Raw genomic sequence first — 121,896 nt, 5'->3', positions numbered from 1 at the left:
ACAACACAATAAATGGTGCAGAAAGTGAATGGGTCTGAATACTTTCTGAAGCCACCATATGCCCTAGAGACATATGCCACTGTCCCTCATGAAACATTAGGGCAGGAGGTCTGAAATGTGCTCCAACAACCTCCCTTCTTTCATAGTCACTGAGCTTGCTTATTCTAGCCATGGTTGGCAAAAAATGGGCAACTGTGAGCATACTAGAATTAACTCAGGAACCACACCTGTGTGGAAGCATCTGCTTTCTATATTCTTTGCACCCCACATTTAAGTGTTTACTATATTTTCACAAAGCCACAAATGTGGTGAAAAAGTATTGTCTGAGCAATTTTGAGACTGGTATGAGCTGAGCTTAACCCTTCTCTTGACTTCATATTATGCATGCATCCTGTGTACACAGGACCAAAAATACCCATGTGATAAAGCCAATTGCTTGGATTTTAAACCTTAAGTCAATATTTTTCATATAGACAAGTCACTCATCAATAGATTGGTGAATTTTTTTCTGTCTATACCACTCATTCGTACTACACAATATACATCATAATTGATTGTTTTTTTCTGTAATAGAATCAACTTAACTTTGATTATGACTTCTCATTTCATAATTGCAGGGTTAAAAAGACTCATAAGACAAACTTTTTACCCTGATGGCGTAGATTTTTTATAAAAAATATTTTTAAAACTTGTGGTAGGGTCACCAAGTCAAATTCCATGCTGAAAATAAATTTGATTGATTTTCAACTGCTGTTAAACTCAGGTTAAAGTAGGACAATAATTATTTTTACTAGCTTTCTTTACACAGATTCAGGAAGACTGTTCCATGAATGCATTTCAATTTAACCAGAGAAAGAGAAAGTGGCAAGATAAAATTAATCATATTTACTCGAGTGCTATATGGAGTGTATCCAGAAGGGGACACTAGAACTCATGAAACAGGCTTCAGTTATGAAAGAGTCTGAAGGCTTTTTGGTGATTTTGGTTTTTGCAATGAAATAATAAATAATATTATTTAATTACTTTCTTAATTACTTATTTCTAATAAATTATTTTGCCTATCACAAACATCAGTTTGTTATGGAAAGGGTGTTACACCTTCACTTTAAAAAAATGGTAATGATTTTAATGTTTCATGTATTAATTATACTTCAGTATTTGCATTGGAAACAAACAAATGTGAAATATACTTATACACTTTTATTGACAGCCACAAAATATATGAATATATTTAAATGATATATTTAGCATATATTCAGTAAATCAGAGAGTCTAAATTGTTCCTAGGTGTACAGTAAGTGAGTGAATGGTCTGTGTGCCCTGCGATGGATTGGAGGCCTGTCCAGGATATATTCCTGCCTCTTGCCCAATGCACGCTGGGATAGGCTTCAGCACCCCCGCTGACCAGGAATAACTGGGTTAGATAATTGATTGATATATTTAATATATAGACAACTTGCTTTCTATTGCATTGTGGCTGATTAGTGTGTCCTATTGAACAGATCACTCCAGCATAGGAGGTCTTTAGATGTTGTAAAAATAGTTGTACTTATTAATTTTCAATGCTCGATGAAAGCTTGTCTAGCGATTTGTTTTTTATGATTACCATACTGCCAGTCAGGAGACATGCAAACACTGAATAGCCAACTGCTGTTTATGTATTTGTGTTAAAAATATCCTATATTTATTCATGAGTTCATTTTTACCTGTACAAGTACGTTAAAATATATGCAGTCTGTCTGTTGAGCTGATGTTAAAAGCATATGTCTCGAGTGTGAAAGACCAAACGGAGTAATTGTAAGACACATCATGTTCTACCTTCTTGCTGTGTGACATTTTTAGAGGGACCCACAGTGATGCTAATTGATCTGAATTATGTGGAGAAGACAAGGTGAACTCATGCTATTCTTGAGGACCATTCTACCTCAAGACAGGAAAACATGCATGGTCTGATTAGAAATGTGCAGATACAAATACAATATACAGTATATACAATCACTGAGCAATTTATAGAACTGTACAACAGCTTGTTAATGTAAATATTTAAACAACCAATCATGTGGCAGCAATTAAATGCATAAAAGCATGCAGACGTGGTCAAGAGGTTCAGCTGTTTTTCAGACCAAATGTCAGAATGGGGAAGAGAAGTGACTTCAACTGTGGAATGATTGTTACTGCTGATCTGCTGTGATTTTCACACACACCAGACTCTAGAGTTTGCAGAGAATGCTGTGAAAAACAAAAAAAACATCCAATGAGCAGCAGTTCTGTGGACATAAAAATGCATTGTTAATGAGAGAGATCAGGGGAGAAGGGCCAGACTGGTCGAAACTGATGGGAAGGAGACAGTAACACAAATAACCATGCATTACAACTGTGGTATGGAGAAGTGGATTGGCTACAGCAGGAGAAGACCAAAAAGTGAAAATACTACGACTAATAAGTATAACCTAATATTCCTAATAAAATTCTCACTGAGTGTAAATAACATATTCTAAAGCCAAGACTAGTACTTTAAGAAAAAATCTATTGCTAAATTAGGTACAAATGTATTAATAGCATTGTCTGCTCCATCTCTTATCCATTGTAAAAGGCATGTCTGAATGCCCAAATATAAACGGAGAAAGAGGATAATGGTTTGTCATGAGAACAAGACCTGGTAAGGCAATCTGAGCCCCAAGATATTGTGTGGGACTGCCAAAGAGGCTAAAAGCTAAAAGCTAAAAGCTGCTCACTAGGACTGAAGATTTTATACACAGTTCAGATACCAATGAAAGGTTCATACATTCTGGAAGGCCCCTGGTTCAGTGGATGAGGGAAGAGGGCATGGATTTTATCTCTTGAGATTCTATTATGAAGCATCTAATCAAATTTCCAGCCCATTATGAGAGATGTCGATAGTCACAATGTCCTCACACAGTAAATGTCATCTTCCTGTTTACTTTAAGAAATCTCCCACCTTTACTGTTTGCACACATATAATCTGTTCTCATATCAGCTAGCATTTGGATATGGGTAAAGAATATTGAAGATTGTAAAGACTTACAGCTTAATAAAAGCTCAATATGCATAGTTCATAATCCAGATCTAGGATTTTGGTGGCCCTAAATAATAATGAATGAACTGATCATAGACCAGGGAACCATTCGCCACAGATACATGAATAGCAATACTGTACAATGAAATGTCTTGAAAAAAACTTCAAACTTGAATTCTGTGGCCCAGGGATAGTTATGGCCTTAAATAATGTTTACATCTGCAGCCAGCTCTGCATACTTCTCACTATTTCTTGCAGTGAAATTCAAATTGAATTATCACTGAATTCAAAAATAAAAAAAAGATTAATGGAGAAATGCAACTGAAGTATACAGTCAGGTCCATAAATATTGGGACATCGACACAATTCTCATCTTTTTGGCTCTATACACCACCACAATGGATTTGAAATTAAACAAACAAGATGTGCTTTAACATCCAAATCAGGTGAACGGTGTAGGAATTACAACAGTTTGTATATGTGCCTCCCACTTTTTAAGGGACCAAAAGTAATGGGACAAACTAACAATCATAAATCAAACTTTCACTTTTTAATACTTGGTTGCAAATCCTTTGCAGTCAATTACAGCCTGAAGTCTGGAACACATAGACATCACCAGACGCTGGGTTTCATCCCTGGTGATGCTCTGCCAGGCCTCTACTGCAACTGTCTTCAGTTCCTGCTTGTTCTTGGGGCATTTTCCCTTCAGTTTTGTCTTCAGCAAGTGAAATGCATGTTCAATCGGATTCAGGTCAGGTGATTGACTTGGCCATTGCATAACATTCCACTTCTTTGCCTTAAAAAACTCTTTGGTTGCTTTCGCAGTATGCTTCAGGTCATTGTCCATCTGCACTGTGAAGCACTGTCCAATGAGTTCTGAAGCATTTGGCTGAATATGAGAAGATAATATTGCCCGAAACACTTCAGAATTCATCCTGCTGCTTCAGCAGTCACATCATCAATAAATACAAGGGAACCAGTTCCATTGGCAGCCATACATGCCCACGCCATGACACTACCACCACCATGCTTCACTGATGAGGTGGTATGTTTTGGATCATGAGCAGTTCCTTTCCTTCTCCATACTCTTCTTTTCCCATCATTCTGGTACAAGTTGATCTTTGTCTCATCTGTCCATAGGATGTTGTTCCAGAACTGTAAAGGCTTTTTTAGATGTTGTTTGGCAAACTCTAATCTGGTCTTCCTGTTTTTGAGGCTCACCAATGGTTTACATCTTGTGGTGAACCCTCTGTATTCACTCTGGTGAAGTCTTCTCTTGATTGTTGACTTTGACACACATACACCGTTCTTGATCTGGCCAACTGTTGTGAAGGGGTTTTTCTTCACCAGGGAAATAATTCTTCTGTCATCCACCACAGTTGTTTTCCGTGGTCTTCTGGGTCTTTTGGTGTTGCTGAGCTCACCGGTGCGTTCTTTCTTTTTAAGAATGTTCCAAACAGTTGATTTGGCCACACCTAATGTTTTTGCTATCTCTCTGATGGGTTTGTTTCGATTTTTCAGCCTAATGATGGCTTGCTTCACTGATATTGACAGCTCTTTGGATCTCATATTGAGCAACAGATTCCAAATGCAAATAGCACACATGAAATGAACTCTAGACCTTTTATCTGCTCCTTGTAAATGAGATAATGAGGGAATAACACACACCTGGCCATGGAACAGCTGAGCAGCCAATTGTCCCATTACTTTTGGTCCCTTAAAAAGTGGGAGGCACATATAGAAACTGTTGTACTTCCTACACCGTTCACCTGATTTGGATGTAAATACCCTCAAATTAAAGATGAAAGTCTGCAGTTAAAGCATATCTTGTTCGTTTCATTTCAAATCCATTGTGGTGGTGAATTGTGTCGATGTCCCAATATTTATGGACCTGACTGTATGTTACACCTCCTGTTCTTTCCATATTTATGAATTCAGTGTCTTAGAAAACAATCTAAATTCCATGTTAAAATTACACATTTGCGCATTTCGGTCGAACAAAGAGAACGGTATTGTAAGAAACGAGAAAATTTTGGTGATGTTTTAACTGGGATAAACACAAAACCAGCTAAGATGTGGTTCTCATATCTTTGTATAAACTGGAGAGTTAAACAAAGATGTATTTAATCATATGCTAGCTAAGCCTATGTGCTTATTTGGCACTAGTCTTTAGCATTCTGGAATGAAACATTCCCCAACCCAAAACATTACATTTTACAGGCCACAAATCAGGTCAGATCTTTAGTCTATGTAGTCCTATTTAAGGACTGAAGTGTATTTTGGATTGCAAAATAGGCAGTGAAGAGGGGGGCGCAGGCATCATTGTTTCTCCATTGTCTCTATTTTAGATCAAAATCTCTCATTCCATGATATAACAAACGGACTCTTTCTTTCGTATTCATTCTGGTCAGGAACAAATACTTTGTCTATCAAAAACGTGGAATGGAATGCACTGATCATTTAAAGTTTTTAAGCAAAAGCGTACATAAACATTGGGTGCAACAATGAATGAAAAAGATGGCTTTGCTGAGCGGATCCCTTTTCATCTCTCTCCTTCATGTAAGTTGTCAGCATGAGTTGTACCACCAGCCCTACTAGGAAAAAGCAAGCAAACAAACAAATACCATACACATGCCTCGCTCTGAAACATACATATGTATGAGGCTCAGCAAATATTTGAACCCTTTGAATGCGCACTTGTTGATGCTGAAAGCCCGCTTCGATGTAAATCAACATTTTCACGAGGCATCAAGGTGTTCCAAAACAAATTTTCAATTCTCATTTCAAAGACGCAGTCTCATTAGAGGAAAATCACTGCTCAGACATTTATGCCCGTTCCCAGCCGAAACGAATTTTCTTTCTACAGATGGAAGTGGGATATTTCAGCAGAGTGACACAGAAAAGATGTTTGTTCACAGAGACATGCCCGTGTCAAAGATGTTTGTGTAGTTTTACAGGAAACGGAATTGTAAGGACAGAAATCACAGTCTAAGGGAAAGAACACTTTAAAAAGAAAACAAATATACAGTGGGGCACATGTAATGCTACTTTCACGCAAGCACACACATGCACACACACCCGTGGCAAATAGATAAGCGAAATGGGCTTACCATTGCATCTTTTGGAAGATTCATCTTTCTGACAATATTGTTTCCTTCAGTTACCTAGCACTACTGCCCCTTCTAACTCATTCCACTCTTCACCAGCCCCCTCCTTCATATACCTTACTACTGCCCTGGTTGTTTAACACCAGTACCCCTGCTACTCTAAATGACCAAATCCTAAATGATCAAATCCTGGCCTTCTCTTCCTTCACACACTCCAGATCTCACATACAGTAATTGCTGTCAGGTAGAACCTTGCCCTGATACCCTTGTATCAGGGCAAGGTTATAATTATTATATTGATTTTTGTTAGATGGAACTGACAATGCTATTAATCCATTTGCACCTAATTTAGCAATAGATTTTTTCTAGGAGTAGTAGTTTTGGCTTTAGAATATGTTATTTACACTCAGTGATCATTTTATTAGGAATATTAGGCTATACTCATTAGACATTTTGACTTATTGGTCTTCTCCTGCTGTAGCCGATCCACTTCTACATACCACAGTTGTAATGCATTGTTATTTGTCTTACTGTCTCCTTCCTGTCAGTTTCGACCAGTCTGGCCCATCTCCTCTGACCTCTCTCATTAACCATGTGTTTTTATGCCCACAGAACTGCTGCTCACTGGATGTTCTTTTGTTTTTTGCAGCATTCGGGTGTGTGTGAAAATCACAGCAGATCAGCACTAACAATCATTCCACGGTTGGGGGTGTGTGTGATAATGCATATCTTTCAAGACTAAAAATTACATGAGGTAAAAAGGGTTAAAAAGAGTAAAAAGAGTTTCCGGAGGAGGGCTTCATAAATAAACAGATAGACATGGTGATCTCTCCTTGCAGAGAGAGAGGGCCACCCAGAATTTCTGTACAGGACACAATGATGAATGCCATATCTGTCTCCAGTAATGAATTTAAGTACAGAAAGGTACACAGCATCCAGAGGTTGCGGAGGAGTAGACACTGCATGTCTAAAAATAACATCTCCATAATCAATGACTGAAAAAAAGAAAATTAAATAAAAATAGATTCAGGTACACATAAGGAAGCGTGGGAAACATAGGGAAGTCTATTTCTATACACAGTAAGAAGCCATACTTCACATGCAGTTATTTTGGTGAATTTTTCATCAATCCAGATGCCAAAATATTTGTAATGAGGGACTCATAGCGGCATCATCAAGAGTGCATCTGGAAATTGACATAATCAATTTTGTTTGATCTGGTAAACACTTTCTATAGTTTTTTCACTGTTAGGATTTATACATATAAGTACTGTTTGCGAACCTAACAAGTCACAGAGTGTCCTGGTTTTTGTTTTCACCGTAAAAAATAAGCAAATGATTCCATTCCAACAAACAAGGAGATGAGAGGTAACTGTAATTAACTGCTTTCATTGATCAACTATGTGCTGACCAACAGCGAAAGCCAGCACACCCTGCGGCTCTTCAGAACCAGGCTTGTTGAACCCTGGACAAGTGACTGTGTAATAACATGGAGTGGTCAACTGTATCAAAGGCCTTAGAGAGGTCAAAAAAGTGCAATGCAATGAAGCTTCCATTCTAAAGCAGACACAACAACACATTAAGAGTGATACAAGACCGGGTGAACCCTGCAGAGCTGCAGTGTAGAGTTAGCCATGGTGCAGTCTGAAGAGATCTGTTTTCAAACCTTGGTGGAAAATTAGCAGTGTGTGAGCGGTTCATAGAGAAACAGGGAGGTTGTTCCACCACTGGGGTGCATGGGTGTTGTAGATTTCATTTTAAATGGATAAAATTGCCATTTTAACACTTAATAACCCATAATGACAAAGTGAAAACATGTTTTTAGAAATTTGTTGCAAATTTGAATTCAAAACTGAATTCTCTCATTTACAAGTATTCAGACTCTAAATTGTCGTCAGGTACATCCTGTTTGCTTTAAATGTCCTTGTGATGTGTCAAGAACTTGTTTGGAGTCCACCTGTGGCAAATTTAATTGACTGGACATAGTTTAGAAGGGCACACACCTGTGTATATAAAGTCCCACAATTCACACTGCTTGTCAGGCCAAAGACCAAGCCATGAAGTCCAAGGAACTCTCTGTAAGTCTTGTGATAAAATTGTGCCATGGCATAGATCAGGGCAAGTGTATAAAACCATTTCTAAAACTTTGAGTGTTCCCAGGAGCACAGTGGCCTCAATAATTGTGAAATGGAAGAAGTTTGGAACCATCAGGACTCTTCCTAGAGTTGGAGTAACTGGGCAAGAAGGTTCTTGGTTAGGGAGGTGACCCAACAGTCACTCTAACAGCGCTTTGGAAGTCATCTGCAAAGATAGGAGAACCTGCCTGAACGATGACCATCACAGTAGCACTCCATCAATCAGGCCTTTATAGTAGAGTGGCTAGACAGAAGCCACTTGGAGTTTGCCAAACGGCATTTAAAGGACATCAGGCAAAAGATTCTCTGGTCTGATGAGACAGAAATGGAACTATTTGGGCAGAACTCCAAGCACTATGTCTGGCGAACACCAGGCACTGCTAATCACCTGGCCAATACCATCCCTGAAGGTGAAGCGTGGTGGTGGCAGTGACAAGAATTGAGGGAAGGATGAATGCAGCCAAATACAGTGAGGTCCTTGAAGAAAACCTGCTCCAGAGTACAGGCAACTGCAGACAGGAGCGACAGTTCACTTTTTAGCATGACAATTACCCAAAGTATATAGCAATGGCAGTGCTGGAATGGCTTCGGGACAAATCTCTGACTGTCCTTGAGTGACCCAGCCAAGCCCGAGACTTAAACCTCAGAACATCTGTGGAGAGACCTGAAGATAGCGATTCACAGACGGAGCTTAAAGGATCTGCCAGGAAGAATGGGATAAATATAAATAAATATAAAATATATACTTATATAAATGAGAGATTTCGATGAAATTAAAAAAAAAAAAAAAAAAATCACTTTGTCACTATGGGTTGTTGCCTGTATGAATTATACAACACAATAAAGTGTTCAAAAAGTTAAGGGGTCTGAATACTTTCTGAAGCCACAGTATGTCCTGGAGGTAGGGATTGGCTGTTAAACTTTGAACATGACCCTGGTGGCAACTGCAGCCAGTGAAGTAACCTCAGCAGGGGAGTGACATATGAGAACGAGTCGAGTAGCAGTGGTGGCTGTATGGCACTGGCTGGTGGGCTTGCTAAGAGTGATTTGCAAGGTGTAAGTTGTAGTAGTTATGATGGGAGATTACCAAGTAGCTAGGATGAGTAGCTGGGTGGAGCAACAATGGGCCCTATACTTCATACTACTGGAATTAGTCATTTTAAACTATGCCCCTACATGTTGAGGTTTATATTTATATTTTAACCGATTAGCAATGTGACCATTTAGTGGACTGGCAATAAGAACTGTGAAGTAATGTACACTCAATAGATTAAATATCTGTATCTTTATGTTGTGGCTCAATATGGCTCAATCGCCAAAATCAACTGGCATAAGGTCTTCAAGGGTTTGACTTGGCAGACTGTTTGCCAGAGGCTGAAATATTTTAATGTGTGTTGACCCACAGCCAGTGGAACCAATATCAGTGGGAATAACTGTGTGCTTTGCTGTTGGTCCCTCTGAAAGTTATTTCTGGACCAGAATCCAAAATTATTTTTCCAGTAAGACCCAAGGGGTTGCCCAAAGAGTGTTTTAATGTTTTGCATTGCTTCATATTCCCACTGAGAAAAAGAAAGATTATGTAATGAGTGAAAATGCACTGACTATTACAAGCTTGATTGGCTCATAAATGCTAACTTTGCACATGATTTTCTCTCCCTGCAGCACAAACAGTATCTGGACAGGCTGTAAAACTATGCTTACTGCCACATCTTGCCAGCTGTGTTTTGCTAGTGAGGCTGTGTGCTAAGTCAACATTTTTCATTTTGAGAGAAGATATTCTTTGTTTTTTCTGGGGGAATGTATGTCACATCATTAATCGAAACAGTATTTTAGTTCCAAGAAAATCCAGTAATTACAGCGAAGAAACAATTTAACAAGAAATAGAAAACTAGTATCCCAGCAGATAATTTCAAGTGCAATGGTGCTTCCTGTGTAAATGTAAGGTAGATTGTGGTTCTATATGAAATCTGTATATATGTATATGCATTTGTATGTATGTATATATTTGGACAGTTTGGAAAATGTGTGGACTTTTTGGAGTAGTACTTGTACTGACAACATATATTGCATTATTTCTCAATAATTCACAGTATCTTGTGAATCTAATATAAATAGACATCAATACTGAATTCCAATACTGAAATGGTTGGTTATATTATTTCAACACTGGCTGCTGTGCCAATTACTGCAACAATATCACTCTATGAAGAATTTTGATGATATTTTTACTACAGAAAATTTTATTAAATCTTTTTTATGTTGATATATGGCCAGTATGGCCACATTTTAAACATGGGACACGATGCTTCCATAGAAGCATTATTCATCCAGTAACCACTTACCTGCCTGATGCCTCGCAGCAGAGATACTCAAATCTGGCCCTCAAGGCCAGTCATACTGCTGATTTTCTCTTCTGCCTGATTGTCCATAGTCCAACTGATCAGCTCTCACCTACCTGGTGAGTCAAGGTTAAATCAGTCCCTGATTAGAGTGTGGTTGCATTACTAATAAGAGTAGGCCGGTCGTAAATACAACAATTAAAATTGAGTAGAGATGGCAGAATATGTTGACAGGTTTTTTAAATTCTGAATACAGACATGGCATTTCACCTGTTTCCTCAGCCTTTCCAACATGGAGATTAAAAGCTTAAGTTTAAGCTTTCTTTTGAATTACATCATTATTATTTACTTTGACAAAAAGGAACTATTGGTTTTCACTTCTTAATCTGCTACATAGAAAGAAGAGACAGTGTATATTTCATAAAACAACTTCTACAGGGCTAGTTTTATAGTAAAAAATCTGAACCCAGTCGATCTTTAATTGAGCACACAGTTTTGCTAGATTCACTGCTTTCACTGCCCTTTCAGCAGTATTTAATCTTTAAGCAATTCTTGACAAAAAGATTGCCCTAAATCTTACCGTCATCAACCGTCATCACATAAAAAATGAAAGTTAAAGGTACAATAAGTAAGATTTTTGTGTTAAAACATTATTACAAGGCCTTTGTAAATCCCTTCCCTCACTTACCTCTCTGCCTGTGTTTATAGGGTTTCAAAATATACAGTTGACGGCCTGACAGTCTGTACCAAAACATTGCATAGCTGTACAATAATTCAAGCTCATTGGTTGAAAATTGGTTCTAATTGCCACCGCCAATGGCATTTCAACATCAGCATGTTTACAGAGAATTGGGAGGGATAAACTGTGTTTTTACAATTACCTATTGTACCTTCAATGAAATAAATTATTCCTCGTGAAATAATAATATTAATAATACATTTTATTTATATAGGGCCTTTCTCAAACCCAAGGACACTGTACAGAGTAAAGGATAAAGCAAGCAAGATTCAACAGAAAGCATACAACAGGAATACCAGAAAAAAGTTAATAGATAGAAATGAATAAATAAATGACCGAAATGGACAAGCAAAACCAGGGAGAGGAGGAAACCAAGGAAAGAAAAAAAGAAACTAGGAAAAGTCCAGGGTTCAGAGAGTGTCTTGAGAAGTGGTAGGATTTTAAGGGTGATTTGAACTTAGAGATACTGATGCAGTCGCGTAGATGTTGGGATTGTGAATGCCAGAGTTTGGGGCCATGGCACTGAACGACATAGAAGAAAGTCTGGTTTTGGTATTGGAGACCACCAGATGTCCATTGCCAGAGGACCTGGGGGTGCAAACAGGGGTGTAGGGGAGAAGTAGCCGAACCATTAAGTGCTTTGTCGGTGGTGAGAAGGATTTTGTAATAAGGATTTGTAGTTTTGTAAGGCAAGGGCAACCTGTAATGCGCTGCATTCAGAAGGAAAAAAACACTTAGCAGTCAAAGAGCAGTCAAGGATACAAAGCTATTCTGCATGGATGAGCACGTCACAATTATTGGGTTCATCTCTGGAGTGGCAACCTTGAGGGCAAAGCAGTGCTGCCATCAGACCACAGTATTGAAAACAAGCCAGGATTTGATGTCTTTGACTGATAAAAGCAAAAGTCTCTTTTAAGCTGGAGAGAGATCTACAAGGTTTGCGCACATGTACGCAACCTGTGACCCATAGCCTTGAGAGCCAGCAGTTGGCAATGAAAAGATGATTATGTTCATATCAGCAATCATGTGCCGCAGATAAATCTTGCCCAGTACCATGGCAACTATTACTTTTAAAGCATAAATTAGCCTTTACATTTCCTTATGCTGAATTGAATTTAAGACAGTTTTGAGAATTTTGTATTTTGAGAACGAAGAGAAGCAGCTTTCATGATGACCATTCGAAAGGTATTGCTGGAAGTAATGTTTGTTTTTTACTTGAGTTATAGGTTGTGTAAACAAAGCCAGCTTACCAAATTTGTTCATATTATTCAATAATTGATATCATAATGTTTTTCTCCCAAAACAGATATACTGTATCACTCACACACTCCATTTGTTTGAAGCACAAGTATCTCTACTTGCAAGGCATTGCTGCCTGACGCACCTCCGCCGGTGCCATTGGGCCAGCTGCATGGTCGTCAGCTGGGAGCCACCCTTCACAGATGTTTCGCCCCTTTAATCCCAGAACAACTCCAGGTGGTGGGGCAGCGATAGGGACGTCTCCCTACCGCCCCCTGCAGCTGGCATTATGATCCTCCCCATTCCCACTTTGGGTCTTTCCTTCTGAGCCAAATTCAAAAACTCCCTTGCTCTGCCTCCTCAGCCAGCTCCTTGAGAGCCATTAATTTATACACACTGCAGTTAGGCGTTCTATTAAGATCATTATACAATAAGATGGTGAAATGGATTCTGCCAATAAAAATGTATTATGTATTTTACTAAATATGGTAAAAAAGTTGTTCATTTTTACCAAGGCTGAAACCTTGAATTTAAAGCAATTGGAAACAAATTGTTTTTAATGGAATGACAGGTTTGACACTGCATCTGAGAAGCATTTCATTATACTGCTAATAAAAGTGACTGAGTTCAGTTCAGTGATATACTGTATAACTGAGCTGGTAAAAGGAAGAGTCCTTTCAAAGCTAAGGATTAAAGTAAGTAGTTCCATTTTGGTGTGAGAGAGCATGCAATTTGTCTTTGATTTTACAAAAATAATGCCTATGTCCTATTGTGTCATACATATGTTCTTATTTTAATAGGCTACTTATCGGTCTTATCATCTAACTGTTTGTTTGATTTCAACATGTGTTATCTGCTTAAAAGGAATATAGGCTAGTATAGTAATTCGATGTACGTTACACATTAGGCTACTTCATATGCAGTATTATATCAAAATGAATATACATTTTACTTTTCAGACTAATTTGAAAATTAAAAGATAATGTATTCCAAAGTAGTTGTAACCATATCGGCTCGATCTGAAAATGCATAAACCTAAATCAAATAAATGGATTGCGCTTTCCTTCAGCAAATCTCCGGATAATATGTAAATCCCACCTTTTTAGTAATACTCACCAATGAAAGTCCAAAATTTGGCTTGATTGATGTATTTTTCTATCTCCTCCTACTAGCTCCACCTCCAAAAGTCTGCATAGTGAAAGCGGAGATGGGTATCATTTAGATTTAAAACTTTTTCGAAAGCAGAGAGCGCATAGTTTGGAATATTAACATTTGCGGGCTATCAGCACCTCGTTTATCTATTTTCTATGGAAGCATAGAAGTTCCGCAGCAATATACAGTAGAAAGAAAACAACAACACGCTTTACGTTCATCTGAACGGCAGCTGTTCGTTCACGAAAGTTTTCCTCTACTTTTGACAACTCTGAAGATCCTTTATGGTACGTTTATGTGTTTTAGTTTTAAATTAGTTAAAATGTTTCTTGCCATTAGAAATACACCAAATACCTGACGTAAAGTAAATGAGGCGACTGAATTCTGTTTCAGAGGAAAAGTGACGTTTATTAATGTCTGCGTGTTTACTACACATTGGGGTAGCCAATGGTAATCTCGGGTAAAGAAATATTATGCATGCTTTATTGTGTACTCGTATTGCATGAATCTGAATGGCATGAAATATTATTTATTACGAAAAACTAAAATAACAAGCTCGATGAAAGTAGACGAACTCATAAATAGTAATATTTGAAACACTGTGGCATTTTCTTAGCTTTTATAATGTTGTGCATCTCATAATGTCCTACGCATAATGTCCTTCCAGAATACACACAATTGTACTTTGTGGATAAACAATGCTAAAGTTTGGCAGAAGTCACACTGCTCTGAAAGCAGTTCCCAAACGTTCATGGAAATTGGTTGTTTTACCGCCTGTATCCTACTTCAGTGTAAAATATGTAAAATAAACAAATACGTACATCTAAATAACTTAACATACGTACCAACGCCAGCACAACAATGGTTAGAACTGATGGGACTGTCACATGCCATAATGTGCAGTCTGTACGATTTTCTTTCACATTGGTATCCTCGTGTCACAAAGGAGGCGCTTCTCGTGTGGCATGAATTACCACTCCAGCGCTTGAAGCCCAGCAAAGAGAAATGCTGTCAAAATACCGCATACCGATTCGTCAAAAGGCTGGATCTATTCCAAGCCATCATTCAACAATGACCAATGACCAAACAATAAATTCATTTAGAAAAGCTTGGACATGAACGTGTTAATACGATGCAGTTATGTATTATGTTGTTAGGTAGAGCTTGGTGAGACATTAATGACACTATAAAAAGAGACTTGTTTTTACTTGCATAAGACTTTAATTGTTGCCTACCCTCTTTACCTTCTAATACATAATTGCCTGGATGATGATTCAGAACACTCCCATACGCTGGTGGCTATTTGTATCACTTTCTCAAGGAATGGTTGTGGTTTTTTTTACATGCGTGTATGAGCAAATTTATAGAACTGTTCACTTATTCTGAAATAATCTCCAAGTATGAATGAATAATCCATACAAAGTCAATAAACACTGATAAAAGTGAATGATTTTGGTTATTGTAACTTTGATGACAAAAAGGGCAAATTCCCTCATTTGTTTTATTTTGAGGGAATTTCAGTAGCATTTAGCAGGGGTCTCATTTATCATGACTTTGAGTGGTGTTGCTTACAGCAGCAGACATGAGGTATTTGTTCATCTTTTACACATTATGTATGTCACAGGTGGATGTAGCCTACTTTAAAAAGTTCACATTGCCAATGTGGAGACAGCCAAGTGTTATATTAACTGCCTATGTTTCTACTGGGCTCTTATGAAAAGTTATATAATCCAACAATTACTAATATCAGCGCAGCACCTTTCAGTTCTTATCAGGATTTTCAAGTCAAATCTTTAAGTACATTTTCCATGAATCATAAGATTTGTTTTTGGGTCCAAACGCTGGGCTGAGATGTGGCCAGCACTGCACTGGGTCAAATCTCACTATGTCAGTTCTAAAGGAGACTCAATGAATATGTGTGAAAAAGTATAGTTTTGCAGAGGAAATATTAAGGAAGAGATTGTGTGTGTATATGTTTGCTTGCATGTACCCTCCCCCTCCCATACACACACATAGACTTAAACACATAGAGGAGAGGCAGCGCCTGTTGAGTGGGCTTAGGCAAATGTGAGCAAGTTGTGACTCACACTTTGCGGATCAGTGGATTAAAAAGTACAAGCCTTTTTTTATGCTTTCCGACTGAAGTTGCTGCTATCTAGATTAGTAAATTGCTCCTCTTGCGGTCCTCAGATTATCACATGCTCTCTGGGGGAGGGCAGAGGGGCACTTTGAGAAAGCGTGTGAATGCAGAGGTCTGGTAGAGGTGTCAGAGGCTGTTCCCAGACAGTGTAGAGCTTGTGTCCTGTGAACTGTGCGATCGTGTTCTGCTGCTCTGGTGCTCTGGTGCCTGCAGGCAGCGAGATAAGGGAGCTAACAAGAGAGAGGTGCAACTGAGGAGTTGCACTACTTCTGTGAAGTCTCATAGCTGACTGCGACTATCTTCATTGATTGTTGTTTAGATAGATAGATAGATAGATAGATAGATAGATAGATACTTTATTCATCCTGAGGGAAATCTTAGATTCTAGATCGTTCTGAGTTGACGCATCACTTTCAAGTGGCATGTAAGAAGGCACACTTTAAGACATGTGAAGGCAGTCCTTATGCGATAGTTTTGGGCAATCTATTTGGAAGTGTTTTACTGTACTTACTCTTTTGGTTTGGTTCATTTAATTGTATTAAATTGCCTTTATGTTGCAGTGTCTTGATGTGAGTGTTTGATGTATTGCTTTATTTTTGTCAATTATGGATTGTGAAACATTGTGGAAAAGATGAACTTGTTTCTGGCTGCAGTGATGGAAGCGTTTGTGTGTGTTTGTTTATATGTGTGTATATGTCAAGTCGAGCATAGTCGGACAGTCGTGATCATGTGATCAAGAGAAGCCGGGGGCTTGTCACTTGTGGTGAGCCATTCGCTTTGCCCCAAACTCCACTATAAGCCAGCGACTGTCGGGCGAGATTGAGGTAGCCCAGTAAGTCTGAGCATTAAGCAAATGAGCGGATCATCTTTTATAAACACATTACATCCCTGCATTGCTGCATGCTTACACCATGGCAAGATTTGGCTTTGTTTAGGCTTAGCCCCCCCCCGCCAATAGATGGCCGTGGGTCAATGGAGCCAGACACTTAGGCATTGAATCATGACAGCTTTCTGCTGGCCAGGTGCTATCATGGCTGCTTTTCACGTTGTGATAGCTTTTTCTCTTGATGTCCTGATCATTGTGGGTGGCGATATGCCCTGTTGTGGTATGGTGCTGTTGAAGGACAAGACCGGGCACGGTCAGGGTTGGTCCTTATCAGAGCCCGCCCGTTACATTGGGAAGATTAGTGAGACTGTCGACCACCACACCTGCTGGTGGAGTGCGTCAGGGAAGTCCTTGACTTGACAGTGCGTTTTTTTCACAGACCGACACAAACGGAAAGCCGTAAAAATCCAGCTGGAATGGTCTTGATGTTGGAATTTTAATAGATGGTCATGGGTTATATTTTTTACAGAGCAATTCTCCCATTTTTGTGTAACAGTATGTTACGCAATGGTCTACCTCAGCAATGCCCATATTTCTCTTTTATGCCAATTACAGCAATTAGCCTTTTTTTGTGAACAATTATTTATTGTAAAACAAAAAAGACAGTACAAACATACAAAGCAGCAAATCTCTTTTTGAAAGTATCACCTTGGTCTCAATGTACTGGCTACATTTTGAAACCATATAATAACATAGCTGCTCGTGTGCAGTCTGGGGGCTACTGTGTTTTTAATGGGTATTCCAGACCGACACAGAATGAAATGGGAGCTCTACAGGAAGACGGTCAGTAGGCTACACCAGAGAAGTCACACAAGGTGATCCGTCTGCTTAATCCCTTTTAAATTATTCTGTTTAACATTGTGGCTGATTCCAGACCTGGATCAAATATGTAATTGTTTTGGATTCAAATAGTTTTCTATGTTCAATTTATGTAGAGTAGTTGGTCTAGGGGTATGAGTCTTTGCTCCAGGGGGGATTGTCCCATGCTTAGTATAATCAACTGTAAGTCACTTTGGATAAAAGCATCAGCTAAATAGCAAATTATTATGGCCATTAGCTCATGAGGTAAGAGCAAATGTCTGGCAGCCAGAGAGGGTGGCCGGTTCAATCCCCTGCCCTGGGTGACAAGACGAGCTGATTGGTGCCTTGCATACCGTTGGTGTGTGTGTGTCAATGGGTGAATGAGAGAATGAGATGCATGAACTGTAAAGTGCTTTGGATAAAAGCGCTATATAAATGCAGTCCATTTGCCATTTACCGATGCAGTTGAGCCAACCAAGAGGACCAAAAGGCCAGGTTTGCACTTTTAGAGAGTACTTCATAGGTTCCAATACACCAGACGAGCTCAGTAAAGCAAAGAAAAGTATTTGAATCCAAAACAATGAAGTATTTGGCCCAGGTCTGGCTGAATCTGGCTAGGTAGCATGCGTCGTTGAGGCCGAGCAGTCACCTCGGGCAACAAAAAAACTTTCGCCGTCGTGCCTGAAGTTAGAGAACTGCTCTGACCTTTGTCCAATCCCTCTTTTCACCGTAAGCCCTCCTGAGCTGGACGAAGAACAGCATGACCCTTAACACTTTTTTAAGGAGCATTCGGAACAAAAGGAAGCAGCGAAACGAAAGGGGGTTGAAAGCCCTGCTTTCCATTTTAATGTTGGTCGCTCGTCCCCGTGCCTCTCGACAACAAAGGACTAGCAGCCACTCGAGACCTCTCCCAGCATGCTCGGTGCTCCAGTGTTCTCGTCTGGAGCCACTGAGGCTCTTTCTCCTCTCTGCAGGGGGGTCGCTGAATGGCGTTTGTTGCGGCCCTTCATTCGGTTGTCACAGCCAAGGAGAAAAATTAGGCACAGTTCACTCCCACTCGCTCTTTACATTCAAAGCGCTATATTTGTCAAGAAAGTATGAAATTACAGTCCATTCTCCCACAGCTGCAGGTGGCTGAAAAGTCCTTTGACCCTGCTGAAAAAAACAGCTCAAGCTAGGTTTTGACCAGTTCAGACCAGCTCCATACTGAACTTGGTTTGACCAGCTCAAGCTATGTTTTGAAAGACAACTTGTAGCTGGTCATTTCAAGCTGGTTATAGCTGTATTTTACACCGGGGCATGTATGCCAGCTTAGTAAAATGTTACATTACATTTTATTTTGCAGAAACTTTTATCCAAAGTGACGTACAAAACAATGCATATCAAGGTCATATAACAAACAGTGTTCTGGATGAGCTGTAGCGGCTGGAAGGCATACGTAGGTTGGCAGACTTGCAAGTAGTGAGCTGCAGAAATCTAGTCGGGAGATTACTATAGCCTGGATGAGCAGCTGTATGGAGTATGTAGTCAGGTATGGTCGAATCCTCCTGATGTTATACAGAAGGAACCTGCAGGACCATGATGTTGCTGCAATTTGCTCTTTGAAGTCCAGCTGGCAGGCAGATATTTTCTCATTGACCTCTGTGGCTGAGGGAGGCAATAACAGGAAAAGTTGAGTATCATTAACATAACAGTGATACAAAAAGCTATGTGATGCAATTACTGAGGCAAGAGATTTTGTGTAGAGGGAAAATAACAGAGGCCCCAGTACAGAGCCCTGTGGGACTTCTGTGAGAAGGGGATGAGGAGCAGAGACAGCCCCCCTCTAGGCAACCTGGTTGGACCTGCTAGATAGGATGGAAACCAAGAGAGGGCAGTCCCACAAATGCCAGGGTGGAAATCAGGAGTCGGTGGTTGACTGTGTCAAATGCTGCAGACAGGTCAAGGAGGATCAAGACAGAGGAGAGGGATGAGGCTCTTCCAGTGGCAAGCGCCTCCATCATAGCCAGGAGAGCAGTCTCTGCTGAGTGCCTGGATTGGATGCTGGACTGGTGAGGGTCTAGCAGGTTGTGCTGTTGGAGAAAAGAAGTGCAGCTTGGTCCAGAGCTTTGGACAGGAAGGGAAGTAGTGATACTGGTCGATAGTTCTTAACATCAGAGGTGTCTCAGGACGGTCTCTTAAGGAGTGGGGTAACACAAGTTTAAAGTCAGGAACATTACCACTGGCAAGGCAGCCATTAATAATAGAGGACAGATAAGGAAGGAGCTCTGAAGGAGGACTGAAGAACAGCTGATGGGATAGGGTCAAGTGGTTGCACAATGATTTGTGACTAGTTGGAGTATGTCTGTGGGTTCCAGCATAATGAGCAGTGCAGCAGTGCAGCAGTGGGTGTGCTTTGGGGAGTGGCATCACCGGATGAGTGAAAGAGTTCCCGATTCCAGCACCTTCCCTTCAAAGTGGGCCAGAAAGTCATCTGCAGAGTGAGAGGGGGGAGGGGGTGGGGGAGGGATGAGGAGGGAAGAGAAGGTGGTGAAGAGTTTATGGGGTTAGACACATATGCACTGATTTTAGACTGAAAAAAGGACGTTTTAGCTGATGTAGTAGCAAAGGTAAAGGTTGTCAGCAAGGTGTGATAAGTCATCAGGTCATGAGAGGATCTGGATTTCCTCCACTTCCTCTCAGCCGCCTGCAGCGAGGTTCTGCTTCAGCAGAGAGATTCTGTCAGCTATGGGCAGGGGGGTGATGGTCGTGCTGGTTTGGAGACAAGAGGGCAAAGTGAGTTAAGAGTTAAGAGGCAGTTTAGAGGAAGAAGCAGGGGGAGAGAGTAGAAGAGGTAAGAGAGGAATGGGAGAGAGTATGCAGATTCCTCCTGAAAGTTATAGTGGGAAAGTCATTAGGGGAGAGGAGAGGGTAGGTAGGGGAGAGAGAAGGAAACAAAGTAGTGATCCGAGACATGGAGCAGAGTCACTGTAAGTTGGGGAGTGGAACAGCTCCTGGGGATAGGGGAGAAGGAGTAGCCCGCAGACAGTGCAGTTGGAGTAGCAGTGCTATCTGGAGTAATCCAGGTCTATGTGAGGAGGGCAGTAGGTGATGAAATCGGATTTCTTGATAGCTGACTTGATAGCTGGGTTGCGTCTACGGTGATTAGGCCTTCTGAAAAGAAAGAGCACACAGGTATAAGTTTAAGGCACATAATAGGTGTGGGCAGGAAGGAGTGCAGAGCATGTAGGATTACAGAATTAGGGACTGAAGGAGAGGTGCAAATTGAGAGGGAGGCAGCCTCTGGTGAAGAATAAGAAGAGGTGGGTGATTAGCTCATACAAAACAGCTGATGAGTACAGCTAAACCCACGGGAGAAGCTAGCTACAGCAAATTAGCAAAATAAATCAAAGTTAAAACTGAACCTAAAGATACCCCATGACTTAATTAAAATCACTAACAGCCAAATCTAAATAAGAAAACGTTACCACACGTCTTATCAGCCAATGGGCCGTTTGACTCGACAGGTTCACAGACTGCTCAAGGGACAACATTGCTTGCATTGTGTCTGATATGTGAGCTTGTACATTTTGCTGGCAAGGTTGTGTGGTGATAACAAAATCCCACACTTGCATTTCTAAGGTGGAAGGAGAGGGGCCTGGTGTTTTTCTCTTCAGTCAGGTCGGAGCTGCTCCTTTTCCCAGGCCGGACCCTCTTGATGTTAGGACTGTTTATTGATATTTTCCTCAGCATATTTATGCTAAGGCCTCTAACGTCCCCCAGCTGTGCAGTTCTGCAGTGCCACCGTTGCTGGAATGCTCCATATCCTCAATTCTTTCATAGATTTATCAATTCTTTTGAGGTGGAGGATCCTTAATCTGTGTTCACAGAGAGAACAGAATTAAAGACTGCATGCACTTGTATATTATCAGTATAACAATTTGTGTGAAAAGTTGAATCTTTGAAAAAATGACATTAATTTCAGAATTTCTTAGTATTTGATATGTCCATCTTTTGCTTTAATGGCAACGTGCAAAATTTGCACTCCACAAATTTGTAGAAAACCTGATGAGTCATGTTATCCCAGTATTATTTGACAATGTTCCAAAGAGCATTTTGTGATGTTACTGAATGCTTGGCTTTTGTCAGTCTTCAAGTGCCCCATAAATGTCCAATGGGGTTGAGGTCAGTTGGTTGTGAATTGTGCCGCACTCCTGGTTCTTCTTTGGTTTTTGAGTAGTTCTTGCAAAACTTTGAATTTAATTGGTTTTAATTTAAAAAAATCCTAAAACATTCTGTTAATTTCCAGGATTACAAGAAAAAAACATCCCCGATTTTCAATGTGGTCTCAGACTTTTGGACCCCACTATGTATGAGGGCAAAAAGCTCGAGATATTTGTGTGCTTTTGTCAGGCTTTTACATGATAATTCTTGCAGCTCTATAAAACCTGTGAAAGGTCAGCCTGTCCAAACCTGCTGGCTATTTCACCCAGTAGCTGCAATCCTTCAAGCTGTCTGGTGCTTTAAAGTTGCTTTAAATCATTTCATCACAGGAATCTCTCAGTGTAACATTACAAATGGTACTGGTGATTTTTCCCTTCCTTTATCAAAACTTGCTGGTATTTTATTTACGGATGATTCAAAAATACAGATTTTAGTTTCTACCAAACAGTATAATTGCACTATGACTGCATTTTTGGACCTGCTTGTTACAACTATGATTTCACTAAAACCTTTCAGCCAGCCTATCCTGGAGGACAGATGAATGCGGAAGGATTTCTCATATTATGTTCCAAATAGCATTTAGTGTAAGTTGGTTGTTAATTATGGTAAATAGGCTAAAATGTAAAGAAGCAATAGGGCTGAGATCTTTATTAAGCTAGCAGACTGCTTCATGTGTGTGGGCTCAGACTGATCCAGTTACCAAAGTTCAGTTCTTGTCATGCTGATTACAATGGGGCCCAAGCTGCTTAATCAGACTGGACAGAGCACTGATGCATTCAGATGGGCTGAATTTAGGTGTGCGGAGTACCTGCAGAGTGTTGTGCATGCGTGTATAAGTGTGCGTGTGCGAGTGTGTGTCTGCATACATCACGGGCATGGATATATGTAAGTTGTGCCAATCAGTGTCATGTAGGCAAGGAACATCTTGCTGCTCTTGGCCTGGTGAGCACACTCACACACATACACTCACACACACGCATGCCAACATACTGTACCGCTTGCCACCTCACATGACAGTTAATTAGCTCCAGGGATTAACCCCTCGTCGCTAGACTATTGACTTCCCTGTCTGCTCTCATCAGCCCCCAAGGGCAAATGAGCTAGATTGTAATTCCCTGCTGCGTGACATAAGGAGCAGGCCCTGACTGCCCTGACCTCTCCATTCTTTCCTCTGCAGAGGGGGATTTGAGACCTTCTGCCACAAAAACGACCGCCCTCCGCTCAGGAGCCAGGAGCTTCTTTTGTTTCCACGACCAGGACCTTCGTCCTTCGTCCAAGTCTTCGGAATGGCAGGGAGAGAAGTTGCCTTCCTGCTCCTTGCCCTCTGCTGCTCCGTGTCTGCAGGTAAGCCTTGCGGGGGTGCAAAATCAGTTTATGGGAGGCAGTGGCTCCAACGACTATGGTTCACTGCCTGTAGCGGAGCGGAGTCGAATCAGGATGTATCGGCACTCATTTCTGTTTCCTCCCTTGGAGATGGCGACCATAGCAGGCTATATCAGCAACAATGGTGTAAAGAATTATTTTCGGAGTACGGCTCCAGGCGTCATTCTTGGGGGTGGCTGAAACTCAAGTGTGTGCACGTGTTTCTACCGGTGAGGCCTAGCCCTTGTGCCGGGAGCATTTTTGCCGGTTAGGCTAAGTGCCCCTTTCACCGAGAGCCTTGTCAGAACGAGCCCGGCGTGACCTGCGATCGCAAATCTTCTGCTCCTTTTCGGAATTTCCCTCATCCTCTCATGGTGTGCTTATAGAATGCTGAGGCAGGGGAGAAAGTGCTCACGGGTTCATTCTCCAAAGGTTCTTTAGCCCTTGCCTTGCCCCCGCATGTAAATACTTGATCGATTGGAATGTGATTTCTGCAAAGCTGTAAGAGCTATAATTTATTACCCTTGGTCAGACGATAGACAATGAAGATAGTGGAGTGGGGTTGTTCCATGTGAACTTGGCTTGTAGCTTGGTTAGCCTGGGAACATTTAGAATGCATGGACAGTGTGAAGATAGTAGTTCCCTTGTGGAAATGTATATGTGCTTAGTATATTGTTTTGAGCTTATCCCAAGTTGACATATTGCAGTGAATGCATGAAACAGTTATGAGAAAACACTACAGTGGTTAGTCTTATTTGAATGACTCATATAAGGTCCTGGGCAACCACAAGGTCTGGTTTTCATTACTACTTAGCGTTTAATCGATCAGTTAAGGATGTCGATTACACAGTTCTCAGGACACCTCACCTGATTCTTCTGAAACGGTTGTTGAGTCTCATATAACAAAAATGAGCAGACCCCGGGACCAGATGGAGAACCTCTGGGGGGTATATCATGGATATAGTGGGTGAGCTGGATAACTGCGGTACAGCTCTTTTTACTTTGGTCCATGTTCCAGATGTTGGAGGGTTCTGCGTTTCACTCAGTGCAGTTACCCAGCTAACTAATCATTCTTTGTAAAACAGGGCCCTGGTCAATCAGATACATCCTGTGTGGTGGCTTTTAAGAAGCTGTATAACATTAGGCATCAGGCAAAAAAAAAACAGCCGCAGAGGGCAGCATCTGTTGCAAATGAAGCTAATATTGTCTCCTCCTGATGGTGAGGTCATGCGATGCTTTTCCAGCAAGTTGTTCCAGAGAACCACTGTCAGCATTGTTGTTTATTCCCCTGCACTGAAGTCACTGAATAAATATAAATTGCTGAGAAGCAACTTGGGGTGACGTACCTCAGGCCTCATGGGGACCAAATCGGGGTGAATAGACAGAAAAAATTCCTCACCTGTTTTTTTGTTCTGGAATTCGATGCAGCCACAACTTTGCGAAATCCAAGAAAGATGGTGACGCAACTCCTTTGGAGCTAGAAAAAGTGTCGGACCCAAGATCTGTCTGTCAGAAGGCTCTTGGGAGATTTAAAGGGAGGGAAAATGATGACAGGTGGCTGTACGCGTCCTTGTGCTCTTCCAAGTCCCAAAAATGAGGAGAGTGAGACTGATAAAGCTGGTGTGCAGCTTCTCCAGTGAACCGCCGGGGCATGAGCTTCCTCCTTAAATGTCAGGCAGAAATGCCTCCCTTTTCAGTTTCCAGAGTCCAAATCTGTCCCTCTCCAGCAAAGAACACAATTGCACAATTTCCTTTTCCATCAAAAAAAGCAGCCCAATCTGCAGATCGTTAGCATAATACTAAGCTTTGATTTAACACAGCAACAACTCTCGCTAATGCAGACTTGCTGTGCATGAGCATGTTTTGATGTGGCTGTGGATATTTTTCAAAAGATTAAGCAATACCATCCTCGGGCTCTGTTTTTTATTGGTTGTCATAAAGCCTTCAGAATTGCAGCCATCGCGGAGCACAGACGCACGCTGCAATGTCTGCAGCCTTTCGAATAGCATTGTGTAATTATCCTCATCTTCATAATTGTCAGCATCGTTCTCATCAAAGTAGATGTGTTCAAATGGCATAAATAAACTTCCAAAGACACTCAGCTAATTCATCAAAGAGTCTTTACTTTCCTGACAGATCTCTCTCCATATTCTTAAAAGCATTCATATGGCAATGGTTCAAGGGATCAGGTATGGGAAGTTTCTCCAAATCTCACCACACTAACATTTTGCTGGTAGGCTGGGCTTGTGGATAGACTGCAGTGTATCATTCTGTGACTTAATTCTGTAGTTCTTTGAAGAAAACATTAATTGGAAAAATGTATGTACCGTATGTATGCATGTTTGTATATTTGATTAGAAAAATATACTTATGTTTTTCAAACCAGTTACATTTATATAGACATACGTATATTATCTAATATAATTGACTGTATGTAGCTTTTATTTCCAGTGATCGTAGATTAGATAAGACTCACTTTGGCAGCGGGTTATCACGGTATATATGATGCATTCCAAAGATAAAGCAGGGCAGAGAAATCTAATGAAAGCATTCCATAAACTGTGAAACGGGTGGGTGTGTTAAATACCTTTCACTTTTTTAGTCATGAGAAGCTGATTTATTAATTTGGCACACGTTTCTATAAAAACAATGATTTGCCCCAATTTATAGTCCACATTTCCTGATATTGCTGATATTCATTAGTGATAACCTCCAAAGCCCGACCCATTATTTCTAATGGAAATGTTTTTACCAGAAGGTGTCACAGTCCACTGGTTTGTAGTCAGTTATAGAGAGCTTGAAGACCTTGATTAAACATCAACTCCATATTAATTTGTAACCCACATGCCTTAATGCCTGACTAAAAGGCTGGTGAAACTGACTTAAAGGTACAATAGCTCATTTCTAATGGTCAAGAGAAGGAATTACAGCAACAAACACCCTCCCCCTTCTCTGTGAATGCGCTGATGTTGAAACCCCCGCACGCCATTGGCTGTGGAAATTAGAACCAATTTCTAGCTTGAATTATTGTACAGCTATACAATGTTTTGGTCCGTCAACTGCATATTTTGAAACCCGAATTTAAGGACTATAAACACAGGCAGACATGTCAGTTAGCCTTTTTCAATGATAGTAAGAGATTTACAGTGGTTTTGTAACAATGTTTTAACACAAAAATCTTACCTATTGTACCTTTAATTATCCAATATTAATGTTATATTAAGGTTCATTTAAACTTCTAGCTCACCATAACCCTTCGCAAGTGCATCTGTGCAATGATAGATTACATGAATAATAGATTCAATATTTCACCTGTGAATTATTGTGGTCATGCACATAAGCAGTTTCAAATGATCCTGTGCTGGTGGCTTTGCATCAGTTGAACCTGTTGTAACACCGTTGGCTTATAATACCACTTCTATCATGTGGCTTAAACTGGTTGTGTTGTCAAACCCAACTAGAAATAAATTGGGTAAAATAGCATTTAGCAAAATGCATTTGACAGAGCACGAGAGTGACGGTGGCACACATATCCATAGTCCTTATTACTGCAGATCCTGGACAGAACAGCAATGAAATCAAAAGACAGTCCGCACAGTAATTTCATGGCTGAGACTTTGAGCACACAGGTCCTTTCTCAGACTTGGAGAACGTCCAACATTTCATCTCTGTGTCAAAGAAACCAGGAGTACTGCCGACGAGAAGATGCAAGAGTGAGGAGGGGCATCGGCTGGCCTGGCAGATGAGAAGAAGTCTTTGTGAAAGTAAATAGGGACAGATAGAGGGAGCAGCTTTTGGCTCTACCACTGCATCTGTATAAACAGTTACATCTGACTTCTAAACCTGTCAGAACCGTGTTTATATAACGTTTAAATTTGTCTTGTGATTTATCGCTTCTCATCACAATGCTATTCGGGGTATAGGACGTAATCCTAGCTCTTTATTCCAAACTAGGTATCTGCGACTTCAGAAAAGTGTCAGCTACCCACCTCCCCATCCCGGGTCTGTCTGTGCCTCTCACACACCCTCCGCCCGGGCCGCAGTTGCCAGAATCCGTCTTCTCTGAAGGATATCCGTATTCGATGTGGAGCTTTTCATTTCACCGCCAGTAAAGTGCAACGGGCGTCAGGCCAAAAGTTAATTTGCGCGCTTGCCAAAAACAGCTTCTGCAGGACGCCGGTGACGCGCAAGGCACTGCTGAACCTACGCCGGGCTGTTTGAAAATGGCCGCCTGGGTCCGCGCGCGATAAGTGGCGGAAAACGGGGTCACGTTTGGGGATCTTTTTTCACTTTGTCACTTTTACGCCCCTTCCTTTGTTTTTATTAAAGCTTATTGAAGTGATTATGGTTGGGTATGTGAGGAGTAATTGAGTATTGGTTACAGGTGGTGGTGTGAAGTGGTGACAAATGCATTTCCAAACATTCAGATACTTTGTAATCGTAAATTACGTATTTTAAAGTGTATTTTGAATATATATTTCTTGCAGGTGTGATGTGGAGATCTGGTCCTAGATAATAGTGGATAATGGATAGGTCTTTATTTCATGTTGTTTACAAAAATGTATCTTTTATGTCACAATTAACTATAAAAAAACTAAAGACAAATACAGAAGCATTATTTGTGCATTTATCAGTGTAGGGTACTGGTTATGTGTGGTAGTTTAGAAGAGTGGCTATGTGTGGTGGTGTGGAAAGGTGGTAGAGTAGCAGTGCAGAGTACTTGATTATGTGGAGTAACAGTTGCAAGTAGACAATATACAGTATTGGTGTATGGCATTGATGAGAATATGCTGTGTGCGGCAGAGTTATGGGTGGTTGTCAGGAGTTGTGATAAAATGGTTTATCTCTGGTGCTTGGTTTTTTGGAACCAGATTGGCCAATTGCCATTTTCCACTTTTGCAGTGTATTTTTAGCATACATTCTGTCAGTTATCCAGGCATATTATACCGAAACGTTTTAAGGATCTAAATATATTGTTTTCATCTCTGTCCAATGTGGCCACCAACTGAATAAGTAATGTAATGTCTGACATATTTCTGCAACAGAACTAGAAAGTGCTTGAATCAGTGCTTGATTGCAATCAGCCTACCCCCTCTCCTGCTTGAGTTTAGAGAGGCTCATTCCAAATATTGACAATCTGTCATTTTAATCTTTTTTTCTTAAAAAGCTTTGATACCCTTTGTCTTTCCCCCTTCCAGGAACTGACTTCTAATTCCAGTTGTAGAAAAGCTTAGACTTTCAATCACAATCTTTTATCCACAATTGTTTTTCAAGTCCTGGGCGAGGGAGGCCAGAAGGGGTTGTGCAACCGTGGTAACCTGAGAGGGACAGAGTGTGAGACGGCTGTCTGAGGTGGGAGGGAGGTGGGAGGCGGGCTCGGGTTATCCGGCTGGGCCAATCGGAGCGTCCCTCTCAGCCCTTACCTCGGAGGCCCTCTCGGCCCCTGGAACCAGATGTTGTGCGCAAAACGCTCGTGTGGTGCTGCTGGCCGCCTGGACGGTCGAGAGGGCCGGGCAGTCTAGCGGTTGCGAGGCAACCGCAGAGGCCTTGTTTTCGGGACGTTTTCCTAGCAACCCGAAGCCCGCACCGTCCGCAAGGGCCTTTAACGACGGCCCCTCTGCCCCCTCCTCCTGCCGCGTGTCCCTATCCGCAAGGCGGGCCCAGGCACGCGTCCTCTCCTGTTTCCTCCCGCTAGGCTGGGCACCAATGGAAAAGACGACCCGCAGGTTTTGACCCGCAGCCATTCGGGAGCTGTGAGGGGACTCGGGTCACGCTCAGCTGGCAGGCTCTCCAGGGAAACGGGCTAACGGCCCCGTCGGTTCCGGATCCAGCTCTCGTGCCACTTGCCGCAGAGGCGTTTCATTTGGCATGCTGTGGGAACACAGGGCCCCCTCTAGCTACAAACTACACATTTAAAAACACATTATTTACGCTTGCTTTTACTGACTATCAGAGTGGAGCTTAATGTTTTACTTTAATGTTTTAATATCTGTCATTTGAAATAAGACAGATGAACGCTTTTTTTAAAAAATCAACCGGTTTTTATTAATTTTCTTATTTTTTCTTTTATTAAACATATTTTTGGTTTTTTTTTCAGCTTTATTGGACAGTACAGTATAGAGAGACGGGAAGAATGGGAGTGTGAGAGAGAAAGACATGCAACAAATGTCCCCTGACCTTGCGGCTCGCAATGAGCATGCGGATAGTGCTCTACAGGGTACGCCACCGAGACACCCCCATTTTTTTATTATTGAGTTAAGCAATTTGCAACTTTGTTTTGAACAGTGATATATGAATAAAGATTATTATTATTACATCTATTCAATTCCATTTTCACTTCAAGCTTTATTTGAATAAAAACCTTTTACAGTGACACCAGTTTTTGTAATGCTAGGAGCATGATAGTATTCTGTTGATACAAGCAGGCACTGGTTACACATTCGTTAGCCTACTTATCCTCAGTCTGAAGTTCCTTTTTTCAGTTGGGCTAGTTCTTCAATGGATTTGTAGTTTACTTTTTCTTGGAAAATAACTTCTGAGGAGCATTTGCAGAGCAACCTATTATAATAATTACAGAGCCGAAAAGCCTTTAACAGGCATTTCGCTTATTTTCATAAGTGAACCATAGTGTGGTTTCTGAGTGCAGCAGTTTTATATGAAAGCTTTTCATTACCTTTATCCTTGGCTTTCGAATAAAAGTTTGTGTTGAACACATGTGTACATACAGAACTCCCTCTGCAGTTCAGTGAAATTATATGAAGGGATTTGGCACATATACACAAACACACAAACAGGCAAATACACGCACGCACACACAAACATACACATGCACACAAATGTGCACACACACTCACACACATTACAGGAGAATACATGGCCAGCACTCAAGTAGAATTGTTTCCTTCTGACTGTTATTCAGTGATAACACACAGGTTCCATTCTCAACAGATAAACAAGCCCCACTGCTCTGCAACTCTTCAGCAGCTATGGTGCATGTGTGCGTGTGTGTATGTGTGTGTTAATTAATATCTTTGTCTTTTTGGCTTCTGCACATTGCTAGTAAGCAGACGTGTAAATCATTTTCCAGTCAACACTAATGTGAGACATCTGGGATGAACGTGCATTTTCCATTGTGTTCTGTGGAGTTCAGAAATCCAGCTCTCAAGCATTCCTCAATTGAAATAAACAGGAACTGTCTGCAGCTCTCCCCATTCTGACTAATGGGCTAATTCTATGAAAACATGCCTGTACACTTTTTTTCATCAAGAATTTACGGCCTTGTAATTTTTCCAGTATGCCACCTCTGTTGGTTAAGTTGATCATGCCAGAAACTGCACATTTTAGAACTTTACTCAGAGATTTGTCAGAGATGGACAAATGGACAATTTATTATTTCTTGCCTTAAGACTGCTTGCTTGTCTCAAGATTTCACACTGGTTGGGTAGGCATTGGAAGGATGAATCAAACAGACCTAGGTCAAATACATTATCTTTTTGGATTCAAGTACTGAGCTTGTCTGTTGTAAACCAATTAAATACTCCCAAAAAGTGCAAACCAGGCAATTAATTGAGCACAGAATAAAATAAAATAATAATAATTTGTTATTTAGCCAAAGCAACTTACAGTTGATAAGACTAAGCAGGAGCAATGCTGGGTTAAGGGCCTTGCTCAAGGGCCCAACAGCTGTGTGGCTACACCAGGGTTTGAACCACAAACCATGCACCTTAGCCACTAGGCTCCAGGCTGCACAGAAAAGTATTTGAATCCAAACACCCCCCCCCCCCCCCCCCTCCCCCAGGACACAGCCAGGAAATGAGCTAGCAGCCTCCAGGCAGTGGTTTTCACCACTGTGCACCCAGAGAATGGCCATGAGCTTTAACAGATATACTTTTCATCTGATCAGACATGGAAATATTCATTTGACTGTGGACCTAGTTCCTAAGGCTCAACTCATTCTGCAGAGGTGATTTCTGACAGTTACCACAGCAGTTGGTTCTGCGGTCAGTCAATCAACAGTCATTGCATGCTCTTGTTTATTCAATATTACCCGTGGCTGTTGAGGCAAGCACATTAGCTCTGGTCATCCCTCTTAGAGTGCAAAGTGCTGAGTGAGGTTGTGTGTGTAGCCTGCCTTCTCACAGCCTGCCATCGGCACAGCTGTACGTTCCACCAGCATTTTGGGAATCGGCACTACACTTTCAGAAAAAAAGGTACAAACAATGCCTAAAAGGTGCAAACACTTGTCATTGGAGTAGTACCTTATAGGTGCATTACATTGTAACCATAGGCAGCAATACATTATCCATTTGTATGTTTTTTGCTCATAAAAGGTACTTTCAGTGCAGTTCATAAGTATTTCGATAGTGACACATTTTTTGTTGTTTTTGCTCTTTCTTCAGCGAACAAACAGTTGAAATAAAACAATCAAGATGTTGTTTCAGGTTTACTTTGAAGGTTTTTACATCCATATTGGGTTAACCATATAGGAATCACAGCCTTTTTTAAACACAGCCCCCAAAAGTTTTAGGGGACCGAAAGTAATTGGACAAATTAACACAAACTGAAATAAAGTAATCATATTCATATGCAAATCCTTTGCAATCTGCCTGAAGTCTATGACCCATAGACATCGACAGATGTTGGGTATCATCCCTGGTGATGCTCTGCCAGGCCTGTACGGCAGCCATCTTCAGTTCCTGCTTGTTCCGGAGGCTATTTGCCTTCAGTCTGGTCTTCAGGAAGTGAAGAAGTGCTCAATTGAATTGCGGGCATGTGATTTGGCCAGTCAAGAACATTCCACTTTCTGGCCCCAAAAAAACTCCTTGATTGCTTTGGCTATATGTTTTGGATCATTGTCCTGCTGCATGATGAAGTTTCATCCAAACAGTTTTGATGCATTTGCTTGGATCTGAGCTGATACAGATGTTTCTGTATACATTCTGCTGCTGTTGTCAGCAGTGACATCAGTGCACACAAGTCTCAAGCCTTGGATCATGAGCTGTTCCTTTTTTTCTCCACACTTTCCTCTTTCCGTCACTTTGGTACAAGTTGATCTTCGTCTCATCTGTCCATAACACTCTTTTCCAGAACTCTACAAGTTTTTTTATGTACGTATTTGTGAACTGTAACCTGGCTATTCTATTCTTGAAGCTTGGTGGGGGTTTGCATCTTGAGGTGAGGTTATGCTGGTGTAGTCTTCTCTTGATGGTCATCTCGACACCTACATCCTGGAGATTGTCCTTGATCTATTGAACAGTTACAAAAGGATTTTTCTTCACCATTAAATGTATTCTTCTGTTATCCACAACACTGGTATTCCATGATCCACCAGGTCATTTGCCATTCACTCATTCACCAGTGGGTTCTTGATTCTTAGCAATGTACTAAACAGTTGATTTTGGCACACCATTTTTTGTCTCTGATTGATTTATTCTGGTATTACAGCCTAATGATGGCCTGCTTTACTGGCTTTGACACTTATTTGGTCCTCATGTTGAGAAACAACACAACAGACTCCAAATGCAGATGGCACTCCTAGATTCAACTCTAGACCTTCTGCTAGCTCTTTTATGCATGAACTAACAATGAAATGTAACACACCTGTCCAAGAAACATTCGAGCAGACAATTGTCCAATTACTTTTGGTCCCCTAAGATTCCTGGGTTTATGTAGAAAAATGCATTTTCTACACTGTTCACCCAATATGGATGTAAAAACCCTTACATTAAAGCTAAAAGTCTGCACTTTAACTTCATACTCATTTATTTCAAATTCGATGTGCCAGAAAAGTACTGAGTCTCATTGTCCAAATACAGAATGAAACTGTGTTAGTACACAAATACCACATTTTTGGACATTTAATCTTAAAAGAACAAAAATGTACCTCCACTATACCTTATTTCTCAGAGTGTAGGCCTACAGAGGTGAAGCAACAGAAGTGAAAATCAGCTGTTTGAAGAATGCGTCATAGCCTATGACTTGCCCTGCTTGTAGCTCAGCGCTGTGGTGAAGATTTGCGAATCGCTGGCGGCCCGACAGCTGGCACAGACAGCGGTCTTCTGGGTTCAGTGAGTCATACAGAAATGTTTTTACTACACTTGCTGGATGTAGCCTATTCCTTTGCACTCTCATGCTTGGGCAATGAGATCAGTGGCGATTGATGTAGCCGCAGTAAATGCTGTTGTTTTGCAGCACTTCTGAGCAACGTCACATTCAACCTGTAAGGGGTGATATCCTAAGAACGGTTTTGAGGAAAATGTATTTGCTCTAGTTGGCCATGCCATGGTATAATGCACAGTAAGTGTAATTTGTTATTTAGCTGACATTTTTATGCAAAGCGACTTACAGTTGATTTGTCTAAGCAAGGGACAATTCCCCCTGGCTCAAGGGCCCAACAGCTGTGCAGATCTTATCTTGGCTACACTGGGGCTTGAACCACCAACCTTCTGGGTCCCAGGCATGTACCTTAGCCACTAGACTACAGGCTGCCATACGTACCCTACAATGCTGAGACTTTGTTCCCATATCCGAGTGTCGTGGTGGATTTCAGACCATAGTAAAACAGTCGGATGTATTTGCTTTTCCTCTGCATCATCTCTTTGCTATGTGATTCTTGTCTTGTAGGAGTCTTGGCCTTCCCAGGGTCCTTTGTGAGCACTATTGTGTGTGGCCGGTTTGACATTTGACATGGCATTCTTGTCGTCCCACCCTCCTCGTTTCTCCACGGGGCTGATGGGACGCCTCCTGACCCTCATTTTGCAGAAGTGCCGCGTCTGCATTGCCCTTTCTCGTTTTTTTAATGCCCCCTCACGCAGAGATGCCCTACTGTTGCTTGTTTCACTGAGCTGGCAGGCAACCTCCAGTGTTATCAATTAAAATGTCAGGTACTCTTAGGGAGCGATTGATGCATTGTGTGTTTTTTTGTCTGCCTGTCTTGGCTCAAAGGGTCTGCTGTTAGTTGTTTTCCAATGAAATGGCCTCATTGGCAATGTGCAAATGCACAACACAACCTTTTCCCTTTCTTTTGCTGGGAAACAAATGGCATTTTAATACAGGCAGATTGTTGCACAAATATGAAGAGAATATTTATGATGTGAGGCATTTTGAAAAAGAGGGTACATTTGCCATCTATGAATCGATTGTGTTACGCTTGAAGCTTATTTCCATTTTGGTTCTCACTGTGAGGGGTATACAGGGAAATTTGCCATGCATCCATAGTTCAAACAGTTATTTATTTATTCATTGAATGTATTATATTTATTTTTGGACTACTGCTACTACTCACACATGCACACACACATGCAGAATGAAATTTAGTGTATGCAGACATTATCGCAGTATCTGTACAGAACTGCAGAGAGAACTGTGCTCCAATGTGCTGTCATGATACATCGGTAAAAAGGCAAGAACAACTGCTATCATTGTGTCACTAAGCCACATTCCAGGGCACTATGTTTAGAGCCTGAACATACCTGTTACTTTTGTTTCCAAAATCTATTTTGCAGGATTTAGGGTACAAAACGCCTCAGCATACCTGAGGCTCTTTCTATTAGCTTGAAGGGGCTACATTGTGAAACAGAAAAGGTGGGTGGGTCTAAACCATCATGGGCTTTAACTTGCCATCAAGAAAGACATCCCGTCATTGTGTTCTTTGTTCATGTACAGTATTCTTTGGGAAGAACTGTTAGCTAAGTACGTGACAGTCTGTCTTAAACAATTATCAATGTGGCTCTTCAAAAACCATACCTAAAGCTGTTTGCAAGAACGGCTTGCCAGAAGACATACATAGCATATACGTAGCATACCTGGCTTTCCTGAGCTTATCTGCTATAGTGGAACCACCAGGCAAGATCAATCGTTCACAGAAAAGTTTTTGAATCCAAAACAATTAGGTATTTGACCTGAGTCTGTTAGATAGTATTTCCATAGCATGTTAAACATGACTGTGACAGGTGGCACAGTGCCCACTGGGCATGACAAACAAACATGCGGGTGTGGGGTGGGGCATTATAGCTAGACATGGGATGGTTTGAGGAAAGGCCTTCCAGAGTGTCATTAGCTCAGGAGGTAGGAGCGGTCGGAAGTTTCGATCCCCCACCCTATGTGTGTTCCTGAGCAAGACCCCAATTTCTCCAGACAAGCTGGCTGGTGCCTTGCATTGTAGCCTGTCACGTTTGATGTATGAGTGTGAGTTTGTGTGTGAATGGGGTGAATGAGATGCATTAATTGTAAAGCGCTTGGGTAGAAGCAGTCTATTTACCATTTACCGTGCCTTGCATTTTCACCAGTGGATGTTTCGGCTTTTCAAGACACGGTGTGTCAGTGTAGGCTGTTTACTTTAGGCACACTAAATGACGTAGCTTTCAACTGCTAAGTCAACTATTATTATTGCTTTTACAAACCATTTTTTAACCCGATGGTATTTGCAAGAAAGTTAAGCTGAGCAAACTAAAACTCCTTGTGGTTTTCCTTTTGTCCCTATACGTGTGCTATTTCTGATGACAACTCTATGCTATGACCCCGTCACAAGAAGCCGCCCATCACCCTTGTATCCCGCAGGAACAAGCGGTCCTATGGCAGTAAGGAGTAAAGCTGGGTGTGTGTTTACCCATTGCCTTGCTTGCCCAACACATACAACTCACTGAGGGAGTGGCAGCTGCTTGACTGAGACATCTGTTATTTAGAGGTTCTTGCACTCCTGGGGGAACAGCCGATGTCATCCATCACATCAAAGGGCCGTGATTTACAATCTGTATTCAAGGCTTGAAAAAGACGTTCGGCTACTGAGGCAGACTGAAGTCATTTTCATGGTCTTAATGCAAATGGCAAACTTGGCTCGGAGTTGTGTGTCTCTGTCTACTGTCTTTTTATACAATGAAATCTTTGTAGATGGAACAGAGTATAGTTTGGTAAAGGGGAAGAAAGCCTCATATTGCATATGCACCACTGCATTCTGAGCGGAATACATTTATTATAGCGAAGATGGGAAAGCAGAAGTTACTTAATGACCTCAGGCTGGTTATCTAGCAGTCAGTAGTAATTCAGGCAAGCATGCAATAAATGCAAATGCAGTGATTTATTGCACTTTTATTGATTTTTCAAAAAGGATATGTAGACCTGGGTGAAATACATCATTGTTTTGGATTTATATAGTTGATCCAGGTCTGAGTGCAACCCAGAACCAAATTCTGCCCATGAGAGTGACAAATGTGGCAGCATTACACCTGAGCTTCTGCTGGAAGAGTATTGCCCACCTCATTGCAAAAGAATGTCTCCTCTGGTCGGTCATGTTTCCTACCTGTCCTGGCTGCAACGTACACTGCCCTCCGGTCCAGTGCCTGAGCAGCTCAGCTGGTGGACTGCAGAGGGAAAAGACAGCTGGCTACTGTAAATAGCTGTTTTAGAAGGAGGTCTACATGTTTCAGCATTGCCACCTCCTGCTTCAGTCTCAGTGAAGGCTCCCAGATATTAGACTAAAGTGGTAAACATGGCCCCCAAGCCCATACCTTGGTCAATTATGTAACTGTTTTGGATTCAAAAACTTTTCTACGTTTTACTGAGCTTGCCTGGTGTGTTGGAACCAAAGTGTAAATTCTGCCTTTTGTCCTCTTGTTTGGCTCGATTACACCAGGCAAGGTCAATTGATCACAGAAAATTATTTGAATCCAAAACCGTTACATAATTGTCCCAGGTCTATTCAAGCCCCATCCTCTCACCGCGACCCCAGTGCTCTTTAGCCAGAAGCAGTCACTTCAGTTTCTTCCTCAGGTTTTGTTTCCTGGAGAATCTGTCCACCAATTCGGCTTCAAAGGCACCGACGGCCTGCGTAAAGCCAGACAAATGCGTTTTCACTCTTCTGAGGCTCCCTTTTTTCTTCCGTCGCTCCATTGTTCTTCTGAGCTTACATCTCCAGTGAGAATTCTGACAGGGCTTTGTCCTGACCTTCTCCTGAGGTGCCTTTATTACGCTTAAAGACGCGTCTCCGTAAGCACAATGTCGGTTTTCATCCCAGTTCAGCGACTGTCCATACCTTCCGCACAGGCGACGTCCCAGCGACGTCCGCCCACCTGGGAACTAGCCCGGAGATGAAACGGGAGCCGGCTCGTGTATTTTCGGCACGTCTCGTATGTGGTCTAGTCTCTTTTTCATCTGATCAAGCAAAACATATGAAGGACCCAAAAGGGGTCCAGCGAAATCCTGGGATCCTTGCTGAACGTTTACAAGGTAAATATCAAATAGCCGTACGTGTTCAAATGAGTTCTGCTGGTGGGCAGGTATGGTGGGCGAAGGGATTGCTTTTGAGTTGGTATTCATACTTTGATGGGAAAGTTTACTTCTTTGTCTAGTCTGCCGGGTCAGCCCCCCCCTCTCGATTTATCCAGTGCTCTCCCCTAGGGACTCCGCATCAATAGTCAAATAGACTGCTGAATAACGAAAACATATTTCCAGCGTAAGCAAATGAGTTGAACTCAGACTGTCCTTGTGAAATAGGTCATTAATTTCCTGTGTTTGTAGCCCTGGTTTAGTTGTGAGCAAGTCAGCGTAGCGTAAGCATTACAGCTGAAATGGCTGTATGCATTTGGCACAAGGAGAGAACAACAAAGTGGGATATCATATTCATTAAAGACTTTTCATGCAACCCCTGGACCATGGGAATTTCAATGCATAGAAGAAAAGATATAAGGATTCAATGCCTGGCTTCACATGGGAACAAAAAAAAAATGTTTCCTTTGGTTTAAGTGGATAAAACAGAGAGGCCTATAGTTGTGGTTCTGTGAAGCATACTCCCCCTTTGACTTACTGACTCCAATACTGCCTTACAATAGGAACGGTGTAGTTTAATCAGAAGCACACATGAAGGATTCTTTTTAGAGAGATACTTGAATATGACTGCTGTGTGTTTGGGTTGAAGTTCATGCTGTTCTATCTACTGAGCACAGGATGTTTTTGATTATGGTTTTCATTACATCATCAATTGGAAACCTGTATGTGTAGAACCACGGGGAACAAGACATGCAAGAGGCTGGGAGTCTTTTTTTTACATCAGGGAGGCTTGTTGGCGGGAAAATTAGCTAGCTTTATTCAGAACTGTCAAATGACACAAACCTCCATCCCTAGTGGAAGGCCTCTTGCTTAGTAGTGTGAATGTAATTCAAGGCTCGATAAAGAGGGTTGCTGAGAAAGTATGTTCATAGCTTTGGGGTCTTTTTAAGTGGAATTGTTTTGAATCACTGTGCAAACATTTCCTGTATTATGCCACCCATGCCTCTTTATCTTCTCAGTGGCTTTAGTTTCATTCTGTATTTTCATCACCTTTCAAGGTGTTTATCAGCTCCTGGGAATGATCTTCATTGTATAAATATTCAAGAGAAGAGCTCAGTTCTGTCACCCGTCATGAAATTGTTGAATGTTACAGGTAAGTATATAATACAATTACAGGCATGTGCAAATATCAAATGGCTTGGAAACAGAATCAGGGAAAACACTGAATTGGTGGACCAGAAAGGCATAAATCCCCAGGCAGGTGCAGTTTACGGAGTCATACAGAGATCTCGCATCGTCTGTACTCGAGTACAACACATTATGCCCAGAAAGTGTTTCATTTCTCACTTTCTCTCGCATCGTGAGAGTGTCACTTTGGAAATAGATGTCATTTTCTCATGCTGTAGTTCCTGTCATGTGACCTGTCACACAAAACACCCTACCCTGGCTTCAAGGTAGCCGCCAATTCCATTTCAGTTCAGTTCAATTCAAATGCACTGAAAGTGAGGATTTTTTTCAAATGATAAAATAACCTTTTTCACAATGAATTTCCTAAATTGAAATTAAATTTAATTGAATCACTACTCTGCTCAGCATAGGGGGACATAGTTTAGTTCTACACTGTTTACTCTTCTGAGGCACTTTTTAATTAGATGTCACTATGGCTGGGTAGGTGGTTCTCTCTCCCACCTTCCTTTAAAGAAGGGGAATTATTTGAAACAGGTGCCTCTCTGTATGGCATTTCTGTATAAATGGGTATACTGTTACACACCTGTTTTCATACACCCATGATTGATGAAGCCACATCGACTGCCTCAAAACCTCTCTCAGTGTATCGCTCAGTTTAAAATTTCAAACAGTTACGTGCTTTGTCTTTAGTCGTGGCTGTTCCATTTAAGTGGCAAATTCTGTTTATTTAGAGAATGAGTTTGTCAGTTCTGGCTATCAATTACAAAGTGTGTACGAAAAGGCTTGCTGACTTCTGCGAGACATTTGATAATCATGTATACCTTAGTTGAGATGTATGCGTTAATTTAAGTTAAGTCATGGCTGTGCCTTCTTTAGTCATCCCTTTGGGTTTTAGAGAGTTTTCATTCATGTCACGGCTGTTGAAAAGACAGCTGCTTTCTGTTTTAACTCCTCATGTTCTGAACAGCCTACCTTATGCTTGTGACGGCTCATTTAATAAAGACTTGCGCTGTTTCGTTGAAAACGGTATAGGCTAATTAAAGATCCATAATTTATTTATTTGCCTCTGTACTCCACAATTTGGGACTTGTAGTACAAAAAAATTATCATGTGGTTAAAGTGCACTTTGGCAGATTTGATATAAAGGACATTTTAATACATTTTGGTTTCACCAAAACATTATAAACGCTGTATCTATAGAGATAGAAAAAGAATTCAAAACTTTTAGTCATTCCTTTATTCTTGTGTAGGACAGCAGAGATAGAGATGGGATCACTGTACAGAAAGTGCAATGGCAGAGTTTGGAACCCCTGGCTTCAAGGGGATTAAAATATCGGTTGAAAGTTGGCCGCCTAACGGACTCTGCTTAAAAAAATAGGGTTTGAAAATAAACCTAAATGACGAAGGATGATGAAAACTTCTGTTGCGTAAGTGGATTGAAATGATCCATTCACTTATCAGGGACATTTACAAGTCACAACATGAAGCAATGTGTTCCATTCTAGGTTTTCCTAGATGCTCATTAGTGCTGTTATTCAATGCACAGCTGGCCATATACCAGAGGCTTACATTATGTACATTTACATGACATTACATTCATTTAACAGATGCTCTTATCCAGTGCAAGTGTAGTAGCTAGTCAAGAAGTAGGCCTACTGAGTTCAAACCTACCTCCCCTGAGATTTGGTCTTTTGACTCTCCTGTCACAGAGTTCAGAGTCATAACTACTGCAGCACACTTTTCACCGATCGCCTTCATCAACAATTCACTCTATGACTCCAGGCTGTTAATGCAATTATGTAATCAAAACCCAAATTAGCATTGCAGTGCAAGCAAACTAAATTTCCTGCCCGGTGAGAGCTTGGCCTTAGAGTAACAAACCCTGCTTTTTTAATGTTCGAGAGGTGAAAGGTGATACCCGCTGTGCAGTTCCAGCCTTATCCAACAGTTGGTGAGCTCATTTCTCTTGGCATAGCCTGCCTCCAGTACTCTAGTCGAGTGACCGGGACTACGTGCCACATCGACTGCCTGAATGTAACAAAAGTGAGGCTGCCTTGTGTTTTGTAATGCTTTAGAAGTTACACAGCTATACAAAGCTCATGAAAGAATGTCCCACTGGGACTCCTGGTGTTTCTCCTTTTGATTTTTTTGTCTTTTTTACACGGACAGGCAGGGGGATTGGCAGCGGTGGGGATGGAGCATTGGGGAGTGTTGATGTTGAGTCTGCTCTACCCCACTGCCAGGCTCGTCGTGCCGAGGCAGGTGCGCTCTCCGCTGGCAGGAGGGCCTCTCTCTCCGCTCCCCCTGGCCTGTCTCTGACTCCTTTCGACCGGGTTCCAGACAGAAAATGGAAGTCCCGCGGGGACGGGAGGGGAGCACTTGTCCTGAAGGATTCGTCACATCTGAAGAGTCTGAAGCTCTCGGCCCCCAGTGATGTCAGAGTCTGACCGACATGCAGCTTACGCGCTTTCCTTTTTGTCATTTCCTGTGGTCCGCGTATCCCGGAGGTACCGGACCGGTGGACGGAGGGAGATTTCCTGGACCCCGTTGCGGAAATCTCAAAACCTGCATTGTTCCCTTTCTGCATCTGAGCATTCGCATTGTCCGATTATAGGTTTTCACGTCCAGGTTTCCTAGCCTACCAAATCCGCAAAGAATAGACGGCTAGCAAAGCGAGGAAGTTCAGTGGGCTTTCAAGTACAGCAAGTCATTCTTTTCGAAGATGAAACGGGCTTGCTTTTTCGCGGTGTGGTATGAAGCGGGGCTTGGAACCGCGAAGGTCCGGCATTTTTGAGACGTTTCAAGGTGTCTGCAGCGGAGCCCGTGGGCTGTCCGAAGGGCCCGCGCTGGGGTTGTTTTTCTGCCTCGGTGAACAACAGGCTCTCTCATTCCTCTTCAGTGGGCGTCCTGCCTAGCCGGTGTGAGCCCAGAGCAGCTCGGCTGGAGGACAGAGCGTCTCTGTGCTAGGCCTGTGGACGAGGGGAGGCAGAGAGGGAGGGCAGAAGAAAGAGAGGGAAGGTGAGCAGGGAGATTAAGTGATGGCAAGGGACACTGACTGGACACATAAAACATTTTTTTCCACTTTTTTTCCCCTTCCCTTTTGGGAGCTTCAACTACGCTTTAATGGAAACTCCAGATGCTTGCCAATCTGTATTACATTTGTTTTTCCACTCCAGAATATGGAGAAAATGTAGTAGTAGTAATAATAATAAGAATAACAATCATATTTTTAGTGGGAGTATTACTACCTCCACTGTATACTTATTACTACTACATACAGTATGATAATGATAGTGATGAATATCCTATTGTTTCTAATGAGTAATATTATTTCCGTTTTGTCGCAAAAAAGTTGACTTTTACAGTAAATCTAAATCTTTTCTTGATATGGCTGATAAGCCTTCATAGAGATATCTATAATGATAAACTATAATGATAAATCTTGGCTATGAAATTGAATGTGTGATCGTTGGTGATGAAAATAAGAGCTCAGCTGTTTGGTTTATCTTGTGGATTTGAATCTCTTTCAGAAACAACAATCCCAAGCTACATGGGAAAAGACTCTTGTTTATTGCTCACAACTTTGATTCCACTTTTGTTTGAGGCCTATAAAACAAATGTGGGGTTTCCTACCATTATTTTCCAAATCTTGTGTACTCCTTTTGCAGTGGACTTTTTTGTCCACAGCTTTTTACTCCAGTGGTTAAATAAAGAAACAACATTGCTGCCCAATAAGCGCGGTAATCCTTTGGCTGTCTACCAGAAAGGTCGATTTTTTTGCTGTCTGGCTATGGTGGTTTTTGCACAATTTATTCAGTGGGGGAAAAACTGAGTTTGAGAAATCCCAGCCCTGGGTGAAGGAGGTGAAGCCCCTAATGAAAAAAAACATCTCATGCTAGGTTTTGAAACAGCTGGTAGCTGGTTGACATGGTTTAGCTGGTTAACCAGTTCAGACAAGCTCCCAGCTTGTCATGGTTTGACCAGCTCAAGCTACTGTATGTTTTGAAACAGCTGGTAGCTGGTTGATTAGTTACCAGCTCAGGCAAGCAACCAGCACTAGCTGGTTGACCAGCTAATATCCAGCTAAACCAGCTTTATGACCAGCTTGGCCATGCTGGTTGACCAACTCATACCCAGCTAGACCAGCTTATGACCAGCTCTATTTTCAAGCTGGTCAAGCTGGCATAGCTGGATCTTACAGCAGGGGCTGTGAAGACTACAGCCAGAGAAAAGGCGTGAGCTGCTTTCCCGAGGGAGACAGAGGGAACTCTCTGGAAAGGTTTTGCGATGAAAGCCTGCCCCGCCCTGTCCGTTACTCAGCTTCGCGTTTCGTATGCCGGTGCCATCGTGGTGCTTCTTAAACAGCTGCCCCGTCCGCCTCTCAGATCAAAGGCATGCTCCCTTTAGTCTGCTGGTCAAATTTGCAGCCGGTCAGCGAGCGGTGGATGGTGGTAAAATTAAGCATTTAAGTCGGCGCTACTCAACTCCTCATCCTGCGGGCCGCAGTGTCTGTAGGTATGTGCTGCATCACCATCAGTTCACTTTTTAGCTTGATTGTGAGGAGTTAGTTATATGATAGAATGCATTGAAAGTAAGCTTACCAGTGAAAAAGTGATCTGAACAAATTCTATATATTCATTTTTTTCTCAATTTTATTTTATTTTTTAGATCTTGCCTACTTATATTGTGTAGCAGCCCTCAACATCTTTTCAATAAGCAAACTGGAGTGTTTTCTGACGGGTGCCTTTTATTCTTTTGTTGAGCATCATTGACGTCAAACTCCGTGAACACCATGAAAACTATAAAGCAAAATGACATACAATTAGCCTACAATAGGCGCCTGGCTACTTCATAGCTTCACAAATATACATAGATGCACATCAGTAGGAAATCAACACAAAACATTACCTACAACACCAAACATATGTCACTGCAACACTGCAAACAATACAAATGCCAACATACCTCGCTCCGCTTATCGAGGGTGCAAGGAAATGTAATGTAGAACGACCGACATCTTGGGACAGCTGGCGACTTACTTAACAAACTTTTCACACATTCCATCAATGACAGTCACATTCCACATGCCTTGTTGAACTAACGTGCATTTGACTTCCGCTAGATAGTCGGCAAAGAAAACGCTTTCAAAATAAAAGTCCCGCTATCAAACCAAAGCACCCATGGGTAAAACATCGCCTGCGGTCACTTACATATTGCAAATGCACATTGCTCTTCTTTCTGTTGACAACCTTCAATTTTCTTATCCCTGGTGGGTAATAATCTTTTGCAAACAACGACTTGTCTCTCTCTCTTGATCAGCTAGATTTCATTGACCTGAGATTTAAAAAAACGTATTTTTTGAGGAGAGACATTGAGTTTTATGGGCAGCTTGTCCTCCAACATGGAAGATGAGTCAAGGCCACCTGGTTTGTGACGTGCATTAAGAACGATCCATATAAAGGTAGATTGGATTCTGAATTAAATTAACTGAATGAACTAAACTAAACTCGCAAACAGCGAGTGAAATAACTGCATCCAAGTGTTCACTCATTGACGTTTTTGTTGCCCGCATTTAGAACTCAATGAGTGCAGTCCGGAAAGTTTTTCATGGCACAGCTTACCCCGTGACATAACAGTTATGCAGATTGTTAGATCAGACGCCGTGCATTGTGGGTCAACAGAAAAGTGAGGCGGCACACTCTTCATTCACGTGGAAATAGTTTTTACTAAAAAGTCATTCCCAGCTACTGCTTTCTGGCTTTCTGCAAGGTCTGGGAAAGTGATGTTAAATTTTTCCAGCATTTTGGTTACACTTAAATGACTTCCAAACAGTCCCCTGATCGCTATCATTTGCCTTTAGAGATTAAAATGAAATGTTTTGTAATTTGAGAGGGCTTCCACTGGCCTGGCTCTCAAGAGCGTATGTTCAGACTGACCCTTAGGAATGCCTGGTGGCCCTCACCCCCTCCTGGGAGAGGCGTGCTCGTGGGAATCGGCAGCGGAGAGAGCAGCGGATCCCGGCAGTGGAGGGGCTTTGGCTCTGAATTGGATGAAAACACTCTCCTGGATGCAGGTGTAAATGTGTCAAAGTCGACCATACGTAGAAGACTACACCAGCAGGACGACAAAGGGAACACTATAAGATGCAAACCACTGATGAGCCTGAAGAACTGAAAGGCAAAGTTATGTGCCTGGTCGCCCTCGTTCCCTCCTGGGAGAGGCGTGCTCGTGGGAATCGGCTGTGGAGAGAGCAGCGGGTCCTGGCAGTGGTGGGACTTGTTTCGTAGAACTCTGTGAGAGGTGACCTTCTGTGTGCACTCCTCTCAATCTGTGAGAGGTGACCTTCTGTGTGCACTTTTCTATGTCTGTGAGAGGTGACCTTCTGTGTGCACTTTTCTATGTCTGTGAGAGTTGTCCTTCTGTGTGCACTCCTCTCTATCTGTGAGAGTTGTCCTTCTGTGTGCACTCCTCTCTATCTGTGAGAGGTGACCATCTGTGTGCACTTTTCTATGTCTGTGAGAGGTGACCTTCTGTGTGCACTTTTCTATGTCTGTGAGAGTTGTCCTTCTGTGAGCACTCCTCTCTATCTGTGAGAGTTGTCCTTCTGTGTGCACTCCTCTCTATCTGTGAGAGTTGTCCTTCTGTGTGCACTCCCCTCTATCTGTGAGAGGTGACCTTCTGTGTGTCCTTTTTGTTCTAAAGAAGCTGAGTGAAAAACTTTGGGCCAGTTTGAGTCATTTTGGTCTCAGAGAATGCCTTCTGCATAAAATGGTGGTGTAGTTCTAAAGTTCAAGTTTTAAAGGTAGTTTTAAAGGTATGTGTTCTGTTTCTATGTGCATGTTGACAGTGTCTTCTTGGTCAGTTCAAATTGGGGGTAGACTTGCTTATGAAGGCCACTCAACATGCAAAGCTGGCTGGCTGACTGAATTCTTCACTTGTCGAACAACTATCCAGCCAGCTTTTAGACTGGACTGCCTCTTGTCTGGACACGAAGTGCTCTTTCATGGCATCTGTAGTTAAGTATGTTTAAAATGCAAAAGATCATAGTTTCACTGAAGCACAATTAATTGTATCAAATGCAGAATGAATGGTGCAACACTTTTAACCACAGCCGTAAGCAAAAAACACTCAGTTTTATTAGGTATTTATTAGACTTTTTTATTTTTTTATTTTAATTTTTGGTCTCCTCTTCTGCATACCACTGTTGCAACACATGATTGAGTTGCTGTCACCTTCCTGTCAGCTCTGACCAGTCTGGCCCTGCTCGTCTGACCTCTCTCATTAACAATGCGTTTCTGCCCTTAGAACTGCTGCAAACTGGATGTTTTTTGTTTTTCGCACCATTCTCTGTAAACTCCAGTGACTGTTGTGCATGAAACTCCCAGGAAGTCAGCAGTTCCTGAGATACTCAAACCACCCTGTCTGGCACCAACAGTTATTACACAGTCAGTCACTTAGATCACATTTCTTCCCCATTCTTCACCATGTCTGCATGCTTTTATGCATGGAGTGGCCGCTTCAAGATTGGCTGATTAGATATTTGCTTTGACGAGCTGGTGGACAGGTCTAATAAAGTGGTTGCTGAGTATATTTATGCTGAAAAATTGAAAGGAAAAAAGTACGACACTGCTCAGCTTGAGAATGATCTTTGCATATGAGGCTTAGGAGTAGACTAGAGAAAGTGCTCAGATTTTTATTGTGTAATTGTAGACTAATGGAGGTGCTTTGTTCCTGAACTCTTGTTATTTTAACCACTCACGTTTTCCTCCAGGGCCGTGCAGCTCAGATCCCTGCCCCCATTCAAAGGCGATCTGAGAGCAGAAGCTAGGCGCCTTGACAGGCCCCAGCGTTAGATCTTCACGGGCCTTACCGCCTCTCCTCTACAGGCCCTTTGATGACCGCGGTTAGCCGCTAATTGCGGGATTTCCAAAGCAGGGTTCACTAACCTGTGAAATCTCATCCGTCTTCCTTAGGTTATTAGACGGGGTCTAATGAGGCCATTTAAGGAAGCAAAAAGTGGTAGGCTGCGGCGGAGGCCACGTGGGGTCAGATATCTGACTCTCCGGGTTGTCTCTGTGATGGTCGAACGGATTCGCTCCCGTCAGAGTGAATTGAAAGAGTCAACGTCGTAGTGGCTGAGTGCTTCTGAAACGAACGGTAAAACTGAACCGTGTGCGAGTTCCTGAGCACACAGCCAGTTTTCATGCTTCACCCTCCATGCCTTTCAGGTACCGCCATGACCATATTTTCCTTGTCTGTGACCTCTCCCCCACCATGCTAGCCCACTCAAATAAAATATCAATAATTTGTTATTTAGCTGACACTTTTATCCAACGCTTACAGTTCATTAGACTAAACAGGGGACGACCCCTCTGGAGCAATGTGGGGTTAAGGGCCTTGCTCATTACATTACATTAGATTAATGGCATTTGGCAGACGCTCTTATCCAGAGCGACTTACAGTTGATTAGACTAAGCAGGGGACAATCCTCCCCTGGAGCAATGCAGGGTTAAGGGCCTTGCCCAAGGGCCCAACAGCTGTGCAGATCTTATCGTGACTGCACCGGGGCTTGAACCAACAACCCTCCCGGTCCCAGTCGTGTACAAGACAAGACAGTGCAAGACAGTGTCCAGCCAACCCTGGTAAATTTGGCTTCTGTTTTGGGAGAGACCAGGGAGGGGGGCTTCCCGCTGAGGTACACAGAGGCCTGGCTGACAGTGAAGCCCCTGTGGCAGAAGCGTATTGTGCGGTCCTGTTCAGACCTGCCTCTTTTTCCTCTGTCAGTGACACAATGTGGCGTCAATGACAACGGCCCTACGCATCAGGAATGCACAGGAGCTGCTGTCTGGCCAACTCGGGCGGACAATACAGTCTCAGGGGAGTCGACACTGGATCCTGGTAATGGCACTGTTTTTGCCAGCATTGTAGTGCCCTGCTTGCCATCCTGTCCCTGGTGACATTATATAAGACCCCGTGAATAATTTCCTAAAGAGGAATTTTGTGTAATGCTTTCTGTAGCTTTGAGCTGCAGTGTGAGAACCATGCTGATCTCAGTATTTGTGTATTTTGTGTTTACCATCTGTTTCCCAAGCTGTCAGTTTACAGAGACTATTGACTATGTTTTTTTTTATTGTGTGTGAACCGATGTGAGAAAAACTATCGTAGACTTTGGTTGCTGTGTAACAGAAATGTTTTCAAGGGTTGTGCCCAGGCCTGTGTTATTGTTTTGATGCCATACACTTAATGAACTGAGGGGCTCTTGTGCCCTGTGTTGATACGGACTGTTATGGTGTTGTAGTGTGTACATCTTGATGTATTTAAAATATGTAGAATCTTTAATTCAGTATTTGCAAATATTAGCATGCATTACTATTTTAAATAAGTGATATGAGCTTATATTGGGCCTATGTGTTGTTTCCTGTCCTAAAAATAGATTTGGATTTGTATTTTTTCCTCCATCCATATTTTAGACTGAAAAACTTCATTGATGTAAATGTTTTTAATTAGCCTAACATTGACAATACTCACAGCTGTAGCTAGATACAGTAGCTAACATTAGCTTGCAATGTAAATAACAGTTTATACAGTTTCTAAATAAAAAAATATATAGGTTGATAAAACAAAGGCATTGTAAAGAAGAAACGGTTCCTAAAATAAGTTCACATTCAAAGTTGCTTCTTAACAAAGGAAAATATTAATATTTTAATATTTAAATTTAAAATATTAATATTTAAAATAGTTTACACACATAATGTGAGTCTAGCTAGCAGTCACAACAGTGGCTTGTCAGTTTATTAAAAGTAGACAGTATACCCTGGTACTCCAGTCCGATTCAGCGCCCATTCAGAGAAACACATGTTGTTGTGCTGCAGGAGGACAGCGCAAATGGGAGTTTCAAAGTATAACTGGCAAGACTAAATGTTGGCCAGTGCCAGTTATATTCATAGCTTAATTACTCAACCAACCATAAGCGCTGGAACAGTGTTCCATGTTGTTCTGGCCCTATTCAACTCCTTGTATCTATGTTGCAATGTCACAGCTGTAGTGAGCTCTTGTAGTGAGAGCTGTAGTGTTATAGTGATATTATTGTTCTTTTTTTAGTGTGTGGACTGTGTTTTTATTGAGAATGCCCTGTACTGTTAGTGATGTTATAGTCAATGCCTTGTTTTTTTAGGTGTGTGAAGTGAGTGCCGTTCTGTGTCCAGAATGTATATTGATACTATATTGGGTGTCCTTCATTGTGTTCTCAGGTCCTTTATCACGAAGTCCGTGTGAGCTGCTGCCAGTGGGAGAGGGTCACCCGGTACAGGCCATGCTAAAGAGCTTCACTGCATTGTCTGGCTGTGCCAGCAGGGGCACCACAAGCCTCCCTCAGGAGGTGCACATCATCAACCTGAGGAGCAGGAGTCCTGAGGGGCCTGGAGACAAGCCCAATGAGGTACGTTACCTGAACCAAATGGCCTACATCAGGCCACACATGACCTGATCAACGCTTCTGACATACAGCACATTTTGTGGCATACAACCCAGACTTGTGACGTGCAGTGCACATGTGATGGACAATCCAGACTTGTGATGTACAATCCAGACTTGTGACATACAACACAGACTTGTGATATACAATCCAGACTTGTGATATACAATCCAGACTTGTGATATAAACACAGACTAGTGACATACAACCCAGACTTCTGATATACAACCCAGACTTGTGACATACAACCCAGACTTGGTGCTGTGCACATGTGATGTACAATCCAAACTTGTGACATGCAATCCAGACCTGTGACATACAACCCAGACTTGTGGCGTACAGCACACAAGTGGCTTACAGCATAGCTAAGATGTTCAGACCTGTGAAGCTCATTCCCGCTGAAGTCGGCATTCAGAAACATTTACATAAGTCCAAGGTAAATGACTTCAGAAATTAGTGCTTTTAGATTGGAGCTATTTGCACTTTAATGACTTAAATAGCACCTGGTGGGTGCAGATGGTCAGAAGCAACTGTGTATCCAATTATAAAGGGTGCGTCCAGAGTTGTTAAAGGCTGTTCAAACCTCTATTTATTGTGTTGGAAGCTTTGAACAATGCTGTCATGTAGCCATAAAATGTGTTTTGTATTGGCGTTGGCCGGAGCCATAAAAGGTATCTGCAGAAAACGCTTGTGCTTGTACATATTGTTCAGCGATTAGCATTGTAGCATTCCCCTCTACTGTGGGTAGGAGGAAAAGCATGGGGATCAGCTTGTAGCAGCCTTACCAAATTAATTGATGCAATAATTGCTGGGAGGCTTCTGGCTGCAAGGAGTGCTGACTCAAGCAGCTTTGGAATGGTGCATAATTTCTTGTTTATTTTACTATCGCTCCGCGTGCTTCGAATGGGAGCCCCCACTCTAAGAGAATGTTAAACCCTGGGAGTGCAGCTTCTCAGGTTTAATGTGCTGGAGATTAAAAGGCAATCTGAACCTTGTTAGCCAGAATGGGAGAGGGTGTGGGGGGCTGGGGCGGTGGGTGGGGGGGCAGAGAAAGAGAAAGAGAGAGAGAGAGATGAGTCCCATAATGTTTCATTTTGCACACATCCCAAAAATAACAACAGCAGGCTACTTTGGAGAGGGCCCAGCTGGTTTTCGGGATGATTTTAACCCCCTTTCGTGAGAGCAGCCAAGATATCTGGCCTCACTGGGGGCGAAGCTAAACCACTATCAGACCTTAGATCGAGAGGTGGGTGTGGAGGGGTGGTTTGGGGGTGGGGTGGCATTTTACTCGCCTGGCTGCAGATGCTGAGCTCAGGTCAAACTGAAATCCACCTTTCCTCTGGAGACAATAGCGGATTATGCTGCATTCTCCAGCCGTTGCGATTTACCTCACCAGCAACGTATCCATGTGGTAGGCTACAAAGAAATCTCTCTTCTATCACTGCGTACTGTCCAGACCTGGGTCAAATTAATGTATTTATTTTATAATTTGTATATAATATGTATATATTGCAATACATAATGGTTTTGGCTTAAAATACTTTTCTGTGCGTGACTGATCTTGATTGTGCAATTGAGCCAACCACAAGGACCAGAAGGTGGGGTTTGCACTTTTTGAGAGTATTTCATGGGTTCCAATATACCAGACAATCTCAGTAAAGCATAGAAACGTATTTCAATCCAAAAACAGTTTTTTTTGACCCAGGCCTGTCTCATGTCACCCCTCATATCCCACTTCTGCTCCTCAGATGCCCACTGTTTTCCGTGCTCCCCCCCCCCCCATTCCACATTGTAATCAGGGGCCATGCAAATGGCAGCGGTTCCTTCCCCTGTTGTGGACAGGAAGCTAAAGAAAGGCCTGCCGGCCAAAGCAAAAGGAGCAGAAGATTGTAAACATCCGTGGAAGATCTGATTGTCGTCTGAGCCTCCACTGTGTGAAACAAAAGCAGAAAAAATGTTATCTCCCTTATCTCCGTACAAAAACAACCCACTGTGCCCTTTTGCCCCCCACCCCCAAAGAAAGGAATGAGCCCCATTATCTGTGTATCATTTGGCAAACTGTTGCCTACTAAACATGTATACATACTTTCACACACAAAGTTAAGTATTCAAAACGTGTTTTATTTATAATTGTTGTAAAGAAAAAAACAATATGAATAAATACACATTTATTATTATTATTATTATTAGTAGTAGTAGTAGTAGGAGTAGCCATAGTGTAGCAGTAGTAGTAGTGTAATGTCTTAAAAAAGGAAATGGATGACTGTTCAGTTGGTTTTGGGGGTACCAGTCCATCCATGAAATAAATAATTGGCATTGCCTTACCTCGCACTGTTCATTAGCTGGATCCTCATCATTGGCCTGTCTGCCAAGGCTTGGTTCCTTGATCTGCTGCAGCTTGCACTCACAGCAACAAGGAGCAAATGAGATTATTGGGCTAAAAATGTCAATCTCTCAGAGCAGGCTCTAGATTCTCAAATGGCACAGCTCACACTGTTTATATTAGCTTTGCTATGATTCATTGGCTCAACACAGACTTCCTTGCCTGTGGATGTGCGTTGTCAGTATTTAAGTGTTCTTGTTTCTTTAGACAGGGATGTGCAAAACACTTTGCTGTCTGAGCTTGTCATGGAGATTTGAAGCCATTCCCTTGTACTGATGCCTGAGGGTCCAGACAAGTCAAAAGCAGTATTTTTTATCTGCCAAACATGTTATGTTTTATTCATTAGTAAAATAGCAAAACACTCTAGAACTAATTTGTCTTTTTGTGGGCAGATTTGTTACAAGTGTTTTTACTGGACCCAAGGCAAAACTCTCAAATACATGAAGTCACTTCCTGCTGGGTTCACAGTCCAGAGAAGAAAAAAATACATTTTCTTTTGACATTTGATTTTATGATTATGCTCTCGAGATTCAAGGTGGTCATGTATCCATAAATAGGAATAAACAGTTTAGCACCTGGAAGAAAAAAACACTTTAAAAACAAAATGTCATAGGTGCAACTACGCCTACAGTGGATTTTCTAACCCTGTTTATGTGTTAAGAGTTTCATTAGAGGCCATAAAATGTGAATAGAATTGAAGTGTGTGTCATGTATGTGCGCTGCTGTTTAGCAACTTGTGAAAGGGACTTTTGTCTAGGATTCATCATTATGACAGAAAAAATTGATATGAAAATCAATTTTCAAAGATTGGAGTCCCAACCAATGAGTTCCTGTACACATGGATTAACAACAGTCATTTATTTCTCTTAGACCTACGTGTTGCATGGTGGCATTATACATGATATGATTCTTGCTTTGCTGAGTCAGTCCTTAACCCTTTCCACGTTTCCCCCCTAGAGGGCAATTTCCACCTATTTTGTACTAGTCCTATTCAAATATAAATATCTCGAAAACTTTCCTGCACACACATTGTTGAAGACTTAAAGAAAAGGCTTGTACCATTCATGAATTTGAGACAGAACAAAGTTATGTCCGAGCATGTACAATACAGTATACAGAAAAGATACAAAATCAACCAACCCCAAACTATTAGTTATGCATAAACTTGATGTCAACTTGTGTACAACATCTTGTCTCCAAATCTCTCCAAATACAAAACATTTCCTTATATTTTTGTCTAGACACATGAATGATCAGAAAAGCCTATTTTTCTTTTTTTAAAATACAAAATGTAAAGAAAATGAGCCTTCACATGTGTTTTATTCACATATATGAGAGTATGTTTTTATAAAGTATTCCCAAAGTGTCCAAAAAGCACTCCAAAATGGAATACTGACCTGAATGTCTATCCAAGCTGCGTCACATTTAAAATTGAACTTTATTTCAAAATTTGGTTAATCAGAGCCCCGGTAGCCCCGGTAGCCAGTATAATAACATTACAGGGTTATCTCGGCTCCTTCCCTGAGGATGGCACCCCCTTGGAGACTTCAACATCCACCCAGAAGCCTCCCAGGCTGCTGCCTTCCTACCGCTAATCCACTCCTTCGGCCTCTCCCTGCAACACTCTCCTCCAACCCACAAGGCGGGCAATGTCCTAGACCTTGTCTTTGTGAGGAACTGCTCATGCTCCGATTTCACGGTTACCCCTCTGCATACATCTGATCACCACTTCATCTCATTCTCCCTCCCTCTTCCTCCCCATCCTCCTCCCCCTCCTCCCACCCACACTTCCTCAGCCCGCCGTAACCTCCACTCCCTCTCACCCTCTTCCTTTGCCAGTACCGTCATCGCCTCACTCCCCCCTCTTGAATCCTTCTTCAAACTCCCCACTAACTCTGCATCTGCCACCCTCCTTTCATCTCTCTCCTCCGCCTTTGACTCTCCGCCTGTCTCAAAGCCACCTCGCACATCCCTTCCCAGTCCTTGGATATCTGACACCCTCCGTACCTCCAGGGCCAGCCTCCGCGCAGCGGAGAGGAAGTGGGGGAAATCCAGAGACGCTTCAGACCTCACGACTTACCAGTCTCTCCTGGCGGCATTCTCTTCCGCTGTCACTGCCGCCAAAGCAAAATACTTTCAAACACAAATTCAGAACTCTGGTTCTAACCCCCCGAAACTTTTCTCTATTTTCTCCTCTCTTCTCAATGCACCGCCTCCTCCTCCTCAGTCCTCCTTTGCTGCTGATGACTTTGCTGATTTCTTCGATGAGAAGGTCACAGTCATCCGTAGATCCTTTACAACCACCGCCCCCCTCACTGTGCCCTTCCCCCCCTCTAGGCCCATCCCTTCCTTTTCCACTTTCTCCCCCCTTACAGACTCTGATGTTTCTCAACTCCTGCTCTGCCACCGTCCTACAACCTGTGCCCTTGACCCTATCCCCTCTTCTCTTCTCCAAACTATCACACCTGACATTCTCCCATTTGTCACCTCCCTTGTCAACTCCTCCCTGTCTTCCGGCTGTTTTCCGGCATCCTTCAAGAGGGCCCACATCACAGTAGACTGGATCCCTCCATCATCCAGAACTACCGCCCGGTATCTCTTCTTCCTTTCCTTTCTAAAACTATAGAACGAGCCGCTTCTACTCAACTTTGTTCTTTCTTGTCTAACAACAACCTGCTAGACCCCCATCAGTCTGGCTTCAGATCGGGCCACTCGACAGAGGCTGCGCTCCTCTCCGTCAGTGAGTCACTCCATGCCGCACGAGCAGCCTCCCTCTCCTCTGTCCTCATTCTTCTAGATCTCTCTGCTGCCTTCGACACTGTGGATCACTCCACCCTCCTGTCTGCCCTGTCAGCAACGGGCATCTGTGGCACAGCCCTGGACTGGATTGAGTCCTACCTCTCTGGTCGCTCCTTCCAGGTTGCCTGGGCTGGTTCGGTATCGACACCTCGGCCCCTCGCCACAGGAGTTCCCCAGGGCTCAGTCCTAGGCCCGCTTCTTTTTTCTCTTTACACTCGCTCCCTTGGCCCTGTGATCACTGCACATGGGCTATCCTACCACTGCTACGCGGACGATACCCAACTCTGCGTCTCGTTCCCGCCGTCTGATACGCAGGTTTCAGCCCGTATCTCTGCTTGCCTGAGGGACATCCAGAGCTGGATGGACAACCACCATCTAAAGCTCAACCCAGGCAAGACTGAAATGATATTCATCCCTGCTAAAACCTCTCCCCATCTGGATCTCTCCATTTCCCTCGGGGATACCACACTCACGCCGTCACCCAGTGCAAGGAACCTCGGCGTGGTGATGGACAGCAGACTGTCCCTCTCCGAGAACATTGCGGCGGTGACCCAGTCTTGCAGGTTCTTCCTATACAACATACGGAGAATCCGCCCCTTTCTCACCCCCTACTCGACCCAGCTCCTGGTCCAAGCGATGGTTCTGTCCTGCCTGGACTACTGCAATTCCCTCTTGGCTGGCCTCCCCGCATCCACCATCAGACCCCTCCAACTCATCCAGAATGCAGCAGCTCGTCTGGTCTTCAACCTTCCCAAATACTCACGCGTCAACCCCCTGCTTACTTCCCTCCACTGGCTGCCTGTCATGGCTCGCATTAAATTCAAAACATTGGTGCTAGCCTTCCAAGCAGTTAAAGGGTCTTCCCCAGCTTATCTACAAAAAATCATCAGACCCTACACCCCTGCCAGACCTCTTCGTTCAGCCTCCACAGGCCGCTTGGCACCTCCCCCTCTCCGAACCTCCACCTCACGCTCACGACTACTGTCTGTTCTGGCTCCACGGTGGTGGAACGAACTCCCCGTTGAGGTCAGAACTGTAGAATCTCTCCCCACCTTCAAGCGCAAGCTGAAGACACACCTCTTCAAGCAGCACCTCTCCCCATCCCTCCCTACCTCCCTGTGAACCTTAATTGTTGTCTCTGTGACTTGCTTTGTGTATCGGTATTTTCAGTTGGCTAGGTAAGCAGTGTTTGGATAGTTAACTTTGGTCACTTTTGCTCTGTTTGTTTGTTTCTTTGTTCTCAAAAAAAAAAAAAAAAGGCCCTCGTCCTTATCTTTGTTGTACAGGTAGCAGTTGAAATTGTACTTCCCTCTAGGGTCTTTCAGCGAACTTATCCCTGGTTATGGGTATGCACTTTGTTGTACGTCGCTCTGGATAAGAGCGTCTGCCAAATGCCAATAATGTAATGTAATGTAATCTATAGCAAGTTGCATATTTACGCACAGCTACTTATTCATTATGCTATGCAAATGCAGCGATATTCCTAAACTGTCCGTCGCCTGAATATGACACATTATACCTTGTTGGAAAGGGTAGGTAACCCCGTACAAGAAGCTTACCATGTTTTAGATTAGTTTGGTACTAAGCAAATGTCCACCAAGAAGAGGACATTTGCTTAGGTGTAGTCCCAACAAAAATGTAGTTTTCTCGGAAATGGCTTGATGGATTACTGAATATACTTCAATGTTGGCAATGTTGGTCTTCATAACCAGGTGGGATATTTGGCTCCATACATATTTCTGTATCACTTAAAATACCAAGGTGTGTAATTAAAGTGAGCCAAGAAAAAAAAAGTGTTTATTCATGCTACTTCTGAATTGTATATTTTTGTTCTTATATTAGAATATGATTTTTTGATGTAGAGAAATGGTATCAAGGATTGTTAGAATATACATTTTATTGTTTGAGTCTCTGGTGAGGTGAGGGTTGTAAACTGTGCGTGTGACCGGGGGAAGGCTGGTGTTTTATTTCCCTACATTGCAAATAAGAGGCTGATAAGCATCTGAACTGCTGTTCTCTCTAGTGGAGGGTCTTTTTACATCACTAATCTTACATCACTGTTTTGCGGCTTTATTATTTCATGTTTTTTTGTCTTTTTCCCTCAAATTCTGACTGATCTTAGCTGTTTTCATAGAAGCATGTGATCAATGACAAACTTTAAGTCCTCTCTAGCCAATACCTATTCCTTCATGCTAATTGCACTACCTTGTTACCCACCCAGGTTGCTGTATATGACTAGATGCAGTTGTGAAAAAAATAAAATAAAATAAGAAAGAAACCAACCGCTTCTCTCTGCCAAGTGCTCAAATGCCTGTGAAATGTGACTCTGTCTTCCCGCCCAGCTTGTCCGGTGTTTGGCAGTCTCGCCTGCCTGTACAGCCCTGTGTCGTGCAGGAGACTGCATCAGGGGTGAGATGAGGTTTGTGAGATGGCCCCCGATAGGTCAGTGGCTGGCAGAGAGACGGCACGGTGTGGGCGGAGATTAATGAGCTTCGCCACAGTTTGTCTGTAAACACAGGCGTTGTATTAAGGGATAAATGGTAACAGCTGGCTGCCCGGCGATGTGATCCTTGACATTTACAAGCCCCCACAGCACCTGAGACGTGAGCACAGATGCGTCCAGCTGTATGCTGCCCCCTCCTGAAATTGGGCTCAGCCCCTATTTTCCCCCTCTCCCAGTGCCAGGGGAACAAGGCCCATGGTCAAGTTTCATCCACTAAAGCCACCCTGACCTTCAGTGGCAGGTGGCGGATCATCTTCAACATAAACAATTCACCAGATACGTGATTTACTGCTACTACTATGGGTCAAAATGCAATGGTGAAAGCCAAAAGGGGGCATAGCATTGCTGCTCTCGGAAGGGCCAAGGTGCAAACAGTGCATCAGCATGCATGGCAAGATGGAGTCCTGCTTGTACATGAAGCAAACTGTAGGCTGAAATCCAAATTTGCCATATGGGCATCTCATCAAGTTGCAATATGTTCCATTAATGGTTATTGTTTTGTTCCAGTACTGCTTGGCTTTGGGAGTGTATGACTGGCAGTATTGACTGTTCAGGTATCGTATGTCTTACTCTGAGTTGATTTAGATGTGTGACTGATGCCAACTACCACAAATACTGAAGTAAACTGTGACTGATATGGGTTGGCGTGCATTTTATACGTTAGGACTCCCAGTGCCTGTTGGTGTCTGGTGTGTTGACACAACACAAGCTTGTTGGCTGTCCTGGCAGCCGGCGAGCGTGTTGAAATGTTTGCGGCATTCATGTCATATGGACTCCTGTGGAACAGCACGCTGGCCTGAGAAACAAACTGGCCCTTGAAGGAGCTCGACACTGATTCCTCTCGCCTTGTTTTTTGTGGCTTCTCTCCTGTTTTCTTTGGAGAGAAAGCTTAGAAGCTTGTTTGCTGAGTCAGCAAAAAAAGGTGGCTGGTCAGTGGTTCAGAGGAGATTGTTTTTAAACATTTAGTTCTTCACATCTCAAATACGACCCAGCAGGACTGTAGAGGCCATGCTGACCAGAGATGGGGGGCTGACACACAACCAGAGGTTTGTGGGTTTCAGCAAGAGTGCGGAAGCCAGGTTTATGTGGAACCTTCAAGTTTCTTTGGTGAATGCTGCTGCACAATTTGCTTTCAGGCATGCAATTGGAAATTGCCCTCATTAGTCTCAAGAAAACTCATCCTGAAAGGTCCGGAGAACATTGTGTTTAAACAATTCTGTGGATTTTAAATACCACAGACTTTTTGTCAGCAAATATCCCTTTATAGAGTTATAATTATTTGAACTAATTTACTTTTTTGTTACAACTGAAATAAACAATAGTTTATTTCACTATTTCTGAAATCCGGTTTATTATGTTTTCTGTACTGAAAAAACAGTCCATACAATACATACATGCCTCCATTTTGTTCCCATAAGGTATACTACAAAGGCCATTGGGCTATTGGGCTGGACACATTCACATTCTATTATTATTTTCCATACCTCAGTAATATAATTGGACTGAGTGTGTTTGCCTGTGGTTGTATTTTAATTTTTTAAATACAAGACTGAACAGCTATTAGCTAGAAAGAGATTTGTGTGCTGCTGTACAAAGAGATCATTGCAATACATTGTTTAGTCCTATTTTTTTGAGTGAGATAAGTTTCCTTTTTTTTGTTTCTGGTAAAACAGGATATTGAACGGGATATTGTAAAATGTTACCTCTTCTGTTATTCCTCTGCCCCTCAGAGAGATGTGCATCTTGTTTTAAAGGTGACATTATGTTTTTATGGGTAAGAGGCCAGCATGGAAAACAGGAAGGCCGCAGATGTGTCAGGGTGCAAGTTCCCCTGATTGGTTTGGAGTGGGGCTGCCTGCGGATTACTTGCGGAAAAAAGCAATTGCATGGTTAGCGAAAGCCCAAACGAAAAAGAGACTTGGACCTGTTCGTATCTCACTCCTGGCATCGGTGAAGTATTCAGGCCGCAATTTTAACTTCTGTGGGAGCAGCTTGGAACCCTGCTCCTCAACCCAGCTGTCCCCTGGCGGCATAGGAGTGGACTACCTAGAGCCAGGCTACTGAACTCCAGGTCCTGGGGGCTGCAGTTTCTGCAAGTATCTGCTGCAACCATGCACTACATCACCCAATTTCACCACTGAGCTTATTTCATGACCCATCCATCCATCCATCCATCCATTATCTTAACCCGCTTATCCTGAAGAGGGTCATGGGGGGCTGGAGCCTATCCCAGCATACATTGGGCAAAAGGCAGGAATACACCCTGGACAGGTCGCCAGTCCATCGCAGGGCACACACACCATTCACTCACACACTCATACCCATGGGCAATTTAGACTCTCAAATCAGCTTAACCTGCATGTATTTGGACTGTGGGAGGAAACCGGAGTACCCGGAGGAAACCCACGCAGACACGGGGAGAACATGCAAACTCCGCGCAGAGAGGCCCCGGCCGACCGGGATTCGAACCCAGGACCTCCTTGCTGTGAGGCAGCAGTACTACCCACTCCGTGCCGCCTATTTCATGACCCAAGCAGGTAAAATAATTAGTCTAATCAGGTGGTGTAGTGCATGGGTTAGAGCAAGTACCTGCAGACACTGTGGCCCTCAGGACCTGGAGTCGAGTAGCCCTGACCTAGAGCTTCCAGCCAAGCAGCCTTTCCCCCAGGAATCTTCCTCAGCGTAGTCCACTGAAAAGCCTGAACAGACGAAAAGGCTAACTGGACTACGCTCAACTGTAGTCACGGGGGGTAATTGGCTCACTCTGCAGCTTGACTGTAGGCTGCGTGCCACATGTCAGATCGTAAGGCCTGGAAGCAGCTCCTCACAACGCTGTCCAAAACAGCACACTTCTTAGTGACTTCATTTTCCGTCTTGCGAGTGGTTTCGTGTAGGAGGACTCATTGGATTGAATTAAACTGGCAGATTCCGGTTTGGTTTCCCAGCTGAACAAGCTTCAGTGTTCATGTTTATCATTTTCTTTCCTTGATGGCTACAAGTGCACACTTTCATCAGTAGAGATTCAGATATATTTTTTTTTAGCAACTCTTATCAATTTCAAATCAGAGCTTATGGCTTTCATTATATTATGCTTGAAGAAATTTAAAGTTTGCAGTTTACCATTAGGTTAACTATGAAATTAGAATATAAAATACCTTTCTTAAAACCAAGGAGATTTAGTGGTAGCAGAAATAAATGTTTAACTTGAAGGTATGTTGCCTTTCAAAATAGTTTCCTTCATTGTGGCAATGAGGCTTTTCTCTCTATCATAACTTCACATAAAACCATATAACCCAGACCAATCATGCCTGCTTTATGAGGCAACTATTTTGCCATTACTGGTGTTGAGCTTGGACTGAAATTGGAATTGCATGAGAAGAAAATAGGTCTGCTGTCGTGGGTCTGTCTGCACTGGCTAACGTTACTCTGCACGGTAAGGACTTTTGATTGATGGCTTAAACTAGCCAGTCATTCCCCTGGTGCAGCAGAGGGACCAACCTGAACACAAACTCCATTATGCATTGCTAAAGCTCCGCTGTCCTCTTACCCCTGGTTGGGCAGTGAACTTCTAACCGTGACATGGCACAGATGCACAGGAACTGACATCATGGCTTTGCTCAGACCTTTCTCATTGGGTACCAACTGCAGCCATAATGTTATGGTAGACTGCGTCGGCACCGAGCGGCCCCACCAGCCGAAAGAGTCGTGACATGCACAGACCGGCTGCTGGGAGCCAGGTTCTTCCCCTGGCCAGCTGGCTCCTGGCTTCAAGATGAACGTCCTCATGCGAAAACCTGAGCATGCGCTAAGATTCCCAGTGTTTCTCAGATAAAAAAAAGAGAGAAATGAATTGTTTCCTGCGTGCTCATGATGAACTCCGTCATACTGGGAATAACCTAGAGGACGTGGACCATGTTATCCCTTCGCTAACAGAAAGAAATGCACAGCTGCGCTAACTTCACAATGTGTTGCCTGTTTCCGATCGCGTTTCCGCAGTTAAATTGGGTTATTAAGTGAAAGAGAACACCTTCGTATTACCAGCGCACGCGGCTCTCGAGGGCAACGTCCTCACGCTCACAAAGACCGCTCCGTAGAATTGTTGCTGATGAACCAGGCCATTGTGGGCGCTCCCGTTCACTAAGGAAGCATGGAAGACTGCTCCTCATTGATATGACTATGTTCCACTTGTCCATTACAGTCATGGAAAATAGCAACGACATCAGGATTAAAAAATGACTTGAAATGACCAAAGCTTTTACAGTGTTCGTTGTTCGACATGAATGTAGGAGTTGAATGAGAAGCATCTCGCAAAAGGGAGCCGGGATCCTTGTAGCAGCTTGCATTGTTGTTGGAGAATAGCCACAGTACTTCACAGAGATTCTTTTACATTCTGTTAAAGGTTCTATTTTTTTGTTAGGCCTGAACTACACTTGAGGTAAATTAGTTATTCGCTCATACACTGTAATGCACACACAGAAAAAACACCGTCTTAACCCATTATGGACTAAGGCACCCTATACAGTAGAAAACCCATAGAAAGGCTGACGAATCACAATGCATTTTAACGGTCATCTGTGTTGAAAAACAGTCATATGATTAAATACAACGCTGCCATCGCAGCCGTCTGTAAAGGCAGATGTAACATGTAGGTTGCATCCGCCCATAAGGGGTTAAACCAGCAGCATCCTTCTCTTGCACATCCAAGCAGCAAAACCATACTTGAAAAAACCTTTTTGCAGTCTGTAGAAGCAGTCGTTGGAAGGTGATCTTTTGGTCCCAGGTTAGTAAGATCTTTGCTTCAATGGACCTAGCAGCAGTGACTTCATCAGCCGTTGGAACGAGGAGTCATCATCAAAGCACCAGAGCTCCATCAGCACCGCCCCCGTGTATGCCAGAGTGAATATGTAAGGTTCGGAGCAGCCAGGAAAATGAAAAGCAATCGCCAAGATTAGAGGAACAAAGAGGCCATTGTGTGCCGGCCGACTCCTGATAAACCATTTGAGCACCAGGCTGCGTAACATGCAGGCGTAAATATAGTACCACATTCAGATACATTGCAGAATAATTTCAAGGCACATTTTTATAAGATTAGACACCCTAGTGAGTAGAAAAGGGTAACTTACTACAATCAGGCTAGTTTCTCATCAGAGCTGGCTGTAGGATTTGGGGGGCCCTAAACAAGAATGAACCATGGTTGGGTTGTGGGCGACCGGTGCAAGAAGCGTTATTACTGGGGACCACAAATACCATTGAAAAAGCTATTTGCACCCTATGACTACTGCACAATTTAAAAAATATATACATAATGATAAATTAATACAAAAAAATTAAAAAATTGTGTGGCCCACTGGTGGATCTGGCTCTAAACTAATGCATACAGTCTTTATCCCGGCAGTCTCTGTTTCTCATATTTCACCTCTGAATTGCATATAGACGTTCAATCATCACATCAAAGACACGAGAACATACAGTAATTTAAGTCAACACTGAATCTGACCAAAGCAACCTCTGGGAACCCCTTGGAGGGACCTCCTCTGAATGCAACCCCTCCACTCACACTGCTTCTCAGACTTTGTCTCGTGTTTGGTTGAGAATTTACCATTTGCTTTTTTTTCATCTGATCACATTTGCCGTGAATCCCTCTATATCAGATTAATTGGCTTTAGCCGCAGCTCAGACAGCACACATTCACTGCCCCACTAAGAAAAACCACCCCAGTTACAAAAATAAGCACTTGTATGTCCGGCATACTGGTGAAAGACCAAAATAATTAAAATACTGGCTCAACAGCTTAACTTACCTTCACTTTTTTAAACATCTGTAGAGATTAGAATATTACAGTACATTAGGCAATGACTGCTTCTGCTGTCTCTGACTGTGGTATGATGACTTACCAAAATAAACAGTTGAGTTAGCCTAATTGACTTAGTAAATCAAAGCATCGAATGCGGGTTTTAGGTTGGGAATCAGAAGGCACTGCAGTGGATTGTTGCATCAGGTGATTCTCTTCGATAGCTTTGCTCCAGACGGCTCTGGAGGCACTAACAGTGAAATGCTGCTTTTCTACCAGAGCTGAACACTCATGAAGATTTTTTATTATTTTTTATAAACTCTCGTGTGTGGGAGCGGGAACGTCAGAGAAGTCAGACCAGCCCTAGTGAGTGAAATACATTGCCGTGTATCTAAGAAGCTTTGGCATTACAAATGTACAAATTTGTCACGCCGATAAAGCATATTGAATTTAATTGAAATGGCCTGGTTGAAGAGCCGCTGATTCTCAAAGCCTTCTGGCTTGGCGAAAACATTTTTGTCCCTCTCTCATCGATCCAGGTGTGTTGCATTTGTCGGGAAGTCATGGTTGTTTGGGTGCTGGAAACAACATTTCAATCTGACGTCGTGCTCCACATCTGCTGTTCATTAACCAGGCTGAAGACCAAGGGCTTCTTCTACCTGGAATCAGAAATGCTATGACAGACAAGAACTAATTGTTTTTACATATTCCTGTGCTTACCTATTTATTCCAGTAAAATGACTGGCTTAAATGTATTTTATTGCCATCTTACTGAAATGTTTTTTTCAATTTCCTTTGGTCCTCTGTGCAGGGTTCGACCAGCTTCCCCAGTAATTAAATGTAGAATAGACTGACAGATGAGTGAAGTCTTGGGTGTACATGCTGTGGGCTCCAGAATTATTGGCAACCTAAAATAAAAAAGAGAGAAAAGGCTGCATATAATAAACAACATGGATAAGGATCTATATTTTATGTTCAAACACACAGGAAGACTACATGCTTTTATTTCAATACATTTACCCATGCATGCTTCAATGTTTTTTATTCAGTAATCAAATTCTTTCAGAAAACCACAGGTGCCAAAATGATTGGCACCCCTTACTATTATTGTATATAAAATCAAACAAAGTGAAATTGGCAATAAAATGTTACTTTAATTTAGTTAATCTCAGTTTAAATGAACTATATGGTGTAATTTAATTACTTCCTGTTTCACTGGAGTATAAAAAATGAAGTAACTAGCATTCAAAATCCATTTGTCAACCATCAGCATGGGAAAAGCCAAAGAACTGTCAATTCAGAAGACACAGATGGTAATTGACCATCGCAAGTCGGGTAATGGGTACAAAAAAATACACAAATGGCTAAATATACCACGCAAATATACCACGCCAGTGTTCCAGGGGCACGAGTTAAGATCAATGGCACAATTAATTCAACGTACTAGGAAATCTGGAGTCTTGGTCATGGGTAGATTATCCAGCAGGACAAGGATCCCGGCTCCCTTTTGCGAGATGCTTCTCATTCAACTCCTACATTCATGTCGAACAACGAACACTGTAAAAGCTTTGGTCATTTCAAGTCATTTTTTAATCCTGATGTCGTTGCTATTTTCCATACATCAAAATCCACACAGAAATGGATGGAAGTAAATGGAAGTAAAAACAACTTTGGTCTGCAATGGCCATCTCAGTTTCCAGACTTAAATCCTATGAAAAACCTGTGGTCCGAAATAAAGAGGGGGGTATCCCCAGGATGTAAATGATTCTGAAAAGTTCTGCATGGCTGAATGGTTAAACATCCCTGTGATCTCCTTAACCATATCACAAATAATAGGAAAGGACCCATGGCTGACCCATGGGGTGTCTGCACAAGTATTAAACCAGGGTTGCCAAAATTATTTATTTATTTGAATCATTAATAAAGTGCACAACTTTACACATATTGAAAAATTGTGATTATGTCAATAACTATTCTTTTTTTAGTTTAAAGCACTTTTTGTGCATATTTATCAAGGGTGCCAATTATTCTGGAGCCCACTGTATATCCATGGCACAGTTTTAAAGATATAAGCACTGCAGCAAAAGTAACAAAATTATCTAGTAGCAAATGGAAACCTGATGTTGCAGTTTGGTTACATGTTTATGGTTGGTTCTATGGCACAAGTTCTTTCAAAACTGATGTGCTTAAGCAGAACAGCTGTTGCACCACTCCAGTTACACCCCCCCCCCCCTTTAAAAAAATCCCCAAAATGATGTGGTTCCTTTCCTGTTTTGTTTTCCCATGGACCTAAATGTAGACACAATTCTGATGTATTTTGTAAGATGAAGACACTCGTAAGTGGTTGGGTATAATCTTTGGCAAGTATCACTGGAGCCATGTACCTCTGTATCCCTATACAGTTTCCTTATCTGCTGCCTAGCCTTATCTGCCTGCTCTTTTATGTTATGTTATGTTCATTGACTGGAGGCAGACTGATTGCCATCGAAGTGCAGCAGAGTGGCTCCAGGTACTGTGGCCCAATCAGCAGCCCACGATAAAGAAAGCAGTCAGCAGGTTCTGCTCTTCTGATTGGTCCTTTTTTAGTGTTATTTTCCCCCTTTCATTGGTATGGCCTTTTTCTCTTTGTCTGTCGTGATCCAAAAAAGACCCAAGATCCATGCATTTACTGAACACACACATACACTCCAAACACACTCACACATGCCACACACAAATATGCATATATCTTTAGGGAAGGAAGCAATATTTAAACCCTTCTACCAGACCAAAATGTGAATTTAAGTGCTTTCAACTGTGTCTTTGCCCAACACACAGCCAAGACCATTACACCAGGAACTGCTGGTATATTTAAGATATTTAAGAGGCGCAGCTGATCCGCTGATATAAGACTGATATAAGCCCCTTCATGTGAAAGGTGTTTCCTTCTTAAAACACTATCTGCCTTTGCCTCTTTGCACGGCCTGGGTGAAAGGTTACAATTCCTGTGCTGAGGGCATGTCGAGACAAGCCCAGTGACAGTTGGGCAAAGCCTTCGGGATGTAACAGACCATTGGAGCAGGGAGTCACAGCCTCCGGGAGCAGAGCTATATATGCAGGAAGGGCAGGGAATGACACTGAATGACTTATGAACAGTACTAAGGTGTCTTGTCTTTCCTGCCACATATTTATACATTCACATTTCCAGATGGTCAAACAAATGGAAGCCATTTTGCTTTGTGCAAAATGCATTGTGCTTATTTGTTGTCTATCTCAGCTTCCAAAGCTTGGTTCAGGTTCTGATGGCTCCCCTGTGTTGGTTGGCTTTTGTACCAGCCGGTAGTTGCAGTTTACTTACATTAACGTATATTCTTATGTGATTTTTATGTGTTATGTTCCTCAGGATGTCGGTTTGGACTCATTGCCACCTGATTTTTTAAGGGGTTGTTTTCAACCGGAAGATGTTAGATTGAGTGCTTGTCAATCAAGCCATGGATCAACCAGTCCAGTCACACTACTTCAGCCTCCTTCTGAATGAACTACTCATTAGATAGCAGATGATGTTGGACACCATAATTTGTTCAAGAAAATTCCTTCACACATAAAATTATGTCATACCTAAGCACTTGCTCATTGAAGAATTTCAGCCATGTTCTGCTGATCATCACCTGTTGGCCATCACCTGTTGATGAAGTGACTGAAGGCTGGTATTGCATGGATCACACCTGGGTCAAATGCATAATTGTTTTGAATTCAAATACTTTTCTATGCATTACTAGGTATAGAAACCTATGAAATACTCCACCTCAGTTACACCACGCAAAATCATTTGAGCACAACATTTTTTTAATCGAAATCCAAAAATTACGTACTTGACCCAGTTTAAAATTTGTCAGCTATTTTTAAAAGAAACTGTGGTTCGCCTTTCCTTTTGAATTCCTGAATTGTGATTACTTACCACATCATGGATATTAAACAAGCCAGGCTGACGATGCTGTTGTTTTTTTAACCATGGCAGTTTTACTTTTTACTGATTCACTGATTTAGCTGCATTGGTTGTGTGAATACCTCAGTGTATGTCTGGTAGGAAAGCTTGCTTGTATGGGTTGTTTCCCATTATCTTGGCTTGCTTTAATGGAAAAACGGCTTGGGAAGATCCAAGTGCTGGTGTAACTTAAAGATGTGTATTTCCGAAGGCACATCCCTGTGTTGTACCCTTGCGGAATACATTCTTGCACGCCTCCTCGGCTCCAGGGCCAGGGATGGCCGTCCAATGGAATGAGCGGTGACGGTGGCAGCAGCAGCTGTCTCCATTGGCAGGGCTTTTGTTTCGCCGTAACTCGATACGCCCAGGCCAGTCTCCACCGCCGCTCACGCGGGCCCGTCCCCGATCGCGGACGTCCGGCGCAACGTAGCCAAAGACCCCGAAATCCCAGCGATGAGCCCCTCGCTGCACGTTCGTCTTGCTTCGTTCCGTCCCGCCGGGCTTCCAGGACGTAGCCGAATGTACATGTTTAGGGTTCACCGAACGCTGCTGAAGCCTCCTCGGAGGGCTCCGTGTCTTGGGCTTTGATCCCTCTTGTTTTCCCGTGCCGTTTTCATGCCCTGGTCGTGTGAGACGGTCTAAATCACATTAGCAGAGGCCAGAGTCTCTGGCCCCGGCCTTGTTTTTGTAGCCCGGTTGCTGTGGAGATTCTCAGGCCTCCAAGAAGACGTCTTCCTCTGGGAGCCCAGAGCCCGTGCAGCTGTTGGTGGCATGCTGACATCTGACTTGTTGGAACGGGGAAGGGGGCGGGAGTGTGTCTTAGTTGCTGGAGTCACCAACTTATCTCCTCAAACACGGATCCTTATGCAGAATTATTGGCTCAGGCCTTGTGTTAAGTGTCCATCCTGACACCTGGAAATTGTTGAAAAAATCCTTCTTCAAATTAGGAATGCTCCCGATGTCATCTTTGTTTTGTGTTCAATGTAATGGCCCCCTGATGGGCTGATGGACTTGTGCCAAGCTAATTCACACTAGAAATATGGAGGGTTCTTAGCCAGAAGTCATTCAGTCATAGTTAACCATCGCTCTAGTGCAGAGCCATACTAGTTTTACTTTGACCAGAACTTGTCATTTTTCCTTTTGGCAATCTGTGTTGATGCTGTCTGGAATCGCTTATTCCTTTTGGAATTATTTGTGCTTGATAGTAAAATTCCATGACTTTTACAACCTCGACTTGCTCACGTTTTCTCTCTCACTCACTTTTTATGTTTTTCTGGAAACATTTGGTGCAGTGTTAGGCCAAGGAAATACTAGCAGGTATGATTGCATACTGGTTTATTTTATTCTCCGAGGAGGAATACAGATTTTTTTCCATAAGCCAGACAATGGAGAAAGCACAAATAGATTAGAGGCTCATCAAAACTTTCCACACTGGCAAACAAAAAAAGGGATAGAAAACAAAGGAAACCACAGAGCGATGCCCGTGGCCTCTCGCTCGCATGCCTGTGTTTGTAGAGTGACTGCCAAGGCCCTCAGAGATAAGCATTTAGTAATTTCTTCCATTCTCTTTTCTCTTCAGAGGGTTTTTAATGATGGCTGTTCCTGCCCTTTTATGGGGTGTGCTGCTAAATGCCTTTATTTACACCCCCTCCCCCTTTCGATCTTGTGATTATGGCTTTCAAACCGCACTCTGTAGTCTCTGAGCTTCTCCAAACTGTCACAGCCTCAGCCCTGAACACCAACTGTCTGTTACAGCCAGCAGATAAACATGTAACTTTCCTCTTGACCACTGCTCTCCATAGAGCGGTCCTTTGTCTACCCCAAAATGGCATTTCGTGTAGTGGATAATGGAGGTTTTTGTGTCGGGAGTTGGGTGCTCATGGGATGAAAGCTTGCATGCATGTTTGGGGGGAGTGAAGTGCTGCCAGACCATTGCTTTCGCATGCTGGTCATCAGGCAGGTTAAGGAAAGAGGGAGTGTGTAAAGCCTGGAACTTTGGTCGCTATCTTTCTGTGTTCACCTCAACAGTTTTTCTGTGATGGCAATTTAAAAGATTAAATGCAGTCCTACTATGCATTGTGGAACAGTTAGTGGGTTCCTTTTCAGGACCATCTGTAACAGGCCCTTGGTTCCCATGCAAATGAGGGACTGTGTTGAGTAATAGTGTCTGTAGGGTCTAGACGAGGTTTCACGCCCTAGATATTTTATGGTAACTGAGAGCTACAACTTCCTACATTTGTATTTATGTAAGCTTCAGTTAGTGATTTTTTTATCATTATCATAACAGGAGCTTGTTGTTGTTATTAATTTATGGTTAGACCAAAACAGGAGGTTCTCTTCAGAAGATAAGCATCTGAAGTCTTCCACATAGAGAGCTGTCAACAAAACAGCTATTTGTGTGAGAGTGCCTGATGTGTTATGCAACCCCACTTATTGAACTTCATTGAAACATTCATGTTGTATTTCAAAGCAGTTGCTTCTCCCAAACATAAGCAGTGTCTCTCATTCTTCTGCTCTTTCCAGAACCTTTCCATATTTTTTGCGAACAAAATGTTATATTTTAATTAAAATAGCATATGGAAAGTCCAACACATGCAATTTGCATGTAAACAATGATTTCTGTATCATGACTGTCATCAACCATGGGTTCATGTTTATGAAAGAAAATTAAATGTTACATAAAAAAAGTGAAAACTTGTTCTTATTTATTGTTTATTTTTGCTTCCCTTGTGCCTCGAAAAGCAATGGTGGATTGCGGTAATTCAAGTCAATCACATTACGCTGTCATGAACCATTGGGGATGGCATTAATAGACAGCATAGGCTACTCCATGCCTAATGTAGTTAGCCTTGGCATTGCCCTGGACCTTTCCTGTGTCTGGAGAGGGAACAGGAGGGTGTAGAGAGAGTGGCTACATGTTACTGGAGCTTTTTTCTTCCACAATGTTCATTAAGCCATGCCTTCCTGTGAGAGTCTTGTATCAGACCCCAGCAACGTCGGCCCTCCAGATCAACGGGAGATCAGGCTTGGATTAAGTGAGCCCATTAGTCAAGCCTCTGACGGGGTCTAAATCAAAACGTGTCTCGAGCGGAGTTTGGTTTCCGTGCTCATCGAGTCCTTAAATCACGCTGCTAAATTCAGTCCGTTGGGCCCAATGAGGGCGGCTCGCATAGAGGGTCCCTGAAAGTTGTCCCCAAAGAGGGAACTGCACTCTCGCTGTCAGTAACCAAGTCACAAATGTATTTTGTTAGTCCGGCCAGCGGAGACTTCTGTGTTCAGATACAGGTGTGGATTTAGAATGGTTCCCTTCTGTGCACTCACAAGCCAGAGTGTAGGGAAACTGGAACCACACAGAGTTTATGGACGGTGTGACGGTTTCCCTGCTGTAAAATCAAGCTATGACCAGCTTGAAATGACCAGCTACCAGTTGTTTCAGAACATAGCTTGAACTGGTCAAACCATGTTGAGCAGGGAACTGGTCTGAACTGGTCAACCAGCTACCAGCTGTTTAGCCTGAGCTGTTTTTTTGCTTCCCAGGGAAATAAACAGCTTTCAGCAGGGACAAGGACCGCAAAAATACTGATAAAGAGCTACAAAATGGCTCCGTCAATGAAAGCTTGGTAATTACTCAGGAAAAGTCAACAGAACAAAATGGACTGAATACTTTTGAAAACATGGAAAGCAAACAGCCCGGTTGAGAGGAGTTGCTCTAAGGCAAATGATAGTCACCACACGCTGTGTTTGTGCCGGTGTGTGTCTGTATGCGTGTTGTGTGTTTTGTTTTCCCCTAACTTTGTATTTCTGGTCTTTGAAGGTGGTCCTGCATGTGAGGCCCATTCAGTCTCTGCTGGTGCACCAGAAGCCACTCGTCTTTGTGCTCAACTCCCCAGAACCTGTACTGTGGAACCTGAAGACAGTGAAGCTCGCCCCCCGCATCAAACGCACCTTCCACGTGAGTCATAACTAACACATTCCATGTCACCATACAACTCCCCTCTGACCCCTGCTGTCTCTGCCTGTACATTCATCAACATTACATTACATTACATTAATGGCATTTGGCAGACGCTCTTATCCAGAGCGACGTACAGTTGATTAGCAGGAGACAATTCTCCCCTGGAGCAATGCAGGGTTAAGGGCCTTGCTCAAGGGCCCAACGGCTGTGCAGATCTTATTGTGGCTACACTGGGATTAGAACCACCGACCTTGCGTCTCCCAGTCATTTACCTTAACCACTACACTACAGGCCACCCAACGTCGGTAATTAACTGAAGGATTACATGAACAAAATGAACCGATTCACCGCCATGTAAAGATTTGTTAATTTAGTTAATCTAATCATCCCGTAACAGCAAGCAAATAGGTTCCCTTTGAGTATTTCTAATATGTCCACAGTATATGTCCACTGAATTGTTCCCAGTTAAAAGAAAGAAAAAAAACTTTGAGTGAGACAGACTTTGTTTATTAAAAATCTAATTGAGAGTACTCACTGAATGTATATACAGACTTCTTAAGGAATGCCAATCAGTGAATGAAACGTGTATCCAGTTCTGATCCGAAGAAACTTTCAGAATGAATCAATGAACAAAATAAAAACTGATTCAGTAGCCTTCTTGTTATTTCGGTGCTGAGCTGCAAGCTTATTCTTCCAATATTTCAATCCATATAAAATCTTTCAAATCTCAGGTCAAAGTGACAAATGTTCCACTAATATATTTCAATTATATTTTTCTCTGTAGTTCTGATTACACATTGATATATTTACTCTTATTTTATTTATTCAGCCTCTACTTTCTTGATGATGCCAAATAGTGTGTTCTTTGGACTGAAATGAAAAATAATCCAGTCAAAAGAAAATATTGTAGTATGTTCTGAACAATAAAGAAAGTTTCTTTATTGTTCAGAACATACTACAATATTTTCTTTTGACTGGATTATGGGTTTTTTTATTATTAAAAATGGACACGTGCTGAACAGATGCCCACCGAGTTGAAGTGAGAGCCAAGGTTAAAATTTGTTTTAAGATTTTAATATTTGGTGCAAATTTATAGTAATTTATAATTATAATTTGTTATTAACTGATGCTTTTAACCAAAGTGACTTACAGTCAATTAGACTAAGCTGGCAAAAATCCCCCGCGGGCAATGTGGGGTTAAGGGCCTTGCTCAAGGGCCCAACAGGTGCTGTGTGGATCTTATCAAGCAAAATACTAACCAGAAGTAGTACTGAATGAATCGATGAACACAGCACTGAAAGGAATCTTCATAGTGATCTCAATCGCGCGACTCAAGTCTTTGAAAAGAACTGTACTGTACATCTGGCTTGTGTTTGTACATAGGCGTTTCCACTTTCTTTAGCCTAACATTCTTCTCATACATATTAAAACGATTCTGTATAAATGAAAGGCTGGGCTGTAGTTACTATTAGCATAGTCGTGAGAACAGTCATGGAAGCACATTTGCTGTTGCTCAATTTGACTATCACAACATCCACTCAAAGAAGCAGCTGCCTCCTTAGAGTAGCTGTCGCAGTGAATATGTATTAATACGCCAGGCTTGGCATTGCAGATGAGTTCCTTCCTTCAAATGTTAGAAGTGTTTACAGTACCCATCTACATTCCTGTCATGAAAGGTGAAATATCCATGTATATTGGAAGAGCATGCATTCATATCACCTCCTGTGGTCTTGAGGTACTTAGCACATTACAGTCCCGCTGTGGAAAGGAACTGTTTTTTAGGAACATTTAAATAAAAATAGCTGCTCGAGCCCTACTTAATGGTGCATGTTAATCTTGATCATCTCTATTGCAGGCTACAGTGTGTGGCCGCATTCTGTGTGTCATGAATAACGTGAGGCTCTAATTTCTTCTGAACAGTAATTCATGTTGCTGCTTACGGACTGGGGACTGTGGTGCTGAATTTTCCAGCTGAGTGATGTGCCCCACACACGTTTGCCCACCCCCTTACACTACACTTTCCATTTCCTTTGCTGGAAACCCAAGTAATCTCTGAGGATGGTTTAGGCACCCAGAGCTGCTGGGTGTGCTGGTTTTTGTTTTCGCTTTAATATCAACAACGAATTCAGACCCAAGAAACCAGATAAGGTGTGCTGACTGTGTAATTAACTGCTTTACTCGATCAATTAAGTAACAACAAAAGCTGCACACCCTGCGTCTCGGCCTGTAGTGTAGTGGTTAAGGTACATGACTAGGACCCGCAAGGTCAGTGTTTCGATCCCCGGTGTAGCCATAATAAGATCTGCACAGCCGTTGGGCCCTTGAGCAAGGCCGTTAACCCTGCGTTGCTCCAGGGGAGGATTGTCTCCTGCTTGGTCTAATCAACTGTACGTCGCTCTAGATAAGAGCATCTGCCAAATGCCATTAATGTCATGTAATAATCTGTGAACAGAATTGCTAGCGCTGTCTTCCCTGATATTGTTATCTTCCTGACATGGTTTTTCAAGCATAGGTTTCGAGGCTTATTGCAGCTTGTAAACGGGAGGGTATGAATGGAGATGATCCATGGTGATCTTGGGCTCAGTTGCGCATAGAAAACCTGAGAGATAGTTCTTGGGAAAAGGGCATTGTAAGTGGAGTTGGCTTTGGGCCTCCTGGACCGCTGGCTATATTTAGTGAGAATCCATGGGGGCCCTTCTGCAAGACTTAATGAGAAAATGAAAATGGACTGGTCTGGATCTTTTGGCTTTAAACTGCTCTGTTGCATGAGAAAATCACTGGGAGATCAACATGAAGAGGCCAGCCCGGATTAGCTTGATCATGGCAATGACCTCTATAAGCAGGGATATATGCTTCTACCTTCCTACATCCACTGTGCATACCTTCATGTAGCTTTGGGGGTTTTGGGTGTATATTAGCAGTGCCCTTTCAATGCATTTTTGTGGAAGCCCATCTTATTATGTCCATATGCGGCACCATGTTGATGTGTTCTGTTCACCTGTGTACTCTATGTATGCTCAACCCAAATATTTAGGCTAAAGGCTGTGTGTATATGGAACATTTATGGGAAAAATAATTGCAGCGAACACAACAATCTGCTAATATCAGACAGGGCTTCACGTTGGTGTACAATGTTGTCAGCTGGGTGTCGCTGGTTCCTGATGCAAGCCCTAAAAAAAAAGCTAGGTTTTGAAACAGCTGGTAGCTGGTTGACCAGTACAGACAAGCTCCCAGCTTGACATGGTTTGAGCATCTCAAGCAATGTTTTAGACAAGCTACAACCACTAGCTGGTTTGACCAGCTCATACCCAGCTAGACCAGCTTTATGAAGAGCTTGGCCATGCTGGTTGACCAACTCATACTCAGCTAGACCAGCTTATGACCAGCTCTATTTTCAAGCTGGTCAAACTGGCATAGCTGGATTTCACAGCAGGGAGTGCTTTCAAGGTGGGGTGACATGGGGGAGTTCTTGCCTTGCATCCTCAGCAGTATTGAGCATGGAGCAGTGGAGCTTAGGAAAAACAGTGAATCTCCCTGAGGGTTAAAGGGAAAGAGTGAATGCTGTCGCAGGCCATTGTGTATTCTTCTGGTGTCAAGGAAGACATTTTAAGAACTGTGCCCTGCAAATGGTGGCTGGAGAAGTGCCTCCATGCTGTATGTATAATTCAGGGAGAAGCACGTATCTGATGGGCCAGAAGCAGCACTGTGAGGCAAACTGCTTAGAGAGAAGTGGTAATGTGAAAAACATAAGTGCGCAGGTACTTTCATTGCTCTTTGAAAAGGCCCATAAAATCCATAAAATAACAATAGCTGGAAGACCATGGTTGGACTTTGTGAATATATGCGTTTGGTGTCAGTTATTGGATTGATTGGTTTGCCAGACAGTGGCTGCTCTATTATTGTAGTGGATCATACGGGCTCTCTCTCTCAACAATTGCATCCCATTATTTATTTCTTCAATCTGTCTCTCTTGCTCTCTTTCTCTCTTTTTCTCTCATATGCATGCACGCACACACACACACACACACACACACACAAACCAGTAATGATGACTCAGTCTCATTTCTTCCCTATCCAGACCTTTGACCATAGTAAAACAAAACAGAGAGGCTTATACTCCTACATCCCCATCTGTACAAGTCATCTACTGTTTGTCTGCTTCATTTGACATTTAGAAGAGTAATTGTTATCTAAACCTTTCTGCTATTCTGAAGTGAAATCTCTTCATCCCTGAGAAGATATTGGGCATTCCTTTCATGGAAGATGTGCTTCTCGGTAGTCTACTCCTTCCTGTAGCTAAATGAAGCAGACATGCTGACACTCACTTACTTTCAATTTCCAGCTAACATGAAGGCCCCAATATTTTCTTGGGGCAGATGCTTTAATGCAGAATATGCTGGTTTCAACCGATGATATCTCTGACACCCCAGCCAAAATGGGGGTTCGGCGTGGAGAGAGAAAAACATGCAAAAATTTAAGTTTGCTGATATTCAATTTTTAAATGAGCCATTTCCTGTCCATAACTGGATATGTTTTTAAAAAAATTAATAAAAACGTCTTGTGGCCATGCATGTTTTAAAACTTTGTGGACAGGGTGTAGGTCAGTACACACAACAGTCCACAATTTTATGTGGTGGCGGACATAAAACGGCCATAAGAGCAAGCATGAAGCCTACCCACAGAGCTAAAGTTGTGTATCTAACACTCTTAGCCATGCAATATGACATAGGGGATGCTGTGTCTGGTGGACATTTTCCAGTGTGCAAAGCAAAGCCAGAACATTCTTTAGGGATAGCTTGACCATTATTCCTATTCCTGTAGAATCCATAAAATAATGCAGATCTGCAGTATAATAGAGTGGGTACATGTAAACTACAGTGCTATTGGTATGTATCATTGAAAGTTCAGCTAATAATTCTCTGTGGAATTCAAAACTCCACTAGCAACATCACCAGAATGTCACAAAGTGATTGTTATGTCATTGAGTGTTGCCTGGCTGTAAGTTAAGTCGCAAGCCACACATTTGAGTGACAGCTCAAAAGCCCTCTCCCTGTTCTCTGAATCCTCGCAGGCACACCCGCTTTGTGTGGATTGGTAATCAGAGCTGGGCCTCTGCCCTTCTCCCCTGAATTGTGCTGGCCGGATTGTTCCTCTGGGACACCTCATTAATGTGCCACTGTGGAGCCTTCATGCAGAATAAAGAGACAGTTTAACATGGGAGAGGACACCCAATATCCTCGTTTGTCAGGGCTTGTGCTCTCCATGAGTGCTCTGCTTTCAGCCTGGCTAACTAGAACAAACTCTGTGGCAGTTACAAGCCTATCTGCTTCTTGTATTCACAGTATTTACACAAAGCTAGATGTTTGAGGAAGATCTAAATATTCCCTCCAATAAAGCGACAATGACACCAAATGGATGGTCTGTCAAGGGTTTATGTCATGTAAAGAGACTTTTTTTCTCTGAAGTAGAAAATATTAGCTTATTTTAAGTTACTGTTTGCTTGCCAGTTTCTTATGTCATTGGCAAATCTTGAAATTATTAAAACTGTTTCACCTCTTTGGGCCAAAAAATAGAAATAAGATTTTAAGTTTATCTGAACTTTTTTAGCAGTGTAGGACTATGTGCCACTCTGGCTTCTGGCTGAAGGGAGATTCAAGCAAATAGGTTGGATGTTGGATATGCCGTGTTAGTATCACCTAGAAAGCTTACTTACTTAACACTGAGCCCAGGGACCTTGGAGTCACATCCCTGAGGCCATAGCACCAGAAAATTTCCTGTGGCAAATTGGTCCTAAAACACTCCTGCCTGCTTATTTCCTGTGGACCCTCGCCATGCACGTACTCGCACGTGGGCCGAGTTGGGATCAGGTTTAAGACTCGCGAGCGGACTATTGGTGTTGGCCACGCTACGCGCTTACCTTTAAAACTCCTCCATCCAGACATTCTCGCTCTGAAACTCGCTTGGGAGCATTCTGTGTCAATCAGGCAGTCTGCACGGCAAGTAATGGAAATCACGAGGGAAGACATTTTACAGTGCAGGGTTCAGACGTAATTCCATTTATTCAAATTAAAATGCTGGGCCAGACAGGGTTCCCGTCTTTGCAGTCGAGACTTTAATTTACACTGGACTTATAAAGTTGGGCTATCATGATTCTGTTTTTTTGGAAATGTGATAGAACATTTTCGAAAGTATATAATAGAGTTAGGCTGCAAATAAAGTTTGGCTGTTGTAATTTGTTGCTCTTTTGGTGTTTGCCAAGCTGCTGCTTTTTATTGCTCTAGAATGAACAGTGGAAGGCTCTGGTTGGTAATTGAATCCATCATGGGCCAATATTGGTTTTCAGTGGACACAAGTCTGCAGAAGCAATCTGCTGTGGTGTGGTAACAGATGGTGTTGTTCTCTCATAGCGTCCATTTGCCAGCACACACATACGCAAGCGCATTTTCTGCCAGGGCCGTTCTGGCTTGAGCTGTTCACAGTGGCTGTGAAATTCACTTCTTTAGAGCGTGCATTTATCAACAAAGAATCTAATTACCCGGTGGTGCCCATGTAGCAATGCCACGTAATTTGTGAAATGTTTGTAGTTAACCGTTGGCACACTGAAGATTGCAGAACTCTGATAATTGATATGTGGCAGCTCTCCCTGCATTACGTGCATACGGCATTAATATGTTGATGCCGATAGGTAAAAGCAACAGGAAACCGTGTTAAATTGTGCTTTAAAAAAAACACAAAAAAAACAGTGCTGCTTTGGGAGTTAGGCAGCAGGCAACTGTTGTTTTTGACTGGGGAAGAAAGGAGTCCAAAAAGAAAAAAGGGAAAACTTAACCTTAGACCTTGTTCTGACTGCACTGCTTTTTCGTAGTAACGGGCTGCAGCAAATCTCGCAGAGCCCTGGGAGCAATATCGTGTCGATACTCCATGTACAAAACAAGGAACTCAGCAGGTCAGGCCAGCTGCTGAATATGCTGATGTTTTTATGACAGGACTGACTTATTCCTTGTGTTAAACTATGTTGTGTTGGTTGGCCTGGCATTCAAACCCCCCCGCATCTACGTCTCTGAATAATCCCTTACCAAACTGCAAATATATTGTTGTTATTAAAAGGAACTGCTGAAAAGCTCATAACTTGATGCTGTTATTGGTCTTATTGCTTCCTTTTTCCATACTTTAAAATCCACCTGGAGCTTAAAACACTCAATGCTCAATTTATTTGGCTTAGCTCATCACACAATATAAAGATCTGTGTGTATGTCCTCATCTAGAGCTGCCATTGTCCCTGCATGACATCAACAGTCTGTGGACAGGTATGGATTTGAGGTTTGTCGAAGGGATGTAGAGAATTAAGAAATGTTTATAGGTAAGTAACATTGTGTTTAATTATAGAAAAAATTACACAACCTTTCTATAATCAAAATAATATATGTTTCACATATCAGTTGATTGTAAAAAATATATATATTTAAAATGTTATCCTCAGATTTACGATATTGTTAAAAAACTGAAAGAGACAAGAGAGAGATTTTTTAACGATATCGTAAATCAGGGGATAACATTTGAAAATGTTATTTTTTTACAATCAACTGTAACACGTTGTTTGGAGAAAGAGGTTTTGTAATTGTTTGAGAACATATGATTTTTAAAAGTTTTCCTCTTTAATATCCCATTGTTTCAAACCACTTCCTGGGTCCAGTAACATTTTTGCCGTGGGCGGGACTTTAACACACTATAGAGACAATCAGTAAACTTAGAAAGACCTTCCCATCCCACCGTAACAAACATGCTCATGTGAGCCCGTCCATTGGGACATTTCTTTCCAGTCTTAAACTCTGGAGACGACACCTTCACAACGTATCTGTGACAGCTTGGCGGTCAAAGGCTGTCGTTCGACGGCCCATAAACAAAAGTTCCTCTTGTGGTCCATAAATTTGAGGTGGGGCTCCTCCTCAAGAGCAGGCAAGCCTGAGTTATGAAACCTCATTACCACTTGCCAGCTAACTCCTGAACTGCAGCCTACACTGCAGTATCAACACTTACGATGTCAGTAAGTCACGGTGCTACTGACATTGGTATATTACTAGGACCAGAGCTTGATTTTTAAACTTCCTTGGAATAATACCCAAATTAACTGTAGTGCAATAATAAAGTGTGACTAAGTGAACCTCAGGGAAAATGCTAGAATGTGCATAGTAAAATTCCATTCATACAGTTGAGTCATCAGTTCTTGGCATGACAAATGAGACACTAACTCTCACTTTTTTATGTTTCATGGCTTCAAGATTTTAGCAAATGTGGACCTTCATTATACACTCTTAAAGAGCACTTTATTATGTATTTATTAGACTTATTTTTTAGACTTCTACTGCTGCAGCCTATCCATTTAGACTAGATGTGTTGTGGGATGCTTTTCTGCATACCACTGTTGTAATGTGTGGTTATTTGCGTTACTGTCACCTTCCTGTTAGCTTTGACCAGTCTGGCCATTCTCCTCTTACATCTCTCATTAACAAGGCATTTCTGTCTGTAGAACTGCTGCTCACTGGATTTTATTAGATTTTTTGCACCATTCTTACAAATCTAGAGACTAGTGTCCGTGAAAATCCCAGGAGATCAGCAGTTTCTGAGATACTCAAACCACTCTGTCTGCCACTAACAATCATTCCACGGTCAAAGTCACTTAGATCACATTTTCCCTCATTCTGATGGTTGACATGAACATTAACTGAAGCTTGTGGCCTGCATCTACATGATTTTATGCATTGCACTGCTGCCACACAATTGGCTGATTAGATAATCACATTAATAAGTTGGTGTAATAAAGTAAAAATTGCTTGGTGAATGTATGTGCCTTACATTATTAAACTGTATGGGAATAGTCTATTTTCTCCATGCATTTTCAAGTCTTATTGTAGGCATTGCACTCTCCCTTGTATAGTACTAGCAATATTGTAGTATAATAGTGATCCATCTGTTCTAAAGGTTCTAAAATCAGCCATAGACTGGGTAAGCAAACAAGCCTGTGCTCAGTGCCATGGAACACCTGTCTGGACCCCCTTCCTCTTACTTCCTTATATTTCAGATTTGTGCGATTTCAATTGAAAACAAGGCCCCAAATGAATGTTGTTCTTTGAGTTTTTCTGTCTAATTCTTTTAAACTAATTGTGGTCTTATCCCTGCAATTAAACACGCAACATTTCTGCGTTTTGGCCTGGGGCTCCTGCTGAAACACGACCAGCTCGCCCAGTGCCAAACGTGCTACAGTTTTCCAGACACTTCTGGGCAGTGAAGTGTGTTGTGCTATCTGTCTCTGCCCCCCCCCCCCCCGCTGTCATAGTACCCGATATTCTAAATAAAGGTTCTCTTGAAACCGTTTGTTTTATTGCCATTGATGAGCAACGACGGGGTCAGCCAAAGGTCGGGCAGATGTTCCGCACCGAGGCAGATGTGTCAGAGGGTAGGTTCAGACATGAGGCATGAGACTCCAAAGCAAGGGCGTAGGTCGCTTCTCCTGTACTTGTGCTGTTATTTTCCTCTACGGTCCTGTATGCACACTGTATAAACAGTGGGGCAATGGGTTGTGTAATAGAATAGATTTAACCGAGGTGACTGAACTCCGTATCAGTTTAATGGGATTAGTAATGATTTTCATAATTGGACAAAAATGCAAAACAATCTTGGAAATATAATGAGGTAGGCTGTCTAGACCCGGTACTGGGACCGTGCAACGTACAGTAGATTTCTCAACACATGCAAATGTTTATCTCTCTGAAGTGAAGCATATGGGTTGAGCTCCATTAAGAGCCAGAGGGGTGGTCTGATTTTGGAACGGTCACCTCAGCCAAGTCGTGCTGCCAAAAAAGCAAATCAGCACTTCATCAAGAGTTCTGCACATGCTTTAAGCCCCCTCCCCCCTTCCCCCAATTTATTTGGCATCTTGCAGCTGTTATTAAGCCCTGGCATTTTTTTTTTTAACTCATATTTTCAATTGCACCCCTATTTTTATCAAGGCCTGGACATTGAATCTTTCACTTTGGCATCTGGCATTTGAAAGATAGCATAATTTACATATCAATTGGGCTTGTTGGCAGAAGTCATAAATAGCTGGTGATGTTACCAACCCTTTCCATTTGTGCATGCACATCTGTCCAGTATACATGCACACTCAGACATCCACACACATAGTCACACACAAACACATGCATGCTCACACGAACACACACGTACACACACAAATACACACACACACACACACAGACAGACACACAGACACACACACACACACACACGCCTGCTCATACACAGACACACACATGCATACACTTAATTGTTCTCATTGTGGCTGTGTTGGCTAACCCTTCATATTGAGGTGAGACAGATCTGAAGCTGTGTTGTTTTTAGGGTATATCCTCTGGGACGTTACAGTCATGGAGCTGCAGACGGACTGTGACTGTTTTATCACTTAAACCAGATGGATAGACTGAACACAGAACAGTCCTGTGACAGCCATTTTGAGTCACCCAGTTTCACCAGAGTTTCTTGTGACACTTAATGTCATGCTTTATAAACAGTCATAACTCTACACTTTATTGTGTAAGAAAATGGAAGATATTTTAAGAGAAAGGTGATATTTTAATATAGGAGATATTGCCACATTATTCCATTTTTGGTTCGTGTTTATACATTTCACTGGTTCATATATCTCCAAGAGAAGCATATTGTTACAATTCTGCTGCTGTGTTTATATAAATGTCCTTCTTAATGATGCGTTTTTTATAACGGGAAATCTCCTGACTTAGTATTGATAAAACACCTGTGGATTTTTTTACCTTTTTAACTTTCCTGTTATAAGTTCTGCTAGCATGTGTCCACTCCCTTATGTTTTGAAAAGTGTTCAAAATCTCAATGTGCTTTCTGGTAGAGCTAGTGAATAAAAATCGATTCTGGTCAGGTACACGTGCCTAAGCATTTCACTGGCCTACGCTCCCTAGGTTCTCCTTACTCGCAGTCAAGGCACTTTATTAAGTATATATTAAACTTTTTGACTTATTGGTCTTCGGGTGCTGTAGCCCATCCACTTCAAGTCTGCATGGTTCTGCATGTAACATGTAGTTATTTGAGTTATTCAGCTTCCTGTCAGCTCATTAAGAAGGTGTTTCTACAGAACTGTCGCTGAGTGGATGTTTCTTTGCACCATTCTCTGTGTTCTGCAGTTTGAGATAGTCAAACTACCCCATTTGGCACCAACAATCATTCCACTGTCAAAGTAACTTAGGTCATATTTCTTCCCCAATTTGAGGTTTGGTCTGAACAACAACTGTACCTCTGCACCATGTCTGCATGCTTTTATGCAATGAGTTGCTGCCTCATGATTGGCTCATTAAATATTTGCCATTAACACCATTAACAAGCTGATGTACAGGTCTAGCTAATGAAGTTGTCAGTGAGTGTATATTGCTATACAGTAAAACACAGTGCCTTTCGCACTGCTGGCTGAAGGATACAATACATCACATCTGGGACATGGGAGTCCTACATGGGCTGCTGGGTCCCCAGAGCAAACTAGATTGCAGGGCAAAAACAAAAAAATAAGTCATTGGTAAAATGTATAGCCTGATATTTAAACCTTAAGGGCCATATTTTCCAGAATGAACTTCACACAGTGCATTGGGGAGGTGGCGTACTGGGTGTAGCTACTGAATTTTGCCATTTTCCAAAGTCAAGCGAGGGCCGCACCTAGTTTTCCACACACCTTGCCAGGTGATTGCACAATGCGCCGTGTGAAGTTGATTTGTGGGCAGGTGGGAGATCGGCTGGATTGTGCTCACTATATTATAAGGGTGTGGTTCACCTTAATTAATTCATATGCAGTGACATGAACTCTTTTCATTACCATTAAGATCCATGCATATTGTGCAGATTGGATTGGCACTTTCTGTAGTCTCCACACATACAATGGAAAATGACGTTGAGGCCAATGTTTCTCCCAAAAAGTTATTTTGCGGCACGTACAGACTTGCACTAAAAATGGACTTACAAACAACAAACAAATCTCATAAATAACAGAAATCTGTTTGAAAATTCATCCACATATTTTTTTCTGTAAGAATGACAATAAAACATCGCCTGAAAGTTTATTATGGGCTAGTTTTAATCCACCATTAAGTATTATTCCTATTACTTTTTTGCAAAAAAAAAAAATATATATTTCCAATGAAATGAGCCAATTTTACTAATTTCAAGATTTTCCAGGGGGCAAGAAAATTTCACTTGTCAAGCAAACGCTAACTCATGACGAGCTAATATTTTCCATATGAGAGAAGAAATTAGGTTTTACTATTGTTCAACTTTTTTCCAAACTGGAAGACTCCAGGAGAAGGGGCACCGAAAATCTGTACTGATGAATGCCTCCCTCAATCTGCCGTAGGGTCTTTCTTTTTTGGGGGTGATTTACGAACCCCTCCCCCTCTACCCGTCCAGGTATCCAAAGGCTCCCGGGTCCATTTTGAGCCAGGGAATTTCTCCCTCTCCTGCGAGGTCGTGGAGGAGACCCTTCCCCACGGCAACGAACACCTCCTGACCTGGAGCCAGAGGAAGTACAAAGCTGTCACCTCCTTCTCCGAGCTCAAGGTCGCCCAGGATGTCTACATCAAAGTGGGCGAAGGTATGTGGGCCTGGGCGGGAGGGGCGAAGGGACTGCTGGAGACTCACCCCCTCGTGGCCATGGTGTTACCAGGTGGAGAATTCTATGTGCAATTCCCTGTAAACTGACATTACGAATGCAGGATATGTGCGTGTGGTAAACTCTAATACAGCTACACAATCGAGACAGATAGTTGTTAATTCCTGAGGGTTATAAAAGCATATACCGTAAATGTCTGTATTATATAGCTGTATTCAAATCTACCACGCAAATATCCTGCAGTTACCGAGGAAGTGTCCTTATCCATATTTTGGATTTATGCAGACCTTCTTTCTGAATAGCCTATTAATCGCTGATCTGCATTCAATAACTCATTCCCGATGGAGACCATTGACAGCCTCCTGCTAAAGCAATGAAGCAAACTCAGTGTGATGTATGTGGTACACTTATTAAAGTTCTGCTGGCTGCCCTTCAGATCCATAAAAAGAAAAACATACGATTTGGCTTTGGGGGATTTGATTATTATTATTATTTTTAAATGGCGTGTCACTTTTTGACAAGGTTCCAAGAAGTACTGGACTGAGAGACAGCTGACTGATGGATGGATTGTATAACCCACTTTCTGTATAAAGGTTTTGTTGTCTGTGGTGAATAGCTCCTCTCAGTGTCGAGTCACCAGGTTTAGGGCTGAGAGAGCGAGAGTGAGAGAGAGAGAACTTGTTGTGACAGGGACCGACTGCGCGGATAAGAACTCAATTTGTTTCAACCACAAGGTCCTGCAGGCTCCAACAGGGACCAACTACAGTTCCGAGGCCAGTGCCTTGGTCAAGGAGAACATGCAGGAGCACACTGAGGGCCAATTTAGACTCTAAACTGCATGTCTTTGAAATGTGGGAAGAAACTGGAGGAAACCCATGCAGACCCATGGGAGAACATTCAAACTCCACACAGAAAGGCCCAGACGGGGCTCAAACTCAGGACCTTCTTGCTGTGAGGTGTCGGTGCTAGTCAACCGTGTTATGAATCAAATTAAAATGACTTATGGTAGCATTGAGAGTTACGGGGGAAATGACAGAACTTTCATTATATGCTAACAAAAATGCAGATTGGCAGAATATCTCTTACCTAAGACATTGAAACCGACCGACGCAAGCATACCTCTAGCACCCCAAAGAAGAGAGGTTATGTGATCAGCATAGGGAGTTTGTTGTAAACCTTGGAGATGTTCTAAAGGGTTCAGCGGTGAAGCTTTTCTAGATAGGAGCTGAGAGGAGGTGCCATGTCAGGAGTGAGATGAAGCAGACAAGAGTCCTCTCTGTTCTGGACTCTGAGCAGAGAGAGGACAGAGAGGTTGTTTGAAGTGATGGAAGAGGGGCAGGACTGTACTGTGAGGAGAAGGAGTGATTTGCAAACATGTCTCATGGGGGGAAGTTACATCAGTATTCCTCCTCTCCTGCAAAAGTCAGGCTGGCAACTGCCTGCCCTCTTGATGGATTCATGTTTAGAAGTAGTGCTACAGTATTTTACGATATAATACGATATAATAGTATTGGATATGATTCAATATATATAATTAAGAATTTAATAATTGAATGCATTCACCTATTCAAACTAAAACATCAAAACTAGTACATGAAGGAGAGCTGTAGATGTATTATAGCCAGATCTGCTGGATAATTTCTTGTGTTGTCAAACAGTGGATGTTCGATTAGTGTTTGGCACTTCCATTCCGTGAAGCCCGTAGCTTGGTTTTTGCAAAGACTGGTCGATATTTACCCAAAAGAAGGTCTTTGTCAAAGCCCTGCGTTGCCTCTACCCTTATAGCAGGACAGACCTTGTCTTTGTGCTTTGCGCTCACAATGCAAAAATCAATAAGGAGGTCTACAAGGAATGATGCCTACCGCTAAGTTTATACATACTGTAGCATGTTGCTCTGTGTCAAAAACAGATGGATCAAACAAGGAAACACCCATCTTCTCCAAGCAGATGATGCATTTATATAAGTCACCATCTCCTTTGTGGGTGATTTATGTAAATATAAAATACTCCAAAGTTTTAAAACAAACACAATAATTGACTTCTGGAAGACAATGACTGACCATTATGTATGTCATGTTTTTGGCCATTTCGATTTTTATTGGTATCATAGAGCATGATATAAAGCATTGGAAATATATGCAATTAAGTGTATTAACTTCAGTTTAGAATATATTATTTTCTGGCATGCAGTTCAGAACATAGCTTCAAATATATAGCTTTTTGCTTTTCTTCCCATGACACCCATGACTGTCTCTAGTGGAGTACAGATTAAGGCTGGGGGCTGTATCAAAGGTATAAGATGTGATATACTGAAAAATATTGCTCTTGAAATGAATTATTTTCATTATTTTGAATGCGGTCATCCAGATATGGGATTCACTGAACAACAAGGTAACACAATCGCCTGACCTCTTTCAGATCCCGTGTTTTCCGACACCTGCCAGATCGACAATAAGTTCTTGTCCCTGAACTACCTGGCGAGCTACGTGCAGCCACAGCCGTCGAGAGGGTGTGTGCTGTCGGGCCCGGATCAAGATCAAGAGGTTCATATCATTGAGCTGCAAGCCCCCAACTCCAGCAGGTCAGTTCACCACTGAAGCTAAACTGTTCCCGACTCGATTCAAACACTTTAGTGGTTGACTTACCTTTAGCAAGTGCAAAATATGTTAGCAAACGCAAATCCGATAACGTGACCAATGATTGGTACAAAAAAATATCATGACCTATCGAATTTGCGTTTGCTAACATGTTTTGCACATGCTAAAGTTAATTAAGGCCCTCCAGCGTTTGAATTGTGTCGGGGGACAGTTGTGTTATTAGTTTTGCTTTGTATTATGTTAAAAGGTTTTCAGGTAAATCAGGCCCTGAGGCTCTTAGGAGACTTGAATCCCTTAACCGAATCCCAGAGCTTGTCAACATGACTCCCATAATCCTAAGAGTTCCAATGCTTGTTCTAATGGAATCTGTGACAAATACCCAGCCTTAATTATGAGTCCCAAAAAAACCGTGGTTTAGAGTTCATCCAAAAGCAATTCTGTCTAATTCACATGATGGGGCTGTGCAAGCTCGTGTTTGTGTGTGTGTGCTTGTATATGTGCGTGCATGTGTTCATGAATGCAATGTGTGTATGAGTGTGAGTATATGTGTGTTTACACTGGAGTGTGTGTGATAATTTTAATTCTTCATACTGCTTATTTTACCTGATTTAAAGCTATGTACATTTTGTAAAGTCTTTTGGGTGTGGTCTCTGGTTCTATCCCTAATCTCGTATTTCAACAATGTGTCCACAGAGGAAAGCGTATGTAAAATATCTGTCAGATCCTTTGAGAAATCTCAAAATAATATTAATGTGGAGGCAGATGATTTCTAATTTGTTTAGAATCATCTTGGCCCAACTCTCTCATGCGTTAGCTGAAGACTAATTGGAGAAAGGAAACTCAGCTTCCAAAACATGCCCTGTAAAGCTGGCACAGAGGAATGGGAGGGACGCTCATATTGTGTAAAAATCTGCCTGTTTAGGCTGCGGTATCGAGTGGTCTGTTGTGCACATGTCCTATTCCGGGGCAGCTTCCAAGTTTTTAATAAGTTGGCCAGACAGAGGAGACGTTATAATATGGGAGAAGTATGATAAATCCACAGCGCACACCAGTGTCCTTTTTTATACGGTTGTTTCTTTCGCACTCCCCGCCCTGCCTCTCTCCCCTTCGCTCTCTCACTCCCTCTCCCTCCTGTCACACACTCTCTCCTGCTCTCTCTTTCCCTCTATCTCTGTCTCTCTCAAAAACAGTGCGTTCCAGGTGGATGTGATCGTGGACATCAAGCCCCTGGAGGCGGACGGGCCTCCCCTCCACCGCGACCTGGTGCTCGTACTGAAGTGCGAGAAGTCCGTCAACTGGGTGATCAAGTCCCACTGCATCATAGGCAAGCTGGACATCTTGGTACGTGGCCGCGCTAGACTTTGGACGACCTCTCAGTGCTGGGAGCTCATTTATTATCCCAAACAATAACACTGACACCTGTGTTATTCACTGTTTCTCCATGGTCCCAGCCAGTATACACAGTGGTTTCGTGTTTAACCCACTATGGGACTTGGTCAAGTATAAATGGAAAACAGTACATTATAGAAGTCAGAAACATCCCACCAATCACATTTATTTTTTAATTTGTCACGTTACTTCTCCTTTGTCTAGCAAAGCTACAATGTTTGGTCATATGATCAAACTTTTGGGTTTACAGAGAAAGTAACAGAGAGTGGCATGCTTTCAAGCATGGTAGAAGGGTATCATGGTTAGTTAAGTTTCAAGTGGATAATTCACACAAATCTTGAAGAAAATATGTTGTGGATAGGAACAGAAATCCTGATTTTTTTAGCTTCATATGTTTTTGTTTATGTTTTTTTTAATGGCCATAATTGTACAAGCAAACTGCCAAATTATTTTTGATATTTGGTGTCTTGGGAATTCTTAGTGTGTAGAATTCAAATCTGTCAAAAAACATTAATCTCTTAATTTTTAAGATATTGGGCCTTAACTCACTCAATGCCATGGAATTCTATAACAAATCTAAAATGTTGTTAGTTAGGGCGCATTTAGGGGCCAGATTTGCTCTGCCTGTTACAGGTTGAAATGCAATGCGGCTACCCCCTACTGTCGTAACCTCACAAGTATTTTTTCCCAGCTGGTGGCATTCTTGCCACAGAAGCAAAAACGCTGAATGAAACATGGAACCACTGTATTAACATGCTACTAGGACTGTGTCCGAAATCGCATAGGTAGCATACTACTACATACCACTGCTATGTTTAAATGAAAATCAGCCTGAAATTTAGTACGAGTAAGATGCGGTTTTGAACACTACCTAAATCTGGTCAAAGACAGACAGACAGAAAGACAGATGAAAATATACCGGAAATATACCACCCAGAACTCAGCAACCACTTATAAATGGGTCACATGATATGTGTGAAGTCACTTGATGTCTGGCAGTGGTGAGGAAGTGGGTAATGTGAAAGTTCCTTAGCGACAAATCAGTTTTTACCATTTTACACAAGTGGATGTGGTGGTACTGGGGTGGGTGGTGGGAGGTGAGGGTCTTTAGAGTGCACTGGCCAATTCGACCAAAGTGTTTTTCTTGTGCACTCAGCCAAACTCGTTCGTCATCCATCAAACCATGAATTATGAGCTCTGTTGGCTACAACGCTCTCCGTCCTGGGTTTCAGCCTCAGGGCTAGAGTGCTGCAGTGTTCATGACTCTTTTAGTGCAAGAACAAATGCTTTATTTTGTTTTGCCTCACCTCTAATTTTTCCACAGTAAGTCATTCTTAAAGTCAGGTTCTCCTGCCAATACATTAAGATGGATTGTATTAGAAATGTGTCATTCCCAAAAACGTATTTTTTCTAGCCTGCATAAATAATGAAGATAATCAGTGTGGAAGGTTGATGCAGCATTTATTTTCATTATAGTACAATTATCAGTGCTCATTATAGTACAATTACCAGTACAATTACCAGTGCTCAGTACAGAACAGAACAATGATTTATATAAAAATAATTTTAGTGTGGGCTCTTGCATTTTCTGTTTGTCTACCTTGGTGTTTTTTTTTGTTGTATATTATTGTATTGCTTGGCATACTGAACAGCTGTGGGCCAGGTCATGTTGGCAGTGCAGAATGTCAGAAATGAAATGCTCAAACACCTTCCTTATCATGTCAGAAAGCTGCTAGAATTGGAGCTAATTGCTCATCCTGTGGCTTGGGCAAGGTTCATTGTTTACAGTCCATTAAGTTCAGGGCTGCCTCTGACGGTGCACTTGAGAATGCCCAGAGGTTAAGCGCTAAAGGATTAGGGGCTCCAGTGGACGCCTCCCTCCCTGTGATTCTCTCCCATTGAGCTGACTGTGCTCCCCAGAGACAGTGAACAGAACCCCGTGCTCTCCGGTTACACTGAGCTCTCCAATCAGAGGTGGTGTCGGCTGGCATGCAATTTCTTCTGAACTGCCATGTTGCCGCATTAAATAAATTGTGGAACGGGCACACTGACCTGAAACACTAGCCAGAACCCAAGTTTCCAGCTCATGCAACCAGAGCTAGCTGGCAGATGCTAATGTAGCCTAAAGAAGTTGCATAGGGATACTCTGCTGTTGAAATTTTGCTGCTTCTGACAGCTCGGTTACAGGCTGCTTTGAGTTGAACTTTTCATGCACTTACCATCACTTTGCTGCGAATGGAAAAGGAGGCGTTTGCTTTCACTCTGAAAAAAACCCTTTCTACAGCTGCTACTGTAGATTACTGGCATTTTTGAGATTATTGGCTTTAGATGGAAGTGGTTGTCTCCATCCAGAGAGAGTGTCTAGTCTTTGTGTGTATTGAGCAAGTGGGGGTGTCTTTACAATGTTTATGTGTCTATGTACAGCAGGGTCCAAAAGTCTGGGACCACATTACAAATCTGTGGGGTTTTTTTTGATGTAATCCTGGAAATAAACAGAAAGTTTTAGGATTTAGAAAAAATTTTAACAAATGAAAATAGCTTTTGCAAGAACTACTCGAAAGCCGAAGAAGAGCAAGAAGTGCTGGACAATCCACAACCCCATTGAACATTTATGGGGGCACTTGAAGACTTACAAAAGCCAAGCATTCAGTGACATCACAAGATGCCCTTTGGAACATTGTCAAATAATGCTGGAATAACATGGATCATCAGTTTTGCACATATTTGTGGAGTCCATGCCAGCTTGAGTGCACGTTGCCATTAAAGCAAAAGGTGGACATACCAAATACTATATACATACTATACCAAATACATACCAGACATTCTGAAATTATTGTAATTTATTTATTATTATTGTAAAGATTCAACTTTTCACTCAAATTGTTATGCTGATAATATAATTAGTAATTAAAAAGTTTGTATTCATTTAGAAAAGAATGCAAAATAGAAGCATTTTCACTTTCTCAGACTTCTGGACCCCACTGTATGTCTGTGTGTCATATGTGTGCCTTTGTCTTTCTGTGGATGTGCGAGTGTTCAGAGTTAAAGCGGTCTGCGGAACTGTTCAAGAAAATGTCAGCTATGCATGTGATATGATAGCCTCGTAAAATCAAAGTGTTGCTACTGTTGTAAGATTGCCCACAGTGAAGTCTGGCGGGAGGCGACTGGGAAGGGATTAGCATTCGCTCGCATTAACAGCAGCATACTGTTAATCCCATTTGTCCTCTGCCAGTGTTGAATTACCTTCCTCCTGTTCTTTGTTCGACATTGGTTGTCATGGACAGAAAATAGTATGCGTCAGACCCTGCCAATTGAACACACTGTCTTTACAGGTGATTTGTTAATGTTTTGTGATATGCAGTTATTTATATTTATACATATTTAGCAGTATATCACTTTGTGTGGGAAAATAAAAAAGGTGGAATATTCCTGTTAAATGTTGGCTAAACCAGTAGAAATTACAGGACTGTAATCAAATGATAATAAACAAGAAGCGACACATTTTGTATAGTGGTGTGCTCTGCATGCATGAAGCTCTGCTGCTGTGTTAAAAATGGAAAAACGTGTTTTTTTCTATATAAATGATTTTGATCATTTTTCTACAGGAATAATGTTAAAAAGTTTCAGTACGAGTGTCTCATTCAAGGAAACTGATTTTTAAAGAGGTGGCGCTTCAGTGGAAAAAGTAACAAATACAACCACATACTCTCAGTGAGCACTTTATGAGGTAGATCTGTACACCAGCTTGTTAATGCAAATATTTAATCAGCCAATCATGTGGCAGCAACTAAACGCATAAAAGCATGCAGACATGATCAAGGGGTTCAGCTGTTCTTCAGATCAAATGTCAGAATGGGGAAGAAATGTGATCCAAGTGACTTTTACGGTGGAATGATTGTTGTACTAGACAGGGTGGTTTGAGTATCTTAGAAACTGCTGGATTTTCACGCAAACAGTCTCTATAGTTTGCAGAGAATGGTGCAAAAAATAAAAAACATCCAGTGAGCAGCAGTTCTGCGGGAAAAAACTCATTGTTAATGAGAGGAGAAGGGCCAGACTAGTGACTGGAAGGTGACAGTAACGGAAATAACCACATATTACAACAGTGGTATGCAGAAGAGAGTGTATACTGTTCTGTATGTAAGGTACATTAACCATACGTAAATCTCAACCATTTAAAAGGAATGTTGAGTTTGGTGTGTTAAACTGTGTATTGACTGCTGTCATGTGTTTTCTTTTCTGTCTCCTGTATCTCAGACATCGGACACTATAAGCCTGAGTCCGGGTATGGAAACGCTGATGCAGGTGTCTAAGATATCTAAGCCCCTCCTGCCATCTGGCTCCCAGGCCCTTATCCAATGGGCAGAAGATCAAGGCTACAGCCCGGTCACCTCTTTCACCAGCACGCCTGTGGCCAACCACTTCAACCTGCATCTGAGGGAGCCAGGTGTGATTCGCTGTTCCCCCTGTCACTCTAAGCCGAGTGATTTCCTGTGTTCAGTTTAAACTGATTAAGTTACATGATTCCAATTTGGAGAGAAAAGGGGTTATAAGGATATTTAAAGATTAAGTCATGCAATGATGCAATCTGTATTTGAACAGTGTCACTATATTTGAATATTACCTTTAATGACTATAATAAAGATATAAAAAAGTCTGGGTGATTTCCAGACCTGAATCTAATACATAATTGTGTAACTTTTCTACACTTTACTGAGCTTGACTGGTGTATTGGACCCTTTGACATACTCTCAAAAATTGCAAACCGCACCTTCTGGTCCTCTTGTGTGGCTCAGTTACACCAGGCAAGATGAACTCAGCACAGTATTTGAATCCACACCTGTTATGTGTTTGACCCAGGTCTGTGGTCTGAGTGAGGTTGTAACAGTTACTCTTGTTTGCAGACGTGGTGGATTTCCTGGACAGTATTTTCCCCCCTGAGCTGACCATCCTGCAGAACTTAAACCCCCATCCAGACCAGGGGAGCTCTGCCCCACGACCAGGTCCTCCCTTCCCCTTCCCCCGATTGGGCGGGCCCCTGGAGCAGGGCCTGCCCTACCTGCCGCTGCCCCCCTTGGCAGATGGTCGGCCCTGGCTCGGCTCGGAGCCCGAAGAGCAGCAGGGCTCGCTGAGCGTGGGCCTGAGCGTGCGGTGTGAGGAGGACAAGATGGTGGTCAGCGTCAACAAGGAAAGCCTCCAGGTGAGAGAGGCTCATATCCACTGGACGACCTCATTGGCCTTCAGCTAATATACTGTATGGCTTAGTAAATACAAGTCAGTTCAAGTCTATTTACAGTTCATTAGACTAAGTAGGGGACAATCCCCCTGGGAGCAATGCGGGATTAAGGGCCTTGCTCAAGGGCCCAACAGCTGTGCGGATCTTATCATGGCTACACCGGGGCTTGATCCACAAACCAGTCCAGGGTTACCTTAGCCGCTAAACTACAGTCTGCCGTAAAGTGATTGTTTAGTTTGTGTTACAAGCAAACATTACAATTGCAGTCATAACATCAGTGTACATTATTTTGACTGGAGTGATTCAGCAGCATTGTTTAATGTCAGCTACCGGTGTCATTCTGAGGTAACATTACACGGGTGACTAAAAGCAATCTTTTCAAAGATGGCCCTCCCCTTCCTCCTCTTCTCCGTGTGCGCTGCTGCTTGCCCGGGGGAAACTGCAGTCTCTAAATAACTATTTTGTAACAACAAAATGCTCGCCGTACACAAAGAAAACTAAGGCACGCATGGTGTCTTTAAGTGAATGGAGCCTTGTTTTTGAGATTTACTTTAAAGACTGCACTTCCTCCTCTGTACTTAGTGCTTGCTTATGTCATCGGCGCTCCTGAGGGAAGGGTTTGGCTGCAGGCTTACTGTATTTTGGAAGGATTGCATATATTAAAACGTTCAGATTTGAATAGAGTGATGGCTGCTTAACATCCAGTGATGTGAAAAGCCATATGTAATGCAAAATGTTTAACATCAAGGAGATCACAGCATTTGATTGCAGTTTTGATAAAATTTTCCAACTTCTGATGAAGCAAACTACACTTACTAAAGAGTCTTTTATGAATAAAATATAACAGGCAGTCACATGCCTTTTTCTGTTAACATGAATGTGGGGTGTGGGTTCCCCTCTGAACAGTGATTGGACTGTCCATCTTCAGACCATGATGTCTCCCGAGCTATGTGTAGCCTTGCATGCAGCGACAACTAGGAAGGAGAGAGGGTGCAAGAGACCACATCACAGTTTGGCTAAATCCTCACACCGCTATGAAAATAGTTCTCAGGCAGCTCTGGACAGCTTAGCAGACCGCCAACATTTCCTTTCACTGCAAGCGAATACACTGAAACACTCTATGAAGGCTTGTTTCAGGAGGCTCTTTCATGGGCTCGGATTCCGGTGATCAGTGACCTCCACGCCAGACCTGGGTCAATTACGTAATTGGATTCAAATACTTTTGTACAATTTACTGAGTTTGTCTGGTGCATTGGAACCTATGAAATGCTTTCAAAAAGTGCACACACCACCTTCTGGCCATCTTGGTCGGCTCAATTGGACCAGGCAAGATCAATCAATCACAGAAACATATTTGAATCCATAACAATTATGTACCCGACCCAGGTCTGCTCCACACTGAGATCTGACTGGCTGATGATCAACTGAGGCAAAGCAATGAACTACTTACTTCAGACAATTATTTTTAAATACTGTAACTTATCTGCAGCTGCAAGGTATTTCATCTGTGTCAATCATGGTTAGTGATGGTGTTAAATCTCAGTGTGAAATCTAACTTCATTTGCACACATTCTGTAGTTCCAAGTGAAAGATGGCTGAACCTGAACTTTCATAAAGACTTAATTTATCTGCTAGCAGTAAAACCTAGTCTTGTAGTGTATGCGGTTTTATTTTAGCTAGTACTCATTCCTCTGAACAGGCGAGTGGGTACAGAAGGGCCAACCTCACCCTGCAGGACCCTGCATGCAAAGCTACGGCCAACACCACCCACTACATCCTGGAGACCCCTCTGACTGGCTGCGAAACTGTTAAATACCCTTCCCACCCCAGTCCTGTAGTCATCTACATCAACTCGGTGAGTGGATAACCAGGGCGAGTGAACTGGAGAGGGATTATGTCTGTACAATAATGTGTATAATCTGACTATTTAAATTCAGCCTATTCAGGAAATGAATTACTGAGGAGGGCCAGCGGTAATTGATCATATTTAGCATATAACTGCTGCAAACTATTGTATTATTATTAATACTTGCTTAATTGCTGGTAATCATATTATCAACCTAGATTATTGATGTTGCACAAATTGGATAAATATTTGACAGAAGGGCTATCCACCTGTTTTTTTGGCAGAGGACTGACACATACAGAAAAAAAAGAAACAAACTGAGACAAACTTTTTATGAGATTTGAAATAGAATTGAACTTTTATTTACGTTAACCAGCAGATCCAGTATCTACATCAACTACTTCTTTTCTATTCAAAGTCAACATTAACAAAGGAAATTTAAAGCCAAGGCAAAATTCATTGTCATTTTTTAGATTGAGACTAAGCTGCTGCCACAGCCGCATTCGTCCAGCTGTGGTCCAGTTCCTGTGATACTGGCTTTAGAGTGAATGAATGAAGTTTTGGGCAGTTCTTAAAGTGGGAAGTCATGGCCAACTGGAATGAAAGAGCACAACACACCCTTCATCGTGTTCCATTACATTTGTCCTGCTTTCTCAAGAATCACTCTGATGAAATATGAAGTTGTATGTTTGTGTTTTCATGTGTGTGTGTGTTTGTGGGTGTGCATGTGTTTGTTCCAAAAAGTACGTAACATTGAATTGCCTTGGGAATTTTGGTGTTGGGAATTTTGGTGTTGAAATTGCTAGATGTTCCCATGTATTCATCCCAGCTCATCTGTCTCCGAATGGCTTGCCTGTTACCTCAAGAAATCATCTAAGCTCTATCAGATTTCTGTCTCCTTGTCTTGCAGCCACTCCAAATGCCAGAAATAGCCTCATTCAAGAGCGAAATGTGACAATAACGGAGATTTTTGCTGGGAAATCTCTCCCGTGCAAGTTAATGTTAATGCTTCGCTTGGTTCTGTTGTGTTTGGCAGGTCTTCATCAACCCATCTGATTCAGAGGATGGGAGCGGTTGGCCTGTGGATTATGAGGACATGGAGTCGGGAGATATTGGCTTTCCGGTGGACACTGAGGGGATGGAGAGAGCATTCCTTGAACCCATGGCTTCCAGGCCATCAATCTTGGTAGGCACTGTTATATAGCAAGCCCAGTTTCACAATATTTTTCCAAGCTGGTTTTTAAAAATATGTTTAGCTTTTCAATGAAATTTTGACCTAGTCGTCCGACCCAGCTAGTTTATGTATATTTGTTTAGCGAAATTCGGATCTAACCGTACTACCCAGCCGGTTCATGTAAATTGGTTTCCATGGAATCCCAGTCAGGACAATGCAGGAACTCACCAAGATAACAAGCATTTTAATAGAGAATCACACTGCAATGACACTGGCCCAGCGGTAAGATTACTGAAGGACAAAACAAGCTTGCGGTACAGCAAGCTTCATCGCATTGAGCCTAAATATCCTGGCGAGGGTCTGGCGTGACATGACACACTGTCCCATCTTATCTCATCGCTTTGTTTCTTAATGACGTTGGTTTTAATTAACAGCACGTGCTATGTGGCTTTCTTGATACCTTATGGCGCCTCCGTGTCCACTCAGGGATCAGGGAGGGCAGAGACCTTTCCCACCTCAGCCGTTGACCTCCAGCCACACAATTTACAACCCAAACCCCGATTACCAGGCATCACCTGCCATACTAAGTCACTGATCAATGCACACATATATAACTTTTTTCAATGGACAATCTTCTGAACCTATCAGTACTTCCCATCTCTGTATATATTTTGTAGAAGCCAAGTCAAGAACTGGAGTTATTCAGCCAGTGTTCTTTGAACAAACTACCATTAGTTTACGAAAATGGTTCCCAAGTGGTTATTTTTTCCCTGTCAGTCATACTCTTGCAGACACATCTTTATACATTTACTCAGTACTGTGAGGTCAGCACATAGGAAATGTAAGTGGGGAAATGTATTAACAGCTGCAATATAAACCAAATGGTTGCCATTGACATGGCTTCATCATGGAAAATGCGAGGAATGGTTATTGCCTGTGTGTGCTTGCTTGCACACTGTCCACATGGCAAAGGTTCTTACACTCTGTCCTCCAGTGTTCCTCAGTGGCAGTCAACTCTCCCACAGTCGTTTCTTCTCTGTGACCAGGGGTTCAACTCTCCAAACCTTTTTATAATGTCTGTCTCCTGAACTTAGCTCAACCTAATGTTGAAAGCCTGGCACTCTCTCCTTCCAGACATTAATCCAAAACTGCTTTCCCCCCATCCTCCATTCCCCCTGCTTGTTCCTTATTGGTAGGGAGGGCAAAGTGGAGCTTTAGAATGTAGACCGCTGTGTGTGCACGTGAGTTCGCCAAAACATTTCTCACAGAAAACATAATTTGTCCACTTTTTTACTTCACAGTAGAGGTGATCAAACTTAGAATAACTAAGTGCTAGCGTATTCAAAGCCTTTACTGGTCCCTGTACGATGTTAGCATGATGTAGCTAGCATACACGAATAGCACAAAGCCATACAATTTGCTTTTTAATGGCACTTGGTCATTCGAACGATATAAATAAAAGCATTCGATTAAGTTCAAAGGCGCCAAAAATTTCTGTCGCACTGTCCATAAATGGCAAAAGTCCCACCATAGGATTGTTTTAAACCTTTAAAAGTTATACATTTTCTGAATCGTCATTAATTTCTCTTGGCGCTATCAGTGATTCGGCGTGATCAGTTCAGTTGCTATGTAAATTACGTTAGAAGGATACAACACGGTTATTTGCTACTTAAACGTAGACGCACGCTCGAGAGCGTTAACATGATTGAAGTCTGACTTGTCTATTGTGAAAATCCATTGAAACTATTAAAAAGTAACCAGGGACTTTAGGCTGGACTTACCGAGTACCCAGCAAAAATATTGACCTGGCTACAGTCACAATTTTGACGGTTCGAACTGCCACCAACTGCCATGTATGAGCGCGTGAAGTAAACCAGTAAAAGCTATTGTTGCGTCACCGTTTTCGAGCTCCATAAATGTAAACAATGGAATGGCAGTGAAATCTGCCTGTTTTTCGGTGCCGTTGGTGGAATGCTGGTAAAATGAGCGCTTAAAAGCCACAAAAACAGTCATTTTGTCACATTAAAATTCCACCTAAGCAGAATTATTGTCCACAACACGTTAATTTAAGGTTAAACTGAGATTTTAATCATAATATTCATGTTGATTTCCAGAAAAACATTTTTTGGTTGTCCTCCCTACTATTGGCTCTGAAGCTCTGCACCTCTTTATTGGGTTTAGTGATCCCTCTGCGTAATGCAGGGTGAAGGTCGCTCAGCAGGGGGTGGGGGCTTAACTTTGGGAAGTGTGCTGCCTTGCTGTTCTGATAACTACTCTCGTTCTCTCCACAGTTTAATTGCACGTTCAGAAAGAACCAGAGCCCCCCGGGGCCTTGGCCTGTCCCTGGTAAGGACCTGGTGAGCAACGTGACTTTCAGCATGGAGCTCTACAACACCAACCTCTTCCGCTACCCCGCCACCTTTGTTACCACCTCCGAGAACAAGCCTGTCTTTGTTGAGGTAGGCTTTCAGGCGATGTATTAAATTCACAAGACAGTTTGTGTTTTAGATGACAAATGTAAGCCCACTGTATATGCTATTAGTCCCTCCAGATATAATGGCCACATGACAGGGAGCGGTCGTAAACATATTCACGGCTTTGTATGAATTGGAGGTTGGTTGCAGAGAAGCAGAGGTGTGAGTGTGCATATACGTATCTCACACTTTGTCTGAACAGCATGTCATTCTAAGTTCAGATGTACAGACAGCCATAAACTTTTGCTCCTGCAAGATCAAGGCCTGTTCAGTCAGATGCAGTTTCCAGCATTTTAAAGCCAGCATCCCTATCTGCCTCTCCTTAACCTTTAAGGCCCCTCCAGTGCGAAAGGAATGTTAGGATTCCAGGGAGAGTTTAGCATTTTTGCCTCTCTGTAGCTTTAGAAAGAAGCTGCTGATGCTCATGTGAAAACAATCATGGAGCCAACTGAGAAAAACCAGGTTCGGTCCCAGGGACGTCTTTGAACCCGTGATACACAGAGGATTTGGAGGTCGGTGCTCACGTGATTGTGTGGAGATAGCAAACCGCTGCTCATTGAGACAGCCAAAATGTATAAGTTCCCCCGCTTCTTGTGCCCTTACTGGTGGGAAAGCAAACGTTAAATATCTACCACCCGCCGCGTAGTGTCAGAGGACCTCGAGACGTAACACAGTGTTTCGTAAAACCGGCTGTGCTGTAATCGTGACTAACAACTGAAGCCAAGTGAGCCTTGACGGCACTGGCAGCGCCTTGCTGCAGTTACTCTAGCAAACACGTGTAGCTTCTGCGGTTTTCAGAAAATGGACCCAAAAAGAAGGGGGTCATAAGTGGAGGAAATGCCTTGCGGTTAGCAGATATAAAGATCCTCTTAAAACATTTGAAGGGACTTAAATCTCAATTGTGGGTCTTGGAGCACTGACCTCTGTGCGTGTTCCTTTGGTTTGTTTTGTCCATGAAAAAAAAGCGGTCAGGGCTCCAGTGACTTGCATTTCCTCGTGTGTATGACTGCCACCTTTGGCTGCTCTTTGCATACACATTTCCAGGGGTGTTAGCACTTTCCTATTCTTACTTTCTTACTATTGTAAACAAGCAGTTTAGGAACATATACACCATTAAGGTGTTAAATTAAAGGTATTCCTCTGTTCTGTACTATATTTCAAGACTGGACCAGCAAGCTAGGTGTTGGATATTAAACTTAACACAACTTTTGTGTCGCCTGAATGACATTCAAATCAAAAGTGTCACGTTCATACAGTACACATAGGAATGTTTTTCAACATGCTTGTTTCATGGACAAGCCTGGAAATGTACTTAATTGTTGAGGAGGCACTGACTATATTTTACTTGTTTAATATTATGTTTAGGAGAGCTGATTACTTTTCCATTAGAATCGTAGTCCTTTCCTGTTGTCTGTTGTATGAAACAATAAAAAAAAATGTTTTTCTCTCATTTCAATTCTGTAGGTTTCAGTCACTAAAGCTGACCAAGACCTTGGGTTTATGATTCAAACTTGCTTCATCTCACCAAACTCCGACGCCGACATTCCCTCGAAATACACCCTCATCGAGAACATCTGCCCCACGGATGATTCGATCACGTACTACCCCCAACGGATGGACTTCCCTGTCTCACACCCGCAGATGGACAGGAAGAGGTTCAGCTTCACTTTCAGGTCAAAGTTCAACATGTCCCTTCTCTTTCTGCACTGCGGGATGTCCCCCTGCACCAAGAGCCACCCGGATGGTCGAGGTCTGCCTAAGGTGAGCCTTCCCCCTTCTCACACACCATTCTTCACGCATTTATACAAACAGACTGCAAAATCAAAAAAATGAGTCTATCATGTCTCCTGAGCTCAAAAATGGTGGGGCACAAATTTTCCTTTAAACTAATCATTGATCTCAACCGATTTCCTTTAATTTGATTAACGAGCATGCCAATGATCTGACCAATCGATTATTAACACGCATCTTCTTCACATCGTTGTGATAAATACAATTTATAAAAATCTATTTTAAACTCTAGGCAGTGTTTGCAGCAGATCAGACAGGCAGGGGTCGACAACCAGCAAACAGGAACGGTGTAGATCAGGCAGTTCTTAAATGAGAGTTCAGACAAAGGTTTGGTTTCCAGGAAACAGGTACAACAAGGGTAATCCAACGAATAGTCGTGATCACAGGCAGAAGGTTAAAAACAAACAGGCAGTCCAAACAAGCAAAGGTAAAAAAAAAACTAAAACCAAAAACAGTGGGTCAAGGCAGAACAGACATGACAATCTGGCGATGAGTAAGAGAGGGTTTTAATAACACTGGTAATGAGAGGGAATGACAATCAGGTGTGGGAAACAATCAGGAAGTGGGAGACAAGGGAAACAAATGACAGGGAATTAATAAACTGACAGATAGACTGCGGTGTGCAGGGTAAAAATATACGAAAAGGCTAACGACATAGACAAAAAAAACAGACACCGAACACACAGAACCTGACAGAAAACTCCTTGAAAATCAATTTTATTTATGATTCATCTGAAGAAACTGTGTGTTACTTGCCAATTGATTAGTCCTATCATTGGCACACTTGTAAATCAAGAAAAACGGATGAAAATGGGTTAAGATCAGTGATTCATTTAAAGGAAAGTTTTGGGCCAATTTTGAGCTCATGAGACTGAATATATTTACAGTCTTAAATCTTTAGACTCTTTAGATTACGTTTTTATTTTTATTTTACGTTTTTGCTAAATAAGACTAAAATATTGCCAATGGGCTAAGAAAATGTAACTTGTCTAGCAAACTTGAAATAAGGTAATATTTTCTACTTGAGACAAAAATTAAGATATTATGTCTTATTACGAGACTAACATGCTTGTTAAGACAGTCAGTTTTTACAGTGCACGTTTTAAAGGCTTAAGGTTAGCATTAGCATTGCTAATTGAGTTCTGCAATGAGTAAAAATTGGTTTCCCAACCCTGTTCCCAAAGATCTACTGCTCTGTCGGTTTTCATTTCAACCCTAATTTGACACTTGATTCTACAAATTGGCAACTGAGATCTCTAGCTGTTGAATGAGGTGGCGATATCCAGGGACAGGGTTAAGCAGCCATGAACAAGAGAATGTTTCAAGTTGAAAAACAGTTGTTCAAACAAAATGCTTTTATTGTTTAGGGCATAGGTGTCCAATCTCCAGTGTTGGTGCAGGTTTTTGTTTTAGAATCAGCTGTCTGAAAAAAAAAAAAACTGCACCCACACCGGCCCTTTTCGGATAAGATTGGATACCCCCACCCTAAACAATAAAATCATGTCATTTAGGCTGCACAGGAAAAACTTGGAACTTGTTGACCCCTGGTTTAGAGCATGATCTCAAAATGGCTGTATCTTTTGAGCGAGATGGTTGCCATGTATCCAGCTGATTGACATTGATGATAATGATGATGATGATTCATCTGATGTAGTACTGGTCTCTGTGCAGTGCATACAGCCGGACGAGGCCTGCACCTCTGTCAACGCGGATACTATTTTGGCCATGGCGATGAACACCAAGACCTCGACCAAGCCACTGGTGGTGGTGTCTGACGACAAGCCCCCAGAGCCTCCAGGTGAGTCCCACATGCATATTTTTCATGTTTTTGATTTTAACTGCAATTGAGTTTAACTGCAGTTTTTCCAAGCCGATTTCCCATGTGACATGGCGTATGTTTTTGCATAATTATCAGATGGTGTTGCTGAGTGTTAACACAGAAAGTTGACCAAAGGAGGGGGAGGGGGAGGGGGAGGGGGAGGCGGGATTATGCTCTGGGGGCAGGGTTAGGGTCTGCCCCCAGAGCCAAATTATTTTAAAATGTTTTGTGGGGTAGATGGGACAATAGCCCTGTTGTGTCTGACTTTCTGACAGTTGTGAGTGGCAGGAAGAACTAGGAACATGTCAGTGGGGAAGGGGGGAGGTGGACTCATGGTCCCTATCGCGAGTGAAGCCCGTGCTCCATCTGGAGCCAGTTAGCTTGGGGGAGCTGGAGATACAGAGAGGGTCGGAGCAGGAGGTATGGCAGAAAGCCTGGGAAGCTGGGCCCCGCCAAATCGGCCTGTCGGCATGCAGGGACAGTGGGAGAACTGAGGAGAAATCCAGCGAGGAGCTGCAGTTGTTTCCACTTAAGGCTAATTTATGCTTTGACGACAAGGTGTCCGTGGACAAAAAATGATGCAAATTCGACAGTTTTGATGTCAAGCAGATACTTTTGAGCATTGCCGATGGGTGTCCTTCCCCTGCCGATTTTTGTAAGATCGCAGACTCCCGTCAGAAGTGTGGCAGTCATCATTAATTGACTGATTGGCCACTCCATTATCCATTGGCACTCACACAAACAGCCTGCTTCTCTCATGTCTAATCTGAGGCCAGGTGATATCACACAGCCACTATTGTGGTCCAACTGCGTGAGGCATCTGTGCCGGCTGGGAGAAGCGGGCAGCATGAGTCAGCTATTGCTCTTGGATTTGTTTTTCCATGTTAAACATTATGAGCGCTGCAGGTGACATGGCTTATTTCAAACATTGTCAGCAATATTGACTAACTGCAGTCCATCAGCTCCTCTTCTGGCTCCTGACCCTTCTGGCTGTGCTGTCATGAATGAGACTAATGGGTTTGTTTTGAACCATCTTTTCCATGGCGATATGGGACGGCACTAAAAAGGAAGCATTCTGTGTTCTATTCTGTTCCGCCAATCATCTGCGGTATATGATTATACCACAACATGGTATTATGACACAACAAAGATAAAGCCTTTGGATAAAGATTTGGGAGCGTGCACTGGCTCATGCCAGTTTTCCGAGTTTGTTTTCCCTCGTACCAATTAAGCAAACACAGATATGGCATAAACGTAATGAAAAAGGCCTTGGGCTCAAAGCGTGTTTATTATACAAAGGGATCTCTTACGCTGAAACGGCTAAGAAAACAGGCAGCCTTTCATGGTCTCAAAGTCCCGCCCTGGATACAATCCCAGTCAGTTCATTTTGATCTGCAAATGAAAGACTGCCGTTTGTGGACATTCTGTGCAGGGTAGAGTAAGAAGCCCTGCTGTATGAGCTGATTCATTACTCTGTTATGGAGATAAATCCTATTTTTCCACGTGCAGCTGCAACAAGTACACAACTCCAAATTGTTTCACCATTTTTTCTGCACCAAATTTCAAGCCATGTAGGGCACTGACATCCACCTAATGTTAACTTGGGGTACAACTGCATCTGGGTAAATCAGATTTTTCTTCAAATGTTACACTGCCACGACCTGCAGCTCTGGTCCTGGAGAGTCATAGGTTCTACTGGGTTTTGATTCAGACATTGGGTGAATTACCTGTGTTATCAAGTGCTTTAAAGGTACAATGGGTAAGATTTTTGTGTTAAAACATTGTTACAAGACCATTGTAAATCCCTTTCTATCTTTGAAAATGACTTACCGATAAGTTGACTCACCTTCTGCCTGTGTTTATAGTCCTTAAATTCGGGTTTCAAAATATACAGTTGACGGGCCGTCACTCTGTACCAAAACATTGTACAGCTGGACAATAATACAAGCTCATTGGTTGAAAATTGGTTCTAATTGCCACAGCCAATGTGGCTTATTCTGATCATTTGCGGGTAGCTGCCCAAATTGCACTCCAGAAAAGTGATCACTGAAACTCTGTATACTATTGCTTATTATCCAAGTGAAGACTACATATTAAGTTATAAAACAATACCAGTTCGCTATCGATAACAACAAGCAAATTAGCCATAGGTAGCTCGACAAATTTACAAATATCCACTTGAAGCAATATGAACAAAGCAGCGAGCATTGCGCCTCAGGTGGATATTTGTAAATTTGTAAAACTAACTAATAGCTAATTTGCTTGTTGCTACCAATAGTGAACTAGTATCGTTTTATAACTAGATATGAATTCTTCACTTGGATAATAACCAATAGTATACAGGTTTATTGATGGCTTGTCTGGAGTGCAATTTGGGCAGCTACACGTTCCTTTTATCCCTTTACATGTTCAATCATGTGTGTTTAGCTAAACTTTCATCTGTCTCAAACTGTAAGTTTGTGTCATTTGTCCTTTGTTACTGTCAGCTTTCCAAAACAGTGCATGAGAACACTGAACTGTATAATACGGCTTTATATTACGTGCTATAGTTATAGACTGTGGGAAGTATAAACAGTGTTTGAGTGTTTGAGTGTGTTTGTTGCTGTAATTCCTCTCTTGGCTGTTAGGAGTCCGAAATTACCTATTGTATCTTTAATTTAAGCATTAGATGCTTAGTAACAATGGAAGCCAGATCAGTAAAATAGAGTATGATTATATTTATGGATGTATAATGTCATGGATTATGGGAAACCTGAGTTAAAAGTATGAAAGGATTAAAAGTACACGCAGTATGAGGCATCATATCCTAGTCATACATGGTTGGCTCCATGGACCCAGCGCATCATCTCTTGCGGTGACTCTTGCGGTGGGGCACGTGGGAAAGGGGGAATAGTTCAAAAGAACAAAAGCTGTGTGATGTGCTAGGAAACAAATTCACAGACTGAAATATAAGAACGAGCCACAACCTTCATAGGTGGTTGAGGACTGAGTGGAGTGGCTTGTCATCCCAGGGAAGGACTCTCCTCTTTGTCCCCCAGGACATCTTGGACACCGCATCCAATTCAGCCTGTTCCCAGCGAGTTTATTATGACAAACCTAGCTCACAGCTCGATCCATATTTATTTATCCCCCCTCTACTTGTTTTTTCTGTAATGGTATTCTGCTCCGAGGATGGTCCCAGGCTAGTTTCTCTGGCTCCAGTTCAAACCGTGCCGCCCATTCCTCACTCCTTGCACAGCTGGTGGTGTTGACGGCCCTGCTTTGCGCGGTCCGCATAGCGAGCACATTAGAGAACGATAAGAGGGTGTCGCGTTCTGGGGGCCGAAAGCTCTTGTTAGGGTCTGTCATCATCTGTCTGAGGAATGAAAGTCCTTAGATGTTCTAAGGAACAGCCTTAGAATAGAATAGCTGCTATTGTTCTCTCATCCTGGACTCAAACCAAACTCTCAGGCTATGCGTTACAAAACCGCCGTTGTATAGGCCCTTCGGTGTAAACACAGAACATTCAGAATCGTGCAACATTGGAGTGGACTTACTTTTCGGTTGATCAGAACTGAAGTGGACAACAGATGGGTTAATTTTACAGGACGTTCTGAAGAAATATAATTAATTAGTAGTAGGGATGGGCATGGTTAATCGATTAACCAGTTAACCGAAATGGACACTTAACCAAAACAGCCAACGTATTAAACAGTAAAAAAAAATGTCTGCTTGATTAGCTAAACAAAAAAAGCATTTATAAAAACTTTTTTAAGACAGGTCTATATATTGATTGGAGTTGTCGATAGCTTACATGCCGCACCACCGACTCACCAGCTATGGCAACCATTTGAAGAGGATAATGTGTAAAATATGTTGCATCAAACTTAGGTTCAACAACTACAAATCAGTAGATGAAGTAAAATGATAGCGATCCTCTAATCACAATTTAACAATTGTAACAATCTTTAAACACAATCTGCTTCAACCAGAAAAGAGAATATTGCACAGCATGTCACTTGTATGACTACTAAGGACATGTTGCCTATTTTCTTTAGCTAAATAAAGGCTTTCTTGATCCTGTGGAATTGTTAGAGCCAGAATTTACCAGCACGCAAGATCATTACAGCGCAGGTTGAGAAGGAGCAGACTAATGAAGATAAAGTTTGGAAAATAAAATCGGACCTTCTTGCCGTAGTTACTTTTTCCACCGATGGCTGACTTCCCTTACATAGGCTATGTGACTGTAACTTGTTGATGGATGGGAAATTAAAACAGCTGTGCTACAAACTCACAGCATAGATGAGGCACACCGCTGAAAACACCACAGCTCATATTAAATCAAAAAATATTTTTATTGCCTTAGAAACACAATGAAATGAATAACAGCATGGGTTTTCAAGGAAATGGACAATGACAAATGACTCTTCAAGTGTTTGCAAGTTGAGTTCAACAAGTGGTATTGCCAGCTTTCTCGAGCCAAATAAGGGACCAAGTCCTCAAAACAAGTTCAACAACTGGATAGAGTTTTGTGATTGCGGGCCGTGGCTGGTAGTTGAATAGCTATGTAAATCAATTATGAAATTCAAATGTAAGCTAATGTCCTTGACCAAAAGTAGGCTAGCCACAAATGTAGAAAACCAGTTGCTTGTTACATTTCCATCTAGATTTCTTAAAAACAGGTAAAAACTGAAAACCTGCAACTTCCCATTTTTCATTTTGGAAAAAAACAAGTGCAAAGCCGCATATTAGCCGGCAACTCTAGCTACAAGTCATGTTCTTCAGGTCGTCTTCTAAGTCTGTTGTTCAGTGAGTAGCTTATTGCCGAATATCTTGGTATTGATTGATTGATGTTGCCATTAGAGTTGCCATTTTTATCACCCCTTGTCAGTGTCACACCTTTGAAATATTTGGAGTTTGGAAATGTTTCTGCTGATAGTATACTGCTAAGGACATATGTAGTCACTTATGTAAGACTTATGTCAATTTTGCACAAAAGACTACATTCATTAAGTAATCTTTTGCCCAAGTTTTTCCTGAAATGACACCACTGTTGTGCAGTCACCTATCTAATTAATGTGTTTATACTGAATTGTATTGTTTTGGCTGTGGTCAAGCCTATTAAAGCATTATTATATGAGTTAACCAAAGCCAAAGTTAACCGAAAATGCCCATCCCTAATTAGTAGTAACTAAGGTAACAAAACATGCAAAGACAATGTTTCATTGAATGTGTTGGTGTGAAATTACTGTAGCTGATCCAAAACATGCTAACATGCCCACTTGACAGGTGGCCAATGCACTTTATACATAAAGCTTGCCAGGTGTGGTATTGCTTTGTCAATACCAAACATCACTCCTTCCTTATCTGAAGTCAGTCCTCAGTTATTTTAGCATTTCAGATAGAACAATGTAATTTATTTAACTGTATGCTTTAACAGTATACATATGAGATGTCAGCTTGGGTAGCTTTTCACAGCAGCGTCTACCTTCTCATTTCAGTTCCAAGCATCAGGACCATTCAGCAGACTTCAGTCGATGGCCCGAGGAGTAAGTCTCTATATTGTAGTGCTTTAGATTAATCTCAAAAAGGACTGAGGGGTGACACGTGAAAGGAATTCTTGGGGAATGGCATGTTAATGTTAAAATACAGAGAAATACCCAGTATCAGAATAGCAATGAGGAATGTTTCTTTAGCTGTGACTGATTATTTCTGTTTTTCAGATATAATGTACGTCCTTGACACTTCCACGGTGGTTGGAATCGCCTTCACCGCGTTTGTGATTGGGGCTCTCCTGACGGGGGCCTTGTGGTTTATTTACTCGCACACAGGTAAGTTTTGATTTCTTTATCTAGTCTAGTCCTGTGTCACTGTGCAGACTGGTTGGGTTTGAATGTGAACTTCTTTGGTTTGTCTAGCCAGAAGCTTCTGAGCTCACACGGCAATAAGCAGCATAGTATGAGCACCACACTACCAAAGTCAGCTTCAGGCATCCCACCTCTCTCAGAAGGTCTGGGAGTCTTCTGGAATTTGTCACCTGCTCCCTGATACCCGAGAGTGGCCAGAAGTCACCTGCAAATTAGCAATCTGCACCACAAGCAGAAGTGAAGTGAATCTGTTGTGAATTTAAAACCAGTCGCAAATTGACGAACCACAAAGTGTGGGAGGATCCCAGGTTGTGTCATTTGTAGGGAATCCTCTCCCCAGTCGCGTAATGTTCGTGAGGAACCCCCCCTCTCCGGTCGGTCTCCTGGAAATATTTTTTGCAATGGTGGGATGTCCGTAGCTTTCACTCGACGGAAAAGGACCACAGCTCTTGGCAGTAGCGGGTTCACTTTCATTGCAATCTAAGGGCACGACTTTGCTGAGAATGCATAATTTTAGTCAGAAGACACAAGTGTTTGTGTTAGTCATCTTCTTGGCACAATGTTCACAGAGAGTTCGGAATTCCCGGTCTGACCCCTGTGGTCTGTTTGAAGGGTTCCTGGACGTTCCGGTCTAGTTGCACAGGAAGAAACACCAGCTGAGCTTACGCAATGTATATATCGGGTTTCTTGTGACCTCTGACCCCCGCTGTTGATCCACACATCCGTCAAGCTGACCTTGATTGATCCCCGTTTCTGTCTTACCAGAGGTTCGTAGAAAAATTCACAGCTAGTTTATTCTCTGCAGTGCAGAGAATAAACAGATATTTTCTCTACGTAATGATGCATGGCAGAGACTGCCAGTCAGGGTAGGCCTCATATGGCAGACTTACACACATATTACAATCATTGATGGTTGGATGGTGTATTGTCATGTGAAGAGGTACATTTTGGTTTGTGTTGGGATTGAATTGCTGATGATTGCTAATTCTTGCAGAAAGCTAGTGAACTGAAACGTGTGTTTTTTGAAGCCCGTCTAAGAAACAATGGCCATATCAGTATCCTGCTGTTTGTACTGGCACTTGCTTTATTTTATTTCCATTCCCTATAAAGGTCAGGCCTGTTAGGCAGGTGGAGAAAGTTAAACCTCTTCTGTTTTAATGACACTGTTAAATAATCTAATGGTCAAAACATACCCTTATTCATGGGCCATAGGTATAAATAATGTCATGAGGCGTGGCCTTTTAAAGGGGCTTACATATTTCAAAAGCTTTCGTGGCTGTTATTTTCATTTCATTTTTGCGAACTTTTTTTTTTCTTTTTTTTTCGGATTTTCCCTTTTTTCTCCCAATTTGGTAGCCAATTGTACCTCGTCTGATTCAATTGGAGGTAGTCGTATTACATGTACCGCCCGTACCCCGTCCCTCGGCGGCCCAAAGGAGAACGACACGCCTTCTTCAAGCCGTCTCGTCTCATGCCCGTTGCCGTGATTCCGAGGCGCCCGAGGTGCTTATTGTGCAGCGATCTACTAACCCTGCCAAGTCCCTCCCTCTGGAGCAGCGAGCCAATTATTGCTGCCCCACGTGAGCCGGCCAAACTTGGCTTTTGGCAGGACCGAGAATTGACCCCGGACCCCGGTGTGCAACTGCAGCAAACTGCAACCGCAAGTCCGCTGCGTCTGTTGCGCCACCGTGGCTCTACATTTTTGCAAACATTTAAGTCTATAGAAGTGCTTTAGCCATATTTCTCCTGTGGACCCAAAGATCACTGAGGAGTAGCAAGGTAGCAGGTACACAACCACCCCTTCTCCCTGTCTGTCTGTTATCACAGCACAGTGCACTCCAGTGGTGATGCTGTCATTGCCTGAAATCACAGAGTTATGTAAGACCTCTACCCTTCCTCAAGGGTGTGAGGTGATACTGTATCAGTGTTTGCCTCTGAAGAGGTCTGCACAGGTCTGTTTTTGGGCTGCCAGTGCCATTCATACTTGAGAAAACAGGGCCTATGTTTGGACACAAGGGCCTTGACCCCTCTCTGACCTGGCAGAATGTGCATGCAGCCTGATTATTTCAGACACCCCACTTCTCCTGGGTTTCATGACGGAACATGAAGTCCCCTTTCAAGGGGTGAAAAGCATTTTGGGTTTAGTTGAGGTTGCAAACATCATGGGTGCTGGCAGAAGAATGTTTGACGGAGGCTCTTGAGAGTTAAGTACGAAACCTCACTTTTATTGTAGCAGGTGAAGAGGGAGGGGAGGGAGCTAAGACAAGGACAATGCCAAAGGTGCAGTGCACATCAGGATTTCTGTGTGATCCATAAACTGAGAACACATCCGTCCCCCTGGCTGGCAGAACAGTTGGCCTACAACTTGATGGACTATCACCAACTCAATTGAGGAGACACGATGGAGAGCATTTCCCACATAGTGTATATTTTTGATTGGTCCACGCAGCTTTTGTGTGCAATGAAGGATATTATAGGTACTTAGATAAGTTTCAGATGATCTGTCAGCATTAATATGGCTGTTATACTTGTGCAATTTTGGGGTTTGTGATCTAAATTTAATTTTATTAATTTTAGACCAAATGGGGAAGAAATGTGATCTAAGTGCTGATTTTCATGCACAACAGTCTCTAGAGTTTGCAGAGAATGGTGCAGAAAAACTAAAAAACATCCAGTGAGCAGCAGTTCTGCGGGTTGTTAGCAGTTGAAGCAGACTGGTTGAAGCAGACAGGAAGGTGACAGTAACGCAAATAACCACACATTACAACAGTGGTATCCAGAAGAGCATTACTACTTTTTTTTTTGGGGGGGGTTATTAGAGAAATATAAGACTTGATTTTGTTGAATAATGAAACACAATACATATGATAGAAAATAAAGCATATGTAAATGACTGTATTATGTTGTAGTTTAAGGTATTTTTTGCACATATTTATCAAGGGTGCTGATAATTCTGGAGCTATTAAGTATTTTTTCTTGCATTAGACAAAAACAACTGCCCAATATACCATCCACTTAAAAGCAAACAGGTGATGGGAAACTGGACTGTCCCTTTAAAACTCACTGTAGGGAAGATGACTGGTTGTATGTGCTGTTCCTCCCTTTTATTTCAGAGTCACATTAGCGTCTCTTGGTAATGTCTTTTCAAATGTTAACTATGCATGCGTCTTTCTTACAGAAACCCCCCCCCATCAGATTAGTTTAGTAATTAGGATCCGTTGCATTAAAGGCCTTGACATGGAATGGAGAGGTTTCTGTGGGTTTCTATTTTGGGACTCGCCAAGGTTGGGATGCCCATTATCGTCCTTATCTTTGTTGTACAGGTAGCAGTTGAAATTGTACTTCCCTCTAGGGTCTTTCAACGAACTTATCCCCGGTTATGGGTATGCACTTTGTTGTACATCGCTCTGGATAAGAGCCTCTGCCAAATGCCAATAATGTAATTTTAATGAAGTGTGGTGATCTCTGCACAAATCCCATCGGCGGTCAAGGGTTTTTTATTTCATTCCGCTCGCGATAATGTTCACCAGACCGCTGGCGAAGCAGGCCGGCGGGTGGCTGGGTGACCAGCCTGCCCCCGCATCTGGTTACAGGTCCGTGCTGTTTTAGCGCCGAGCGAGGTTTGTTCCGAGAAGGGCCAGCGGGAGACCTCTGCTTGAGGCTTTCTCCTTGCTTCATCTGATCTCAGTACCTAAAAGGCAATGCTTGGCTGGGGAGCAGGGTGTGAGGAGATGTTCTGTTTTTAGCCGGAGTTTTTGGCAGCTCTCGTTGTGCAGAGATTAACAAAGGGGCCCGGGGATCGGGGGGTCTGTGTATCTGTCGCTCGGACCGAGGGGCAGAGGGGTCGGGAAACGTCTTTTATTTAACATCGTCGATTAAGAACGGCGACTTTGCACGTAGGCGGCGGACTGCACTTTTCCTTATGCGGCAGGCAGGCAGGCAGTTCGCAAGTTGTTTTCTTTCATCGAAAAGCATCTTGTCAAACACGTAAAACAAACAGTCTTTTTCAGATGTTCCAACTCTCTCTCTACCCCACACACACTGATCGTATGTCGGTATATCCAATTGTCCCAAAACATTGCTTTGAGTGTATTATCTGTAAAAGAGAGGCATAAAGGACTTGTCTGACAGGGAAAAGGCCATTTTGCTCTGCCGACATGGCTGAAGTGGTGGAAAATGTTGGGCCGATAAAGGGGGAGAGAAGTGGAAAAAGGAGCCTGGGTCTTTCCACCCACATCATTGTCTTCTAGCGCCACTACTTCCAAAGGAGAGGGTCAGCTGGCGGGACCCGCTCTGTTTAAAGAGCAGACCCCCTCGGTCAATCTGTTTGTTATTTTCCCTTGATCGCCTGCAGTCTGAGTCATAAGCTAGAGGTTGTCGGTTTTGCTTGAAACCGCAGCCCGGAAATGCTGGCAAGCAGGAAGAGATAACCCCGATGTTGTGCAATGGTCTAATTGTGCTGGAGAAAGTTGAAGGAAAAGGCTCACTCACTTGATGCCCAAAAAATGTTCTGATGAAGACCGTTGAAGTGGGTCAATGTATTAGTTTGTTTTTTGGAGCATCGAGTGAGTGTGTGAGTTTCTTTTCAGACTTCTTGTGTTCAGTTGTTCTTATGACCCAGCACCTCGCCTAGACTTGTTTTGGTGTGCGCCAGTTTCTTGTCTTGGCCCTAGTCTTGCCTTGCATGGCAGCCAATCGCCGTCGGTGTGAAAGTGTGTGTATGAATGGGTGAATGAGAAGCATTAATTGTACAGCGCTTTGGATAAAGGCGCTATAAAAATGCCAACCATTTACCATAACTACCACATCTCTTTCTCCTGTGATAACTATCGTGTCTCTTTATCCTGTGATAACTACCAGGTCTCTTTCTCCTGTGATAACTATCATGTCTCTTTATCCTGTGATTACTACCAGGTCTCTTTCTCCTGTGATAACTACCAGGTCTCTTTCTCCTGTGATAACTATCGTGTCTCTTTATCCTGTGATAACTACCACGTCTCTTTCTCCTGTGATAACTACCATGTCTCTTTCTCCTGTGATAACTATCGTGTCTCTTTATCCTGTGATAACTATCGTGTCTCTTTATCCTGTGATAACTACCATGTCTCTTTCTCCTGTGATAACTACTGCGCCTCTGTCTCCTGTGATAACTACCGCGCCTCTTTCTCCTGTGATAACTACTGCGCCTCTTTCTCCTGTGATAACTGCCGCGCCTCTTTCTCCACACAGGCGACGCAGCAAGGCGGCAGCAGGTGCCCAAGTCCCCGCCGGCCTCGGAGAACAGCAGTGCGGCCCACAGCATCGGCAGCACACAGAGCACGCCCTGCTCCAGCAGCAGCACCGCTTAGCCCGTGGAAGTCCACAGACTTACCATCCAAACCCACGCCACCGCAACAAAAGGAATTATCGTGGGCTTCTTTCTCCAATCCAGAGATGGGTCGAGGCTTCGCAACACAAAGACGGAAAGGAAAAGCAATAACCTTTTGTCCCCTATAGAGTATTTGCCCTCTGCTCCAGCCAGAAAAAAAACTGAACTTCTGTCCTTTGACGCCAGCCAGGTTTATCTTTTCCTTTCGAAAATGCTGCTTTTTAATTCAATTCCAAACAAGAGAAACCCTTTATTTGTACACAACGCAGTCTTGAGCAGCCTGTAAATCTCAGGCAATTGGATGCTAATCGGTGAATTCATTAGATGGCTCCCCAAGGTGAAAGAGAGCATATATTTGTAAATGAAAATATATTTTTTTGTGTGAATATTGTAAATATGTGAAAGTGTAAAGTCGTTCTTGGGTTTTCTAATGAAGTCCAGTGTAGAAAAGCAAATGTTGATGAAACTTAAAAAAAACTGACAGCCTGCCAGTATAACCAATTTATATAGAAATATAAATGATTTATTTTTGTGTTAAATGTATTTGTTTTGCTTTTATGCTGAATGGTTTTCAATCCACTGTATGAAGTGAAATCTGTACCTGTTTTCAGATTATGGACAGATCAAGCCTACTTGAACACGCTATCAAGGTTTAGGGCATTACATATTACACAAATATATATATTTTTTTCTAGGTCCTAAACCACTGTTTTTCACATCCACAAACACAGATCCACAAGGGAAATATGCGATCATGATGCTATTTCTTTTCCTGGATGGCTCTTTTAAAGAAAATGCTGCAATTTCACTGTAACCTGTCACTAAAGAAGGTGGCTGCTTCACTTTTTATGTGTCATCGATTGAACCATGAGAGGCTAATTGAGCTGCTCTCTCAGATAGCAAGGTCATTTTTACATTACTCTGTGTCTTCTGTGTTCAGTCTGCTCTCTGTCAATTAACATATGTTTAACTTTTATGTGCGTACATTCCCCTTAACACTGATGCCATGAACAAATACCTGAAGAAATACAGTTGTCTTTCAGAATGTGAACTGCTTTTTGGTCTACACAATACAGAACCCTTTTGAATGTTTGACATTCGAATGCACGTGCCCTTGGCTACAGAAGGCCATATATCTGTGCATGTGAAAACAGTGCCTGATTTGGACTGTTTAATTGGATTTTTGCCCTGAAAATAGAGTTAACAATGTAATCCCACCGTCACTAAAATCATATGAATGTCAAAAAGGTAATAATATTTATGTGCCTTGTCTGAGAAGTGTGTTTATTTTTGGAGCTTAAAAGGAATCAAGCAGGAATTAGAATTAATTTAAACACAGGAAAAAGGGAAAGATTTGGTTGCTTGTACCGAATACACAATATGTATTTTGAAGTTGCAGATATAAGTCAATGTTTAGACTATTAATTGTTTAATATCATAGACCTAATTGTGTTGCTTGCTACAGACTTTACTTACAGAATGTATTTTATCTCAAAGCTTTTAAGTAACTGTATGTAAACATGTATAGATGTCTTCAGAGAAGACAACAGAGTATTGTAGTAACAGCTATATTTTTTACTGTTTTGTGGAAAAAGTGTACAGTTTTATTTGTTTGAAAGTATTTACTTAGAGCCAAGCTATTATTTTGTCTACTGTGAAGCTGTGTGCCATTTAACTTTTTTGCAATATTGTAAATACTGTACCTTTCTTTGTGTCTCTTTGTCTGTTCCAAACATGATTTGTCTTTATGAATGCGCTTTAAATGTAGAGTCTACATTATGAAATGAGTTGAACAGGTTTGTTAAAGTAGGTATGTCAAATCTAAACAGTTTGGGTCTGTTTTTAACTGAAGTATTTCTTAATGTGAAAACAGGGTTTTCACATGAATAGGATTAGAATTATGTGCCATTGCAAAAAAAGATACATGAAATGTTATATACTTAAAATGTAGTAAATGTTGCTTTATGTTGAAGAGCAGTATGTCTGACACAATGTATTTTAAATACCCTTTAAATCTGTATATCAAATATACTTTTTCAATAGATGGCAATATTTTACTTTTTATTATGGCAACTAGTCACAGTTGCAGCTGTTATTAATTTAGCACGATATTTGGTTTTACATTCCCACACACAAAATATGGTAATAGCTAATGTGGTGTTACACTGATATCATTTCACTGCCATTCATAAAAATACAAAAACAAAAAAAACAAAAAAACAAACCAGTAAACCTTTTTCAATTGAATGTGTAGACGTTTTATTGAGAACTTATGAATGTCCTTTTCTGAGGGTGGAGTGTGAATCGCAGACAGCTAGTCATCCGAAGCCATTTGTAGTTGTGTGTATTTTTATTGCATTCCTGTATCTTAGTAGCCTCCATTATCAGCAATGGCAGCATTGTACAATAGTATTGTAAGTTCCCGCCCACTCTTCTCATAGGCCTTTGAGTACTGAAGGGGTTGCTGGGATGTCTGCTACGTTATAAGGTGTTACATGTCCTTGGACAAGCAATAGGCTCCCAAGGCTTGTAGAACAGTGGCTCTGATTTTCCATGCTAATCAAACTGCCTATAAACTACAGTTGCCATGGAAGGGTGGGATCACTCTCCTTGGAACTCGAGTTAAGTTGAGAAAACTCTGTTGGTTAAGGGGTCATCAAAGTCTTACTTGGCACCTTGTCAACAGACGTCAAAGTTTGTTCAAATTCACATCCCTGTTGCAGTGGGTGTGGGGTGGTGGTGGGGGTTGCTGTGTTGTGATATTAGTCATCAGTCCCGTTAACAATGTGCTGGCCTCCTGCTGTGGTCAAATTTGCAGAGGTTCCTTGCTGAGAATAAACAGTGAAGTCATGGGAAGTGTGAGGAAGGGAATCAGAGCTGTGAAAGCATTGGCTTCAACCTCCCCAATGAGGAAGGATATTCTCAGCGTGTACAGAGTTGCCTTTGATTTACACTCTGTAAATTCACCCCCTCTGAAATACAGATTGTACTTTTTTTGTTTCTACTAGTTGTTCATTTCAGTTCTACCTCATTTTTTTCCTTTGTTTTCTTTTGTTTCGGGGGGAAGGGGGGGGGGGGGGGGGGTTAACTGGTAGCAGTGAAACAGTGAAAAAAATGGGACGTTCATTCACGAGTGCCAGAATTGTGTGTTCCAAATGAGAGGGCTCATGACTTCGAGACCCTTTTTCCTATAAATGTTTTTTTAATGTTTCAGTTGGTTTCCATTGAATGAAAAGAAGTGAAAATGACATTTAATAAATAATATGGCTACAAATAAATGCGCATTGAGTTACAGTGTAGTATATCCATTGAAGCTGGACCCACACGGAGGTCCGGCCAGTTTGACCGCCCCAGCATTAAAAGCTTTTTGTTGTTGGGTTTGGGCTATATGCTAAGCTGTTGTAAAGAATATTGGCTGTAAATAGGCATGCCATTTGTATGCTTTTTATATGCAAAATAAATCCTTGTAATCATTCTTAATAATAATTTTATGTTGTCATTTCCATTCATTCGGCTACTGTAAGTGGTGTAAATTAAATCATTAGTTCTGTTTTATTAAGTCTCTAGGATACTGAAACACTTTTGTATTATTCACTGAAGACACGCCATTGACATTCAGAATGGTCATATACTGTAGGACATGGTGCCTTACAATTTTTACACATAATAAAGTTTTGTTACTACAGTTATTTACACTGCTCTTTACAGTCTCAGTGGTCCATTAGATTTGGGATTACAGAGTGTAACCTTTTGCAAATGGCCCCCCATACACTGCCTGGCAACAGAGAGAGAATTTATCAACGTGAACGCACATTGTCAGATTTCTCAATGGTGCAAGAGGTGTAAATATACACACTACATTGGACATAGCAGGTGCAACCAGCCCTAGGTAGCTAAATATTTCCATGGTAAAAACCATATAATTAATTAATTATTTTTCATACCCTAATACCCTGTTTTTTTGTTCATTAACAAAAAGTACCCCTGGTACTCTTGATTGGTACACAAATAAAGTTTGCTAAGAAAAACATGCAGTTCTACAAATGAAAGCACAACGACAGCAAAACCACAGCATAAGAGAAACTGCAGAGGTACTGTAGGTACAAGCATTGCCAATTTCCTTTATTTTTATTTATTAGTAAAACCAAAGCAAGTTAAACAAAAAACTGAAAAATACAGAACAAAGAACAGAAAAAAGACCAAAGACCGAATATTAAATATTCAAAATACAAACTGCAGAAACATAACAAAGACAAGGAGACTGTGGCCACATTAGGGGTTACAATGATAAGACTTTTTTTCTATTTATTTTTTGAACAATAAGGTTGAATTACAATTCTTGATATGGTTATTCCAGAGAAATAGACTCCTTGGTAACGAACAGTGAATTGACTATGATAACTATGTACTTTGTTATTCGGCAGAAAAATGTTATGGAAACTACTAGGGAGAAAAAATGACAGATCTGAAAGACATGATAGTTTCATTGAGTAATCAAGTAATCAGCTCAATTACTTATACACTCAATATATCAATTACTTATACACTAAATGAGCACTTTATTAGGTAGACTTGTACACCAGCTCATTTATGCAAATATTTAATCAGCCAATCATGTGGCAGCAACTAAATGCATAAGCAACCATGCAGACATGGAGAAAGAAACGCAATCTAACTTTGAACATGGAATGTTGGTGCCAGACAGCGTGGTTTGACTATCTCAAAAATGGCTGATCTCCTGGGATTTTTACACACAGCAGTCTTGAGAGTTTGCAGAGAATGGTGTGAAAAACAAAAACATGCAGTGAGGAGCAGTTCTGCGAGTAGAAACGCACTGTTAATGATAGAGGTCAGAGGAGAAGGGCCAGACTGGTCGAAGCTGACAGGAAGGTGACAGTAATGCAAATAACCACACATTACAACAGTGGTATGTAGAAGTACATCTCTGAACACACAACACGTTAAACCTCCAAGTGGATAGGCTACAACAGCAAAATAATTAATTAGGTCTAATAAATACCTAATAAAGTGCTCACTGAGTGTATAACTTGTTTATTAGGATATAAACCCATTAATAAGGCAAGCTTAAACAAAGATTGGCCATTTGTTTTCTAAAAAGGACACAAAATAAAATTGAATTGTGTCTTTGTAAGTGTGAATCTGAAAGAGTGAACTTGGAGGATATGTCAACCTCAACCACCATATACACTGTTTAAAATCTCAGTAGTTCAGGAGTAATTCAGTAGTTTAAGTGCTCATTCTTTTCTTCCTTACAGTATTTCCTCCCAGACATACAAGTGGAATGTCAGCTCATGACACATCTATCATGTCATGAAACGTTTTCTCTGACCACTACCTGATCCACTTCTCCAGCGTTGTCGCAGTCAATGCTAATGTTACTATTGAGTCGGCTCTGCTTGGCAACACAGTGAATGGTGTATAGTGTGAACAGGGAGCAGCCTGCCCACCAAATGAGACAACTTTGATGAGGACTGCCCCTGAGATCTCCTGAGCATGTCTGACAACCTGAGGGGCAAGCCTTTGTGGCCACGGTCCAGAGTCCGATGATCCGTGACCCTCCCTCCAGCTCCTCTGACTTGGCCCATTACCACAGAGCAAGGAGGTTCAGTGGGACCTTGACAGATGACTGTTGATATTACTCTCATCTGGGGGATGAGTAGGGCAGAGAGAAATGCACCACATGAAAGAAAAACACATTGACCCCAGATAAAGTCAATGATTAGAATTAAGAAAAATAACTGTCACTGTGGCGTAATATGTAATGGCAGCTCCCTCGCGCAGTTAGTGCTCTGTTTATTGTTTTAAACATCTCCCCCCGGTACAGAAGAACTCTTTCTTTGCGTATGAGGTTATACTGTGAGGTTAAACAATTACCATTTCCTTTTCCTCTCAATGCGTGATCCATGCTTTATAACTAAATTTGGGAGTTGTGAAATTAGTTATTTTCTCTCACTTGAACCTCGCCCTGAATAAAACATCAACACGATTTTCAGCATCCACAGAAAGGGCAGCTGCTTTGAAGCACTGTGTTTTGAGGGGGCCTCTCCAGGGCAGCAGATGTTACCCTGGCCTTTCAGAAGTATCATCCTCCTTCAAATACTTGCAGGAGGACTCAGGCCCTCCTTTGGTGAGCTGCTGGTCTTGGGAATTGCTGGGCTCGTAATTGGATTTATTGATTTCATTACACTGTCAAGACTGCTTTAAACTGATCTGAAAGGCTCTAACCAGGACCACCCCCCTCCTGGGAAAAAGCTCATGCAAAAGAGAGCAAAAGAGATGCAAGTACTAAATGGCAGCCAGATCCTCTGAACAGTCGACACCAGTGAACCTCTGGTCTGAACCTCAGGCTGCTGACATCACAGTGTTCTCTCCCTCTCGTTAGCTACAAAGCTGCCTTCTAGACTATCTGAGAGACTAATAAAAGAGTTCCTCTCTCATTCATGTGAAGAGGAGACGAGATGCATGTCTTCACATTAGGCCGGCTTTGAGGTTTCAGAGCAGGATTGGTTAGGGCTCAACAGTGTCCTGAGCAAAGGCCAAACGACTCCCATTCAAGGCCTCTGAAAGCATGACTCCTACTCCTGCAAACCCCCTCTCTTTAGAACTGGGATCAGCAACTCACAGTCCTTGAGGACCAAGAACTTCAGATTTTCCACCCTCCCTTTACCTGCAAGTCAGGTGTGACTGGGAGACAGTCTGCATGAATTGTTCTAGAAAGAAAACTGGGGCTGGATTTGGATTTGGAGAGGGCCACAGTTGATGATCCCTACTTTAGAAGGTTTGAGTCCAGAGCAGTTTAATTTGATTGTGTTGTTTCTAATCTTCTCATACTGACAGTGTACTGGTATTCTCTCTTTGCCTTCCTTTCCACCTGAAACTGTACAAACTGGATGTCATCTAAAATTTCTCAGTGAAGGTGACTGTAATGAGCTATAGCAGAGATATATCTGTTTTGAAGTACTTCTTCTCAAATGGAGCATACCTCTGAGGTCTTGTTCTAAGTTCAACTAGAAGCAAACAGTTCATCGATCAAATCACTACTAGGAATATCTGAAATTAATTTGCTGGACATGATTTTTGGCAGTCCATTATAGTAAGGAAATCTGAAATTAATTGTCAGGATATGATATATTTAGAAGCTTTTTTACAGGAACAGGCAGTTCTTTGTTCTATTAAACATCACTGCTGCTATATACTGTGTCTGTCATATTGAGTCAGAATGGATTTATTAACTGAAATCATGAACTCTAATTACTATACACAGTATAAACAGTGGGCTCCATTATTATTGGCACCCTTAATACAAATTTGGAAAAAAGGTCACATATAATAAACAACATGGATAATGATCTATATTTAATGTTCAAACATATGGAAAAGCTATATCATTTTTTTCCAATACAGTTGCTGTCATGTTTCCGTGTTTTTTCTTTATTTTATTTTTTAAATGCATTTTTTTCTGAAAACCACAGGTTCACAATGGTACAATGAATTTAATGAATTAAACAAAGTACCAAGAAATCTTAGCAGAAAAGCTGGTTGCCTCTTGAAAGCTGAGACTTGGTCGTAGGTAGATTATCCAGCAGGACAATGATTCCAAACAAATATCAAAATCCACATATATGGATTTTGTAAAAAAAACTTTTTATGTCAGGTTCTGTGTTTTTCGTTACATGTTTTGTCTATGTGCTTAATGTTTCCGTTCATTGTTATCTTCTTTGCACACCATAGTCAGTCTGTCAGTTCATTCATTCCCTGTCATTCGTTTCACCTGTGTTTCACTTCCTGATTGTTTCCCACACCTGATTGTTATTTCCCTCTTGTTACCAGTGTATTTACAACCCTCCGTTTGTCTAACTCATCGCCAGATTGTTATGAGTCCCGACCATACTCTCTAGTGTTATAGTCTGATTGATATCTGTTATGACCTGTTTTGTTTTCGACTTCCGCTTTTAGCTTTAAATGTCTTTCTTGTTTTGAACCATCGACCCATTTTGGCTTATCGACTTCTGTCTCTGGATTCGGTTTTTGTTTATTTTGCCTGCTCGTTATTGACCCTTTGCCTGTGATTACAACTTCATTTTGGATTATCCTTGATATCTCTGTCTGGTGTATTGACCCTCTGCTTGGACTCTTACTTACGAACTGCCTATCCCCTGCTAATTCTGTTTGCTGGCTATCTACCTCTGCCTGTTTTACCAGCCAAATTCTTAATAAAGACTGTTTGGTCTCACTACTGGGGCTGTTGTTCTGCACACCTGGAATTTTAAGTAAAAATAACAACCATGTTCTCCAACTGGATCTGGGTTGACAAGATGTTTCTGCACATTTAGGCATTCATCCTACGGCTGCCGTCAGCAGTGACATCATCAGTGAAAACAAGTGAGCCAGTTCAAGTGGCAGCCATACATGCCTGAACCATAACACTACCTTCACCATGTTTGACGGATGCATTGGATGATTGCATACATTTTTACGAGATTAAGTGGAAAAGTCTGTTCTAAATGTTACCTTCTTCTTAGTTGTTAATTTAGGAGTTTACATCACACTAGTTTAAGTATATATACATCCTTTGTGCATTTTAACAATGGGTTTGATCTGACAGTGGTGCTGTATACATAATTTCATTGGTGAGCTGAGGACTTTGCTTTACCGCTGAAAGCAGTAACGCTAATCTAGCAGAGAAATCTAATTACAACCAGAAGCCACGACTGGAAGAGCTCTGTGCATCTGATGAAAAGGCAACAGTCGCAAGTAGTCATGATTTTCCCAGAAAGACAAATGCAGCTGAAAGCAACATGTGATTCATATGTGCATGCGGTAGACCCTAATCCTATTTAGGAAAAGTACGTTATCTTTAAATGGTGTTTCTGGCTACGCTTATCAGGAGGGTGCCAAGGCCAGTCCTTGGGTGGGGAAGCTCAGAAGAGATGCGTCACATTCGCTCTGAGTTCATTAATTCGCTAAACAAGGGCCGAGGAGCCAGCACTGGGAGGGAAGCAGATTAGCCAGCAGATCAGCATGTGGCTTTTCACATCAGAGCCAACACTGAAACGAGATCCAACTTAAATAAAAGACTAATGTTGACAGTCCAAGACAACGCTATCATCCGTTGCTACAAAAGTGAATCTGTGCATAAGGGCATACATACGGTAATGTTCTTCACATAATATTTATAACTTGGGGGAACAGTGTAA

The 121,896-nt window shown here is 42.2% G+C and overlaps 1 protein-coding gene across 1 annotated transcript; it reads left to right on the top strand.

Annotated features, from left to right (window-relative positions):
* The first annotated feature begins 13,840 nt into the window (after positions 1-13,840).
* On the top strand, positions 13,841-114,498 carry tgfbr3 (transforming growth factor, beta receptor III). Its single transcript, XM_061239107.1, has 17 exons — positions 13,841-14,035; positions 22,956-23,122; positions 48,841-49,028; positions 70,319-70,456; positions 82,937-83,120; positions 85,557-85,719; positions 86,926-87,076; positions 91,382-91,571; positions 92,029-92,324; positions 94,060-94,215; positions 95,243-95,392; positions 97,672-97,839; positions 99,319-99,615; positions 101,317-101,443; positions 106,945-106,992; positions 107,167-107,274; positions 112,540-114,498. The coding sequence occupies exons 2-17, from the start codon at positions 23,065-23,067 to the stop codon at positions 112,656-112,658; spliced, it is 2,541 nt and encodes an 846-aa protein (XP_061095091.1). The 5' UTR covers positions 13,841-14,035; positions 22,956-23,064; the 3' UTR covers positions 112,659-114,498.
* Positions 114,499-121,896: the final 7,398 nt, after the last annotated feature.

The sequence above is a fragment of the Conger conger genome, chromosome 4 (assembly GCF_963514075.1).
Source record: "Conger conger chromosome 4, fConCon1.1, whole genome shotgun sequence".
NCBI lineage: Eukaryota > Metazoa > Chordata > Actinopteri > Anguilliformes > Congridae > Conger > Conger conger.
The sequence above is the reverse complement of the archived record's forward strand: the minus strand, read 5'-3'. Positions and strand labels throughout refer to the sequence as shown.

Excerpts from the sequence above, each read along its gene's own strand:
- tgfbr3 (XM_061239107.1), top strand. The coding sequence starts at position 23,065 with ATGGCAGGGAGAGAAGTTGCCTTCCTGCTCCTTGCCCTCTGCTGCTCC. Across the intron at positions 97,840-99,318 it reads ACAAGCCTGTCTTTGTTGAG|GTTTCAGTCACTAAAGCTGA; the intron begins GTAGGCTTTCAG and ends TCAATTCTGTAG. Across the intron at positions 99,616-101,316 it reads ATGGTCGAGGTCTGCCTAAG|TGCATACAGCCGGACGAGGC; the intron begins GTGAGCCTTCCC and ends GTCTCTGTGCAG.